Here is a 109,800-nt window from a genome sequence, read left to right as displayed (position 1 = left end):
AGTATGGATTGGACCCTGCTCACTACTTTACGAGCCCAGGTCTCTCGTGGGATGCACTGTTCAAGAAGACCGGGGTAGAGCTGGAGCTGTTGACCGACTACAACCAACATCTCTTCTGAAGGACCTATACAAGCTAATGAACAACTCGGTCTTCGGAAAAACCATGGAGAACCTCCGGAAGCGTGTAGACGTCAAGCTGGTACGCTCTGGAGAAGACGACAAGCTCCGACGCTTGATAGCCAGCCCGAGCTTCGCACGGGCATACATATTTGATGATGACCTCGCAGCCATTCAGATGCACAAGACCCGTCTAGTCCTAAACCGACCTATCTACGTGGGCATGAGCATTCTAGATCTCTCAAAGCACCAGATGTACGACTTCTACTACACCACATGAAGGTCCAGTACGGAGAGCGCTGCCAGCTCCTCTACACTGACACGGATAGTCTGCTACTCGAGATTCAGACTGATGATGGTTATAGGGATATGGCTGAGAATGCAAACCTGTACGACACCTCAAATTACCCACAAGACCACACCCTGCACAGCGTAACAAATATGAAGGTCTTGGGCAAAATGAAGGACGAGTGCGCGGGGCGGCCGATCGCCGAATACATAGGTCTGCGTCCCAAGATGTACTCCATTCTGGAGGCCGGCGGAGCCAACATAAAGAAGGCCAAGGGCGTGAAAAAGGGAGTTGTGGAAAAGCACATCCGCCATAAGCAGTACAAAGAGGCCCTCTTCGAGAAGAAGATATGTCACGGTATGGACGTGCTGCGATCAGAGCGCCACCATATCTACGGACAGCACCTCCATAAGGTCTCACTGTCCTTTTTACCGATCAATCTCATTGTCTCGTTATTCAGAGCGGCCACAACAGAGGGCAGCCGAGCCACCCATTCAGTAGACCGGTGTTCGGGAGGGAGGCGCATCTCCTGGGCGTACTGATGTCCAAAGAGCCGCTCAGCCAGAGTACGGTTGAAACGCTCCATTATGCCTTGGTCTCGGTGGACATCCACGCGGCCTCGGCGGACTGTGACATCGTGTTTGGCCAACTATTGGCTCACAGCACCCATGAACTCGCGTCCAGGGTCAACTTGGAGTAGCTTCGGCCATCGAAGGGGTCCCTGCTTGTAAATGCGAGAGAGAGCGTCAGCGACTTCTTTAGTAGCCAGAGGTTCCGCCTCCTTGTAGCGAGAAGCGACATCAACAACCGTCAGCGCGTACTTATAGAGCTTCCGGCCTCGCCGATCATGTGGTAGAAATAGAAGATCGGCTTGGTGGATGTCATTCGGCGTGGAAACATCGAACTTAGGCCTCGGTATTTTTCGGGGACGAGGCAGGTATATCTGCCAGATAGCCTGCTTTTCCAGCCAGTCACGGACCACATCTTCGGAGACTTTAGCCGCAGTGGCAAGTTTTTGGATGGCCGCGCGGCCCTTCCAGTACCCACGAGGGCTGTAGTAGATATTTGTTAGGCGAGCAGACACCTTACTAGCCATGTCATCAAGGTATTCTAGCAGCCCTCTAACAGATTTGCGACGAAAAAGATGTTAATTGTCGCGGCGTATTTGCATGCGCAGAACCACCTCACTACTAAGATTGTGCCTGCCATACGGCGAGGAGCTCGATGGTGAGTCCGGCACAGTCAGTTCGGATTACTTGGTGAGTTTTGCGATTCCGTAACTCACACACCCAACCACACACATTGCCAGGATGACGAAGGTTATCTCGCGGTGTTTTTGATCTTCACGAGGCACATATAAATCGGAGAGCTGTGGCTCTGAGCCCAGCAGCGCCTCGCGTGCATGGCGTGTAAGAGTTTTGCCCGTGACCCTAGAATGCTCGCGGATTGCAGCGTCGACATCCCGGAACGTTTGGACAGCGTGGCCCTGGCGGCGGAGTTCATTGTTGATCCAGTCCAAGCGCTCAGTGCGCTTTCGGGCCCATTTTTCCTGGGCGGCTTGGAGCTGCTCTACAGCGCGGTCATGGTGCCTCCGCTCTTCGTCGACACCGGAACTCCTCACCATCGAAAAACATATAGCTGCTCCCGCTGAAGGCCAAAGCGTTTACGAGGGCGCCGCCCATCATTATTGCGATGGAGGCCATTACTACTGGATTATATTGGGAGGAAGGAGCCCTTGTTTAATTAGCAGTTCCTTCGAAAACATGGCCAGGCCTACATCTGCAATGACCATGCCGACGTCACGGGGTGTTAAGTCCAGCTTCGGGAGGGCTCCTTTCAGGTTCGCCAGAGACGAGCTGGCCGAGACGAGCGTACCCAGTAGCCAGGAGAGAGACCACAGCGGCGTGGTAGGCCGCGTTGACTAGCACTTTTCCGTCACTGGGTGGAGTAGACATGCTGATCTATATAGAAAGGGTAGCGACGTGTATTCAAATGGAGAATCTTTTCTTGCGGCGCGATATCTTTTTACGGCGTAATATCTGCACCTCGTGCATGTGCTGTATTAGCGGCTGCGCCACACGCGTATCAACACTAGCACTGCAAGGCTGCCACGCCTAATAACGCCAGGGGCGCCCTCCAGTGGGTGATTTGGTGTACCTTCGTAGAATCCGGTTCCTTCGCAAAATCTGTGGCCTCCCCCTCCTTCGTAGAATCCGTTTCATTCGGCTGTTCTTGGTGGAATCAGCTGCGCCAAGCAAAGCAGCCTTTGCCTCGCGAAGCTCGTCCTTGAGCTTTTTCAGCCTTGGCCTTTCTCGCTGCAGCACCCGCTCGACCCGCAGCGACTTTTTTGGGACTCTTCGCAGGGCCGTCATTCGTAGAATCCGCAGTCAACCCCTCCGCTTCCTTCGGGCCTTCCGGATTCGTGTGTTACTCATGTTCCTCTGGATCATACGGCTCATTTCTGGGACAGCAGTGGTGTTCAAATGAGCAGTGCTCAGCAGTGGTCAGCGCCATGCTTAACGGTGCTAAGTACTTACCATAGCAGTAGTATAGCCAGCAGCTAGCACTGCTAAGCGCCTGTTCAACAAATGGGTCGGTGGCGAGCTTGTGCCATGAGCATTGGTCGATTCTCGGGTGGGATTGGTAGGAGCCAGCTGGACGCCCTTACATATGATCTCAAGAACATACCTCCGAGACCGTTAACCATCCGTGCATCGCCTCGTACCGGGAGTACATCCTTTAAACGTCTTCGTCGCTCATGACGTCGATCTCAGCGGCTGTTACGTCTTTTCCCAGATATCGCTTGGCCTGCCCACCCACCGCAAGTGCCCGCCAGCCTATCCCTGAGCTTCCGTGCATCATCTTGTTGGCTGGGGTCGGGCTGTTGGCTTCGGCCGGGCTGTTGGCTTCGGCCGGGCTCCTCCTCTGCGCCCAGAATCTCGTCTATTATAAGCTCGTCGGTATCCATGCTTCATTGGAAAGTGGCGCCTACGTCTAATATATAATCTTAGATGTGCCTGGCGTATTAGTCATTAGCAGGAGCTTAGAATGCGGATTGTTCTTGAGCTTCTGTCGAACCTCTGCCTTTTTGCTCTCGGCCTCGATGATGTGGTTCTCCTCCAGGCATTCGTTGAACGAGTGCCGATCTTTGCAGTGGAATAAAGCCGCCCACCTTGTCTGCTCGCGAAAGTCTTTGTGGACGGCGGTGTATTTCTGAGTGAGGACCCAGACGCTTTGCTTTGCATGACGGCCCGAGAAAGCCATGAATGACAGCATTTTTTGTTTCTTCTTCATCGCCTCCAACGCGCTACAATCATCGATGATGTATAGGGTGGGCTCCCCCTCGAACAATCTGTAGAAAGCTCTCAGACAGTCGTTGAGCCGCTCGCCGGGGTCAAAACAATAGACCTCAGGGTCAGACAGTATCCTTCGCCGCCGGTACGCCTCGTTATGCTTAAGAGTGGGGCACAGGATTACAATGTGATGGAAGAAACCGCGGAACGGGCCCTCAAGCAGGTCCAGCACGAAGACTGTTTTGCCGCAGTTCGTCTGCCCACAGATAATCGCGCAGTGGGCGTCATCAATAAAGCGCGTTAACGAATCTACCATTCTGGATGTGCAGCTTTGCGTCCATGATCACATACCGATATACGTTCAACACGCCGGGCTCTTCTCTCTCTTTTGTCACCTGTATCGTAATCCCCTCGCTGGCGTTCAGAACGCGCCTCCCACTGCCATGCAGTTCGTCATTGTCGCTTGTCCGAAGGTCAAGCCAGAAGGCGTGCTTGGACGTCAAGAACTCTTCCAGGGACACGTTTGCCAGGCCTTAGTCTTTTACGACCATGGCCACCTCAGGGCCCCGCTTCTTAAGGGGTGAGCTGGCAAAGAATTTCTTGACCTCGCCCCATTGCTGGTACGCCCGCATGCCCTGGCTGTACAGCTGATTGGGGACCCTTTCTATTGTGACTTCTACTTTGGTGATCTTCCGGTTGTAGAAGGATTCCGACCTCCTCCTCCATGGGGTTCCTTTAGCTTCGAACAGCATGAGGATGCCCTTCATTGCTCTCGCGGGCGTGTTCAGTTTATGTTCCAGAGAGTATCAGACTTGTCCTTCACACACTTTCGGTGGCGGAGGACGCGATCATACAGTATGGAGACGCCCCCGGCAAACTGGGTGCGGATCTGTCTAGTGAGCTCCTCTTCGGTGACCATATGGAACTCCAGGCTGATGTTGTCGATGGTGTAAGTCGCGTCGGCATCGTCTGTTGTCTGGATGACCCGGCCGTAATCGTTGAACGTCAGTTCGTACTCCAGTCGGTCGGCCAAAGCACTCTGTTAGAATGTTAGAATGGCATGTGGCTATCTAGAAGTTCAAAGTCTAGCGGGATGTGGAATTGGCTGCCAAAGGCGCGAGTGATGGCCTTTTCTCCAGCATCGTCGTCACTTGCGTCCTCCGCTCCGACTCGAAGTTTAAGCATGTTTTCGCTGCCGATGCCTTGGTAGGCCACATTCTGCCGTTCGTTTTTGGTCAGCCATAAGTCGCCGTAGCAAGGAAACACATCAGAGTCGTCGATGGACATTACCTCATCCCCGCTGATTCTGATCGTGGTTTTCTTGACTACTGCGCGTCCGAGATTCCCGACCACTGTGGCGTTCGGGTCGGATGAATTAATCGTGATCGAGAAGGCCAAGCGCACGGTACCGGGCACAATGACGTCATTTGTGCCGAGGTTAGGGAAGCGGACGAAGAGTTGTTGATTCTGGTCGATCGTACTCGGGTTATTGGTGACGACCACGGACTGCCGTTCACCTTGTACCCCGAGAGGCTTACGGAGTGTTCTGAAGGGGTTTAGCCTGCGTCCGTATGCATACATTGTGTATTGAAGGCATACCTTGTGTATTCAAGGTATTCCTTGAATGTTCAATACGAGGATTATGGCAGACTTTGACTTTGATAATCCGGCGTTCGACGACGCCCAAGAGGACTACAACAATGCCCAAGACGACGACGTCGAACAGACCTCTCTCTTTACAGGTGATGTTGTTCCCAAGACACCAATATTGGGTACGATCTACGAAGACCAAAAACCAAGGTGATACAGAACGCCGTGGAGTCTTATTACAAAATCATGGCGAAGGATGATTGGTATCCCAACCTTACCCCACTCCGTTTAAACGAAGAAAATAAGATTATGCTTGTCGATGGGCGTCTGCGACTCGTGAACTACCCAAAACTTGAACTCACCAACGAACAAACTGGAGAACCGCTAGCCCTCATAACAATCGCCAAGAATGGAGGGAGAAGGGTTGTTAAGGATGCGGAGGGGCTGGGCTTTGTAGACTGGAAAGGAGAAGGCAGAATGAAAAACAGAAAACAGAAATCACTGCCTCCGGCAAAATTCGTAATCCTGGAGACAGCGAGTTCAAAACTCGATGCCGCGGCCGCCGAGGCAGATACCATGGAGCTGAAGGATTTAAGCCAACCAGCGAAAAAGGCCGCTGAAGCTGTCCACATAATGGAAACAAGCTTGACGGATAGTGAGGTCGAGCGGGCTCTTGAAACGATAAACGACCCTCCTCGTCCCATGCGAGAACTTCTGGGGCTTGACAAGGCACTGCAGACCTCGGAAGGCGAACACGCGAATAACCTCGCCAAGCTGTCAAGTCTCGATAAGGACATTGCAAAACAAGAACAGAAGTTGGAGGAGGCCCTTGATGAATTCTCCCGGCGTCGGATCGCAGACCGGATAAGGAATCTCGAGGACGAGAGGGTGGCCCAGCTCGAAGCAGCCTCTTTAACGGCCGAAGCCCTGCGCACGCAAATACGCCGCATCGAGCAGACGGTCGATTGCATCCTACACAAGGATACCACTCTGGCCGAGCGCGTTCGCACCCTCTTCCGGGAGCAGGGAATAACCGTGGTCTCCATTCTCACGGCAATTGGGATGGCGATCTCGACACTGGGGTTAGCGATAAAGTTGGCGCTGACTGGCGGGTCTGGCGGGGGCATTTAGCCCACGCCACCTCCATCCGACGGGCGTGGTCTTAAAGAATGGGTGAAAAAGCATCTCCAGTCCCTGGCGCGCGCCCTAGGCAGGCTGGCTGGGAAGGCTGCTGCTCCGATTCCGGGTATTATTGGCAGTATCGTGTCCTGGCTACTGAACCTTCTCGGGAAAGCGGCTGGGTGGCTGGCCGATAATGTCTGGGCTCTAGGTGGCCTAATGCTCGTGGCTGTTCGCAAGTATTTAACGCATAATCCACAGCAACAGTAAGCCGATACCAACCCCAGCGACGACGATGGCTGTCTTCTCCGCATCGTGATTCTTTTGGTTTGGAAATAGCGGTTCTTGTTTGTCTCCGGCGGCAGCAACATGCTGAACGCGCGCGGTGGGTGGTGGGACGCTTTCTTGTGGCTCAACGATTCCGTGGTCAGGTGCGTGCTTGTGCAAAGTGGGCGGCACTTTAACGTTCACACCCTCATTGGCGCCTAGCTTCTGGTCTTCTGTGGCCACGACGATTTTTTTGTTGTAGTTCGCCACATGGCCGATCTGCAGAAGCATGTCGCTGGGGGCCATATATAGGCCTATGCCATACACAAAGTCTACTGCGCTCCCGGCATACTGTAGCACGTCCTGGTAGCGTTTGATAGCAGACGGAAGGTCGATCGGAGAGGAAATAGCGTCTTCAACGTTCGCGGCAAATTGTTTTTTCGCGTCGAGGCTGTGCCCGTGCCTAGAATACGCGCCCTTGTTAGCGCTTGGGCGCCTAAAACAGCCCACACGTATGTCCGGATGGAATCGTTTAGGCGCTCTACGCCCGGCTGCGTGAATCCTTGGGATTTGTCGGCAATGAACGACGCCCAAGCCTCCTCGGCGTCCTGCTCGATGTAGTCGACGTGGAGCGCTGTAGGCTTTCTAGAGAACGACATCCTGTTCGGATCGAAGGTCCCATCGCCAATGGGGCTGTAGCCCGTTCTCGTGACATAGTAATATGCCACCCCGAGGGCGTGATTCACCCCCCTGCACCTCCAGTCTGCGTGCGCATCTACGCGGAACTCCCTACAAATCCTCTCATAGGCCCTCTCGTCGTAGGGGTTTTTGAATGTCGCCCACGCTCTTGCGGCAGGGGGGCCTTTATCTCCTCCAAGATCCGCCTAACTTGGTAATACACATGGAACGTGTATAGGGCCCTTATTCGTTGGTCGGGGGCGAGAAGATGGTCTATTGCAGAGACGCCACAGCCCGTGGTTGCGCACCAGACCGCGAAGTTCACTTGGTTCTGCCAGAATTGCATAGGATTGGTGTTCCAGGCCCGAACAATTTCATTGTCGGTTATCTTTGGCAGCCGGTACTTGTCCAACACATCTGTGAACTGGACTGGAAAGGCCTTCTTTTCATCGATGTAGATGTCAAATCGCGTGAGCTGCTCTGCGTGGGTTTGGATACTATGAAATGCCCCGGCCTTGTAAGTGGCCTCTCTATTGAACCTGTAAGCCTCGCTGTTCATCGTGGCTAAGATGTTCATCACATTGACTGACATTCTAAATGGGGCACAGCACACGCTGCCTCATGCCCTTAACAACTTCTACGGCCGCCTTAAAACCTCCCTTCGCGAGATAACATTCTACCCGGCCTGGGCGAATATCCCCTCCGGAGTGGGCTTCTTGCTTGAGGGCAAACGTGTTGAAGTGCCGACGGGCTACTACAATGTCTGTACGCTGGGCAAGGACATATTCCGCCCGCATGGGGTTTCTCTGGGATTGAATGAAGCCACGTGCCGCTTAGTCCTTACCCTCCCTAGAAATACCTTCATAATACTCCAAGAGCTTGCCCCCATCTTAGGGTTCTCCGACGGGATGACTCCCATAGGGGGGACTGTGGAGGGTGAAAAGCTACCTAACTTGGTCTCACACAAAGAAGTCTTCGTGCATTTAGATGAACTGAGCATCTCAGAAAACGTGAGAATAACCTCAGATTTCGGTGGTGGTTCCACACTACTTAAAGCCATCGCCGTGACTGGTGAAGGGATTAACTGCGGGAAGACGGTTTCATTTCCCAACCCACAGTACAAAACCTTGCGCGCCGACTATATACCGGACTTGACCGTGGCGCTTTTAGACAAAGACGGCAAGTATATGAATGTAGGGTACCTCAGTGCTACCCTAGAAATACAATGAGGTATGGTGGACGCAGCCGGTCCCAGATCTGCGTGCCTGTCTTTAAGCGACTTGGCAGATGTGTCGGAGTTCGAACTTGAAGGCCAGGAAGGTAAAATCTACGCCTTCCAGTTTCAAAGTGACAAGTACAACCGCAAAAAGATTACGGGGGGGGGGGGGGGGGCAAGCAGAACCTACCACGTTTGCTTCCCTTGAAGATGTCTCATCCTTTGTAGAGCAAGAGCGCAGGTCGCCGTCTGAGGTGACTGAAGAACAAAAACTCTCATTAATTCGCCTTGAAGACCGCTTTGTTCTTACCAGAGCTCGCGACCCCTATTGGTTTATAGATGTGAAGGTGACCCCGATAACGGTCCAGACCACTGGGGCCTGGGTGAAAAAAGTTTTCAACTCCGGAACCTCTTTCGTGTCGTGTGTACCAACCAGCGACTGTCATATAGCTATGGGTGGAGGAGGTTACTTCACACTAACTGCGGCGCCGGGTGTAGAGACCGTGCGTCTTGGCGCGCAAACTATGTCTATGGCCACGCTACGAATAAACCCTGCATCTATACTTATCTTCAACATCATACTTGGCGCGGCCTCTCAGCGCCGTTCCTCCATGATTACCGGGGTGAAACTAAAGTGGCCTACAGCGCACGATGGAAAGGAGCTCAGACTTATGATCAAATTACAGGCCCAGGGCGACCCAGTCATCCGGAGCTCTCTCGAGGAATACGGGTCTTTGCAGGGGGCGTTTTCAATCTCGATGAAATCTATTTAGAGTCCGGTATAAGACTTCGCCGCTTTCGTGTTAGTAGTCCCGAGGACGATTTAGAGTTTACCGACGTTACTGATTCGTAGGACGGACAATATGGGACGCCTGTGCCCGGCGATCACGGATGAAAATCCCTTGCCGCCGGAGGGCGCGGCGCCGACGATTACGGATGACCATCCCTTGGCCCCGACCGCGCCGACGATTATGGTTGAAAACCCCTTGGCCCCAACCGCGCCGCCGGAGAGCGTGGAGCACGCCCTTCGTCTGTAGTATATCAGCGAAATACAGAATCAGCTTGAATCTGAGCGAGATCTCCGTCGGGCCTTGTACAAAAAGTACCGGCGCGGTGTCTTAGCCGCCAAGGCCCTTGATTCGGCCATGCTCACGGCCGGTTTGGGGCTAGGGGTTGCAGGCGTGGGACTACTCACAACAATAATTGCAGCCCCTGCTGTCTTGGCCATGGAAGCTGCGGCCCTAGCTTGCGGTGTCTTAAATATCGCCGGAAAATTCGTTAGCCGCCGACTTCACGCAAAGGCCAAGAAACATAACGATATACGGCTGTTGGCTGAGGCCAAACTTAACAGCATCCGTGCGCAGGTATCTACGGCATTATCTGATGGTGTTATTTCAGACGTAGAGTTCAAGCAAATCGTTCAGGAGCTCAAGAACTACTCTGATCTGAAGCAGGAGATACGCGCCAAGTCTCGTAAGTTATTCAAGGCCGTAGAGATCGATGAAAGCACGAAAAAACAGCTTATAGATCGCGGCCGAAAACTAGCTCGACAAGAGCTGAAAAACGCTCTTTCCGAATGATGTTCTGGCGGGGGGGGGGGGGTGCCCAGGGGGAACTTGTTTGGAACCAGGGCCACCCCCATGCTATGTCTCGAGAGCCCCGGGGGCAGGGCATTAGCCAGGATCTGACAATGGGGCGTCCAAAAGGCAGGGGGTTTGGGGGCCGCCGCTTGAGGCCCCCGTAAATAAGCAGGGGGTCTGCCGCCGGAGACATTTTATCGCCACTGTATCATTGAAAATCAAGACCTTTTAATAGCTTTAATTGCTATCATATCACTGGAAATAATGTATTACTATTGGACCCAAGAAATTGACAGTTTTTAGGGGCACCCAATATATCACACTTTTCCCACCAATGACTGACACTGAGTGCGAATCACTAAAAGGAGTACATAAATTTTATATTAAACTATGTAAGGTTACAATCTGTTATGCTTTGGACAACCAAGTGTGAAACAGGAGGTAGAAAAACAAATTGAACTGTAAAATACACAATTCCATACAGATGCAAGGAAAACAATGGCAATTTGGCACAGCAGTTCTGACAATTCAAGTGTGAATGCTGTGAATCAGGAGGTAGAAATAAATAAACTGTGAACAATAAAATATACAAAAATACATATAAAAGGAAAACAATCAAAATGCATGGTAATTTGGCACAGCAGGTGCATGTCACTCAGAAGTTACACTACTTCACATTAAAATGCAACGGAACCAAATCAGAATACAGTATACATAGCTCTTACAACTGAGACTGAGAACAGGCAAAATTATCACCACTGAATCTGTGACTGTCACTCACTAAAAAGAGTAGTGTCACCAATCACCATACGATTTGAGCAGCTAAGTCACAGTAGGTAGAAATAAACTTTGTAAAATACAAAAAACAAAACAAAACAAGAAACAATTCAAGTACATGTACTATCAGTCACATATCTATGTCGAGAAATTAACTTTTGGCACAGTGACACAGTAGTGCATGTCAAACATCATTTCTGTCATCTTAATACATATATGAATACACTTTGAAAACTTACATGTTAGAAAAATATTCACAATCTAGTATACATACATATAATGTTAATACACTTTGAAACAGTGTACTGGTCTATGGGTTGGGACTCGCCGTGCCTGTCGCTCGCTTAATGGGACTCCTGTCTCGTGGGTCGTCTACAATTTCTTCATCGCCGTCACTCTCACTGATTACGAGCGCTAATGCAGACAACAACAACAACAACACAACCTCACGTATGTTTCGATGGAACGATCTTGAATATATTTATTTTGTTTTTAACCCCCCCCCCCCCAAAATGTTGATTCAAAATTTTGCCCGTCCAAAATACCCCTTTTGGCTGGATTGCCCGTCCAGTTGGACGGTTGGACGGGTGTCTGTCTAGCCTGGTGCCCGGGGGTAAAAAAAAAATCTGCCCAGTGTAGGGCTCGAACCCATGGTCCAAAAAAGCAAAAGGCCTGGTTTATAGCTCAATCTGTTACCAAGTAATCACCACCCTAACGGCGGGCTCCGGATTTTTTGCGCTAGCGACCCACCGTGAAGGGGGGTTAATTGGCGTTGACACATCCCACCACCATTGGGCCATCTACAACACCCCTTGGTAAGGTCTCTCTGCCTCCGAAACTGTCGAAAGTTGCAGAGATTCCTTAGAAGTGCGTAGAGCCCGGCGCCATATGCAGGTAATGTATTCATATACTACATATACAGGAGACCAAATCCGGATTTGAGCTAGCAAACATCACCTTATATATGTAGTATATGAATACACCCCTTACACACAGCGCCTTTCCCACCTCTGTCAGCCGACTGAGCTATATCCCAGACCCACGAAACATGGGCTAAATTGGTGCGCCAGAACCTATACCCTGTATACTACTGGCTGTACCGACAACAGGTAATTTACCCAACATAGCAGGACCTTCTGACTCTTTCATTCAGATTTAGGGAAGATATTTTCGTAATAAATCTAACATTGGTAAGGAAAAGTAATGCAAAGTCACAATATTTTTCTTCAAGCAATGACTCTACCGAGGCGGTTTTCTTGCTAGCTCACCCTGACAAGTTACTGAAGTCTCATGCCCAACATGTACGCATCATGACATGGGCAGCCATTCTCAGTTCCCCTGCTTATGAATGTGTGGTCAAAAATGCACCAGTTTGGCCCTTAAACTAAAGGCAAAATCCAGTTTATTGCATCGATATTTGTCTGCCCTCTATACTGTTCCCAATACTGAACTTCATCTCCTCGGCATTCAAAACTGTATAGAACTTTTCATATATTTTTCTGTGATAACTGTGCCCCACATGCTTTTTTGTATGTATATATAGTGCCAGACGTTATGTTCACTTTAACCTTTCTTTCAACAGTAATCCACCCGTTTTAACTTTTGAATCGAACATGACGACCCAACGTCCGCCATGTTTTGAATTAGAACTTCTGCTAAGTCCCGGGAAGGTACCTGCTGGCTGTTCAAAAGATAAACTGTTGATATCGAAATCCAAATTCTATAATACCATTTATATGAAGGCAATAAAAACGCAAAAATACAAACAGATTCACATTGTAAGGTTACGTTGGAAGAACAGCCAGCTTTAACTTTGCAGGGGCTTGACGGAATTTCGAATTCAAAACATGACGTTGGGTAGTCTTGTTCGAATCAAATAATAAATTAATAACAGAGTGCTCTATGTTTCCCCTAAAGATGATGAGTTTCTCGTATAACAAATTATCTACACCACGTTAAGGGTTACTTGTACACAACGGCGGATCTGATTAAACTCTTGACTGTGTGTCTGCCCAAAGCTCCAGGGACGTATTCATTGCGGCATACTGCGCATGAACACTAACTGCTACATCAAATCACATTAGGCGACCAACTGTTAATCATATTGTAAAGGCGAGAGGACTGTCTCATCCATACCACATGGTAAAGCTTGTTAAATCTCGCCCCGCCCAGACTCTACACAGGCCGTCTTTCCAACAATCTGACCATTTAAATGAGAAGACAATTAAATAGAGCTGGTAAAATATAGTTAACCGTGCTATCACCGGCAGCATTGTAGAACCAAAGCATTGCCAAGACTGATTTACTGATCCATTTGATTGATGTTTAATGCCATATACTCATGTGTAAGTTTTCATTTACACGATGACGGTCTCTTTGTTGGAGGACACCGGAGCAACCGTGGAAAACCACTGAGTTTTGGCAAGATACTGACGAACTTTCTAAAGTGTGACGAATAGCTAGATAAGCACGCCTAGTCGATGGAAGACAACGGCCTGCTCCAAGAATGGAACAGACGACCTAACGTCCGTTATGTTTTGAATTGTCATGTCCCGGCAAGGTACCTGCTGGCTCAAATTTCAAAATCTTAAAATCTTTATATAACGTCGGTTGGTGGCAACAAATAAACATTAGCCAAAGGATACTTATGCCAATAGGACAAACTGTAGCTCGAAAGATAAACGGTTGAAAATAAAATACAAATTCGTGGGGCTTTTTGAAGGCAATAAAAAGGCAAAAAAATATAAATAAATAAATAAATAAAGCAAAAAATAAATAAATAAATTCATAAGTTTTCGAATGGCCATTAAATTCACATGTTTTGAGCGCATTGATGTGCCATGGCACGAAAGGTGCGCATGCAGCGCGCGCGCAAAAAAAAAATAGCTGCAGGTGTAAAATGATGACGTCATGATATTTGTGCGTAGCACAAAAAAGCGAAATATCATGGAATTGCCACTCGTATACGCCTAGGAATGGGATAAAAATTGTCCATAAGACCACGAAGCCTTCGGCGAGCGTAATTCCCCCGACTTTTGTCCATGACACGTAAGTTTTGACTCAAGCAAGTCGGCGGAAGGCTTTGTTCCCAATACCCATAAACTCGTCAGCGAACTAGACCTTAAAAGTTTACAGCCGATTCCTTGGCTAGGTTTCCTCCCACCAGAATGCTGGCCGCCGTCGTATAAGAAATACTCTTGAGTACGGAGTAAAACGCCAATCAAACAGATAAATAAATCAAAGGAAATATCGCATGTATTGCATGTACAACCAACAATTGTGGGCTTACAACACTGTGATGAACTAGGTCACGTCTCTTAAGGTAGTTTGGATACTTGAACATTAGTGGTGATCCGTCAAAAGCTGTCAGCAGGCTTGGAGAATAATGTAGATTTGATTTTTGTCATGGATAAATACTTGACGAAGACATCTGTGAGCAGAAAGCGTAAATCAACAGAGCAAAGAGATGAAGAGGAAACTGATCAAAAAGCAGTTCAGGTAAAATTGGCGAGGTAATAAAGTAAAGTTTATTTTCGAAAACGAAGTCAGAGAAAAGTATGATAGAGTGTCGGGTTTTCGTGCTAGCTATATGTTGGCATGATTTCAATTAGATTATCTTACATTCTTCGGAGTAACCAAGACATTACTTACCTGTTTAGTAAGACATACTGGTAGTCATTCCTTTGCCATACTTATTGTTTCGAATACCATCTTGAAAGGCGAACTACATGTAATTCAACCAATGAATCCAAGTTACTTGTATTCCCCCCACCAGTCGATTACACAATATCAAGTTGAAACCATAGGCACTTGTATGAGATTAATAGAGGGATTGAGTTTATAGCATGCTGTACAACTTACATAAGTCCTACATTATGAAAAGGGTGGTTATATTAAGTGGCCAGGGTATGGCAAGGAAAGTTTATTAGTAGGCCTATAGGGCATAGCATGATTAGCCCAAGATCTTGGTCTAAGAGTGGCTTCTCCATGGCATACGTGCCTCGGCCAACTACTCTAAAGAAATATGGTGGCAGTGCGGTCAGTGCGGAAAGCAGGGTCTTTAGGTTGTTTTCTTTTATTTGCGTGAGACTTACTTCATTTCAAAGAAAATCAGCCTGGACCTTCGTAGAGTACGAAATTACTTCTGTTAAGCTAAGCTGTTCTTAAATACCAATATTTTAACCTGGAAGACTCATTGGCTGCATGTACATGTACGCCTAACCCCACGTTAAATGACCCCCGCCAAGATCCTTGGCTATAGCATGATATACAATGTGGGCTCAATCCTTATACAGGGTACAAATTTCATGCAAGAGTTCGTTGTCAAAAGTGTATTATTTATTTGATTGTTGTTTTACGCTGTACTCAAGAATATTTCACTTATTCGATGGCGGCCAGCATTATGGTGGGTGGAAACCAGGCACAGTCCGCGGGAAACCCACGACCATCCGCAGGTTGCTGCAGACCTTCCCACGTACGGCCGGAGAGGAAGCCAGCATGAGCTGGACTTGAACTCATTGCGACCGCATTGGTGAGTGACTTCTGGGTCATTACGCTGCACTAGCGCGCTAACCAACTGAGCCACGGAGGCCCCCGTCAAAACTGTGTTAACATGTACAGAGTCATAGTCCATATGACCAAGGATTCTGTGTAGTGTAGCTGCTGATGCTTCTAATTTCTCTTTCTCTGACAGTCTTACCCGGGCTTAGAGTTTGTTCAGAAAAAGGGCGACCTATTCTCCTGTGCCGAGAAGGATGCTTTGGCCCACTGTGTTAGTGCGGACTTCCGAATGGGAAAGGGCATCGCTGTGCTGTTTAAGCAGAAGTTTGGGGGAGTGCAAGAATTGAAAGATCAGCGTAAGTATATGATCTGAGGGAAATTGTAGATTCCGTGCTCTCACTGTTTGTGGCCAGGCCTTAATTGGTGACAGCAGATGGTTGACAACACTTGTCTACCAGCCATATGGCGTGTGTATGTGTAAATCACGCATGGAAAAGTTCATCAGTAATTTGCCAAAGGTTGTTGGCAAGCATTTGAGTTTCCTACACTCATACAACTGTCACTTAAACAATCTTGAGTAAGGCGTTAAATAGCAATGAGATAAATAAATTAACATTAGTTAGGCTGGAGTCTCTTTTGCAGTTTACTGTGGAACCTGGCAGTACATGCATAATACTGACCTTGACCTAACATTTGGTCTATGTGTCTTTAGCCAAGCCAATGCCTACATTTCAGTGATCCTAGAAAGGTGTTTTGAGGCATGTGTGGAAGTCAAGGTGACTAAAAAAACATTATGTTTCAGCACAAAGAGTAATATTTTATCGTGTGAAAAAATGCACTTTTTGGGTGAATTTTTAGGGTAAATGCCTGTATCATTGTGATATTTTTCAGTTTCCTTCCCACTCTAATTCCAGTTTGCAGACCTGGGGGTGTAGCAGTGCTGAAGAGAGGGGACAGATTTGTGTATTACCTGGTCACCAAGGAAAAAGTGTACAACAAACCGACCTATCCCGTGCTGAAGTCCAGTCTAGAAGCCATGAGAGATCACTGTGTGAAGAACTGTGTCCAGACTGTCTCCATGCCAAGAATAGGCTGTGGCCTCGATGGTCTTCAATGGACAAAAGTTGCAGATATGATTCAGGACGTGTTCAGGAACACGGACATGACCATCAATGTTTATACCATATGACAAAAACACCAACCTGAATGTGGATGTTTATAGCATATGATGAGACCACCAACATGACCATCAATGTTTATGGCATATGACAAGAACACCAATATGACCATCGATGTTTATAGCATGTGACAAGAACACCAACATGACCATCGATGTTTATGGCATATGACAAGAACACTAACATGACCATTGATGTTTATGGCATATGACAAGAACACCAGCATGACCATTGATGTTTATAGCATATGCCAAGAACACTAACATGACCATTGATGTTTATGGCATATGACAAGAACACCAGCATGACCATTGATGTTTATAGCATATGCCAAGAACACTAACATGACCATTGATGTTTATGGCATATGACAAGAACACCAACATGACCATTGATGTTTATAGCTTATGACAAAAACACCAACATGACCATACATGTTTACACTACAGTATATGACACTTGTAACATACAAGTAACTGACTTGTAACATTTGGGGTACCCTAGGCTACTGACTAGCCTGCCCCAGGCTGCCATGATGATTGATGACTTTGATTGTATTCATTCTCACATTAGAGGAAGATCATATCTTTGGATAACTTTTGGATATTTTTGTTATTTCTGTCTGTTGTGTCCAGTTGAAGTGGGGACAGGCTTGAAAATAAAATGTACCCGGAACTACACAGAAGTATGAGTGTGTGACTGTGGTGTGGTGGTAGTAAGATACATGAGTTTAAACCCAAGCGGGGAAGACATTATTTAATTTTTGGATCGGTACTAAGTGCCATATCTGTTTTCTCCCAGGGCCCAGTAGTAAGCATTTAAATCAAATTTTACATTTTAACTTGCTCTGTGAAACCTGACCCCCCCCCCCCCCACCCACCCGACTTTTGGAAGCCACACCCAAACTATCCAGGTGTCATATGCAGGGAATGCATCAGGTGTCTTGTCTGGTGTAAGCGTATTGGTAGTGAATCAAATGTCACGTCTGGTGTAAGCATACTGGAAGTGCATCAGGTGTCATGTCTGGTGTAAGCATACTGGAAGTGCATCTGTTCGGCCGGCCGTGGGAAAGTCTGCCAGCAACCTACAGATGGTCGTGAATTTCCCCCACCTTAATGCTGGGCTCCATCCTTTAAGTGAAATATTCTTGAGTACGGAGTAAAATACAAAGCAAATGAATAAATAAATATATAAGTGGAAGTGCTTCAGGTTTCATATCTGGTGTAAGCATACTGGAAGTGCATCAAGTGTCATCTCTTGTTTCAGCTTGCAGGGAATGCAACAGGTGACATGTCTGGTACCAACACACTGGAAACACATCAGGGGTCATGTCTGCGGTCAGGAGCAGAGGGCATGTCCAGTGTCAGCATATAGGGAATGGATCCGTTGTCATGTCCAGTGTCAGCATATAGGGAATGGACCAGTTGTCATGTCCAGTGTCAGCATATAGGGAATGGATTAGGTGTCATGTCCAGTGTCAGCATATAAGAAATGGAACAGTTGTCATGTCCAGTGTCAGCATATAGGGAATTGACCAGTTGTCATGTCGAGTGTCAGCATATAGGGAATGGCTCAATTATCTTGTCCAGTGTCAGCATACAGGGAATGGACAAGTTGTCATGTCTAGTGTCAGCATCTAGGGAATGGATCAGTTGTCATGTCCAGTGTCACCATACAGGGAATGGACCAGTTGTCATGTCCAGTGTCAGCATCTAGGGAATGGACCGGTTGTCATGTCCAGTGTCGGCATACAGGCAATGGATCAGTTGCCATGTCCAGTGTCAGCATATAGGGAAAGGATCAATTGCCATGTCCAGTGTCAGCATATAGGGAATTGACCAGTTGTCATGTCCAGTGTCAGCATGTAGGAAATGGCTCAGTTGTCACGTCCAGTGTCAGCATCTAGGGAATGGACCAGTTGTCATGTCCAGTCAGCATATAGGGATTGGACTAGTTGTCATGTCCAGTGTCAGCATATAAAGAATGGACCAGTTGTCATGTCCAGTGTCAGCATATAGGGAATGGACCAGTTGTCATGTCCAGTGTCAGCATACAGGGAATGGATCAGTGGCCATGTCCAGTGTCAGCATATAGGGAAAGGATCAATTGCCATGTCCAGTGTCAGCATGTAGGGAATTGACCAGTTGTCATGTCCAGTGTCAGCATGTAGGGAATGGCTCAGTTGTCACGTCCAGTGTCAGCATGTAGGGAATGGACCAGTTGTCATGTCCAGTGTCAGCATATAGGGAATTGACCAGTTGTCATGTCCAGTGTCAGTATACAGGGAATGGACCAGTTGTCATGTCCAGTGTCAGCATATAAGGAATGGCCCAGTTGTCAGCATACAGGGAATGGGCCAGTTGTCATGTCCAGTGTCAGCATATAGGGAATGGACCAGTTGTCATGTCCAGTGTCAGCACATAGGGAATAGATCAGTTGCCATGTCCAGTGTCAGCATATAGGGAATTGACCAGTTGTCATGTCCAGTGTCAGCACATAGGGAATGGATCAGTTGTCATGTCCAGTGTCAGCATATAAGGGATGGACCAGTTGTCATGTCCAGTGTCAGCATATAGGGAATGGATCAGTTGTCATGTCCAGTGTCAGCATATAGGGAATGGATCAGTCGTCATGTCCAGTGTCAGCATATAGGGAATGGATCAGTTGTCATGTCCAGTGTCAGCATATAGGGAATGGACCAGTTGTCATGTCCAGTGTCAGCATACAGGGAATGGATCAGTTGCCATGTCCAGTGTCAGCATATAGGGAAAGGATCAATTGCCATGTCCAGTGTCAGCATGTAGGGAATTGACCAGTTGTCATGTCCAGTGTCAGCATGTAGGGAATGGCTCAGTTGTCACGTCCAGTGTCAGCATCTAGGGAATGGACCAGTTGTCATGTCCAGTGTCAGCATATAGGGAATTGACCAGTTGTCATGTCCAGTGTCAGTATACAGGGAATGGACCAGTTGTCATGTCCAGTGTCAGTATACAGGGAATGGACCAGTTGTCATGTCCAGTGTCAGCATATAAGGAATGGACCAGTTGTCATGTCCAGTGTCAGCATATAAGGAATAGACCAGTTGTCGTGTCCAGTGTCAGCATATAGGGAATAGATCAGTTGTCATGCCCAGTGTCAGCATATAAGGAATGGACCAGTTGTCATGTCCAGTGTCAGCATACAGGGAATGGACCAGTTGTCATGTCCAGTGTCAGCATCTAGGGACTGGCTCAGTTGTCATGTCCAGTGTCAGCATATAGGGAATGGATCAGTTGTCATGTCCAGTGTCAGCATATAAGGAATAGACCAGTTGTCATGTCCAGTGTCAGCATATAGGGTATGGATCAGTTGTCATGCCCAGTGTCAGCATATAAGGAATGGACCAGTTGTCATGTCCAGTGTCAGCATATAGGGAATGGCTCGGTTGTCATGTCCAGTGTCACCATATAAGGAATGGCTCAGTTATCATGTCCAGTGTCAGCATATAGGGAATGGCCCAGTTGTCATGTCCAGTGTCGGCATATAGGGAATGGACCAGTTGTCACATCCTTTGTCAGCATACCAAATGTCATGTCGAATGTAAGCCTACTGGAAATGCATCAGGTGTCGTGTCTTGTTTCAGCATGCAGGGAATGCATCAGGTGTCATGTCTTGTTTCAGCATTCAGGGAATGCATCAGGTGTCATGTCTTGTTTCAGCATGCAGGGAATGCAACAGGTGTCATGTCTTGTTTTAGCATGCAGGGAATGGAACAGGTGATATGTTTGGTACCAACATACTGGAAATGCATCAGTCATGTCTGGGAGTACCAGTTTCCACAGAATTTTAGCAACATGTGACATACTGATATGTACACCATATTGGAAGATGACGGGTGGTCTTCCATGAGCGTTAGACTACAGAAATGCCCACATGAGGTGCCGTAGATGGCTTATTGTCACCAAGGTCCAACAAGTAGTGAGGGCGGGGTATCAACAAATTTCCTGCCGTCTTTGAACCCGTATCTTGCGAGTCCTTGGGGTTGAAAGGCCTGTGTCTAACAACTAGACCACGGCATGTTCACCGCTGGCCATTGTACCAGTGAAATATTTGGAGTATGGCGTTGAACAATAATCAAATAAATCATCAGAATTATAATTTTGTGCTTTTTGAAGAGCTTGAGAAGAGAGTCTGTGATCAGGAAACAGGCCAGCGTCAGATGGAAACCCAATACAGGAAGTGAACTTCTTTTGGACAATGAAATGTCGGCTGTGTGCTTAAATAGTTGCTTTCAGCTTCCGTCATATTAGCGTTCTAAGCTGTTGACATGACTGACATAATTATTCCTGGCGTTGTTTGTTTGTCTGTCCGTAAATTTACACCAAAAAGTTCAGGATGGATTTTGTTGAATTCTTATGGCCAGGTCTTGGGTCAATGGCCAGTTTGTTATATTTTGTGGTGATTCATTTAGCAGCATGTCTGTTCATCAGTTAATATGTACTCGTATCTGTGAGTAACATGTACTCGTGTCTGTGAGTAACTTGTCTGTTTATCAGTTAACGTGTACTCGTGTCTGTGAGTAACTTGTCTGTTTATCAGTTAACGTGTACTCGTGTCTGTGAGTAACTTGTCTGTTTATCAGTTAACGTGTACTCGTGTCTGTGGGTAACTTGTCTGTTTATCAGTTAACGTGTACTCGTGTCTGTGAGTAACTTGTCTGTTTATCATTTAACATGTACTCGTGTCTGTGAGTAACTTTTCTGCTCATAAGTTAACATACAATCGTGTCCATGAGTAACTTGTCTGTTTATCATTTAACTTGTACTCGTGTCTGTGGGTAACTTGTCTGTTTATCAGTTAACGTGTACTCGTGTCTGTGAGTAACTTGTCTGTTCATCAGTTAACATGTATTCGTGTCTGTGAGTAACTTTTCTGCTCATAAGTTAACATACAATCGTGTCTGTGAGTAACTTGTCTGTTTATCATTTAACTTGTACTGGTGTCTGTGGGTAACTTGTCTGTTTATCAGTTAACGTGTACTTGTGTCTGTGAGTAACTTGTCTGTTCATCAATTAACATGTATTCGTGTCTGTGAGTAACTTTTCTGCTCATAAGTTAACATGTACTCGTGTCTGTGAGTAACTTGTCTGTTTATCAGTTAACGTGTACTCGTGTCTGTGAGTAACTTGTCTGTTCATCAGTTAACATGTATTCGTGTCTGTGAGTAACTTTTCTGCTCATAAGTTAACATACAATCGTGTCTGTGAGTAACTTGTCTGTTTATCATTTAACTTGTATTCGTGTCTGTGGGTAACTTGTCTGTTTATCAGTTAACGTGTACTCGTGTCTGTGAGTAACTTGTCTGTTCATCAGTTAACATGTATTCGTGTCTGTGAGTAACTTTTCTGCTCATAAGTTAACATACAATCGTGTCTGTGAGTAACTTGTCTGTTTATCATTTAACTTGTACTGGTGTCTGTGGGTAACTTGTCTGTTTATCAGTTAACGTGTACTTGTGTCTGTGAGTAACTTGTCTGTTCATCAGTTAACATGTATTCGTGTCTGTGAGTAACTTTTCTGCTCATAAGTTAACATGTACTCGTGTCTGTGAGTAACTTGTCTGTTTATCAGTTAACGTGTACTCGTGTCTGTGAGTAACTTGTCTGTTCATCAGTTAACATGTATTCGTGTCTGTGAGTAACTTTTCTGCTCATAAGTTAACATGTACTCGTGTCTGTGAGTAACTTGTCTGTTTATCAGTTAACGTGTACTCGTGTCTGTGAGTAACTTGTCTGTTTATCAGTTAACATGTATTCGTGTCTGTGAGTAACTTTTCTGCTCATAAGTTAACATGTACTCGTGTCTGTGAGTAACTTGTCTGTTTATCAGTTAACGTGTACTCGTGTCTGTGAGTAACTTGTCTGTTCATCAGTTAACATGTATTCGTGTCTGTGAGTAACTTTTCTGCTCATAAGTTAACATGTACTCGTGTCTGTGAGTAACTTTTCTGCTCATAAGTTAACATACAATCGTGTCTGTGAGTAACTTGTCTGTTTATCATTTAACTTGTACTCGTGTCTGTGGGTAACTTGTCTGTTTATCAGTTAACGTGTACTCGTGTCTGTGAGTAACTTGTCTGTTCATCAGTTAACATGTATTCGTGTCTGTGAGTAACTTTTCTGCTCATAAGTTAACATACAATCGTGTCTGTGAGTAACTTGTCTGTTTATCATTTAACTTGTACTCGTGTCTGTGGGTAACTTGTCTGTTTATCAGTTAACGTGTACTTGTGTCTGTGAGTAACTTGTCTGTTCATCAGTTAACATGTATTCGTGTCTGTGAGTGACTTTTCTGCTCATAAGTTAACATGCACTCGTGTCTGTGAGTAACTTGTCTGTTTATCAGTTAACGTGTACTCGTGTCTGTGAGTAACTTGTCTGTTCATCAGTTAACATGTATTCGTGTCTGTGAGTAACTTTTCTGCTCATAAGTTAACATACAATCGTGTCTGTGAGTAACTTGTCTGTTTATCATTTAACTTGTACTTGTGTCTGTGAGTAACTTGTCTGTTCATCAGTTAACATGTATTCGTGTCTGTGAGTAACTTTTCTGCTCATAAGTTAACATGTACTCGTGTCTGTGAGTAACTTGTCTGTTTATCAGTTAACGTGTACTCGTGTCTGTGAGTAACTTGTCTGTTCATCAGTTAACATGTATTCGTGTCTGTGAGTAACTTTTCTGCTCATAAGTTAACATGTACTCGTGTCTGTGAGTAACTTGTCTGTTTATCAGTTAACGTGTACTTGTGTCTGTGAGTAACTTTTCCACTCATAAGTTAACATACAATCGTGTCTGTGAGTAACTTGTCTGTTTATCATTTAACTTGTACTCGTGTCTGTGGGTAACTTGTCTGTTTATCAGTTAACGTGTACTCGTGTCTGTGAGTAACTTGTCTGTTCATCAGTTAACATGTATTCGTGTCTGTGAGTAACTTTTCTGCTCATAAGTTAACATGTACTCGTGTCTGTGAGTAACTTGTCTGTTTATCATTTAACTTGTACTCGTGTCTGTGAGTAACTTGTCTGTTTATCAGTTAACGTGTACTTGTGTCTGTGAGTAACTTGTCTGTTCATCAGTTAACATGTATTCGTGTCTGTGAGTAACTTTTCTGCTCATAAGTTAACATACAATCGTGTCTGTGAGTAACTTGTCTGTTTATCATTTAACTTGTACTGGTGTCTGTGGGTAACTTGTCTGTTCATCAGTTAACGTGTACTCGTGTCTGTGAGTAACTTGTCTGTTCATCAGTTAACATACAATCGTGTCTGTGAGCAACTTGTCTGTTTATCATTTAACGTGTACTCGTGTCTGTGGGTAACTTGTCTGTTTATCAGTTAACGTGTACTCGTGTCTGTGAGTAACTTGTCTGTTCATCAGTTAACATGTATTCGTGTCTGTGAGTAACTTTTCTGCTCATAAGTTAACATGTACTCGTGTCTGTGAGTAACTTGTCTGTTTATCAGTTAACGTGTACTTGTATCTGTGAGTAACTTGTCTGTTCATCAGTTAACATGTATTCGTGTCTGTGAGTAACTTTTCTGCTCATAAGTTAACATACAATCGTGTCTGTGAGTAACTTGTCTGTTTATCATTTAACTTGTACTCGTGTCTGTGGGTAACTTGTCTGTTCATCAGTTAACGTGTACTCGTGTCTGTGAGTAACTTGTCTGTTCATCAGTTAACATACAATCGTGTCTGTGAGTAACTTGTCTGTTTATCATTTAACGTGTACTCGTGTCTGTGGGTAACTTGTCTGTTTATCAGTTAACGTGTACTCGTGTCTGTGAGTAACTTGTCTGTTCATCAGTTAACATGTATTCGTGTCTGTGAGTAACTTGTCTGTTCATCAGTTAACATGCACTCGTGTCCATGAGTAACTTGTGTGTTTATCAGTTAACATGCACTCGTGCCTGTGAGTAACTTAACAGTAAATGCTAAGGACAGATTTTGATGACATTTTGTGGACAACTTTGCATTTAGATTTGGGTGTTGATTCGGCGTTTGTCTGTTCCGCTGTCTGTCAGCAGCTTTAAGAAGACACTAATTTCTGTGAAGTTTTTCGAAAGTCTTGTTTTTTCGGAAAGGGCTAATCTGCTAGAATTTTGGGGTAACAAAAAGTGTTTTGGGACACAATTTGCTCCTGTAAATGAGTAATGAAACTAAACAAAGTTACACGGTAAAATGAACAATCTATAACTGGTTGATCTATACATCCTACAAGTTACTACCAGCGTGTATTGAAAGCCTGTGTAAACAGAATTCGTTTTTCTTAACTGTGCAAATGGATGGGTGGAAACGCCTCTTAATCTTTATCTGCAAGTTCAACCACATCAAATCCGTCCAATTTTGAAGTGAAAATCATAAGAATGAAAACTTCTCAGTACTCACAATTGCTATTCTAATAGTAAGGCCGAATGTAAAAGTAAATGAGTTGCAGTGATGAAGACTTAGGTAAATTAATCCAGGCAATGTTCACAGTTGATCCTAAGTGATTTTAGGACATTCGCGGGCCAACCCGAACCATGCCTCGCATGCATGTTGTGAAAATCGGGAATCGTGTTAAAATCCGATCCCAGCAATCTTTAAGTTTTGCAGGTACAAGGGAGAAGGATATAATTTGGATTTAAATTTAACAAAAATGCTCGATTGCTATTCGTGCAACCCAAGCTTCCGGGCCTAAGCAGCTCCTGAATTACCCTCAACCTCAGGTGTGGTGGTCAGACCGTATTTCCACGTATAATATTTCCCTGGATCCTCTTTCGAACGACGACTGGGTGCAATGTGTTAATGACTGAGAATTAGTTGAATGATAGATTGATTGATTGATTGACAAGTCAGCGGTGGACATTATCACCTAGGTCTACCGACAAAATAAAGTCACCGGTGGACATTATTACTCGGGCCTACAGACAAACTAAAGTCACCGGTGGACAATTATCACTTCGGCCTACAGACAAACTAAAGCCACCGGTGGACAATTATCACTTCGGCCTACAGACAAACTAAAGCCACCGGTGGACAATTATTACTTTGGCCTACAGATAAACTAAAGTCACCTGTGGACATTATCACTTGGGCCTACAGATAAACTAAAGTCACCGGTGGACAATTATCACTTCGGCCTACACATAAACTAAAGTCACTGGTGGACAAATTTCACTTGGGCCTACAGATAAATTTAGTCGCCGGTGGACAATTATCACTTGGACCTACAGATAATCTAAAGTCACCGGTGGAAAATTATCACTTGGGCGTAGAGATAAACTAAAGTCACCGGTGGACAATTAACCTTGGGCCTACAGATAAACTAAAGTCATTGGTGGACAATTATCACTTGGGCCTACAGATAAACTAAAGTCATTGGTGGACAATTATCACTTGGGTCTACAGATAAACTAAAGTCACCAGTGGACAATTAACCTTGGGCCTACAGATAAACTAAAGTCACTGGTGCACAAATTTCACTTGGGCCTACAGATAAACTAAAGTCACCGGTGGACAATTATCACTTGGGCCTACAGATAAACTAAAGTCATTGGTGGACAATTATCACTTTGGCCTACAGATAAACTAAAGTCACCGGTGGACAATTAACCTTGGGCCTACAGATAAACTAAAGTCACCGGTGGACAATTAACCTTGGGCCTACAGATAAACTAAAGTCATTGGTGGACAATTATCACTTGGGCCTACGGATAAACTAAAGTCATTGGTGGACAATTATCACTTGGGCCTACAGATAAACTAAAGTCACCGGTGGACAATTATCACTTGGGCCTACAGATAAACTAAAGTCGCCGGTGGACAATTATAACTTGGGCCTACAGATAAACTAAAGTCGCCGGTGGACAATTATCACTTGGGCCTACAGATAAACTAAAGTCACCGGTGGACAATTAACCTTGGGCCTACAGATAAACTAAAGTCACCGGTGGACAATTAACCTTGGGCCTACAGATAAACTAAAGTCGCCGGTGGACAATTATCACTTGGGCCTATTTTTTTATTCTTACTATTTTATAACTTTATAAAGTTTAATCTTTCAGTAGCTGAGATTATGTGGGCTGGTGTCATATTTAGTGGTTAGCTCCAGCGAGTACTGACTAATGTTGCCTTAAGATGATACCTTCAACGGTTTCCTGACTCGACCTTCTGCAGTAGTAATGTTGATGAATTAATTTACACCATAAATCAACCGCTATATGCACAGCCCCGAAGCTCCCGGGACAGTAACCCATATAACAATGGCCGTGGTCTGCATATGTGTCGTTAATCCTAAGAGCATTTTGAAAACTTATGTTTTAGAGTCTCCATAAATGCCCATAGTTCCCCGCGGCGAAGTTAATCTTTTTGACTAGTGACATCACTTGAAGATAGTATTAATCCAAATTACTAATATAGCCCTGCCTTCTCTTCGTGGTTCGATTTTCGCCGATAGATCCTATCTCTTGACGACTGGCCCGTCCGTTATATATACATATATGTGTGAAAAAAATATATGTATGTGTGTGTGTGTGTGTGTGTGTGTGTGTGTGTGTGTGTGTATATATATATATATATATATATATATATATATATATATATATATATATATATATATATATATATATACACACACATATATTTTTTTCTAAAAAAATAATAAAACGCCTTCTTAACTTTCCAACTGCGGTTTCAAACTTCATGTTATTTTCAGTTAATATGAATATGAATGTCCACATGGGTCTTTATATAGGATATGTGTTACCAGTAACCATGGGACATGTTACGTACATGTCAAAACATAATGCATGGATAAATTGTTGCTGGGAACAAGGTCGAACATGTATAATGCTGTTAAGTAGCGAACAATAGAAAAATCAGTACCTAAGAGTTAACATTACATTGTTAACATTAACAATAATATTTGTTATATATGTATGTAATTGATTGGTTCATAAATGCGTGCTCGAGAATTTTTTTCAGAAAGTTACATTTGTGGTGCAGTGATTTTCCCCATTTTACAGTGTCAAATGGCAAAAATGATATTTCAGTGCGGCTGAAGCAGGCTACCAATTTTTCGAGTTTATGACCTATATATTGCTTCAATGCATTCTTGCGATATAACAGGAAAAGGGAAGTACAACAGAACTGAAAAAAAGAAATAACCTTACGTGTGTATCAGCAGCTGTCAAACTTTAGTCAGTTTCGCTTTTTGACTTGCACAGTTTCTTGCACTGGGGCCGACTCCCCGCCTTACCATACCAGGTCCTTTGTTATAGCCCACTGGTTACAAAGGAACGCAATAAGGAAATATATTAAAAGTTGTTTCTAATATCGTAAAAATATTTCCTTAAAATAAGCCAAACGTGATACTTTTGTACCCAACATTTGAGAGACGTGCATGTATATACTGATGATCATGCATACGGTTTAATATGAGTAAAACCAGCCAATGTAGTAACGATTGGTCGTTAATCTTAAGTACATTGAATAACATATACTACAGTCTGTATGCACACGGTTACGCAAGTATTAGGCACATATCCCCTGCTGAAACTGGGTTATTGTGACACTGCCTGGCATATATACTTGTCACCACCACACGCACTGTAGCTGCATGAAACAAAACTTACAGTACCGGCATGTAGGCCTGTCTATAAATGCGAATTTTAAATATGGAGAAAGATTATATAGTCGTACAAGACATGCATGAGAAAGGTTTGTTGTCTTGGAAGGAAATGATAAAGGGGCATATATATACAGGCACGTTATGAAAACATACGCCTTTAGCACAGTTGTATATATTTTTTTAAATTAGGAAACACTGCCGACTTTCACATCACAAGTTTTAGAACAAGAAAAAAAGTTTTCGAAACCATCCCGTAACTATTTTTGACATATAAACGTACTGCTAAAATTAACACAATTGACATGGATGGTAAAATGTGACAACCGCGAGTTGTCCAAAAAAGTGACTGTAATTAACATATAATGACGTAAAAATAATCAACATTCAATGCAAATATGCTTTCGATGTAACGTATCGTTTAAACGACGTATAGGTCCGACATTAAATATACGTTATTTGCTTGTTTTATTATCTTCATTTTTTTTTTTAAACTAGATTATAAACTGTTAGACCTGCATAGTGTCGTTGTTGTAATTGTGCTTTCCATAACATCTTATGTTGCTGTAACATAAGTTATTGTATAATCACTAGCTCCGAAAACATAGTAATATCTTGTTAGTTTAGTTTTTAGAGTGTTACTCGTTTTTAATGGACGAGACGGATCGGAGAGCGACTGGCTAATAGAGTTCACCATACACTAATTATGAACGTCATGTGTTCCATAAAACATTTGAAGAAAAATGCAAGATAACGCATATGGGTGTGAAACAGATAACAGTATATTATTCAAATGAGCAGATGTAAGCTTATTCACTGAGTAGTTTCCGGTGCACGATCTGTCCTGTTTCATGGGACGCTCTGAGCGTAAGGGCACGTCACGCGTGAGTAACTCGGCCGGAGGAGTGTTATTATCAGTGAGCCGAGAACATCGATCGGAGGCTATTTGACACTTGCCTTCGTGTGTAGAACACAGCAGTTGAATAGAACTTTCCGAGGTGAACACATGCACATACGTTCCTTATAGTCCGTGCATAGAATCCCGTCGACCTGCATTCATTTATCTTCCTGGTGAAAGCGTTAAGAGAGGTTCTAACCTATCGTGAATTTAGTTGAGCCCTGCACAGTGAGTGGCTCCGATCAGGAAGTTAGCGGAGTGGGACCCAACACTAACAGGATCGCGAGGCTTCACTCGGCCTTACAGCGTGACTGTCTGTCAGTGGAGACAACTTGCACTTCGGACCAAGCGATTGCCCTGGCAAAGGACAGAGAGTTCCACAGGGTGGTAAAAGCGTAGAGAAAGAAAGAAAAACACAAGACATCCAAGATGCCACTACAAAACGTGGATAGGCAGGGTAAGTGACCAAAAATTTATATCTACACGTTCTATAATAATAACGTGTAAGTTATTCATTTGTAACAGTTTAAATAGAGTTGCTCTTTCGACATGCCTTAAAGGTCTAGATATGTAGACCTTTTACAGCATCGCTCATCGCAATGGGCGGGTTGACGGGCGATGAGGGCCCGGGTTGGGGTGGGGCTGGGTTGAGCGGGGATAGCAGGGGGAGTGGTGGGCTGGTTGCAAGGATAGGCCGATTCGAGACCGTTGTCGCGGTGTACGGGGCATGCTATATTCAGGGGGTTTGTAGTGTCTGTGGCCCTCCTCCATCCCAGCTGGAGATCTGCCAGCCGTTCTTCGTACACACAGCACGATGTATCTGAATGGAAGTGGGGGATGTATCCTGCCTTCCCGACCAGCCACCCGAATCCAGCACTTGTCTGCATCTGAGATTCATGTTCTATGTATAAAACGCTTTATTCTGCGGCAGTCTCTATGAGTACACTGGGTGGATATCAGCGAGTTGTATTAAACAGTTGCATACAGCTCTCTATATTTGATGCGCTTATATAACTATATTTATATACACACACAATGTCGTGGGGAAAAGCGGAAGGCGAGACGCTAACAACACAGGATACATAGACAGCTTTGGGATTGGCTACATACTGTTTGTACAGTGACGTTACTGTCTGTACAGAAGCATATCCAGATTAACTGGAAACTCCAGCCCATATACATGTTTAGGTTATAGAGCCGTATATGGGACGTCGACCTTTATTTCGTTGAGTTTTGACTGTTGTTGACAATATAAAGAACATACATGTATAAACAATCTGTCACCGACTGTCCCCGAAGGTCAACCGTAAACAACAAAACGCTCAGGAATTCCCATTTCCAGAGCAAAAGTTTAACCCCCATATGATGTCGTCAAGTGAGGAGGGTGTTTAAGTAATATACATGTCTGTGTGATCTGTAGAAAATAGCCAAACCTGCAAATCCTTGAGATATGTTAGAAAGAAAACATCATTACGGAAGTAAAATCTGCAGGAAGTAGGAAATAGGACGTTACGAAACCGACCTGAATGAGCGAAATTTAACGTATATAGTTCTATGCCTACAATACTAAGATCAAATCTACCCACTAGGAAATAAATATTGCAGCGAACTTCAATAACACAACCATTTAAGTGTCCTTGTTGGCTCAGATGGTTGAAATGCCGAAGCGTCGCCCTGGACGAATGAGATCGCGTTTTCAAATCCAGCTCTAGCTGTTTTGGCTGCGGACTTAGGTCAAGAGGTTTGTAGGTGTCTGATGCACGAGGTTAGACAGCATTTAATCACTCCATAACATGAGGGAATTCTTTACTCTTTAGTGGAATTTGAAATCAGGAGCCTCTCACAGGCTTATCGTTATTGTCCATCCTTCAGCACGAGAAGTATATCTACTGATATCATTACGGAAGTAAAATCTGTTCCCATACAAATAATACGTTAAACTTGCTTGTACATGTATAGGCAATATAAATGATTGTGGGTAATGGTAGTATTGTGGTGACTATTCTATAACGTGCTGGAGACTGTTTTAACGTGGAGACCGCCAGTTACTCCATACATGCCATCGTGTTTGGACATGATACAGGTACGGACACGAGAATAGAGGGGCCCTATATACACCCAAAATGTGGAATTGGTTAAACCTGTGCGCTATTCCCAGAGAAGACACCATATGGCCACGTGGCTATATACCTCTGCTCAGTTAGATGTAGTACACGTGTATCTTTACTGCGCCGTGCACCACCGTCGATCGTAAAACTTACTCCGCACACATGTTTATACAAACATCCGGGTACCAAAATTGTGCCATGCCATCGCTGCGCAGGTACCTTAATTGTATATACCTTAAACATAGCTAGTTACAACACGTTGTCGATTCACCGCCATGCAAACCAAACAGCTGTGTATAAAAACCATCAGTAACTGTGAGCAGCTTATAGCCATATGATGATATAGCTCCATACCGCGTACATGCCTGTTATACCAAGAGGTAGATTGGTCGGAAAACGACATAATTGGTCACAAACAGAATATACGTCACACGATCCTCGGAACGACCCATTGCTCGCGCTTGGTTACAGAATATTACAGTGAAGATTCGATCCCTATCAGTTTCGTAATGGTAATTTAAATTATGTTAATATGTGTGCCAAAAACAGGTAAGAAGGTTATATGCATGTAAGAATAGTATATATATATATATATATATATATATATATATATATATATATATATATATATATATATATATATATATATATATATATATATATATATATATACTGCGGCCTGTATAATGGGAGCTGTGTATATTGTTCCAAAATATTAGTTTTTGCGGAGGTGAATGTGTGACAGGTACTGTGTTTGTGAGTCATCACCGAATTTTAACAGGATCTTATTCGTTGTTCCATCATCCATATAAGGTAAATATTTGTTAATAAGGTCATTCTGTGGTAAATATTTGTTAATAAGGTCACTAGGTCGTACATTCTGTTGTCATATATCCTGTAATGGCATATTTGGGGTTATCTTCACGTGTACAGTAGGTTTTGTCTATTTAATTCCACTTACTGGGTGTATAGGGTACAGTTATCATCCTACATATCCTAGCTTCGTCTCAATGATGATAAATCCAGCATGTGCATGATTCAACGGATATATTTTAGGTACGAAATAGGACGTTAAGAAACTGATCTGACTGAGAAAAATTTAATGTTTTTAGCCCTTTGCCTATAATACCAAGGTCAAATCTATCCACTAGGAAATAAATATTTTAATAACTTTAATAATACAACCACTTAAGTGTCCTTGTTGGCTCAGGTGGTTGAAATGCCGAAGCGCCGCCCGGGACGAATGAGATCGCGTGTTCAATTCCAGCTCTAGCTGTTTTGGCTGCGGCCTTAGGTCAAGAGGTTTGTCATGTGCCTGAAGCACGAGGTTAGACAGCAATGTATCACTTCATAACATCAATGAGTTCTTTAACCCGGTGAAATTTCAATGCAGGAGCTTCTCACTGGCTTATCTTTATCGTCCATCCTTCAGCACGAGAAGTATATCTATTGATACAGAAGCTCTATGTGTACAGCTGTATGTCCAAAGTAGGTCAAGCATGTCGTGTATACCGTACCGTGGCCATGAGGGCTTGGATACTGTGAGATGCCACTAGTGAAGCAGGATTTCCAGAGCACACTGCTCGCGTAGAGGAAGAAATCGTTGCCAAGTGTTTATCATTCAATCGCTGGTCTCAGCGATGTGCCTTCGATATTACTGAAGTTGCGTTAAGCCATACTCATTCATTCATTAAAACAAACAAGTAAGGGGTCCAATCTCGGCCTTGGTTAGGTCGGGGGCTTTTAAGAACAATTGCAATCAAAGCGTGACAGAGATACCTATATTTGTACCTATATTTTGCTTGAAAATTATTCACGGACTACGATTTTGAAATTTGATTCTACAGCAGTCTCAAAGTCTTAACGTACACGTAGGCTTCAGACATAAGCCTTTTTTCTCAATACCTAAACATATATGTAGACTACACACTTATCTCTGGACATAAGCCTTTGCTCTCATGTCCAGAGATAAGTCTAAGGTACACATAGGCTATAGACTTATCTCTGGACATAAGCTTTTGTTCTCAATGTCTTAACGGACTTGTAGGCTACACACGTATCTCTGGACTTTGAGAGCGTTTGCTGTCAATAGCTTAACATAGGGTAGCTTAACATACATGTAGACTACAGACTTATGTCTGGACGTAAACCTTTGCTCTCAATACCTTCACATATTTGCAGGCTACAGATTTATCTCTGGACATAAGCCTTTGTTCTCACTGTCTTAACGTACACATAGGCTACAGACTTATCTCTCCACATAAAGCCTTGGCTCTCAATGTCTTAACGGACGCGTAGGCTACACACTTATCTCTGGACTTCGAGGGCGTTTGCCCTCAGTACCTAAACATATATGCAGGCCACAGATATAAGTCTTTGTTTTCAACGCCCACAAACTACAGTTTTTGGACATAAGCCTTTCCCACCTATTTCTTAACGTACATGTAGGCTACAGACTTATCTCTAGACATAAACCTTCGCTGTCAATGTCTTAACGTACATGTAGGCTACAGACTTATCTCTAGACATAAACCTTCGCTGTCAATGTCTTAACGTACATGTAGGCTACAGACTTATCTCTAGACATAAACCTTCGCTGCCAATGTCTTAACGTGAACTACAGATTCTGTACATAAGCCTTTGCTCTCAAGTGCGCCTGGTTTCATGAAGTGCACTTAGCTACATAAGCCCTTAACTAGCATGACAAGGTATGTTGTAGAGATATGAAGCGCACTAAGCTAATGGCTACTTTACACTAAGTAGGCTTCATGACACAGGTGCCTGGATTACTGAAATGTAAAGAGTAGGTAACACACTTAAACAAGAGCTGAGTAGACTTACGGTCAGAAAACTTTGTAGTACTTCGTTTTGTTTATACATGTATATGTTGATGGAAAAGCGTTTAACGTTGTAATTCAAAAATGTGCTTACGGCAGTGTATGACTTGTTTCGTTGGCTCAAGCCCTAAGTTAAAATTGCCTGAATGCAGTAGAACGTGTTTACCTGTGTATTACATCACGCAATTGTTCATGTTCACATATTGCTCAACATCTGTTTTTTTTATATATAAGAAATTTTCTAAATGCTCGGCTTGTCTGATAAATGTAAGTTTCCGTGTTCATGACGGTCATCTATAAGCTAATACTCTGTGTCAAGAAAACACTTTTCTCCTTCTTGGTGTGGATAATACCCTTACATTGAATATTGCTTTTCTTGCATAATTATACATGCTGTAATACAAAAATATTCAGATTCACGCAATCTCCTGACATGGCCCTTCTGTTTCATTATCAAAACCTGCACTGTATATTGTGTCGCTGATGTAAATGATCGTCCGCCTACATCATATATGGTTAGACCTACTACTTTGGAAAATGCAGGAGGATTGAGAAGCATATGAGTGAGAAAATAAGAGACGTTTTTGTCAATAGATCTATTATATAGGAGGTATTAGGCGTGATTAATGAGAAAGTACTGAATAGAACCGTTTGTTCGCCATATTGTATAGGCGTATATAGGGCGAAGTGATAATCGGGAAGATGATTTGCTCGCTGATTAAATTCGTTTCTCTCTCTTTAAGGTGGTAAACAGTATGGCAAACTTAAACATCAGCAATCTATAACCTTGGATGACATAAACAAGGTGAGTCATTTTTTTTTTTGGAAGAATAAAGAGAAAGAAACTAGATACACATGTATATGACTTCGGATACTTCGTCCAAACATATTAAGGGTAGACAATCGTGTTGACCAGCCCTCTGCATAATGCACTCATAACCAAGCTTGTGTATCTTACCTGACGTGTCCATGGTTTGCTAATACACCTAATACACAACTATGCTCTAACCACAAACTTTTGTTTTTTTTTTCTGAAGGAATTTTTGGAAGATGAAGACTATAAGGACTTCGAGGATTTGGAAGAGCGGCTTAATGCTTACAAAGGTGCGTATAAGCGTTAGTGTTGATAATGCCTTTAGTATGATACGTATATACAAAATATGAAACGTGCAAAAGTTACTTGATTGTACAGGAACAAAAACTTTCGCACCTGAAGCAATGCAGTTGGGAATTGGGTGACAAAAATGAGCACGGCATCCAGTCTTCAACAAGGGCGTATGTTTGTAAATGAGTACATGTAACTGTATACATGGTAATGCATCATATCCATATTGCCAATCCAGTTATATCCAGACGTCAGTACGGGTGTAAAATTCTTTTGATTAGTTCCTATATACTATGGGCACGTGCCACCTAGGAAACATGAAGATGGATACGATGTTTGCGAGACTTGAGCCCTGGACTGATAGTATCGACAATTACTCATATCCTATTATTCATCGAGATCTGCCGTCACTGTATTTCACTGGTAAATACATGTGCATAACAATAAGAGCGAATGCATGGCGAATTACTCGGAGCTGTGTGGTGGCCTTGTCGAGCTCGTCATGCATGGCTCGGAAGAATTCAGCGAGTCCGGCAGAGTGTTTCGTAGAAACGACGTGGCAAGGGGTACACGGTCTGCGCTGCTTTGCTGAAGTCCCAATACAATTATTCCATCAACACATTCAGTTGTCAGTATATAAAATTCTCCACGTATATAATGAGACTACCGTTTATATAATCGCGTTTGACACTTTATATAGCCTCTGATATGCGTTTGTTTTAAAAATGTACCATATCGATTTAATTCTTTACTTTCAGATCAGTTTATGGAATTTGACGATGACAACTCTGGGGACATAGGTGTGTATTTGTTTTACATCTTAAACCTGTATAGGGATCATGTGATTTACGGCTTTTACATATACTTTCCCTCAATATATACTTGCACGGTGATATTCCGTTGATTGTTGTTAAATTGGTTGATTTATTTCCATGACAGTGTTTTCTTCATGCGTTTCTTTCCTGTATTTTGTTGAATGGTTCTTCCATGTTTTTTCCTTCCATTGTGTTGACCGCCTTAGCTTATTTATTTATTTGATTGGTGTTTTACGCCGTACTCAAGAATATTTCACTTATACGACGGCGGTCAGCATTATGGTGTGAGGAAACCGGGCAGAGCCCGGGGGAAACCCACGACCATCCGCAGGTTGCTGAAAGACTTCCTCACTTACGGCCGGACCGCCTTAGTGCTTGGGTAAGTGATTCTTTAGGGTGGTTTCCTTGCATTAGGTGTCTATGGTGCGTGAAGTGCTGGAATGCCCGACTACATATAGAGTGTTATTGTCTTCAGCATTTACATTATAGTGGTATATGATTATCTAACGGTGGTTTTCATCACACGATGATGTCTTCAGCATTTACATTATAGTGGTATATGATTATCTAACAGTGGTTTTCATCACACGATGATGTCTTCAGCATTTACATTATAGTGGAATATGATTATCTAACAGTGGTTTTCATCACACGATGATGTCTTCAGCATTTACATTATAGTGGTATATGATTATCTAACAGAGGTTTTCATCACACGATGATGTCTTCAGCATTTACATTATAGTGGTATATGATTATCTAACAGTGTTTTTCATCACACTATGATGTCTTCAGCATTTACATTATAGTGGTATATGATTATCTAACAGTGGTTTTCATCACACGATGATGTCTTCAGCCTTTACATTATAGTGGTATATGATTATCTAACAGAGGTTTTCATCACACGATGATGTCTTCAGCATTTACATTATAGTGGTATATGATTATCTAACAGTGGTTTTCATCACACGATGATGTCTTCAGCATTTACATTATAGTGGTATATGATTATCTAACAGTGGTTTTCATCACACGATGATGTCTTCAGCCTTTACATTATAGTGGTATATGATTATCTAACAGAGGTTTTCATCACACGATGATGTCTTCAGCATTTACATTATAGTGGTATATGATTATCTAACAGTGTTTTTCATCACACGATGATGTCTTCAGCATTTACATTATAGTGGTATATGATTGCCTAATGGTGCTTTTCCTCCCGCACTATCCTCAGATATTATGGAGCTGAAAAGGATGATGGAGAAGCTAGGCCAGGCCAAGACTCACCTGGAGTTAAAGAAAATGATCAGCGAAGTGGACACAACAAACTCTGGTACCATCTCATACCACGAATTTCTCAACATGATGCTAGGCAACAAACACTCGGTATTAAAACTGTAAGTACAGATGATCTGACAGTTATAAATACAAACAGACTGTCAAAATTTATCTGTTAAATGTAGAATAATATTGTGTTTTCTCAGTGATGCTAGTTTATATTGGTACTATGTTATAGACAACAAATTGCTCCATTACACCAATAAAAATATTCTGTTGGAATAACAGGGTAAATATGCCATATGTAACAATTTGTGGCATTAGCTTATGTACTGTGTCATCACTCAACAAACATATTATTCTGTCAGTTCAACAAGTTAACGCCTATAGGCTGTATTGTACGAGTCGAGTGAGGTGTAACATGTATTATGGAGTCATAAAGGAAGTATCATGGAGCATAAAGGAATTATCATGGAGACAAAAAGATAGCATAAAGGAAGTATCATGGAGATATAAAGAAAGTATCATGGAGATATAAAGAAAGTATCATGGGGGCACAAAGGAAGTATCATGAAGGAAGTATCATGGAGACAAAGGAAGTATCATGGAGGCATAAAGGAAGTATCATGAAGGCATAAAGAAAGTATCATAAAGGAAGTATCATGGAGACATAAAGGAAGTATCATGAAGGCATAAAGGAAGTATCATGGAGACATAAAGGCAGTATCATGCAGTCAAATGTAAAATATCTGTTCTCACCTCTATGACCTAATAAAAATCCATTTTTAGCAAACATTTCCAATGTCAGGGTTACATTGTCATATAGTCACGTGACGGCAAAGTTTCCCCATCACAGTTTCTGTCGTGTAAAGGGTTTTTGTCTATTGATCCCTTTTTTTTTATTATTTATTACAGAATTCTGATGTTTGAGGAGAAGAAGAAGCAGAAGGAATCTCCTCGCGGACCTCCCCCCAAGAGGGACTTGTCCAGCTTACCTTAACTCTCCATCCCACCAAATTGTAGACCACAGCCGGACTAGAGTCTTGGGCTTCCCTATACACCTGCAACATTGGGCAGAAGAGGCGGACCTTGACCTTGACGGGTTTTATGTCTGTAGGCGGTATAGCTCGAACGTACACATTGTGCTTCGCTAGGTTTTGTTTGATCTGTTTGGTAAATCATGTCATATTTGCATGTTCAGTTTTATCCTGAACGTTCAGTGTTATCTCATTAATGTACATATGTTAAGGAAGTAAAAGAGGTGTAAGATCGATATGAACCTGCAACTCCGATCTGGTTTTTACGTCTATCGTTATCATTTGTAATTTGTCCTCGGTTTTATCTTTTACTGTTAATGATTTACTGGACTACCAGGAAGCGGTAAACTATCCCCAGTGTACTCCTATGGGGCACAAAGCCACTATTACAGATAGCTGCTTGTATCGCCTACTGTTTATTCTGGCTTTGCATCGCCTCCTGTCTATTCTGGCTTTTTATCGCCTTCTGTCTGTTCTGGCTTTGTATCGCCTTCTGTCTGTTCTGGCTTTGTATGTGGCTTGGTGTGTCTAGAGAGAGGGCGTAGAGACAGACAGTTATCAAGTCGTATATTTTAATAACTATTTACCTATGTTCAGAATTAAATCAATTTCCCAAACTGTTTATTTTAAATCTTTGCTGGATAATGTTTTAAAGCGTTCGAGGAGATGTTGTAAAATTTGTTCCCGACGTAACACAGTTTGACTAACCTTGGTAGACGGCGCAATAAATGTGATTCCATTAAACTGGCACTTTATATAAAGCAATAAATAGGTCATTATGACTTTTTATATACATATATATGTACATATTCGAGCAAGACTACTGCAATACAAAAAAATAGTTTTGTTTTGTCAAATGGTGAACTGATTTCAGTTTTGTATGATTTTTTTTTAAGTTGATGAAATGTTTTCAAGATGGTGTATTCACAAACTAGAGAGGATGGAGATATATCTTTGATGGAATGAAAATCATGCTGTTAAAATTAATGCAGGTAATTATCAGTTAAGCACAAAACACGGTCTCCCATCAATCTTATTTGAGCAGATTTTGTTTTTAGTCACTTTGGTGAAACACATAAATCTGAATCTTCAGTTTATCTTATCAATGTATATATATATATATATATAGATGTGTATATATATATATATATATATATATATATATATATATATATATATATATATATATATATATATATATCTTAAAGAAATCATACAAATCTAATTTGAAGCTCAAACTGAAGCGTTATATCACATATCGTTACAATCGACTTGGATCTTAAATTGTCTTATGTCACATAGACTTATATCAATGAAAAACGAGGTATTAATAAATTAATAGCGATTCGATGTTTAATAAATCGGACCAACTTTTGAATAAAATATTAACATTTTGTGAAAGCTGGCTGTAAGCAAGTGTTATTAGTACTGGTGTTTAGCAGTTTGGTGATGACATGACAGTTATGTTATGTTTATACACGGTAATACATGGGATACGTTCAAGTGCTCCTGATACTATTTCCATGGGGACAGCCTCTCACCAATGCGGTCGCTGTGAGTTCAAGTCCAGCTCATGCTGGCTTCCTCTCCGGCCGTACGTGGGAAGGCCTGCCGGTAACATGCGGATGGTCGTGGGTTTCCGCCGGGCTCTTTCCCGGTTTTCTTCCACCATAATGCTGGCCGCGGTCGTATAAGTGAAATATTCTTGAGGACGGCGTAAAACACCAATCAAATAAATAAATAAAATAAATAAATTTCCCTGGGGACAGTTGGGAGATTCTTTTTATTAATGGGAAATCTAAAGTGTACTGAGTGCTGCCCGACATATCTGATATTTTTGTATGTCTAACACTGTAGCTGGACGAAGTTGTTTTAATTTTTTCTAAAATGCAAAATGGAGAGAAACCTGGGCGAGAAGCCATTTTCGGCAGACATCCCTGGGTTACCTCCCTTTCCATATCAGCGGGCGTCAGACACTTGTTAATTTTCCATAAGCGACAATGATAACGTTTAGTGCTTTAACTCAGCCACAAACATTCCCTGGCCAATAAGCATTTACTGTGTCCTCTCGCCCAGAATTTCACACTTTCGTCATTTTGATACCAAGCATGCACCTGTACACCAAAAATGACTTTACTCCCTGAAAGGCATAGAATTACATTCTATGCGGTACTGACTTCAGCATAAGCTGCTTTCTACGCTCGCTCTACATCACTGCCACCGCTAGATAAGTTTGACCCCCGGAACCTGCGTCTCACGTGAACTCAAGCGGGAATAATTCTGTAAAACTTATAATGCTGAGGTCACGAAGGTCTCAGAAATGATTTTGTTCGATCCAATTGTGCAAATTTTTTCAGTTGACCTACTTTTTCGATATTTTCATTGGACAGACCAAGCCTAATTTACATTCGGAAATGATTCATATTAAGAAGACAAATGCCACCCAAATACAGTCACATGTGCCAGATTTGAAGAAAATACTCTTCAGACCATGGACAAGCGTCGTGTAAAGTTTCAGCAGATTTAGTCCGGTGGTTTTCTGTGTAGCCTGGCGCATAAAATGATGCTTAATGATGATCCTCTAATAAAGTAAATAAAAACCTTGTTACCACATCGAGAAGACAGTCTTTTCAGAAGATAGAAGTGTTCCCCAGTCTCGTGATTTTATGTCTACAATCAAACCGTTTAAATATCCTACGTTTTCAAAATAGCTCTGATAGAAGCATAATTCTGAATGACCTGTTTATCTCCCAACTAGAAAGCGTGTGTGGGATACTAAACGATGTATAGTATAAGTATTGCTTGACACTTAATTTTATCACACCAGCCTCTAACACAAAATGTTCATCAAAGTATCAGCATATCTCCGAAAATGTCAGCTCTATTTGCGACTGTGTCACATTCTTCCTAAAAAAAAGCTTACAACGTGAGCTTTTAAAAGAATACAAAGAATTCTTTTGCCGAACTGACATCATGGGCTAATCATTTTTGAAGCGTATAATATAATGCACTATAATGATTGCAGAAAAAGTTCTGTGAGGACAATTGATACATTAAGACACGAATTATTTAAGCTATTCGAATACAAAGATCAATGACATAATCGATCTTGCAGAAGTGCAGTGATATAATAAGAACCTCATTTAATTAAGTTCGTGTACACGACGGTACCATTAAATTATGACACTGTCGATACAATAGGTTCCACATCAATTCGTTAATCATGTTCCGCGCTGGACACATCTCAGTCTATGATATACACATAGTTTTTCTAACTATTCTAATCCGTTAGATTTAAACAATCGCACTTTCGAAAAATTGTATATACCCTCATGCAGCCTATTTTAAGTTTCTAGTGGAAGATGTTTCACTTTTGTAAACATCGAAGACAAACTCCAATTGAACACAAAACTTTCAGTTCACTGGTCCAGATTGGACAATACTAAATGTTATGAGCTCAAAGAGGGGCTGTGCATAGAAGATTTAACTCTCCTAACTCTGAATCATGCCACAAAAACCAGCAAGGAATTAACTTTCTTCAACATTTTTTTCTTTGCTTTTATTTGTTTATTTGCGGCTGTAATCTCGTTTAGCCGAAGTAAACTTTACTCAACATGTTCTTTTTTGTTAATTGTTTGCTGTCTGAAATGTACCCTGTATTTAAACACCGAAATAAGTCCGATCCGAGCTATTATAGGCCCATTCCCCCCGGGGACTGCCAACAGAATGCTTACCGCCGTAGTGCAAAGTGAAATATTCGGAATAAAAAAACACTGAAGTAAATAAAATACATACCCATTCTTCCAGCCATGTCTAAGATTCTAAAAATAATTAATATTTTTTTTATTTGATTGGTGTTTTACGTCGTACTCAAGAATATTTCACTTACACGACGGCGGCTAGTATTCTGGTGGGGGGGAAACCGGGCAGAGCTCGGAGGAAACCCACGACCATCCACAGGTTGCTGGAAGACCTTCCCACTTACGGCCGGAGAGGAAGCCAGCATAAGCTCGACTTGAACTCACAGCGACTGCATTGGTGAGAGACCCACGACAAAACACTGTACTCTAAGTAAATGTTTAATTTTAATTAGTTTAATTGTTTTTGGATGTCTCTGCCTTGCATCCATGGCTTGCGTTAAAAAGTCAAAACAAAAAGAACGTGAACATCACTGAATTTTCTAAATTCGACAATATTTTAGTTACGAAAATTTACACCAATATACACAAAAATTATATTTTTTAGTGCAGCACGTATTTTGCGTGCAAAATTAGAATTGCATTTCAAAAAAACACCTTATATATACCAAAACACAGAGATATTAACTCCAGGCACAAAATATTACCTAAAACAAAATTTCGTCTGAAACATACATTTCCTGTCATGCCACGAAATCTCATCCAAGGTAGTTTTCATTCCTGAAATTACATACTTGTATATGGATTCGTCAGTCCGGAACTTTCTAATATAGAAGTATACCTAGTAATATGCTCGGTTTCGCCCGGGATGCCTTGATGACTTTGGAAAAGAAAGTCCCACTAAAATGCACACTGCTGGCATGTGGTGAAGTTGATCTGGGCAAGTAATTAGCCAAGAACTTAATGTCAAGAGTTAAGAAGAAAGTAAAACGTTAAACAGATTAAACCAGTGAGGGATACTGAAACACACATGTCCCCAAAAGGGCAGTCGCAGGATAATGAATGAATGATTATGGCTTAACGCCCCATCGACAATATTTCAGCCATATCGTGAAAATCACAGGACATTAATGACAACATATATAGTACGTTATTATACCTTGTGAATATTCATAAAGGTATCTTGATACATCATTGGTCAATCCGTGTTCTGTGATGGGACATATATTTAAATGACCCACCTTTTATAGCTATACATTGATCACGTGTGGACTTTTCCGCTCTTAAGGCTAACCATCAACAAATCGCCAAAAAACCCATTAACTATGGGATGTCACTATAAAGATGTTGATCACAGTCTTGGCTCCTTAAGAGCAAAACAGTGGAAGTGTTAATTCTCAGCCACGGACAACCACTTTCAAAAATGTAAGTTTAAATTTTACGTTGTACTTCATAAATTTTCAGTCATATGACGACGATGTGTGGTTTATATACTTTGTCTACTTGTGGCAAGTCGAGTCCACACCGCCAAAGAGCTGCCACCACTAAAGTATCATGCCGAGGACACCAGACACTATCACACTACACTGACATCGCCACAACTAGCCCTGCTTCCGCGCTCTAACCATCAGTGCAGAGGGCCAAGCGAAGCAACAACCAGTACCATTTTTAAAGTATTTGGTTTGACCCGACACGGGTTTGAACACAGATCTCCCGACTTCAAGGCGTCATAATACTGAAGATTCTCCATCCAATCTAAACAAAGCGTCATCAGTTCAAAAGGACAAGGGCGTCTTATATAGTCACGTGCCTCTTGAAAAAACACATTTTAAAGGATCTAAAATCTGTGTCTTCCGGGGCGAGATTTTACGCTTTGAGCTATAAGTTTTCACTTGAAAATTTGAAATAGCCTCGCTTTGCTGGTGAATGCAGATGCGTTTGATTATTGCCTTTTTAAATGTGGAAATTTAGCTAACATTTCTTTTTTTCCGGTGTGGCATTCCATCGTATTAAAACCGCCGACTTCATGCACACTTCATTTTGACTTCAATCTGACTACATTCCGTTGCTCCGTTGCCACACTCCCTTATCGCTCTTTCTCTTCAATATTTCCTGGATTTGATTTATTTATTTATTTATTTGATTGGTGTTTTACGCCGTACTCAAGAATATTTCACTTATACAACGGCGGCCAGCATTATGGTGGTTGGAAACCGGGCACAGCCCGGTGGAAACCCACGGCCATGTGCAGGTTGCTGGCAGACCTACCCACTTACGGCCGGAGAGGAAGCCAGCATGAGCTGGACTTGAACTCACAGCGACCGCATTGGTGAGAGGCTCCCGGGTCATTACGCTGCTCTACCGCGCTAACCGACTGAGCCACGGAGACCCCTTCCTGCATTTGAAATGGTGACCCTTCTCGCATACCATAGAAACAGCCTATAGACTACAAATCACTTATGTAGGTCGATTGCCACAAAGAACCTATTCAGATTCACCTTGAGCCCAGGCAGAGTCCTGATATAGGTCAGTGCTGTTCATAATGTATTCCAGGAACTAAGCTTTAACCACCTTTCAGTTTGGGACAGAAGCTGTAATTGATCCCCGGGCCTGCATTCACGTGCATAGGGAGAGCGTGCAACATTCGAATGTTAGGCTACCCATATACATGGATCTTCGTATCACTGTATTACAAAAATGAGCTCACTGAGCATTGCGATACCTCCGTAGCTATACACCAGTGTATCTATCAAACATTCCAGCGAAATAGTAGTGGTCAGCGTCACAGTTACGTACTTCATTGGGCTATAGACACAATGATGGAGAAGGGTTGCGGGTGTAGGGGTTAGTTTGCCCAGCACCGATACTAGCATGCTGGCAGCGATTGCACCGTTGACACTTATTTCCCAGGCACTCCAGCCCTGTCACTATCTCCCTCCATCCCACCCGCATCAATGACACTATCATCTCACAATCACACCCACTCTGTCACTATCTCCCCCATCTCACCCGCACCAGCGACATTCTCATCTCTCAAACACGCACACCCTGTTACTGCCTCCCCTTATCTCACCCACACTAACGACACTCTTGGAATCGGATGTTGCGAGAGTATGGTTGCGATGTTGCGAAACGATGTTGCGATATAGCGCCATTCTCACCACATCACACACTCGCTACCATGATCCCGGTACCACGTAACTATGTTGCGAAGATGACCTTATCCGGCTTCCATATAGTTACAAGGATCAGATAAAGTATCGGCCTATGCGTACAGGAGTGTGCAAGTTCATACATGCCTTTATATAACGTGTTGTTAAGCAACTAAATCAACAGTCAAACAAGACGAGTAAGATGATATTACGTCATCTTTAGACCAACTAAAAACCGGTGTAAACCCGGATGTTGCACCATATCTCTTAAACGAGCCTGCAGGTAGGACTGGAAAACCGGTGACAACAACCCTTACCCCATGGCTAATCCCGAATTAAGGCTTCTTTTCCTGGAGCTGGATAAATGTTTCACTGATCAGCAAAGAAATGCTGCAGTGCTTTTAGTAAAGGACTATGTACCAGATGTAGCGGACAGGATTACAAGTATGGATCAACTGCTTGGGGAACTGTTTGATAGAGAGGTCATTTGTAAAACTGACCTCAGTTTGATACGTACCGTACTAGAGAAGGTCGAGGTCTCCGATGGATGGCAGGCGCTTGACAAATTTTTCTCGCAGCTGAGTCCGGGCACCAAGGAATACATACAGCACCCTGCCCACCAAGACACGTTTATTGGGCGAAAAGAAGAACTTAAGCACATGAAGATTTTCTTCAGGGGCCAGGAGCACGACACTCCCGCTTGTTTGTTCCTAAGCGGATTCCCGGGAGTCGGCAAAACCCGCCTTGCCTGCCGGATCTGCGACATGCTCAGCAAAACAGCGGAAATAGTCTTCTTAGATCTGCGTAAGATAACGGACGTCTCCACAATGCGCAGAAGTATGATCCAGAAGATAGACGGCCCTAAACAGACGTACGACCAGGAAACTCTTGACATGCTTGTAAAGGATTTTGAAAGACGTAAGAAAGGTAAGAAAAATAATTCAGTATCCTTCCACGATAAAGCTGGCCGGGGGCCTCCGTGGCTCAGTCGGTTAAAGCGCTAGCGCAGCGTAATGACCCAGGAGTCTCTCACCAATGCGGTCGCTGTGAGTTCAAGTCCAGCTCACGCTGGCTTCCTCTCCGGCCGCACGTGAGAAGGTCTGCCAGCAACCTGCGGATGGTCGTGGGTTTCGCCCGGGCTCTGCCCGGTTTCCACCCACCATAATGCTGGCCGCCGTCGTATAAGTGAAATATTCTTGAGTACGGCGTAAAACAACAATCAAAAAAAAAAAAAAAAAAAAACAAAAAAAAAAAATAAAGCTGGCCCCCTTGTATTAGTTAAACATTCTTGAGTATGGCGTAAAAATTAAATAAAGAAATAACAATAATCTAAAAAAATGTACATATTGCTAGGTTGCTGCCTAAAAAGTTTTTTTTTACTTTGGGCATTCTTTCCTGGCAGATGTCTAACTTTGCTATCCATGCTATCGCTGGCTCAGTGGTATGAAGATTTGATCTCACCGCAGTTGATCGGCCCCTAACCATTCCGATTGCAGGATCAAATTTACCTGGTTTGGTTATACGGAGTTTGTCATATCCTGACAAAAATTGGAGGTTCTGTGGACTGGTATGTGCATGTTCTCCAAAGTTATCTAATATTTAATAACATATAGTGAGTAATGTTTGCCTTCAGCGCGCTCCCGTCATCTGCCAGCCCACGATAAGAAGTGCCGCTTAAAATTCTCAATCAGAATACATTCTGACTTCCTGTCAATGTTTTCCGATTGCTCACGTACCGCCGCTGCTTTCTGACCTCCTGTCAGTGTATTCCGATTGCTCACGTACTGCCGCTGCATTCTGACCTCCTGTCAATGTATTCCGATTGCTCACGTACTGCCGATGCATTCTGACCTCCTGTCAATGTATTCCGACTTTTCACATAATGCCGGTGCATCCTGACATCCTGCCAATGTATTCCGACTGTTCACGTATTGGCGGTGCATTCTGACCTCTTGTCAATTTATTCCAATTTTTCATGTATTGCGGTTGCATTCTGACCTCCTGTCAGTGTATTCCGACTGTTCACGCATTGTCGGTGCATTCTAACCTCCTGCCAATGTATTCCGACTATTCACGTATTGCCGGTGCATTCTGACCTCCTGTCAATGCATTCCAACTGTTCATGTATTGCCAATGCATTCTGACCTCCTGTCAATGTATTCCGACTGTTCTCCTATTACACGTGCATTCTGGTCTTTTGTCAGTGTATTCCGACTGTTCACGGATTGCCGGTGCATTCTGACCTCCTGTCAATGTATTCCTACAGTTCACGTATTGTGGTTGTATTCTGAACTCTTGTCAATATATTCCGACTGTTCACGTTTGGCCTGTGCATTCTAACCTCTTGTCAGTGAATTCCGACTGTTCACGAAATGTGGTTGCATTCTGACCTCCTGTCAGTGAATTCCGACTGTTCACGAAATGTGGTTGCATTCTGACCTCCTGTCAATGTATTCCGAATGTTCAGGTATTGCTGGTGTATTCTGACCTCCTGTCAATATATTCTGACTGTTCACGTTTTGCCGGTGTATCCTGACCTCCTGCCAATGTATTCCGACTGGCCACCATTTGCAAGTTCATTCTGACCTCATGTCAAAATATTCCGACTGTTCAGGTATTGCCGGTGCATTCCGAACGCATGTCAATGTATTCCGACTGTTCACGTTTTGCCGGTATATCCTGACCTCCTGCCAATGTATTCCGACTGGCCACCATTTGCAAGTTCATTCTGACCTCATGTCAAAATATTCCGACTGTTCACGTATTACCGGTTCATTCCGAACGCATGTCAATGTATTCCGACTGTTCACGTATTGCCGGTGTATTCTGACCTCCTGTCAATGTATTCCGACTGTTCACGTTTTGCCTGTGCATTCTGACCTCTTGGCAATATATTCCGACTATTCACGTATTGTAGTTGCATTCTGACCTCCTCTCAGTCTATTCCTACTGTTCACGTTTTGCCGGTGCAATCTGACCTCCTGTTAGTGTATTCCGACTGTTCACTTATCGCCGGTGAATTCTGACCTCCTGTCAATGTATTCCGACTGTTCACATTTTGTCAGTGCATTCTGACCTCCTGTCAATGTATTCCGACTGTTCAGGTATTGCCGGTGCATTCTGACCTCCTTTGGCGCCCTTGCACCAGAGCTTAGCACATGGTCACATGTACTGTGGGCAAACTCCGGCCTCTTTTCCTATCTTTACCTAGCGATTTACCTATCGATAGCTTCGCCTCCTGAAATCACTAGCCACTCAGGAAGAACGCTAAAAATACCTCAGTTAGTCCATCTTGTCGGACAGTCAGCTCACAGTGCAGGTTACAGGATAGGTTCTCAATCATCGCTAATATGTGCCAAAATCCAGCAAAAATAGAAAAATAACTATAGTCTGTATTTGGGTTGTCGAGATCTTCTTGCACATTTGATAATAAATGTAAAGGTGATGACTGGATTTAATTATATTCCTTATCCGAATGACATCTGTGTTATCACAGAAGTGTGTTTAGTCTTTGTACGGCGTACACCGTTAGCTCACTTATGTCCAGGAGGAGTCCGTAGCGTAGCATTTGTTCTGAAACTGGACACGAGTGTTCAAAGCCCCATAACCTGAATCTTGTCAGCAAATGACACAAAATCGTGTACATATATGAATGTGTCATGATCGTTTTTTTTTGTATTTAATATTTGATTATTAAAGTTTAAAGTATATCATTACAATTATTACATCTATTCATAGTTTAACGCTATAGAATTCAAAGTTATACCATGGCGGTAGAGTAAAATTGATTCTACCTGGATGATGACAACACACTATGCTTTGAGGACTGGCACTTTTTAAAAACAATTTTGTGCATGAGCGTATTATAAAGAATAATAATTATACGTTTTACATAAAATATACTGAAAATTTAAGTATAAAACCTTACAGTTGGGTAAACTGAATTAAAACTACAGCTTCACAGGAAAGAATATAACTGAAAAGTGCGCTCAGGAATAATGAATAGTTCAAAACTGAGATGAAATGACTACATTTAGTCTATTTTATTCCGTGAACGATATATATTTATTATCATTAACGTTCAGATTTCCTTTTTTTCTTCTATACACTTTAGATGAAACATGAATGATATTTTCACTTCCCCTATACATCATATAGACCTCTGGAATAACCTCGTCCCAATGTTGGAATATACATGTATGTAAAAATGACAGAGAAATGTCGTCCGGTATTTTTTTCAAGATAGCTATACAGTCTGTGTCAGATCTAATAAAAGTTATCTACCCTTTTTATGTGATTGTGGCTAACTAAGGGAGGAGATAAGTGGAATGATATCCCAACATTATTCTCCTGGAAACGCCACACAGTGGAATGATATCCCAACAATATTCCCCTAGAAATGCCACACAGTGGAATGATATCCTAACATTATTCTCCTAGAAACTCCACAAAGTGGAATGATATCCCAACATTATTCTCCTAGAAACGTCACACAGTGGAATGATATCCCAACAATATTCCCCTAGAAATGCCACACAGTGGAATGCTATCCCAACATTATTCCCCTAAAAACGCCACACACTGGAATGTTATTCCCACATTATTCTCCTAGAAACGCCACACAATGGAATGCTATCCCAACATTATTCCTTTAGAAACGCCACACAGTGTAATGATATCCCAACATTATTCTCCTAGAAACGAAACACAGTGGAATGATATCCCAACTTTATTCTCCTAGAAACGCCACACAGTGGAATGCTATCCCAACATTATTCCCCTAGAAACGAAACACAGTGGAATGCTATCCCAACATTAGTCCCCTAGAAACGCCACACAGTGGAATGCTATCCCAACATTATTCCTTTAGAAACAAAACACAGTGGAATGCTATCCCAACAATATTCTCGTAGAAATGCCACCCAGTGGAATGTTATCCCAACATTATTCTCCTAGAAACGCCACACAATGGAATGATATCCCAACATTATTCCTTTAGAAACGCCACACAGTGGAATGATATCCCAACATTATTCCCCTAGAAACGCCACACAGTGGAATGCTATCCCAGCATTATTCCCCCTAGAAACGCCACACAGTGGAATGCTATCCCAACAATATTCCCCTAGAAATGCCACCCAGTGGAATGATATCCCAACATTATTCTCCTAGAAACGCCACACAGTGGAATGATATCCCAACATTATTCTACTAGAAACGCCACACAGTGGAATGTCATCCCAACATTATTCCTTTAGAAACGCCACACAGTGGAATGATATCCCAACATTATTCTACCAGAAATGCCACCCAGTGGAATCCTATCCCAACATTATTCCCCTAGAAACGCCACACAGTGGAATGCTATCCCAACATTATTCTCCTAGAAACGCCACACAGTGGAATGCTATCCCAACAATATTCCCCTAGAAACGAAACACAGTGGAATGCTATCCCAACATTATTCTCCTAGAAACGCCACACAGTGGAATGCTATCCCAACATTATTCTCCTAGAAACGCCACACAGTGGAATGCTATCCCAACAATATTCCCCTAGAAACGCAACACAGTGGAATGATATCACAACATTATTCTCCTAGAAACGCCGCACAGTGGAATGATATCCCAACAATATTCTCCTAGAAACGCCACACAGTGGAATGATATCCTAACATTATTCCCCTAGAAACGCCACACAGTTGAATGATATCCTAACATTATTGTCCTAGAAACTCCACACAGAGGAATGATATCCCAACATTATTCTCTTAGAAACGCCACACAGTGGAATGCTATCCCAACATTATTCTCCTAGAAACGCCACACAGTGGAATGATATCCCAACATTATTCTCCTAGAAATGTCACACAGTGGAATGCTATCCCAACATTATTCTACCAGAAACGCCACACAGTGGAATGCTATCCCAACAATATTCCCCTAGAAATGCCACCCAGTGGAATGATATCCCAAGATTATTCCTTTAGAAACGCCACACAGTGGAATGCTATCCCAACATTATTCCCCTAGAAACGAAACACAGTGGAATGATATCCCGACGCTGGATGTAGTAAAAATAATTGTCACCGGAATCATATCCTTATGCTGTCATTTAGATAACCAGAGATTGCAACTGGATCATTAATACTTGTTACCCAGTTTTACCTCTCTGTCAGTTTTGTGAAGAGTATGGAATAGAAACTTTCTAGCATTTGGCTTCAGATCATTAAGAACAACAGTGGCAGCAGCGACTCTGACCTGATTTCTAGAAAGCCACATACGCTGTTACAAAAGTTTATTTAGTTTGGCTTATGCTCGAACCGGTTTTTTTTTTAATATTCCTTCCTTGTATTTTCAGAGTATGTAGTGGTGTTGGACAATGCCGAGGATATTCTTAATCCAAAGTCTGGCGACACGACAGTGCTGGATTTCATGAGTCTCGTGGAGAGGTTGTGTACAGTCGGTCATTCAGATCATCTGAAGATCATTATTACATCCAGGTAACTCAAATGCATGGTTTTATGACTGGAATCGAAGTCAAGAATATCTTGGTCGAGCCTAGAACTGTGAATTGCTTGAATGTTTGGGAATTAACGTTTGTTCAGATCTCCCCCAAGTGAGACATTTAATTGCTTGGTGGTTGACGAGGTCAGCTAAGACGTTTGAAATAGGTATGTGGTTAACAGGATGTCATGTGAGACGTTTGATATAGGTAGGTGGTTGACAAGAGGTCACATGATACGTTTGATATAGATTGGTTGTTGACAAGAGGTTAGCTGCTATATTTCATATAGGTTGATGGTTGACAAGAGTTCAAGTGAGACTTTAGACATAGGTATTTGGTTGACAAAAGGTCAGATGAGACGTTTGATATAGGTAGGTGGTTGACGAGTGACGTGATACGTTTGATACAGATAGGTGGTTGACAAGAGGTCAGGTGATAGGTTTGATATAAATAGGTTGTTGGCGAAAGGTCAGGTCAGACGTTTGATATAGGTGATATAGGTTATAATTAGGTAGTTGATAAGAATTCAGGCGAGACGTTTGATATAAGACGGTTGTTGACAAGAGGTCTGGTGAGACTTTTTATATAATTACATGGTTGACAGGTGGTCTGGTTAGAGGTTTGATATATGTAGGTACTTGACAATAGGTCAGGCGAGACGTCTGATATAGGTGGGTAGTTCAAAAGAGTTCAGGTGAGACGGTTGATACAAGTATGTGGTATGTAGGAGGTTAGGTGAGATGATTGTTACATTTGGATGTGTACGGGGCATAAGCGAGCATGAGGTTACTTTCGATGAATAAATGTGAGGTGACATTTGTAGCGTGAGAGGATAGACATGACATCCTCCCCCATTTGAGGGGGCGTGAGATGTTTGGCATATGTGCTGTATCACTTTGTGGGGATTGAGAAGATATGCATGAGTGGGGTGACATTTAGAGGGACGTGAGAGGATGGCATTGGTGAGCGGACATTTGGAGGACATGAGAGGATGGGCATGAGTGAGGTAAAATAAATAGGAAATAGGATTCATTACTTCGTTCTACAGATTTCAGAATCCACTGACAGCAGAAACAGGAAAACTGGGAAGAAAGCACAGCCTTAAAATACACGTTGAAGAAATGAAACTAGATAAGATGTCCTTGTCTGATTCCGTAGAATTCATTAAATACAAAAGTGGCAAAGCTGAGTTGAGGGAGAGAGACCCTGAGAAACTAGCAAAACTCTGCGGTTACTGTCCTCTTGCTATGAAACTCGTGGCTGGTAGGTTGAAAAATAAAGTGGTAAAGCCAAGAGATATGATCAAGATGCTGGAGAGGTCTGGGGCGAGTCTAAGAAAGAAGAAACGCCCAGGAATGCAGAGGCTGGAGATTATCCATGACCCAGAGACAGCGCACTACGAAGACATGAAATCCTGTATTCAGAGCGCCTTCCACTATGTGACTCCGGACGACCAGAACTTTCTCCTTAGACTCTCTGTGATCCCCGCCAGTTTCAACAAGGACACTGCCGCTGCCGTCAGCGCTCTGCGAGATCCCAGGGAGATAGGTTTTAGGCTACAACTCCTCATGTATTACAACTTGGTGGACGTGGAAAACCCATCACAACAAAGGACGACCGCATCAGGTCAATTTGGAGGACCTACTCGATGGCGTTTGCATACACTCCTAAAAATGTTTCTTGATGAAAATGAAAAGAACCGGGCCGAAACTGAAGCTTTGGAGGAGGCAAAAGGCAATTTTGTCCGACACTATGCCAGAATTGTTAAGAAAATAGCTACAAATTTAGATTCTGACTACTCCACGGCAATGAGAGGTATGGAGAATGAAGAGGCCAATATCTTTCACTTCTTTTTCCTGCAAAACAAAGTGGAAAGCAGAAAGGTTCAGACGCTGGATGATCCGATAACCAGAACCGATGTGGTGTATCTTCTGGAACTAATGGCCAACACTCCGGAAAGGCTGGAGTATTTCAAACACAGGGTGGCTAAGGCCAAGGAAGATGGACACTGGAGACAGTACGCCGAGTTCCGCTGTTGGGAAGCACTTCAGTACAATAACCTTGGAGAAAATACTGAAGTGGCAACTAGCATACTAGAAGATGCTTACGAACATCTTAGTAATTTACCGTCCAAAGAACAAACATCTGTTGACGGCCAACTAGCATTTGCTCATTTCTATCACATTTGGGGCAACGTTTGTGTGGACAAAAGGGACTATGCCACCGGTATTGCGATGTTGGAGAAGAGTGTGGTCATCCGGAAACACATCTGTGATGATATCCTTGAGCGGCCCGGGTCGATTTTGATTAAAACCCTGAATGATCTGGGCCACGCCTATTACAAGTGTTCTGAGTACTCTTACCCACGAAAGTGGTCGGCCTTACAACGAGCTTTGACATACCACAGAGAGGCTTTGGAATTGCGCCAATCATTGTCCCTGAACCACTGTGATACAGTCACCTTTTACATGAATTTGGGAGCTTGTTACCACAGCATGAAAGATTTCCAGAAGGCCGTCGACACTTACCAGGCTGCGCTTGACTTGGATGAGCGCCTACATCTGTTCACAATGAGCATTAAAGCCACTATCCTTAAAAACATGGCGCTCAGTCTGCGTGCGCAGGGCAGTTTTGAGGACGGTTTTCAGCTTGCTGAGGAAGCCTACGACATCATGAAGAAAAACGAGGATCTCAGAGAGCCAGCCCGATGTCTGTACATCTGTGGATTACTACAGATAGAAATGAGTAAGAAAAAAAAACCATACGTTATTTTCTACGTGCTCAAGCTTTATCTGTATAATAGCGGTCCATGTTGCATTACTGTTCGGATTATCCTCCTCAGAATGGTCAAGAATAAAATGATATCCTTACATCGAATTGTTTTAATTAGTTTAATGATCTACTGTGTTAGAAGTCCTCTGTTCTTTGATACGCATAAATAAATTATTTCTGTTGTCTATTAAAAGATGTAGAAGCCCAAAGAAAACTATCTTACCTTTTCTCAACTTACCATTTTGTATACAAAAATATTTTGAATCGAGAAAAATCGAAAATACTGTCAAAACTTGTTCACATACAGAAAATTACGACAAGGCGATAGGGTATTTCGAGAAGCAGTTGGAGTTGGAGGAAAAGCTACTAAGAGACGGCAGGCCTCATAGCGACGACTGGCAAGGCCTGAAGAAAAAGTTCAGTGACCTGTGTAAACTGACGGACTCGGACTGGAAACACTACAGCGACAGATTCCAGGTGATTCACGCAGCATTCAACAAGCTATGAAGCGTTGTGGAGCACTGCCATATTAGACACATTTCAGCCTTAATTATGGCCGTGGTTACTCTTATGTTTAGATGCGTGTTTTGGTACCCTACTATTTGCGGCCTTTCGTTATTGTTCATGGAAATAAAATACGCCTTCGTTCCTGAATAGCGCATCTAGTCATTGTGTAGCCTACAGCGACATCCTCTTTTTTTATCTGGAAGTCTGGAAGCAGCTGACAAGTTTCTATAAACGTTTTACAACTGTTAGCGGAAGTTATTTGCTGTTTTCCGAAATCGCTTTTATATTAAAAATCACTGTTTACATTTCATATTTTTGTCCTGATACTCGTTTTATTTATTTATTTGATTGGTGCTTTACTCCGTGCTCAAGAATATTTGACTTATACTACGGTGGTCAGCATAATGGTGGGAGGAAACCGGGCACAGCCTGGGATAAACCCACGACCATCCGCAGGTTGCTTAAGGACTTTCCCACGTATGGCAGATATTTCGTGCAAAATATACATTCAACCAAAACCCTTTAAAACCCAATGTGTTCTGGTATATTATCACCCACTTTCACGAGATGCTTTATCATCATAACTCAGTTGGCATCATATGTGCTGCCATTTTTTTTTATCAAATCCAGCTTTACGTTGTAGTGTTAGTATTACCCTCCGCATAACTTATAACCCATCTTATTTAGGTGTTTGTACGGCGTATAACACCAATCAAATGAATAAATAAAATAAATATAAAGGTGTTACTTTTTATCATTACTCATTGTAACTTCGTGCTTTTGCCTGACACAGAATGCAGAAAAGGCGTATGAAAACGCCACGAGAAGCGGACAACACTTCCGGAAAATGGCTCGTAGCAAGCGTCGGCGGCACTCGGACTCTTCTCAAAGCAGCACAGGTATGTGTGTATGTATGCACGTGTGTGTTCGTGTGCGTATGCGTGTATGCGTGTATGCGTGTATGCGTGTACGTATGTAAGTATATGTATGCTTTTTCAGTCCTGTGAAGCCGAGGACTCATTATAGGTGTGTGTTCGCACGTTGTGTTTTCTTGTTGCAGGGCTATTTCATGCCGCCAAAGTGCTGCAGAAGACAGCAGGCATGACACCCAACCTGACACATTATACTGACACCACGGGCCAACCAGTCCTGTTCCCTCGCTCTTTTAAATATCTCATTGCTGAGCGCCAAGTATAATCAACCCAAGCAAATGTCAGTTGAAACACATTGTACGTATTACACTGTCTTGTGATGTCTGATAGATTAGTTCGTCCGACTTGAAAGCAGAATTGAGACTAGGGGTCGTAATTGAGACTAGGGGTCGTAATTGAGACTAGGGGTCATAAGGAGATTTTCAAAATATTGGTTGGGCACGATTCAGTATGTACATAATGTGCGGCATAATGCCTGGGGTCTTTGTTATGTCGTTCTAATGAATATGATTAAATATGATGTCACTACAAGGAGATCACGACTTCCCTGCATCTCAGATGGGAATGCTCGAATTCATCAATTGAGTTGTTAAGTACTAGTACGTTGTAAAATACAGAGTGTGTTCCCTTAGAGGAATCGAGGGAGTGAGTGAGTGATTGGGGCTTAGCGTCGTGCTCAACAATTTTTCAGTCATATGACGACGAAGGAATCCTTAGGGTGTATGTAATGTACCTCCTTGCTGCAAGACGGATTTCCACCGCTCTTTTATCTAGTGCTGCCTCGCTGAAACGACTTACCGAAGGCATGTAAATCCCCCCACCCGAGCCATTATACTGATACCAGTCGTTGCACTATCCCCTCCATGCTGAACGCCAAGCGAGGAAGCCCCAACTTTCTCTTTTAAAGTCTTAGGTGTGACTCGACCCATGTACCAGATATAGTCAACACTTTTCATAATTAAAGGTACATAATCAGGAGTTTCAGAAGCTTTGATGGAAGCCCTATTGTATTCGTTATGTTTATTATTGTTTCTCTTTTCAAAGAATATATGCCACTATATCTAGTATATAGTAGATAGATAAAATTATTCCACCAGACCCTACAAGAGAAAGATGAAGGTCAAATGGTTTGTTGGATCACAAATCAGACCAAGATTTGTTCAAATTCAAGATACAAAGCATATCGTTACGATTCTTTTGCGCTGTAAAAGCAAACTGACTAAACCGACATTTGTCTGGGCCTGAATGCTTGGCGGCCATATTGGATCTTCCTCAAAATCACTGATCAGAATGTGTTTAAATCTAAAAAATCATAAGTTTAAGACAAGGCACAGAAAGTATGCTGAAAATAAAATAGTCATTTTGCAAATTAGGCAATTAAAGGCCAATGAAAATGTGACAAAATAGGTCGAATTAAAGATTAAGATTTTTCAACGGATAAAATTGTTTCAGATACAATTCTGTGCAGTTATTTAAAAATATACAATTCTTTAGAAGGCATAAACATAGTAGCCGAAATATAGATTGACTTACTATGACTTCAATAGTCGGAGCTACTTTCCTTCTATCTTATGCAAAACTGACCTGTAAAACCACTGAAATTTGTTGTCAGTTGTCGCTAAAACCATGACATCTTTATAATTTAGTAAAGTATCACAAGTGAACTGCATTTGTTTTATCAATTTCTACCTGTAGATTCTGACTCCTCACAGAAAAGAACTAAGAAAGATATTGACGAATGCATCAACCCCAATATCTACGAGAATGAATACTTCAAGATACTTTCCAAAGAAAAGGTGTTCTCTCGTCAACGAGACTTGTCCTTGTCCGATAAAGACAAACTCCCTGGAATAGGTGAGTGTATAAAAGACAAACTCCCTGGGATAGGTGAGTGTATAAAAGACAAAGTCCCTGGGATAGGTGAGTGTATAAAAGACAAAGTCCCTGGGATAGGTGAATGTATAAAAGAAAAAGTCCCTGTGATAGGTGTGCGTGTGTGTTTGTGAAAGTTGGCCTGCCTGACATGAGTGTGTGAAGGTTGAAGTCCCTGGGATAGGTGAGTATATCAGAGGCGAGGTGCCTGGGATGGTTGAGTGTATGATAGACGGGTGCCTGGAACAGGTGAGTATATGATGGACGAGGTGCCTGAATTAAATGAGTGTATGATAAACGAGGTGCCTGGGATAGGTGAGTGTAAGATAGACGAGGTGCCTGAAATAGGTGAGTGTGTTATAGACGAGGTCCCCGGATTAGATGAGTATAAAATAGACGCGGTATCTGGGAAAGGTGAGTATATAACAGACGAGGTCCGTGGGATAGGTAAATATATAGTAGATGAGGTGTCTGGGACAGGTGAGTGTATGATAGACAAAGTGCCTGGGACAGGTGAGTGTATGATAGACGAAGTGTCTCCGATAGGTGAGTGTATGATAGATGAGGTGCCTGGATTAGGTGAGTGTGTGATAGACGAGGTGCCTGGGATAGGTGATTATATAATAGACAAGGTGCCTGGGATAGGTGCGTGTATAATAGATGAGGGGTCTGGATTAGGTGAGTGTATAAAATCCCTAGGATAGGTGAGTGTTTGATAGACGAGGCGCCTGGAATAGGTGAGTGTATGATAGACAAGGTGCCTGGGATGTATAATACAGGAGATGCCTGGGATAGGTGAGTATATAATAGACGAAGTGCCTGGGATAGGTGATTGTGTTGAAGATGAGCTGCCTGGGAGAGGCGAGTGTGTTGAAAATGAGCTGCCTGGGAGAGGCAAGGGTGTGGAAGACGTGGTGTCTGGGGCAGGTGAGTGCATGACAGACGAGGTCAATGGGAAAGGTGAGTGTATTATAGACGAGGTGCTTGCGGTAGGTGAGTGTATGATAGGCAAGGTGCCTGCGATAGCTGAGCGTGTGATAGACGAGATCCTGGGATAGGTGAGTGTATGATAGACGAGGTCTCTGGGATAAGTGCCTGTATGATAGACAAGGTGCTTGGGGTAGGTGAGTGTATGATAGACGAGGTCCTGGGATAGGTGAGTGTATGATAGACGAGGTCCTGGGATAGGTGAGTGTGTGATAGACGAGGTGCTTGGAATAGGTGAGCGTATGATATACAAGGTGCCTGGGGTAGGTGAATGTATGACAGACGAGGTGCCCGGGGTAGGTGAGTGTATGATAGACGAGGTGCTGGGATAGGTGAGTGTATGATAGAGAAGGTGCCTGGGGTAGGTGATTTTTTGATAGACGAGGTGCCTGGGAAAGGTGAGTATATAATAGACGAGTTGCATGTATTAGGTAAGTGTATGATAGACAAGGTACCTGGGGTAGGTGCGTGTGTGATAGACGAGAACCTAGTATGGAGTCAGACCAGTTACACGAGCAACTCCTGGCTGTTCATACAGTCTCGTTGGTGAAAGAGATTGTGGGGACAGCATTCACCTGCCTCAGTTAGACTTACATTATTGGTCGACCTGAGAAACACTTTGTACCAGGAATCAGTGGTGAAAGCATTATATTTTGACAAGCGTATAAAATTTATCGACTTTGCAAGCATCTGACAAATGAGACATACCGATTTTTTTATCGTCATTTGTCTATAACAAATATTTTTATTTATTTATTTGATTGGTGTTTTACGCCGTACTCAAGAATATTTCACGTATACGACGGCGGCCAGCAATATGGTGGGTGGAAACCGGGCACAGTCCTGGGGAAACCCACGACCATCCGCAGGTTGCTGACAGACCTCAAATAATTTTATAAACTTATGTTAGCTCGTCTAAGCCACGGTACGTTCTTTCCACAGGCAACAATCCACCGCTACCTATTCGTCGTTCAGATTCTAGAACTGGCTCTAGTATGCTCCCCGTCATCGGAGACCGAAGGCGGTTATCGGACCAGGCAGGAGAGTTCCAACGAGAACGGAACAAAATGACAGACTGGCTGCGGTACTACACCAGTAAGCATAGCAAATAATGAAATGTTCTTTAGACCACAACTCACACATGCGCTTTTTTAAGGTATAGGGCTCTTTCAGATCAGACACTAAAAAAAAAAAAAAAAAAAAAATACTTAGAAAGCACCCCGAGAGCGTAAATCTTTGCCACAATTTAATTAATGTACAAATTCTCCCATTACAGACAAACACACGATTTCCCCATTACAGACAAAAACACAATTTCCCCATTACAGACAAAGACACAATTTCCCCATTACAGACAATGGGACAATTTCCCCCATTGTACACAATGGAACAATACGCTGCCAATGGTTAAGAACAGCTATAAAACATTAAATTTTCCCACGGCCAACCTGTGCATAAAATGTCGTCGAAATCGTTACCATGACTTTCTCCACTATGACCAGACAGAAAGACAAATGCCTATTTTGAAGGAGCATATAATGAAAATAAAATAATTGGTTAAAAAATCTGCCACAGCAGAGCAAACGTTTTTTAATCTGTTTATAGATGGCGTTCCCTCAATCGATTTCCCAACTCACAAATACACAAAATATATTATTTAATATTAAATATTAATTATTTAATCACATTTAAACACTAAATAAACACGTATATCCTGTAATGTCATATCATAGCCTATAATTAATGCACAAAAGCTCGTCCCGAAAAAGTAACAGGATACTCCTAACAGCGCATGTGCCGCTCCCTACACTCGGTTTACATCTCGGCCACCATCAGACAAGCTTGACCTTTAAGCATAAAGGGGTGGAAGTTGTGTGTTTATGTCGGTTTCGCCTTCGAACAATTAAGAGCCCATTCAAATAGTGGTAATTGTGAATTTGTATTTTGAAGATGTCGCAGATGTGTAAACACGTTTTTTCAATCCCTAGCTTTACAATCTAGCCAATGTTTACTTCTCTGAAGAATTGACAACAGAGGTTCATGGCACAAATGATCCACTGTATGCATGTATATGAACCAGTGTTACTTTAAATACAGCCTTCACCAGGTCATTCGCTAGGACGGGGAATTTGCAGATTCTCACGTTCTCACTGATAAGGAGCCTTGGAGACAATAAGTGATCCATAACCACCTGGTGTGAACATGTGGGAAAGTTCGTCAGTATCTTGCCAAAGGTCGCTGGTTTACCCCAGGCATTTCGTCAGACTTTCCTTTATATAATTATTATTTTCTTATTTATTTTTCCAATACCTGGAACAACTCAAACATTGGATATTGACTAATAACTTGTAAGTTGTGATATTTTCTGTGGTTCTTTATAGGCCTGTATATTTATTGAGAAACCTTTCTTGTATTCGTCGGGTTACCATAAATCCTACCTTTACATCTCATTTCAGAGCATTGTAATATTCTCTAACGGCATCGTGCATGTGATGTGACCGTTACAACATGTCTCTAAAACACAGAGCCTGATAACATGCGTAATTAAATACCGGTTGCCGTGTTCTCCTGGATGCTGGGTGTATCTTGTGCATGTTTCTCAGCATTTTCTCGTGGTTTATTAGATGTACTTCTTCTCGTACCTTAGCGGACATTCTCCCTCACCGCATGTCAGGTGTGTTGATGACAGTATATACATCACCACATATTCTCGTGAACGGCTACATGTCTGCATGTCTGGATTACAAGGTATACATCACGACATTTTCTCATGAACTGCTGCATGTCCGGATTATAGGGTATACATTACATGTTTTCATGAATTGCTGCACGTCTGGGACTACACCACGACATGTTCTTATTAACTACCGCGTGCATGTGTTGATTACAGCATACATCACATCGTGTTCTTGCTGCATGTGTGGATTATGAGGTATACATCACGACATGTTCTCATATGTTCTCGTTAACTGCTGCATGTCTGGATTGTAGGGTCTACATCACGACATGTTCTCATGAACTGCCGAATGCAGGTGCTGATTATAGCATACATCACTGCGTGTTCTGGTGAATTGCTGCATGTGTGGATTATGGAGTCTGCATCACGACATGTTCTCGTGAACTGCTGTGTTGATTATAGCGTATATCACAAACTTCTGGATGTATTAACGTTTAACACCATACTTCTCACTTTTTAACTGTAAACGCAACTGCTGCCGAGGTTGTCATTTTAAGTTAAACTTAATTCCTTTTGTATTTTATTCATCTCAACAGACTACAGGTATAATGGTGTCGCCTTTCCGAAGCGCAATGTTTATCGGGATTCCTACTGGGGTTAAAAACTGGTTATAATCAGAGAAACTGCAGCTGTCATTTCAAATTTGTTAATTCCCTCTATAAAAGCAATACGGTGACCATTACCCAAACATTACTTATTGATTTTTCCACATTAAGTGTTTCACGCCGTGTTCAAGAATATTTCATTTTTTCGCCGGCGTCCAGCATTATGGTGACAGGAAACCGGGCCGAGTAGGAGAAACGCACCACCGTCCGCAGGTTGCTGACATTTATAAATATACGAACGGAAAGGAAGCCAGGATGAGTAAAAGTGAAAGGCTCTGGAGTAAGTGTTCTGCGCTAGCACGCTAACCACTCGGCTTCGGAGTCCCCAAGTCTAAGGAATGACATGTATCGACACATACAATCATTATGCTGCAGTTCCATTGTGTTGTGTGGTAATTTGTGTGCAAAAGTCGTATCTTCCCTCGGAACGGATTGAAGGGAAGATTTTTTGAAGGTATTATTTTTTTAGTTTGCCAATTAAGCAGTATTTCGCATTGCCCCTTTATATCCTTCATTACCCGGCTGATCATTTGACAAATGCTTATAATGTTTTATTGAAGTGTATTTTGATTTTAAGGCTACAGTCTGCATCTACCAGTAGACTTGGTGTTTCGGGCGCAATTCAATGAAGTAACTTCTATGCATATCATGGATGGTCTGTTTTTATATTACGTGAAATAAAAACAAAATATAGTACATTTTCATCTTGTTTTACTGATTTATTTATTTAACTGGTGAAATTATCCGGGCATAACCCGGGAGGAAATCGGGGAGAGCCCAACAAGAAATTCACGACCGCACTGCATGGGGAAAGGTTTCTGGGCTATTGTGCTACTCCACCCAAAGCCCACTTGTTCTGCTGTTTATTTATTTACTTATTTAACTGGCCCCAGGATTGCGAAGCGATCCGCGTCACATCATCAAACATTTCCATGTTTGTGTAACATTATCTCTAGACTAGCTCATCCAAATTATTAATTACATCTGAATATTGTGACAAAGAATAACCGCCAAGATGTCTGTCGCTGTAATATGAGAAATGAACCGGAGGATTTCTGTATATGTTCATTTAAATTACTACACTGGAATGTTGGGGCCTCGAAACTTGCTTGAGGTATCAGTTTGTTTTCTCCAATGAAAATTCGCTTAACAACACTTGTTTAAGAGCTATCGCTTTACACTCATCGCCACCAAACTCGCTCAATAAGTAAAATATAAGTATAAGTAAAATATTCGTGACTGAACCTCAATCTAATTAACGAGTTAACATAGAAAGCACATTACGCAATCAAGCCTGTACACACTGGAAGTCGAGTAATTAGGCTGGGGTATACATTTCATTTCCCTTGTTGCTCATTAATGACACTTGAGATAAGATAAGACAGAAAAAGACGTAAGACACAAATGTAGAACATAATTTATTTATTTATTTATTTGATTGCTGTTTTACGCCGTGCTCAAGAATATTTCACTTATACGATGGCGGCCAACATTATGATGGGTGGAAACCTGGCAGGGCCCGGGGGAAACCCACGACCATCCGCAGGTTGCTGGAAGACCTTCCCACATACGGCCGGAGAGGGATCCAGCATGAGCTGGGCTTGAACTCACAGCGACCGCACTGGTGAAAGACTCCTGGGTCATTACGCTGCGCTAGCGCGCTAACCAGCTGAGCCACGGAGGCCCCTAGTACATAATAAGTTAGTCTATAATCTTGGACACAGCTTAAATAACACATTACTTAATTTTTCCAAGAAGAAATAATTCGGTATAATATCGAATATGTTGAATATGTTGAATCTTTTGTTCATAACATACTTACAGGTTGTAAGTATTCATCTAATAACCTACTAATTATACCCCCAAACTCTCATGCTGGCTTCCTCTCCGGCCGTAAGTGGGAAGGTCTACCAGCAACCTGTGGATGGTCTTGGGTTTCCCCCAGGCTCTGCCCGGTTTCCTCCCACCATAATGCTGGCCGCCGTCGTATAAGTGAAATATTCTTGAGTACGGCGTAAAACACCAATCAAATAAATAAATAAATTATACCCCAAACTACAATCAGTTCAACTAGGGCGCGAAATTTAGTCTCCGAAAAAAGAAACGTTGACAAAAATTTTAAGACAGACCTACTAAAACTCGTAGTAATACTTTTATTAATAGCGCAAGAATTTGTCAAAAGGCTCCTTGTCATTGAATGACTTCACGGTAAAGTCAAATTGCCCTATGCCGACATGCACAATAAACTACATGCGACACGATCGCCACAACGAGGATAGGCAGATGCGGAATGGTCCACTGGTCAACATGTATAATATGTACAACGGTCACATTCCCAAGGAATGCTCAAGAAGTAATACCCCACGCTCCTGAGGCAAGAGGCAATAATCTCAGTTATCTCCCTTTATGAACACTGCCGTCTGCATGTTTGTAAAGTGAACAACTGGATGGTGGTTATCGCTCCGCTACAGATGTACAAATCCGGCCATTTAAAGTAGGACCCGAAAAGGTAAACAGTTTTTTCGCCGTTGTTGAATATCACTTCTCTCCAGCTCTGTAATTCCTGATATCCCACCCTACTGCAATTCCTGATATTCCACCCTACTGCATGCACTGATATCCAACCAATTCCTGATATCCTATCCCACCGCATGAACTCTCTGTACAATACATCACAGTACAACATAGTGATGGTTATCGTATATAAAATCAGTCAAACAAGTATAAAGTTTTGCGCCACCATTTCATTCGTGACGTGAATAACACGAGAATAAAAAGAGAACTGCCTTGGGTCTCATAATGGCGATAAGTGTACATGTATCTTGCCAAAGCGCCTGTGTGAACAACGTGGAACCACTGAGTGAGTGACTTCTTCACAAACAGTGAAGTGAACTCTGTCCATGCGATGTAGTGATCCCAATCTATGTGATGTATTAATCTCTGCACTAGCTAGTGACCCCTGCACTTGCTATGTAGTGACCCCGGCACTTGCTATGTAGTCACCCCGGCACTAGCTATGCAGTGACCCCGGCACTTGCTATGTAGTGACCCCTGCACAAGCTATGTAGTGACCCCTGCACAAGCTATTTTATTTATTTTATTTATTTCATTGGTGTTTTACGCCGTATTCAAGAATATTTAACTTCTATGACGGCGGCCAGCATTATGGTGGCCTACGACCATTCGCAGGTTGCTGACAGACCTTCCCATGTACAGCCGGAGGGGAAACCAACATGAGTTGAACTTGAACTCACAGCCACTACATTGGTGAGAGGCTCCTAGGTCATTACGCTGCGCTAGCGCGCTACCCAACTGAACCACGGCGGCCCCCTCAAGCTATGTAGTGACCCGTTCACAAGCTATGTAGTGATCCCTGCACAACCGATGTAGTGACCCCTGCACAAGCTATGCAGTGACCCCTGCACAAGCTATGTAGTGACCCCTGCACAAGCTATGAAGTGACCCCTACACAAGCGATGTAATGACCCCTGCATAAGCGATGTAATGAGCTTGATCTAGTTGTCTTTTGATATCCGCATTTCCATGTATACTCCATCTTGTTATCACATATGCCATGTGCCCTTTGTTTTTCACTAACATCAACACATGAAGGCAAAATAGACATATTGTTCAGTGTCACGTGAGCAGCGGCTAGTGCTAGGGCGTTTAAGATTGCATGTTCACCACAAACATAACTGCAAAAGCAACACTTCTTAAATAACACATAATTTAACCGACTGTTACTTGAAAGGACGGACATAAAAAGAATCTCTTACGAAATCTAGCTGACCTCGGAACCGTCCGTGGAACGTGAGCAACCTGACCAATGGATCACCGATACAGAATAACTCTGGTAAAAACTCGCCACGTACTGCAGCTGTAGTTTTTCAAACTGCCACAAATAACAGAAGTTTACTTTGAACGACCGCAATCAAACGGGTCCATCGGGCACCCACTGTTAACTGCTATCGTGTCACAGTAAGGCTGCTTCTTCAAAACAGTTGTATTCGCTAGAGTAGACATCCTACCACCCACAGACTCCATGTATTTTCTGGACTCATCCTGGATAGCCAGGGAACTAGAACGGAAGACGTGTCTGCCTCTGCCCGACTGAGTGTCAACTGGAGTTGTATCTGTATTGATGACATCACCCGCTATACATGTACAAATGACATCTTCTCTTGTGTCTGCATGAAGGACTCCTCCCATTGCACATGCGCACCGAATGACACCTCGACTTGTGCCTGTGCGAGAGATACCTGTTGTATGGGTAGAAATGACACCTTCCATAATTCCATCCGTGTGAAATACATTAGTTTCCGTTCTACATGCGTAAATGGCAACTCCCGTCCTGTCTGTGTGAAGAACGCCTCGTCTTGGTAATTTGTTTGAATTTATATATGCAACACTTCTCTTTGTTTCTTCACGAAAGACACTTTGTGTATGTACAGGAACCACCTCACTAGTTTCACCATCTGTATGTACAGGAACCACCTCACTAGTTTCACCACCTGTATGTACAGGAACCACCTCACTAGTTTCATCATCCGTATGTACAAGAACCATCTCACTAGTTTCACCACCTGTATGTACAGGAACCACTTCACCAATTTCATCATCTGTATGTACAGGAACCACCTCACTAGTTTCACCATCTGTATGCACAGGAACCACCTCACTAGTTTCACCATCTGTATGTACAGGAACCACCTCACTAGTTTCACCATCTGTATGTACAGGAACCACTTCACTAGTTCCACCATCTGTATATACAGGAACCATCTCACTAGTTTCACCATCTGTATATACAGGAACCATCTCACTAGTTTCACCATCTGTATGTACAGGAACCATCTCATTAGTTTCACCATCTGTATGTACAGGAACCACCTCACTAGTTTCACCATCTGTATATACAGGAATCACCTCACTAGTTTCACCATCTGTATGTACAGGAACCATCTCACTAGTTTCACCATCTGTAAGTACAGGAACCACCTCACCAATTTCATCATCTGTATCTCCAGCTGGAACAGTATGGCTGTGGTGAGCACCACCCATGGCTGTTTCCCTACAGTCGATGTGCTTCTTGGTATTCCTGCGAATGTCACTTGCGGCTGTCTTTGTCTTTGACACTTGGTTATCAGAGGTTATGCAAGCCATTTCACCATTGGCTGGATAACCATTCTCAGCATCAACACAGGCTCCCACAACCCTCTTGCATTCTAACGACAGTTGCGCGTTACATGTCCGACTTTTCCCATGCTGGCGTCCATGATAAAACCCCGGCACAACGTCATTGTCAGGATCCATGGCCAGCCACTTGATACGGCCTTGTAAAGGAAAACCACCATTAAAATCAAAATTCCACTTTCGCTTACTTTCCTCCCGTGTCTGGTTATTCTCTGCTTTGAGCTCATTTTGCAGCTCACTGTGATCGACTACCTCAAACAGTGCTCGTTGTACTCGAGAATGAGACATTTTGATGAACGTTGATCGAACTTACGGTTAAACTCCAGTTGTCAAACCTTTTCATGGAATAATGGTCTAGTACATCAGAGCGTGTCCGGTAAAAACAGACGGGCACGCGAGTGCGTCTGGATGATATAGGGTGAAAACACCCCTTTCTGAAATAGGTGGCTGTGATTGGAGGAGAGTGTTGTCCCTAGCAACCTGGCGTGACATGTTTACCCGTGTAATGTAGAAACAGGCATACTGCTTAAGGTTCTGCCCATCACTACAATTCAAGTGAAAATGATTGACAGTTCAAAGCTGAATTTTAATTCAACGCACACAGTCTTCCCCACATGAACGCAGATATATCTAAAAATAAATAATACTTAAAAATGAAAGGTCATAAGGCCCAATCTGCATGCAGTCGGAATATAAACATGAAGGAAGTTGAGAATTAAGGCGTTCATCCCTATCTATATTTATCTGTATAAGGCTTAAAATAAGTTTACGCAAATGTGATGTATATGACATTTCACTCATGCAGCAATTTTAATGCAATCCAGCTTTTTTTTTTTTATCACACTTACTGAGCTGAACAGCTTTTACTGCACTGGCGTAGTTGTGGAGTGTAATTAATTAAATTACTAAATTAAATTACATGTACAGTTAAATGACTTTTACTTTTAACAACAAATAAGACGTTTTAAGGAAATAGTCAAGTATTATTTAATATGAGGAAAATGCAAATTGACGCCAGGAGGACTGGCTTCCTCTCCGGCAATAGGTGGGAAGGTCTTACAGCAAGCTGTGGATGGTCGTGGGTTTCCCCCTGGGCTCTGCCCGATTTTCTCCTTCCATAATGCTGGCTGCCGACATATAAGTGAAATATTCTTGAGTACGGAGTAAAACACCAATCATATAAATAAATCAAATAAATCCCACACGAGACCCACAAAATGTACCGGTACGTAAAATTAATTTCATGTTTTTTACCATAAGGTGACTTATCCAGAGTCTGAGCCAAGAATGCGATAAAAAACAGCAATGCCACGCGACTTGTCGGCAGTGTAACAAATTTGTAACGTATTTCAGCTCGCTAATCCATCGATCCCCTCTCAAGGTAACGCAGGTTGTTAAATTGAGAGTCCACTGTTTAGCTGAACCGCTGGGTACACAACCCTTCCTCTGTGCTCGAGCCCTCAGACTCTGTACAAACACAAGGCCCTTCTCGTCTTTGACTCGTATTTGTGTGGCATTTACCGTCAACGTGACAAACGAGCTGATAGTAACACTTCTCTTCATTCAAAATCACAAGAGTTTAGTCCATTACTTAGAAACACTGGTGACATGCTTTCAAGTGGCCTTGAAACATACATCCAAGGGAAAACAATGGGAAAAACTCTGCGGTAATATAAATACTTGTAGTTTTAAAATAAAAGGTGGAATTTATATACGATGCCGTGTACCGTGCACTCAGCGGTTCAGTTACTAAAGTTTCACTGTTTGATCCGTACAGGCGTAGAAACATTAAGTAGAAAAATATTATTAAATATTACATATTAACATACCCGTATAGAATATTTCATATCTATATTTATTCTCATTCTAAAACATATATATTTCCAAATAACTGTTAACTGGGGAGAAAACTCTCATTCGTCCTCGGGTGTTATAGTGACTACACGGTGATTTTTGACATGTTTACTATATTATAGCCTAAATGCTTCAGACAGTTACCTAACATCGACATTTTACTAAATTTGTGAGCAAACGTGAAACCTACCAGCTGGAAATAAATGTCCAGATTTCATTTTTGTCCATTTCTTGTAAGAAAATGCATTCGATTAAGATGTTATTTTTTTTAATTTGGTAAGTTTAATGTTATCTCTATATTTTGTAAATGGATAAAAAATAACTTTACGTATATCAAGGCATATCTCAAGATCCAGGTATTTATGGGCTTATTCTTTAGACTGGCTTCCCTAATCACGTAATATGTGAATTTCCATCAACGTAAGTAAATGATAAGTGTGGTTCGACATTCAGCTTCCTTTATCGGCATTTTGAGTAATTCTATACCAGTGACGCCTAATAAATTGCAATTAACCTCACCGCATTTTCTGAAAATAAATTCTACTTATAGGCGATGACGCTAGTTATTGGGGCTTGTAAGTGGCTACTTTTAAAACATTCACGTAAACAGAATAAAATCCTAACTGAGCGAAATTTACTAGAGGCCACATTTCACCTGTTACCTATTTTTTCCTGGAAACATGCTCATACATAAAGCCGGACGAATTCTTATGTTTAATTCATTAATAAGAACAACATCACGTTCGAAGCTGCAGTCGGAGTACAAGGTGTAGGAGAAATGCTCACATGTTTTTTTTTTATTCTATATCATTTCTCCACATCATAAATATATCGTACAGAAGACGTCTAACTTCCAGGTTGTGATGTTACATAGCGTGGCCTGACTCGGGTCAAAGCGCCATATCTCTCCCACATCACATCTGGGGCAAATATGCGCGTTAACTTTGTTGAATGTTTCTCTCTCGACGTTTGTCTTTTCATTTGACGTGTGTGAGGCTTTAATGGTCTAGTCATAGCGCGGAAATCTCGGGCGCAGCGGGATTTAGCGTGAATAGTCTGGGCTTAGACAGCTCGGTGAGATTTAGAAAACATCCCGATGCTATTGGCACAAGGACTACCCGCTTCTTTAAATCTCTTTGTTCCTAGGATTACAACCAGCCTCTCATGTCCAAGCCACGGATTTGAAAAACGTCTCTTTCCCGCGTTTGTTTCCTGGCTTTGCTTTAAAATGTCATTTATCCTTTAATTCGCCAGCTTCATTTGAAGGTCTGAGAAAAGAGAAGTTGTTGTGTTGTTCTCATAAAGCTATCCGTCTTTTGGGGAATAGTTTGTATCCAGATATAGTGTCCGGGTAATCTTTTAGATGTCGTCTTCATTCAAGGTGACATGGGAGAAAATTCCGCGGGGTTGGGTATATATATAGGGCCTATGTATATGCTGCAAATTTGTATGCGTCAGGGACAAGCACCCGATTTCCATGATGAACATGCATGTATATTACCCTCACCCCCATTACTGGGGAATTTGTGCATGTATCAAAATGTACGTAAACGTCTACTGATTGGAGTATACATAAGGTGCCATCATTTAAAAAAAAACTATTGCATATATTTAAATATACAAGTATTTTCAAAGTTTTGAAAATCAATTTCAAATGTTTTCAAAGTCTTTGTTAAACTGAACAAATCCTTTCCAACCTTCATTTTAAATTATTTTAAACTTTACAAGTCACTTTTAAACTTTTGAAATCATTTTTGAACTTTTCATGCATAAAATCATTTTTTTTAAGATTTAAAAACATGTTTTTGATATTTAAAAATTTAAAATGGCTTACAGGTTTATCTGGTGTTTGCGAATGAAATATAGAAGTGGAAATGGGAAGGTTTGATCGGTGCATTCTTTCATTTGGTGCATGGGGGAAGGGGGGTGGGGGTGTACCTGTTTTTCTCTTCTGGTTAACTGTCACTTCATATGGTGTGCATGTAATCGTATGAACATTTTAACAATCACTGGTGAAAATAATACAGTGTTTGGCACTAAGTATATATAATTGAAGTCATTGTACACTGTTTGATTCCGTAATGCATAACCTTGCCAATATGTTAATCTGTTTGTTGTTCATACTGCATTATATAGGCGGATAAAGTCGTCGTTTTTTTATACGGCTGAACTTAACGTAGTCTTCCATGACAAGCACTGTGTATTTCCATTCAATGCGTATAAACACCCACATACGTGCCTACGTAAAGTTCAGGCCCAATTCAAAAGGAGAATGAAGTCATGCCAAGAACGTCCCATGGTTTTAAGCTACATATACCGTGCTATTGGTGCAATAGCATGACGTCCACATACGGTACGATTTAACAAGAAGCTAGAGCAGGTTAGCCTATGGTATTAGTGGTGAAGTAAACCAAGACCAGTCAATGGGTAAATGCTTTGATTATAAGCTGTTGTATGTTTGAGGTGCCTCAAAAACATGTCTGGGCGGGTAGGTAACGACAGAGTGACCGTCCATTCCTAAACATCAGGAGTTACATACAACAGGCCTGAGTGCGGAAAATACTGTCACTGCGTAGTGCGTATTTAGGCCTAGGTATATATATATATGTACACACTAATCCGTGTACACCAGTCGCCGCGTTTAGACAGCACAGCAACCTGAGGGTCTGATCGTCCAACAGGTGTGTCTTTTATTATATATCTGGTAACAGCTGGTTTTACGGCTTCGACCTCATAACTTAAAACATAATGAAACACTGACCGAAGTTCAAAGGGATTGCTTATCGCCCAGGTTAGAATTAACAACACCACGGTCTTCATCGCTCTCGAATGCATGGACATACATTACGGTTTGGGTCATGTTCGTGACTGTTGGTATGTGAGACAGGCCCATACGACCAACCTGGCGGGATGTGGAAGGTAGAGTTGACGGATGTTGGTCCGGATTTCTCTGACACTGACGTTGTAAGGGCTATCGAGTCGCGGAACTGTCGGCGTCTGCTATACCTCATTAGAGCCGGTGCCGTCGAAGTGAACAAACGGGACGGGCTAACCGGCGGAAGCTACCTCCATCGGATAGTCGAGACTTGTCGAACAGTTCCATCCTGTGAGGAGATGAAAGTTGTGCCTCTGGTATACGCTCTGTCAAACGCCGGCATTGACATGGACGCTGTGGACAGCCAAGGCAATACAGCATTGCGCATGTCCATTAGGTACCGTCTTCTAGACGTCATGGTGGCCTGTCTCAAGGCTGGCGCCAATGCTGACCAAACTGAGGAGGAGCTCATAGCCAAACACACCGCATTGTTCTCTTACGAGTTTTTCAACTGGTTCAGAAAACTTGTGCCGGGATATTGGCAAGCAGTGGAGGAGAACAACGCCTTTCGTGTGAACAAACTGGTAAAATCTTGGTGCAGAATTAATGTTGAACGCGGGAACGAGTCTCTGTTGGAGTTTGCGAAAAGAATCAATGCAAAACGGAAAATTGTTGATCTTCTAGAACAGAATGAGGCTTCCATTGATTTCGCCCACGCGACAATAGCCGGTGATGAGGAACGCATGAAGTTCTTGTTGTGCAATCGTTCTGTTAGTCTAAACACAGTGGATTATTCTCACAGGAAGGACATCTTTTCACAGTTAACTCCCTTGTCATTACGAGAAACAGCTTTGGCATATGGCCACCATCATGTGTTGCATTTGCTAGAAGACCGCACCTTTGAGAGGCGAAACAGACAGGCAAAGCCTTCCAGTATTTGTGCAATAACATGACGTCCACAGATTAACGCATGTAACATTGAAGGAATATTAATTTACATTGTTCCCTTGATATAGGCTTATACATAGGCCTGTGTGTGCAGCAAATTATACTGGGCCTTCAATGCCTGGAGACTTATATTTATTTTTTTTATTTATTTGTTGTTTAACATCTTACTTGAGAATACTTCACTCAAACGAAGGCAGAAGTAGTAACAGAAGTTCCTAGCCAAGTTACATTACCACTTGTGACAGTATACTCTAGCACTTGCTTTAAGTCACTGTAGGTAGCAAATTTTGTTCAGAAATCTTCAACAGTCATGTCACTTGGATCGCTATTATGAGGCAGGAAATAATGTCAATAAAAAAATCTCTGTCTCAACTTTTGTTCCAATTAGCAATTGACATCTGCGCATTCTCTTCATCTTAAGCACGCTCAACATAATTCCAACGGAAAACAGAAACAAGTTTGTTGATAAAAGCGGATATTTGGTCTGCGCAGAGACATCAGTACTGAGGTTAAGACTAAACAGTCAAACTTGTCTACCGTGGTGTAAATGCATATGTGTATGCTTGGGGTTTAACGTCGTACATTGTTTTCAGGCATATGACGACGAGGAGTCTTTAGGCGCATGTACCTATATTGTGTCTTCTCGTAGCAGGGCTAGTTCATGCCTCCAAAGTGCTGCCGCTACTAAAGTATCATGCCGAAGACATCAGATATGACACCTCACCCAGTCACGTTATACTGACACCGGGTCAACCAGTTCTGTTTCCTTACCCCTCAGTGGTGAACCCCAAATGCGGTAGCAACCAATACCCTTTTTAAAGTCTTTGGTAAGACCCGACCAGGATTTGATCAATGGCCACTCAACTTCGAGAGAGACGTTCTAACCATTAGGCCACCGAAGCAGTTTCTAGTGGTGGTAAGTGATGTGTAAGGAGAGCGAAGAATGGGCACATGCGCTGCAAGTGTGAAATATGTCATACTGATGCAATGTTAGCGGTCTCCAAAGTCACATACACGAGAGAGCGACTCCAGTACAAGGCCACATACACGAGAGAGCGACTCCAGTACAAGGTCACATACACGAGAGAGCGACTCCAGTACAAGGTCACATACACGAGAGAGCGGCTACAGTACAAGGTCACACACACGAGAGAGCGGCTCCAGTACAAGGCCACATACAAGAGAGAGCGGCTCCAGTACAAGGTCACACACACGAGAGAGCGGCTACAGTACAAGGCCACATACAAGAGAGAGCGGCTCCAGTACAAGGTCACATACACGAGAGAGCGACTCCAGTACAAGGTCACATACACGAGAGAGCGGCTCCAGTACAAGGTCACATACAAGAGAGAGCGGCTCCAGTACAAGGCCACATACAAGAGAGAGCGGCTCCAGTACAAGGTCACATACACGAGAGAGCGACGTGGATAACTTATTGCCGAGGCCTCAAGAATCATAACAGGGATGGCGTTATATACGCGAATTATAAATGTCGTTAGTCCTATTTACCCTACTTTGTTAGGCTAAACAATTAACTTGTTATCAACGTCAAATGAACATTTCAACTAGCCACTCGTTAAAGCTTTTGCACTCAAATTCATTGACAACAGGCAGTGCACATGATAGATGATGGGTGGATATTAGACATTCAGGTACCTTGGTTATGGCACTTGAGGTAATATTCTGACTGATGATATACTTAACAGCAAAAGCAGCACTTTTCGTCCGACTTTTGGTTCAGTCAAAGCATATGTCCTCAAACCGTAGCCGCTATTGAGGTTGTATTACAAGAGTTCCCAATTTCGTCTCAGACAATAGAAGCATATATCCGGTGGAAGATAGTGTTGATGCAAGAACACATACGCTGTTCTGAACCAGGTTTTTTCAAGTTACCAATCCTCATGGGTATAGCTTTGATGACACAGCTATATGGAGATGATCATGAGATAGAGCCCGCTGTGAGTTAAAGTCCAGCTCATGCTTGCTTCCTCTCCAGCCGTAGGTCAACCTGTGGATGGTCGTGGGTTTCCCCCGGGCTCTGCCCGGTTTCTTCCCACCATAATGCTGGCAGCCGTCGTATAAGTGAAATATTCTTGAGTACGGCGTAAAACACCAATCAAATAAATAAATGAGATGGAGCCTAAAAAAATTAGCACCGTTCTTTAATTAGGACTATAAACTGAAGCCTGAGATTTTAACATACATGTAGTAGACTATACATTCTTTCGTATATGGAAAGCCATTACCGAATCGAATTTTTCCATACATGACCTATACATATCACATCTTTTTGTTACGGACTTCGAGGCTGTAAATGTAAATATGAATTTCGGGCATGACTCTTACATATGTACAGAAGATTGACAGCCGCTTGGATGTTCTCGTGGCAAAGAACGTCGGAAAATATTGACGCAAACCTCATAAAGTTTTCTCATCAAGTACTGTATTCTGTGATAGACATATAACCAGAGTAGATGCCAGGATCCCGCACATTATCCCGCATCGGAAAAAATATTCCGCTTTTCATTGGACAATAACGGTCACGTGTGTACCTTCTCGACTCCTATAGACGACGGCAAATGTGTCTCCCTTTGTTGGGTTTTGAATGAAATGGTCAGATCGCTGAAGCGATTCACCTAAACATCGGTCCTCTGCACTGGATCGATAGGTCTTTGCAGGACAAATTCGATAACCTTCATATTGGGCTCAGCGGACACTTCGTCCAATATGAGAACTACTAACACCATATATTTCCGTATCCTATCTCTGAGTAACCACGTAGCTAATGAAGTGGGACTGGTCCCATCTCACTCCGAGTTTCCCGCGCGGCTAAGCCTTCACTGAGCAGGTAGGTACCCGGTACTACCCTGGAAACCATATTTCTGTATTTAAGCACTTAGATAAAAGATTATAACTTTCCTCTTGCTTACAATACAGGAATATTAAGACCGTAATGCCATAGGCGCCCTGGTGAATATTGATAAAGGTTATCACCAGGTAGCATCATAACCTTATAACTGAACAAACGGGACAAGCTTGGTGTAGGCTGTACAGATCATCTTTAGTACATACTCTTGTTGCTGTATAACGGCTGTTTTCTCTGATGTAGGATGTGCGTGATGTTGGAAACCCGCGGAAAGCGTTCTTTGGTACTGGTTTGTGTCATCATGATGTTTCGGTAGCCAAGAGCAAGAATTTCTTCGTCTTCCCAATATTTTGGTGGGGGCATACAGAAACCTGTGGTAAAGGTGTGTTGGAAGAGTGAAACAGCCTTGGTTGCATAGACTCTCAGACTTCACAGCGGTGCCCGATCTGGGATAGGCCAGTTTCTAGTTGAAGAACTGCAGGTAAATGTCCACTCATTCAAGGCCATTCACAAAATCCAGCTCGAAGATAAATCCCACACCAAAAGACACCGCAGCTTCCGCTAGAGAAATGGACCTCTGGGCAAAGATTATCGACTCCAAAAGGGCGGTATAGGGCTATTACTTAGGGATGGAGTTGACAGCCCGGTAGACACTTTATGGGGTTCAACACCGTACCACTTTGACGCACTATTACAAACTGCTCACAGTTGCAGATTCTCATGAAGTTAGTTCATTGGAAAATACGTGGATACATCATAAAGTTTTCTAATCCAGTACTGCTTTATGGCATGCAACTATCAGCTAATGTACATGCAAGATTTCATTCTCTTACTATTTTAGAATGCATGAAATAATGATTGTGGCGTAACCCTAATAACGCCATTTGGTGGCGACTGTACCGTAAATGTGATTATGCAAAAGTTCTTTATTTATAGGTACCTTAGAGTGGTTATCTCATGTCATATATCGGTTTGCTGAATTAGCACCACTGAGTAATTGAAATCAATGGTGTTCATGTATAACAGGAATGATGAATTTCCTTTTTCGCAAATCATTAAACAGAAAGTGGGTGTGGCGTTGTTAATACGATATATTATAATTAACATACAGAATCCACCTTTTAACTTATCAGAAGTAAACAGAAGTTGCCCTTGCTATGAAGACCTTTCCAGGCATAGCTAAAGCACTCAGTAATAATGACGTAAGCAGGTGCGCTGTCACGTATAGCAATGCATATTTAATTCGGATGTCTCAACCACGAATAAGAGAAAGTATTCACGAGTCATACACAAAATATGAGACCAATCCAGCCATTCTGAACGTCTGCGGATGGTCGTGGGTTTCCCCGGGCTCTGCCCGGTTTCCACCCACCATAATGCTGTCGCATAAGTGAAATATTCTTGAGTACGGCGTAAAACACCAATCAAATAAATAAATAAATCAATCATTAAAATTGAATGCAAAGAACAGTCTCGTGTTTGTCTTCTTACTCCACAGTATTCAGAAAAGAATGCCCCCCAATCTGCGATACTTTGCCCTGGTACAGTGTACTAATATATTAAGAATACACGTGACAGATCGAAGTACGTGATCGAGCATTCCCACGCATTGTTACCTTATAGCTGTTACTTGTTTTACCTCTATTTAGAATGTAACATCTGTTCAAAACGGGCATTTGATGGGGTAACAGGTAGACCAAACAAGCCTTCTGGCCTAATTTCGTACTTCAGATACCTTCTTAGTCCTGTGGTGGTTAAATTTGTGAAGGATCTGCGTGGTTTTAGTAACTGGGCTCACTTGCAGGAAGCCCTCTTAATGTTAAGAGCACGTAACTACTATGGCGACGTCATGCCTACATTGCTAGTTGTCGTTGTAGTTACGTGCTCTTAATTAACGTTAGAGGGCTTCGTGGCAAGTGTAACACTGGCCTTGTGATTATTGACCTGGAACGTCTGTGATGTTGATTGTTGGTACAGGAATGTCTGTTTTATAGCGAATCCTCCTGTCTGTGCTTATGGGAGGGTGACAGGTGTCGGTGTGCCGATTGTTAAGGGAATCGGCTACCAGCGGATTTGTGACAAGTCCCACCACACTGTCTGCATCTCTCAACAAGTACTGACGTCAGCCAGCAAAACGAAGAAGCGCTATTCTCAGCCGCAATATGCACGCATAAGAATATAGCCATGTTACATGGTCCCTTTCTTTCCCACCAGGCGTGTTGAATAAAAGTTCGAGGAGTTGTCCGTAAATGTCATAAAGGGATTATCTGGATCATATTTGAACGTCCTGTTAGGGTTTCGATTATATGCAGAAACTATTACGGAGTAATCCTCGCCAGGCCCTTTCTTTCTCGTTCACTAAACGGTACATTGATGCTAGCTTTCCATATGTAGCAAAGGCTGTGAAAGTTACATATGTCCACCTTCGCTGGATTAAAAGAAAACCACAGACTCCCCAGATGGCACAAGGATTATACGACAAGAGAGATAGTTTCAATTTTGACACTGTAAATTATCCTTACGTGGACAGTATACCGACAGTCCTGCATATGGCGTGTACATATCTCGCCTTGTAGCATTTGTTAGATCCTGTGTGTTGTGTGACGATTTCAGTCAACGTCACAAGTTATTATTGCAAAAACTTATCATATCAAGGTTATTCCATCAAACGCCTTCACTCCAAGTTTCTTAGGTTTAACAATGAGTATAATTCTCTTGTAAGTAAATATGGAAAGAACGTCCAGAATCTCGAGCACTCCATGACTGTGTCTAATTCCTCTTAACTCGGCGGCTAGGAGATGTATATTCATCGAGTTAAATTAGACCGCCACATTGGATATTTATACCGAGATATATATTTTATCATCCACAACATACACAATTTGAATACCGATACTTATTTCACTCAGTCTACATACGTTGCGTCTTTTGCAACGTCAGTGAAAACTGTTGACTGCTTCTCTTTGCATAATTCCGTCCTATTTTCATATTTTATATACTTTCTTAGTTATTTGGTGGTTTCTGTTCAACGTCGTTTTAGGAACTGGCCTTGCGATCATTGATCTGGGACGTCTATTTTAGTTGACGGCTGGTTTACGAATGTCTGTTTTGACGCATACATTCACATGTAGTTATATTTGATAATGACCGTTTCATTTGTCTTGAAACACCGGCTGAGAAAATGTGGCTCGTGTTCAACGGCCCAAGAGAGTGACTCAGGGGCCCAGTTGAAAGACAGGGGCCCAGTTAGTGACCTTCCGCTGGTAGCCTTGTTAACCGGGGAATCATGGCTTCTGTGTATCGAGGAATCATCGCTGTGGCGGACAGACTCGTGCCTAAGCGGTTTGCTCCGATATGGAACCATCCTGCTGGTATGAATTGTACTAGCTAGTGCACTAACTTCATAAATTACTTCTAGTCATGTTAAAAAAGGAAGAAAATAGATTCGATTTTGCAAAATGCTGCAGCTATACTATAACTTGAAGATGAACTTGGTACTACAGGCGCTCGAAGTTATCTCCCTTTATTAGTCAGTCAAACACTAATATATAATTGGAAAATGCAAAATCAAATATGACACACAGTTCGTGAATCTCCATCAGTTTCTGAAGGCGAGCTGAAAAGGCTATAATTGACGGAGCGCCGGGGTAAACGATGGAGTTGATACATTTTGGACATTTGCCTCAAAGGTGATATTCACATGGAATTCAAGCATTTGATGGACTGGCACATATCCCATGGCATGATAAGAAGTCCTGATTAAAAGTTGATTTGTATAGTTACTAAGCACTTCAGAAAAAATATCTTTGGCCGTTTAGATGTGTTTTCACCCCTCTTCCTAAATAACTCGTATATTATTGTTGTTTCTTTTAACAATGTACATGTGCTACTATACTGAGCTTGGCGTGTCAGTTCATCGTTAGGCGAGCTGACGAGCCACATTAGCAGTTAGGTGTACGTCATGAGAGATGCCAAGACCACTTAGTTTTGTGACCGGTGATCATTATTAGCATCAGAAAAAACACGTCTATAAAAAGACTCTCAATGGAATGTCACCTTGCGAGAGATATCAGCTTTGAAGGATGAAAAGTCACTCAAAATGTAATTGCTTAAACGCGACCTTGTTACATATAATTTGGAAATTGAAAAGATTTTTCTTGATGTACCTTGATGATTCAATGGAAGATTGCTATTCCAACAAGCTTTCTTTCCAAAGTCATATGCCCTCCCGATCAGTCTGTATCACTTCGCAAATCTCAGCGAGATCTTCTACCATTGCAGCTCTGCCTGCTATTTTTGACATACATGTAGTATTCCCAGCAGTGCGAGTCTTGGTGTGATTGGAAATCATCACTGGATTAATGCCTGGTGCTTTAGCATGATATACATACTTATAATTATTAGACTTAAGCAATCAACCCATTGCCAACATTTCTTGTGTAAAAGACCTTTTAGACTCTGATGATGGCCCCTGTAACAAAACAAGTCATCTTAGCATTTGTATTTTGGACTACCTGGTGACTTAAGCAAATGTACACCAGATGTTTTACGCTATGTTGATTGGCCGAGTGGATTTCAATCATTTGTACTATAAATCCATGAAAATGTCAAGTAATGATACATGTACATCATAAAGCAAGCTTTGATAATTGTATTTGACTGTTGATATGCGTATCTGACTGTCATGCATTGATACGTGTATTTGACTGTCAGACTATGTGATCTGACAGTGAAAAAAGCACAGAAAAACTAAAAAATCACCATGGATACATAAATATCATATAGTAATCATTGGTAAATTTGTGAATATGTCAAGAATAACATTATTTGCCAAGCAACAGCATATGCCGTAAGTAATCTACATCTAGGCCACTACCAATTGTGAAACGTTTGTCAAAATCCTGAAGACGACGATTCTCGAAAATTAACGGGGATCTGTCAAACACCCGTCAGTAGGACCGTAACAACATTTTATTGAGGTCAGACATCATTATGATGCCACAATAAAGACAGAACGACATTACAGTAGAAACTAATACATCGTTACATTGTAGAAGTTGCGCTACAATCCTCACTGGATTAAGAATATACCACGTCCCCACTGATACAGGTTACACCAGGAGAAACATGTTTACGAAGGAGAAATGTCTTGAAAGCTGCTGATTCGTCTTTTTCTACTTAAGTGTGAGTTTCATGTACAAAATGGAGAAAAAAAATGCTCTTGTCACTCTGATCAATGGTTATAACATGCACCTGTTAATTTCCTCGTTCTTGTGATGGTAATGGTACCTCATTAATGATTTGGCTTGCAGGACCAAAAACAATATTCTTCTGGGCACCGACTTTCAAATGGGTGAGTACTGAAAGACACCAGATTTGAGCCATGTCCACAGTATTGTACAGAAGTAAAATGTTTTAAACTAAGACCGTTGAATGCAGTTACCTAAGTTGATGTACGTAATGTACCTCTCAGCATGTGTTGTCGCTATAAATTCATACCCCTAAAACCTTTGAAGACAAAACATTTTGTATGATTCATTGGAAGTCTTATATAGAAATGTGACCCTTTTTTCCAATTTTTGACCATTTATAATTTTATTCTTATATCAGCAACTGTGTATAGATGTTGTTGCTTTCTGAGGCCTGCCCCCAATTTACTTTATTCATGTTAGTTATGCTCCTTTCCAAACATACCCTATTTCTTCTACGTTTTGGGACACCTTGTCTGCTTATTTGAGCCCAATATGTATGTTATTGTAGCAGGAATTCTTTCTCACATGGTTAGTCCACCTAATAAACAACACACTCATATCTTTACTTTTCCGAAAGGCTGGTAAAGAAATGTTATATTCTGGTTTCAACACCACTAATATCTGTCCCAAAAATAAGAAGGATTAGGGTCGAGTGTGTTCCGACAGGAACGTTTTTCTCAATACATGTAGGCATTCCATGTGTTGATTTCAAAATTTGAATGTTCTTTTACACTTAATAATAAATCTGAACATTCTAAAGCTGTCAAACTTGTGACATCTGAAAAATTTTATCAATATGGTGGATCTGCCAATACATGCACATCCTGTTTGAATGTTCTTTTTATTTATTTATTTATTTATTTATTTATTTATTTATATATTTATTTATTTGATTGGCGTTTTATGCCGTACTCAAGAATATTTCACATATACGACGGCGGCAGCATTATGGTGGGTGGAAACCGGGCAGAGCCCTGGGGAAACCCATGACCATCAGCAGGTTGTAGCAGACCTTCTCACTTACGGTCAGGGGAATGTTCTTTTTACACTTAAATCTAAACATGCAGAAAATTATTGTGCTGTCCTATAAAGCTAGTTAAGAGGAATTATTCATGAGTTAGTTTAAATTAGTGTTTGTGTCTCTCATTACCTTGTGTAGGTATGTTGATGTTGATGTTGAAGTTGTTTGAAAATGGATAGATCCAATACTTCTGATGTCCCAACACCCGTTCTCATGGAACGTCTGTTTGACCTAGATATACTTGCAACAGTGCTGATTGTGATGGGTCAAATACAAGTTCTTGAATGGTTAGCTCGCGAAGATACATTATTCATGTTACAGTGTGCTGCTGTCTATTTGCAGGGCCTTGTGGTGGCAGGGCTAGGCGATCTAACCCGCCCAGCAGAGAAGCTTAGTGTAACACAGTCCACTGCGCTGGCTGCAACAGGTAACCACACTGTGATCAGCAGTAATGATATATACTTGTGGTGACAGGGCTAGGTGATCTAACCCGGCCATAATACTGGTCGCCGTCGTTTAAGTGAAATATTCTTGAGTACGGCATAAAACATCAGTCAAATAAACAAATTTTAGTGACCTTGAGAGCTGCCTGTCTGCAGCCTCTATAAATCTCTGACCAATGAGGTAGAAGATTAAAATCCAGCTCTTGCTAGTTTTGCTGCCGATTTAAGTCAGAATATTCGTAAGGTTTGCTTCACTGGTAAGGTACCATGTGAAGGGAGGTGGTTTACTTCACTGGTAAGGTACCATGTGAAGGGAGGTGGTTTCCTTCACTGGTAAGGTACCATGTGAAGGGAGGTGGTTTACTTCACTTTTAAGGTACCATGTGAAGGTGGATTACTTCACTGGTAAGGTACCATGTGAAGGGAGGTGGTTTACTTCACTGGTAAGGGACCGTGTGAAGGGAGGTGGTTTACTTCACTGGTAAGGTACCATGTGAAGGGAGGTGGTTTCCTTCACTGGTAAGGTACCATGTGAAGGGAGGTGGTTTACTTCACTGGTAAGGGACCGTGTGAAGGGAGGGGGTTTCCTTCACACATAAGGTACCATGTGAAGGGAGGTGGTTTCCTTCACTGGTAAGGTACCGTGTGAAGGGAGGTGGTTTACTTTACTGGTAAGGTACCATGTGAAGGGAGGTGGTTTACTTCACTGGTAAGGTACCATGTGAAGGGAGGTGGTTTACTTCACTGGTAAGGGACCGTGTGAAGGGAGGTGGTTTACTTCACTCATAAGGGACCATGTGAAGGAAGGTGGTTTCCTTCACTGGTAAGGTACCATGTGAAGGGAGGTGGTTTACTTCACTGGTAAGGTACCATGTGAAGGGAGGTGGTTTACTTCACTGGTAAGGTACCATGTGAAGGGAGGTGGTTTCCTTCACTCATAAGGTACCATGTGGAGGGAGGTGATTTACTTCACTCATAAGGTACCATGTGGAGGGAGGTGGTTTCCTTCACTGGTAAGGTACCATGTGAAGGGAGGTGGTTTCCATCACTGGTAAGGTACCATGTGAAGGGAGGTGGTTTCCTTCACTGGTAAGGTACCATGTGAAGGGAGGTGGTTTACTTCACTCACAAGGTACCATGTGAAGGGAGGTGGTTTACTTCACGCATAAGGTACCATGTGAAGGGAAGTGGTTTACTTCACTGGTAAGGTACCATGTGAAGGGAGGTGGTTTACTTCACTGGTAAGGTACCATGTGAAGGGAGGTGGTTTACTTCACTCATAAGGTACCATGTGAAGGGAGGTGGTTTACTTCACTCATAAGGTACCATGTGAAGGGAAGTGGTTTACTTCACTGGTAAGGTACCATGTGAAGGGAGGTGGTTTACTTCACGCATAAGGTACCATGTGGAGGGAGGTGGTTTACTTCACTGGTAAGGTACCATGTGAAGTGAGGCGGTTTCCTTCACTGGTAAGGTACCATGTGAAGGGAGGTGGTTTACTTCACTGGTAAGGTACCACATGGAGGGAGGTGGTTTCCTTCACTGGTAAGGTACCATGAGGTGGTTTACTTCACTGGTAAGGTACCATGTGAAGGGAGGTGGTTTACTTCACTGGTAAGGTACCGTGTGAAGGGAGGCAGTTTCCTTCACTGGTAAGGTACCATGTGGAGGGAGGTGGTTTCCTTCACTGGTAAGGTACCGTGTGGAGGGAGGCGGTTTACTTCACTGGTAAGGTACCGTGTGGAGGGAGGCGGTTTCCTTCACTGGTAAGGTACCGTGTGGAGGGAGGTGGTTTCCTTCACTGGTAAGGTACCGTGTGGAGGGAGGTGGTTACCTTCACTGATAAGGTACCGTGTGGAGGGAGGTGGTTTCCTTCACTGATAAGGTACCGTGTGGAGGTAGGTGGTTTCCTTCACTGGTAAGGTACAGTGTGAAGGGAGGTGGTTTCCTTCACTGGTAAGGTACCATGTGAAGGGAGGTGGTTTGGGAGGTGGTTTCCTTCACTGGTAAGGTAAAATGTGAAGGGAGGTGGTTTACTTCACTTTTAAGGTACCATGTGAAGGGAGGTGGTTTACTTCCCTTTGTGGAGGACTGGTGAGCAAAAATTGGAGATCAAACGTTCTACCAGAAATAGTTCTGTAAGAAAGTGTTTTGCATGACGTACCAGTATAAGCTGGTTGATAGTTTAAACACGAGATACTACTTGTACCACGCACAAAGTCTAAAAATATTGATGTCTGACAGCTTGCCACTGACCGTCTATCCTTTGTCTCTGAGGTTGTCAGCATTCGCTTGGTAAACAGGGATATTTCGGAGCACGGGTGATGGTGCAGTAAACCACTGGTGTGTGTTAAGCTTTGGTAGCTGGTCTGTATCCAGACCAGGAGGTACATGTAATTTAAGTGTAGTAATTTTGTTCTGCAGGTGGTCTCCAAGTGACCTGTAGTATGGTTGTGGGTTTAGTTTATGTCATACCCTGAGCATCGGCACAGAATAAAGCCCAAACAATGTTAAAGGCAAGGGAAACTCAAATGCGAAGTATGTCAGATCAAAGACCATTGAACACTGGTTTCAGTTATATTTTTTCAACTGTAAGACTATTCAAAATTTTGGCGTCTACAGTGGCCTTTTTCTACTGTATTGGGACCGACGACTTCATGTTTTTGCCACATGGGGCAGACTGCCAGATTCACCTTTCAGAATACATATACATGAAAGCACGAGCCAAATGCACCTTGAAACAAACAATTTCAAGCAAAAATATGCATCTGACGTTACCGATACCCTCTGGGTCGCTACAACCCACCGTAGAAACCATATTAGGTGGTTGGAAAAAATTAGAAACAAATAAAAATGAACCGTTTTCCTAGAGAGTGGTCTTTCATTTGATATATACTTTACTGTTTTCCTTGCTTTTTAGAGAATTATCTTAAACATGATGTATAGAGATCAGGTTGTGCATATATGTAAAGCTCTGGTGTATTAGAAATCAAGGTGAAGGTACAGGATGGTGTCTCAAGCAGTACTCAATATATTGAGCACAGTAACATAACAGGGGTTTTCCATTGCAGATACCCTAAATGTGTGTTAATTACTAGAAATGCAAAAAATTGCTGACGTCTCTTTTTTTTTTTGGATTAGAATCCTTTTCCAAGTAAATGTTTAAGTATTTCATGTATGGAGCTGAAGTTTTTTTTGTGTTCATGTGTCTCTTAAAGGCAATTACTTTGGTAGCCTTGATAACAGATTCAATCCTGTGGATTTACACCAGTGCTACATCGATGTTGTTTTCTTGTAGGAACAATTTGGTCTCGGTATTCAATGGTCATCATCCCCAAAAACTACAACCTGTTTGCTGTGAACATTTTCGTCGGTTTGACGGGCATTTTCCAGCTCTACAGGATCTTTCAGTAAGTTCGCTTACAACTGGTATGTGTGTATACTTGGCCTTTTTACATGAAACTTAACAAGTTTTCAGTCATGTGATGACCTGTAGTCAAGTGTGTGTACATATACATTGTTGCCTTGTGGGAGGGAGAGTCCCTGCATCCTACATACCCAGTCATATAACATGTATACTGGCACCCTGCCCTGTCGCATGATACAGACCTTGGGCCAGCCAGTCATGTTCCTTGCCTCAACCTCTCATTGGTGAGGGTGGCAGGAACAAGCACCATTTTTTTTCAAGAATATTTCACTTACACGATGGCGGTCAGCATTATGACGGGAAGAAATGGGGCAGAGCCCAGAGGAAACCCACGACCATCTGCAGGTTGCTGACAGACCTTCACGCCACCAAAGTGGTCCTTTTGACTGGTAACACATACAACTAAACAAGTACTTTATAATCTGGAGTACATCACTGGTATTTCCAAGAAAGCATAGATGTAGAAACAATTGCAGTGAATGTAAATTGTTGTTATTCTATTGGGTATTTCCAACAACCATACATTTCCTAGCGGTTTAGTGTTTATTTGTTACTTTCAGGTACCGTCAGAGTTTGAAAGGCAAAGATGGTTCCCCGACTGCCCCAGCTTAGTGGACATTACAGAATTTGAAATTTGTACAAACCAATAGTGACTGTGTGTATTTACCAAGGTGTGGGAAGCATCCAATCTATGCCTGGAAGAGCAGAAGCTTTTGTTTTAGGCAAACTTTATAGAGATTATTTCGCATACCTTTGCTCAAGGAGTAACATAGACTGGTACAGTTATCAAGGTATTCATTTACTCCCAGCATTTACCAGGAAGTTTCATTGAAAATATGTTGTTGTGATATAGTACATGCATGTGCTACACGATTTCATACCAGATATGGTGTGCATGTTGTAGACACTAGGATGCTCTGCATTTGGTCCACATAATTTTTGAGTACATGATTACTGTTACCCAACAGGATATTTTCCAAATTCTGTTGGTAGTTGCAAAGCGAGCGAGTTATCTTCTGACAAAATTCTCCTGTGTGTTGTAACCAGTTGAGATTAGATGACAGAATAGTTTATATAAGCATATGGCGTTTAAGACCCTTAATCCAGGCAACAAATCACACAGAATATGGGAAAAAAAAAAGCTGATTAAAGGTTGAAGAATTACATACTGTATGTAATGATTCCACTTCCCATGTTAATACCTCTTGCAAATGTTTTAGTTTTGCAAGATTTCTCGTGTCTGGTGATGTAGAGGAACATGGAGGTGTTGATTGGATTTCGTGAACAGTTGAGAAAATCGCTCACACTTTTTATTAAACAGCCAACTGTCAGTTCATGCCAAAGCAATGGTGATTTTCTTTTTTTAAAGAATTATAATAATTTCATAACTTCTTTTTGGCACTGTGTACTAAACAATGTCCAATGATACAGTATCACTGAACATAAAAGCTTCTACTTTCTTGCAGACACCTACTTTTGTCCAGCATAAAAAATCAAGCCTGTTTCATATTGTTATGTAAATTTAATTTAGTATGAAACAGAATCAGTTCTACAAGTGTTTCAATTGTGAAAGCATTTGTTTATTCATTTCAATTTGAAGCAATGTGATGAAAGCATACACACAGATATGTAAAGATGAGTGGTAAAACTGTGCTCATACGGTAAGATTTGTCCAACCAACAAAATTAAAATGTGTGAAGTGTTTGTTTTAGTTGAAAGATAGAATCACAAGATAGAGCTTGTTCTCATTCAGCAAGCCAATACAACAAATCCCAACAGTTTACGAGGTTTGTATTGGAAAGAAAAAATGGATTTGTCCTAACAGCGGAATTTCCCACAAAATTATATGCAATATTAGCATGTTTTCATTAGTGGATTGGTCATCCTATGTCAAGTGAGTGTGTGTATATATATACATGTATGTCTGTACAGAAGTTGTCTTTATGAAGAATTTGAGATGATTAACAGTTGTTGACGAGATGAGTGATGTTTTTCATTGCACGTATCAATATCTCTCGTACAAAGAAAATGTCATGTCCAGTATGGCAGTCAGACAGTGCAGATGCGGTTGAGCGTTTATTTTCATGTTCTTCTCGTCTGGCTCTCGCAGTAACATGAACACCATGGCCATCAGGGAAACAAAGGGGTGTAAGGGCTCTGTTCAACCTGCTCTAGGCTCTGTCTCATTTCACCATACATCTTGTGGATCCCATCCTGTAAATAGAGATTGGGTTTTTTTACGCAGTACTAGAGAAGTTATATGACAGCAAAAACAAATAAAAAATTTTTTAAAAAATGTAAATACACAAGTAGTGTATTTCACGTAAAGTTTACCATTTTTCAAGTGACATATTTTGCTTGAGTTTCGCCCTGGGACTGGTAAAGTATATCCCAGGATTCATTGCATTGGTTGTGGTTGTTGCTGACTGAGAGCCGCAGGAGGGCATCAGTGGATTATACTGACAGTTCAAGAAAGTAATAAACAACTTGTGCTTTATTGAGCAGTCAGTCTATGCTCCTACCACCAACAGTTCATGTTTTCCTCGTTTTAATCATAATAACTTTAGTACATGCACTTGTTTTATTATCATTATTTTGTGATAAATGGGAATTTGGGAGAAAACTCTGTGGAGATTAAGCGTGACTACCCAGCACCTTAACGCATGTTGAGTGTCCTGTCAAATACCGGTTTTTAGACTGCAGGGCTTTCTGTACACAAAGCTGTAGCAGAATCTAGTACACCTGGAATCCATACTTGCGAACTAGGCCTACCAGCAGACGAGATAAAGATGACAAATTACAATCAAAGCGACACATACACGTGCGTTTGCATCACTGCAGCTGAACATTTCTTGTTCATTCTGGCGTAATTTGAAAGACTGTCAACTTCTGCCCATGTTTCGTGACATGAATACTTAATTTATTTAATATTTAATCATGGTTTTATCGAAATTTCTGGCAAAATTGCTGGCAAAACAATAATCTTATCTGTCGCTGGGGACACGTAAATCACATCTGGGCAAAACTGTGTACAGGGAATCAAAAACATTTTGTTTATGAAGCCAGTGACCGTGATGCGCGAACTTCTAATGTGATAACAACTCAAACAAATCCTCTCTACTGATATGCAGGACTCGCACACTGTGCTACTGAAAAAGGGTAAAAGTAAATCCTGGTAGTTTTCGGAAACCTCACGCGGAGTATGTTTTCTGTGTTTAATGGAGGTTCCCGATATAAAACTGCGGGAAAGGTAACTCTTCTGCGATAGTCGGACAGTTCCGACTGTTGAGAGACAAAATGTGTGTGTAGACTCGCATACCAAAGTGGAATTACTTAGACGCTGGAAACTGATGACAGATATTTTTGTTTTCAGCTAAATATGTGTGTATACATATTTGTTGCATAATGAGGTCTCTCAGCAGACAACCCTTCACCATATAACGGTTTTAGGTGACTTCCACGCAACCCAAATAATCAGTTCGTCTGCAGTGTACATTACGCATGTACATTCCGTGTTTGGCGTGGTCATGCTTTCAGACAGTGTTTGGAATTTAAAGGTTTGTAACAGACATCGCCCTTCTTAATACTGTCTTCATTTTCATTCATGGGTATATTTAGAGATGTACATGTAGGCCTACTAGTCGGGAGACCTGCACACCTCACTGTCAGTGACTTGACCCCATGTGGTGAGGATTAGCAGCCAGAGCAGCAGAGTGCCATGCAGGGTAATGAAACGGGCGGGGGGCTAATCGCTTTCTTCTGTCATCTTCCCGCCAACTCAGGCTGTGCGAAAGTAACTCACGTGAACTTAAGGTTATTTACAGTAAAACCAGTTAATTTGAATGGTGGAGTTACCTGCCCATCTTTGACACAATACTGATTGTGTCCAAGCAGACGTGGGGCTTTTCGTCCAAAAGACTGTTTGGTTTAAAATGTCAAAAATGAGCTCGCATGTAGAATGCACATGAATGCAAAACTTCAGCTCAACACATAAAGTACTAAAACCGTGAATTTGGTAATTTACAATAATTAATACGCACACACAGCATGAACAATGGAATATCCCCTTTGTGTCAAAGTGCTTTATATGCATGTAAACCTACAGGTCAATACATGCTGTACTTTTCGAAAAACCAGCCCTAACATTTTGTTTAACTTTGATTCTAATACAAAATACACTAAGTCAGGAATCTGACAATTTATGGTAGTTAGTATGCACACACCGTATAAACGATGGAATATCCCCCTCTTGTTATTGTGCGTGATATATGCACAACACCTGTAGTACTTCTTAAGATACTATCCCTAACATTTTGTATAACATTACTTTCCATGTTATTCAACACCGACACTCAGGGGCCGGTTTCATGAAGCATACTTATCTGTTAAGTTGCCCTTAACTAAGTGCACTTTATATCTCTACAACATGTGTTGTCATGGTAGTTAGGGCAAACTTAGCTAAGTGAGCTTCATGAGACCGGCCCCTGGGTATAGCATAAGCTTCAGTACAGGCGAGCTAACAAATAGCTATGGATTTCGTTAGAAGAGGTGATGGCTAATGAAATTTGAAAGTAGACTCTTTTCTGACCACCAATCCCATGCATAAGTAGGTGTTTCAGTCTGCGGGTAATCACCACAGTATTTTACCTTTTGGCTTGACAAGACTTGGGAAACTACCAGCTGTTGGTTAGTACACTTATGGTTACAGTAATAGTCAAAACCCTGTGATGTTACCGTAATGGTTTGCTTGTGCTCCAGCACTGTCTGTGTGTACTCCACCAAGAACCTTGCATATTCATCTTCATCCTTCTCCATCTGGGTTCTTTTCTGCTCAAGCCTGTGAACACAGGAAAACGGCGAGCACGTGTCATTTCAGCACAGGTGAAACAACTTGACAGGCAAAAAGTGATTGTTGTTTGATGCCATACTTACGCAGGGGAGGAAACCGGAGTACCCAGAGTAAACCACTGACCTGTTACTGGCCAGTTACAAACTTTCACACGTGTAATGTACAGACTTGCCATATTACTTGAAGATCATGAAAAATTAAGTGGTCTTCAAGCGAAGTGCAAATGGCCCTACCTGCACCATCAACTGTGTGAAGACTATGTAAATGGCCCTACCTGTACCATCAACTGTGTGAAGACTGTGTAAATGGCTCTACCCGTACCATCAACTGTGTGAAGACTGTGTAAATGGCCCTACCTGCACCATCGACTGCGTGAGGACTTTGTAAATGGCCCTACCTGCACCATCGACTGCTTATTGTCAAGAAGGTCTTGGTGCACCGTACCAGCGAGATAAGCAACTAATTCCCTGCTCGACTGGGAACCTGCACGTTGTGTGCCTCCATATTTAAGAATATTTTCACTTGTACACTGGTGGCCAGCGTTATTCTGGGGTAAAACCAGGCACCCGTGACCATCAGTGTAGCCTTGGAAAATTTTAAAGTAACAACCGGTTTTGCATTATGAGGGTGGATCTCAAAACCAAAAAGGTACATGTTAAAGCAAAAGAATGGACCCCTTTTGCAAAATTTCATTATTCCCTTTTTCAAATGATTTGTTGGGTCAGTGTAAAGGCCATGTCACAAGGAGATTTATGTGACTTGTAAGAAAAAGCTATTAACTCATTCGCTGATAGCCGATCGGTCAGTTACGTAATCAGTTATGCAATGTCTTGCGTAAGTAAGTTTACTTTTGCCGTTCAGGCTATGTCGATGTATAGAACATGAGTTTTGTACACTGGAGAAGAGTTCACAAGTTTTTCATTAACTAATAATTGTTAGAAATACGTTTTGGACAAATGGAGCTGTATTTATTGGGGATAGACAGAAGTCATTAAGATGAACATATCATGATACACATTTTGCCATATAATTTCAGCCCTAGTCCAGAAGAGAAGCACAAGCAGTGAGATACAAGTTTTTCATTTCTTTGATATCTGCATACAGCATAGGTTATCTCAGGTGAGCAGATAATTGTACACAGACATTAAGGGGGTGAGGATGGGGTATGGAGAGGGTGGGGGTTGGATGATGTTTGGCAGGGGATGTAGGGGTGGTGAAATGGTTTAGTTTTACCAGAATGAAAGCAGACAGACAGGCATTCCTTTTTCTTTTTGCAGCTATTTTATCTAACATTTAAGGCCTTTTCACTTATTCTGAGCAACGGGCAACTGCCTGAAAAACCATTTTGTAAAGTGTATTATTCTGAGAGCTGGTGAACTTTGTGGGAGGAGGAAAACCACTTTGTAAAGAAGTACGATTCTGACAGCTGGTGAACTTTGTGGGAGGAGGAAAACCACTTTGTAAAGAAGTACGATTCTGAGAGTTGGTGAACTTTGTGGGAGGAGGAAAGTACGATTCTGAGAGCTGGTGAACTTTGTGGGAGGAGGAAAACCACTTTGTAAAGAAGTACGATTCTGAGAGTTGGTGAACTTTGTGGGAGGAGGAAAGTACGATTCTGAGAGCTGGTGAACTTTGTTGGAGGAGGAAAACCACTTTGTAAAGAAGTACGATTCTGAGAGTTGGTGAACTTTGTTGGAGGAGGAAAACCACTTTGTAAAAAAGTAAGATTCTGAGAGCTGGTGAACTTTGTTGGAGGAGGAAAACCACTTTGTAAAGAAGTAAGATTCTGAGAGCTGGTGAACTTTGTTGGAGGAGGAAAACCACTTTGTAAAAAAGTAAGATTCTGAGAGCTGGTGAACTTTGTTGGAGGAGGAAAACCACTTTGTAAAGAAGTAAGATTCTGAGAGCTGGTGAACTTTGTTGGAGGAGGAAAACCACTTTGTAAAAAAGTAAGATTCTGAGAGTTGGTGAACTTTGTGGGAGGAGGAAAACCACTTTGTAAAAAAGTAAGATTCTGAGAGTTGGTGAACTTTGTGGGAGGAGGAAAACCACTTTGTAAAAAAGTAAGATTCTGAGAGTTGGTGAACTTTGTGGGAGGAGGAAAACCACTTTGTAAAAAAGTAAGATTCTGAGAGTTGGTGAACTTTGTGGGAGGAGGAAAACCACTTTGTAAAGAAGTATGATTCTGAGAGTTGGTGAACTTTGTTGGAGGAGGAGGAGTCACTTGTGAACAAGCGTATGACAAACTTCCTCAAGCACAGCCACAACAGTTTACAGTTGTCAATGTTTGGTTATGCTGAAGTGCTGACCAGCTCTATCTAGATTGTGAGACAGACCTTTTCTGAGCCTGGGTCAGCTGTTTGCTTGCCTCCTCCACACTGGTCTGATCGCGGCGACGTCTGTGCTGTACCACCTCTTCCTGGGTCTCCTCTGTGTCCTTCAGGATACACGACAGCTCACGCTGGAACATCTGCACATGAACAACAGCATGTTCAGAGAAACTAATCAAACGCTCTCTTTTCTACTTTATAAAGTCTTATACATATGTTTGAGCTGCTTAGCCTACTCGACACTGAGGAATCTGGACAGTTGGCCTTTGTTTATGTATTATCTGCGACTAAGCAGCTATAGAAGATGGTCACTGTCTGATGGTCAGTGAAATGTTAACATCCTATCCTTTTACTGTGAGATAATAATGAAGGGCTTGAGAAAAGTGACAGCCATGGAATCTACAAACTCAGGACTGAACAACTATCTCCTGGCGATTCCTTGTCATGTAAAAGCAGATAAAATGATATGTGGATAGATTACAACAGTCCTTAAAATATCGTCCTACATGTTAGCAAAGTATGGAAGTGTATGAGTTTTCCATTTGAACAAAATATATTCATCATGACATGAATTCCAAGCATTACAGTTCTAGTGCACCTACCTCTCTCTTACAGTTCAGATCCTCTTCAATTCTCTTCAGCTTGCTCTCCTTCATAGCCACATCTTCTTGTTTCTGACACTTGAGTTCTGTCCCCTGTTTACACAACCCATGGTAACAATTGAGAGTTGGTCTTGCGTGAGGGTGACATTCATTTTCCAGCATCACAAGGACAAGACATGATATTTGAATTTATGGACTTCTTTCTTCATTAATAAAGACTGAAGACAATACATGTATTATCTCAGTTGATCAGATGACCAAGTTGCAAGTCACCAGAATGACATATCTGGATACCTAACTAAAAGTGTATCCGGTAAATCAACAGCAAAACCGGTTACCTGTTTAAACGCGCACCTGGTACATCAACAGTAAAGCCTGCTACCTGTTCAAAATGTGTACCCGCTGCAACAACAGTAAAGCCGGTTTGCCTTTACAGCTGAAACTGTACTTGGTACATCAACAGTAAAGCAGGTTACCTGTTTAAAAGTGTACCTGATACATAGACAGTAAAACCGGTTACCTGTTCAAAAGAGCACCTGGTACATCAACATTAAAGCCGGTTATATAGCCAAAACTGTACCTGGTACATCAACAGTAAAACAGGTTACCTGTTCAAAATGTACCTGGTACATCAACAGTAAAGCAGGTTACCTGTTCAAAAGTGTACCTGGTACATCAACAGTAAAGCCGGTTACCTGTTCAAAAGTGTACCTGGTACATCAACAGTAAAGCCAGTTACCTGTTCAAAAGTGTACCTGGTACAGTAACAGTAAAGCAGGTTACCTCTTCAAAAGTGTACCTGGTACATCAACAGTAAAGCCGGTTACCTCTTCAAATTTTATTTATTTATTTATTTGATTGGTGTTTTACGCCGTACTCAAGAATATTTCACTTATACGACGGCGGCCAGCATTATGGTGGGAAGAAACCGGGTAGAGCCCGGGGAAACCCACGACCATCCGCAGGTTGCTGGCAGACCTTCCCACTTACGGCCGGAGAGGAAGCCAGCATAAGCTGGACTTGAACTCACAGCGACCCGGTAACAGTAAAACCAGTTGCCCATTCAAAAGTGCACCCGGTACATCAGCAGTAAAACAGGTTACCTGTTCAAAATGTACCTGGTACATCAACAGTAAAGCAGGTTACCTGTTCAAAAGTGTACCTGCTACATCAACAGTAAAGCCAGTTACCTCTTCAAAAGTGTACCTGTTACAGTAACAGTAAAGCAGGTTACCTCTTCAAAAGTGTACCTGGTACATCAACAGTAAAGCCGGTTACCTCTTCAAATTTTATTTATTTATTTATTTGATTGGTGTTTTACGCCGTACTCAAGAATATTTCACTTATACGACAGCGGCCAGCATTATGGTGGGAGGAAACCGGGCAGAGCCCGGGGGAAACCCACGACCATCCGCAGGTTGCTGGCAGACCTTCCCACTTACGGCCGGAGAGGAAGCCAGCATGAGCTGGACTTGAACTCACAGCGACCTGGTAACAGTAAAACCAGTTGCCCATTCAAAAGTGCACCCGGTACATCAACAGTAAAACCAGTTGCCCATTCAAAAGTACACCTGGTGCATCAACAGTAAAGCAGGTTACCTGTTCAAAAGTGTACCCAGTACATCAACAGTAAAACCAGTTGCCCATTCAAAGTTTTCCTGTTACATCAACAATAAAGCCGGTTACCTGTTCAAAAGTGTACCCGGTACATCAACAGTAAAACCTGTTGCCCATTCAAAAGTGTACCTGGTACATCAACAATAAAACTGGTTACCTGTTCAAAAGCCGTCAATGGCTGTGATCCTCATCTGGGCTTTCGCATTTGCTCGCTCCTTGAACTCCATTTTCAGCTCCTGTATAACAGGCTACAATCAGAACAAACCATGTTTTATCAATATAATGTTCACATAGCACGGCTGCTGATGCACATTGGTGCCACAGCTACGTATTTTTCTATAATGCTCATTTAGAACTTTCTGACAACCCACCCCTATCACTACCCTTGACAATGATCCCAATACACAAGAGACTAAGTTGTGAATTTTAAGTAATTAATAAGCATGCAGGGCATCAACAACGGAACCATAACATTTCATTGTGCTTTACATGCATGGAAAAAAAAGATCAGTGTTTTATGCAATACCATCCTTAACCATTGCTTTAACTGTTTTAAGTTACTTGGTACCGACGCTTGGGGTATGACATAAGCTATGCCTGCACTGAGTTAAAAACTCTTGTTGAATTTATTCTTTTCCCATCTTGGTACTTCTCACCCCTATAGAAGAGAATTTGAGGAAAAAAACCTGTGTGACATCTGACTATACAGTGCATGTATACACCACGTAATCACACGTTAATTAGGAATTCCAAATACAGCATTGTGCTGGAAGCAGCTTAAAGCATTAATTCACACGTGACATCCATACTTCATGCTGTACCCAGTTATATTATATTATTATATTATATTATATCACATGGTTCTGCTGCAATATACAAACAAAGGTTAATCGAATCCCTTTCTAACAAAAAAAAATAATACATCTTTTGTTTCAATAAATGTATCAATCAAGTATCAAATAACTGGTGTGTATCCTGACAAGAGAGACGTGTTAGGGTCTGCTTACACAAAGAGATAGTAGCTACAATCAATCGTAGACCTTACAACTGAGTTTGCAACTGACTGTAAAATTACAACACCATGTTGCACAAAGGCATTGAAAGGCAATTGAAATCTTTTGAATTTACAATCGCGATCGTAGGTACACGGTACATGATGGAGATCACAAAATATCCGTCTGGCCAATCACATTTTATTTCCAGCTACAGAACTGTCAGTTGTTCAAAGGTGTATTACAAAGTTAGGCCAGGATTAAGTCTTAATACCAGTCTCATTCTCTTACACAGTAAATGGCATTTCAGTCTAGACTGAAGTTAACATAAAGGTTATGATGAAGTCCCATGCATGAACTTCTGAGCAAGTAGACCCCACATGTTAGTCTACCTTAATGGATGTGTCGAAGTTACTACTGGAGGACTCCCCTCTAAATGATGCCCTCATTTCCAAATCCTTGCCCCTGGCATACTCCGCATTAGAGGGGATGAGTTTGAGGCGCTGTGCCAGCTTGTTATATTCGTGACACTTCTGGTCAGTCTGAAAAAAAACCAAAAAACAAACAGTACAGTACAATATATTACCTTACATTTATCTTAAATCATCTATCTTAAATGCAATTGAAATTTTGAAGACTAAAATGAACGGTTCAAGAAGCACATATGAACGTCACAGAAATTATAATTAACCCATCCAAATCAGCTATAAACATTCCTCTAATATGCCAAAGTATGAAATGTGTATGTCGTCAAATGTGTTGAGGATTTAGGATGCACCATGGTCAAGATGAGGATTTAGGGTACAGCACGGTCGAGATGAGGATTTAGGGTACAGCATGGTCGAGATGAGGATTTAGGGGTACAGCATGGTCGAGATGAGGATTTACGGTACAGCATGGTCGAGATGAGGATTTAGGGTACAGCATGGTCAAGATGAGGATTTAGGGTACGCCATAGTCGAGATGAGGATTTAGGGTACAGCATGGTCGAGATGAGGATTTAGGGTACAGCATGGTCAAGATGAGGATTTAGGGTACAGCATGGTCGAGATGAGGATTTAGGGTACGCCATAGTCGAGATGAGGATTTAGGGTACAGCATGGTCGAGATGAGGATTTAGGGTACAGCATGGTCAAGATGAGGATTTAGGGTACAGCATGGTCAAGATGAGGATTTAGGGTACACCATGGTTGAGATGAGGATTTAGGGTACAGCATGGTCAAGATGAGGATTTAGGGTACACCATAGTCGAAATGAGGATTTAGGGTACAGCATGGTCGAGATGAGGATTTAGGGTACAGCATGGTCGAGATGAGGATTTAGGGTACAGCACGGTCGAGATGAGGATTTAGGGTACAGCATAGTCGAGATGAGGATTTAGGGTACAGCATGGTCGAGATGAGGATTTAGGGTACAGCATGGTCGAGATGAGGATTTAGGCTACAGCATGGTCGAGATGAGGATTTAGGCTACAGCATGGTCGAGATGAGGATTTACGCTACAGCATGGTCGAGATGAGGATTTAGGGTACAGCATAGTCAAGATGAGGATTTAGGGCACAGCATGGTCGAGATGAGGATTTAGGAGTACGCCATAGTCAATATGAGGATTTAGGGTACAGCATGGTCAAGATGAGGATTTAGGGTACAGCATGGTTGAAATGAGGATTTAGGGTACAGCATGTCGAGATGAGGATTTAGGGTACAGCATGGTCGAAATGAGGATTTTGGGTATGCCATAGTCAAGATGAGGATTTAGGGTACAGCATGGTCAAGATGAGGATTAGGGTACAGCATGCTCAAGATGAGGATTTAGGGTACAGCATGGTCAAGATGAGGATTTAGGGTACAGCATGGTTGAAATGAGGATTTAGGGTACAGCATGGTCGAGATGAGGATTTAGGGTACAGCATGGTCGAGATGAGGATTTTGGGTATGCCATAGTCAAGATGAGGATTTAGGGTACAGCATGGTCAAGATGAGGATTTAGGGTACAGCATGCTCAAGATGAGGATTTAGGGTACAGCATAGTCAAGATGAGGATTTAGGGCACAGCATGGTCGAGATGAGGATTTAGGGTACAGCATGGTCAAGTTGACGATTTAGCGTACAGCATAGTCAAGATGAGGATCTAGGGTACAGCATGCTCAAGATGAGGATTTAGCATACACCATGGTCAAGATGAGGATTTAGGGTACACCATGGTTGAGATGAGGACTTAGGGTACGCCATAGTCAAGATGAGGATTTAGGGTACAGCATGGTCGAGATGAGGATTTAGGGCCCACCATGATCGAGATGAGGATTTAGGGTACAGCATGGTCGAGATAAGGATTTAGGGTACACCATGGTCAAGATGAGGATTTAGCGTACACAATGGTCAAGATGAGGATTTAGGGTACACCATGGTCAAGATGAAGATTTAGGGCCCACCATGGTCGAGATGAGGATTTAGGGTACACCATGGTCGAGATAAGGATTTAGGGTACACCATGGTCAAAATGAGGATTTAGCGTACACAATGGTCAAGATGAGGATTTACGGTACACCATGGTCGAGATGAGGATTTAGGGTATACCATGGTCAATATGAGAATTTACAGTACACCATGGTCAAGATGAGGATTTAGGGTACACCATGGTCGAGATGAGGATTTAGGGTACACCATGATCAAGATGAGGATTTAGTGTAAACCATGCTCAAGATAAGTCTTTCAGAAGAAGCAGTGAAGTGCTAACTGTGTGTTAACAAAAATCTGAACGGTGGAAATGAAGATGAATCCAGTCATTGCTGACCTCAGGGTGAGGAGAGAGAGAGGGGGTATTTTCTGGTGAATGCCAAGCTATTCCCTGTCCACAAACCTAAAGGATATTAATTGTATGAGTGAAACAGATACCAACTGATGCAAGAAAGGTCATGACCAAGTTAATCAGGACATTAAAAACACAGGTCTTAACCAAGCATTAGGCTTTAGTCACATGGTCTGGGAATGGTATTGTTTAACTCAGACTGTCTCTACTGTACTTAGACTTGGATTCATAATAACTTGTGAGGTTTTTGTTATGACAATCAATCAATCAACCATTATATTCTGAGATATTCTACATAGGTAGTGCTTGCTGCTAGAGGGTTAGTTAAGATTTCGATTGGAGAGTTGACCATTTTAGGAACCTTTGAGTCCTGGTCTGGACAACACAACAACTGACCATACTAGTCAGAAGTACATATGTGGGCGTAGCTTCAGTAATACAATCTTGACTGGGGTTTTGAAGTTCTTGCAGGCTAAAGCCAGTGTTTCATTACTTTACTGGTGGACCTACCCGTTCCCCGAGATTTACTGATGCCCATTTCTAATGCCCAAACATCAGAGTCTAGCTTTTCCATCATTCTTTCTTCAGAACTGATTTGTCTTTGTATTTCTTGGTACTCTTGTTTTATTCGGTCAACATCTGCTGGTGAGAATTCTTGGGTATCAAAAATCTTCTGCATCTGACTCCTATTGTCTTGTAATGCCTTCAGCTCAGCCACTGGACATGGATACAATCACATAAAAGCTGTTAGAACCAGATACTTTCTATAGTAACCCCATTGTCATTCTTGCCAAATTTAGAATTAGGTATCCAATGGCAACCTTACAAAACATAGTCCCCAAGTCAATGAAAACAATTTACGAAAAACTGTACCAATGCTCCTGATTTTGAAAGAACAATGAATAATTACTTCTACCTTCTCGAGGACATCTTGAAAATAGCAAAACATTATTATCAATAAAATATACCAGAATTACTGATTTTGAAACAACCAATGAAAACATTTTAGTACAACATCAAAAAGTAAAACATTATTTTTTAATACACTTCAAGGAGTGAAAAAGTTACCAAAGTTACAAAATGTCCACTTTTCTCAAAATTTTGCCAAGAATTCCAAGAGTTCAATTCCCATGCATTAATTGCAGCCAAAAAATTGTGGGAATGTCCATTCAGTTTTGAAACAGGCAGACAATTTCCAAAAATCAAAATGGTATAGAAAATTAAAAACAAAACAAGGCCATCCAAGAACACCAGTAGCTCGTCTGATTGAGCAGCTCTTTTAAACACTTGTGAATAACACCGTTCTACACTGTTTATCACGGCTCTGTTCAGAGAAACTCACCAAAACACCAAGTGAAACACTGGCTGGCAACTATATCACTAATATGTCAATAAGGGTCAGCTTAGACTAATCATGCATGTGGCCTGGATCTGCCTGCCTCTCACACCATCCAGTCAGTGATGGTTCTGCACCTTTTAAGCGTATTAGCTGTCCTCTGAGAACAGAGTTACAGTCTTACTGAGAGTGAGCTGTTCCTCCTCTGCTTCAGTCAGCAGTTTGTCCTGGTCCTCCTTGTGGGCCTCTAACTCCTGCAGGTACTTGCCATAAGTCTGCTCATCAGTCAACAACCCTTCACTGATCCCTTGTAACTCTGCCGCTTTATCCTGGAATTAAAATGTCAGCACGATCAATATTTAACTCAGGTATTAAATTGGCTCCAGCCATGTAAACGAATGGTGATCTGTTAAATATATCTGCATAAGACTTACTTCACATCCGTCTACGAGGAACAAGGGTGGCTTTTCCTGAGTAGCCAGAAATATGTGTGAGACCATTTAGAAGGTTGCCATTAGATACCTAAATCTATGGGTAACTAAAAAAAATATTCACCCCAAATCCTGTGGACATTAAGATTACCTTACAGTACAAAAACACAATCTGCCTGAGTCAGGAACTTTCAAAGTTAGTCAACAGGAGGAAAATGGGTTTTATAATGTGGAAAAACCTGTAACCAGATAAAATATAAAATACAGATGTATCGATGCATAACAAGCATTATTATGCATTGTGCAATAATACCAACCCCTATAATTTTTAACCCACTAGCGCAGCGTGATGACCCAGGAGCCTCTCATCAATGAGGTCGCTGTGAGTTCAAGTCCAGCTCATGCTGGCTTCCTCTCCGGCCATACATGGGAAGGTCTGACAGCAACCTGCGGATGGTCGTGGGTTTCCCCTGGGCTCTGCCCGGTTTCCTCCTGCCATAACGCTGGCCGCCGTCATATAAGTGAAATATTCTTGAGTACGGCGTAAAACACCAATCAAATAAATAAATAAATAAATTTAACACATGATGCAGCAACTGGGCTAGCTGAAATTAATTTGACCATTTTTAAGCCATTCAAATATACGTGAAGCTAATATACATGAACAAAAGCATCACCATGTTAACCATGGTTTTCTCTACCCATCTTTACCCATTATTTGCTCAGGAACAGATAGGATGTTCCACATGTACTCACAGGGGTTTGCAGTAACAGCTCCAGCTCCTGTGAGTATCTCCTGTTGTCAGCTTCCAATGTCTCCAGGTCTCCTCCAGAGCACAGCAGATTCTGACCTGTAACACGATTTCAGTCCTCTTCACTTCTACACACATGTACATGCATTACAATGTCAACAAGACACAAATGATTTCCCATAAAACAGTGTCTATATGACTCACGATACACTGTTTGGTTGATCAAATATCCTGAGTATGCGATATTTTATTTATAATATTGGTGTTTCTCGAATTTTTCCGTTATGTGATAACACTGGGATTTATGGGTGGGGACAGCAAAGTCAACCACTGACTTTTACCTGGTACATGTACCTGTCAAACCTCCTCACTTACAGCGAGAGCTGTATCAGTGAGGGCTGGATTCAAATATGCTTTCTCAGCTTGAGCCAGCACCCCCAATCCCCACCCACCCCATCCGCCAGCTTACACTAAATGTTATCTCTGTTACCACTATCTTGTGGCACATGGTGAGTATGATGTGGCCTATAGAGGGTTAAGTTGATTTATTTGACTGGTGTTTTACACTGTACTCAAGAATATTTCACTTATACCAAGGCGGCCAGCATTTTGGTGGGTGGAAACCGGGCAGAGCCCGGGGGAAACCCACGATCAACCACAGGTTGCTGCCAGACCTCCCACGTATGGCTGGAGAGGAATAGAGGGTTAAGAGCTGAGATAAGCTGGTGTACTGACGTAGGATGGAGACAAGTTCCTCGTCCTCGTCTTCATATGTGTCCTTGCCACAGAGGAATGATTCGTATGTTCTCTCGCAGTAGTTCAGCTGGATCTGTAGACACACGCAGTACCGCACATGAAATTTAACAAAAGGCAGATATACAACAATAACCTTTGCACCATTGCATTTTCTGCACAATTTTTATCAGACTGTTTCAAGGGGTTTTCCAAAAGGTTTACAAGCCAAGTGACTTTTCTACACCAATGTACAAAATACTCTCACCAAGTCAATATCAGAATTGAGTTCTTAAACTTGTAATTGATGCACCTGCTTACTTGGGAATGTTTTGGCAGAATACAGGTTAATTTAACTTATGGCTTCAGAGAATGATCTCTTTCAACAGGCAAGTTATAAAACATTCTGTTCAGTGGGTATCCACCCAAGGTGTACATGGTGTATGATTTGCCACCTGGACTGGTAGTTTAAAGTACACTGTACTCAAGCATCTTGAGCATCAACCACTATGGTTGTGGACAAGTGCATTGGTGGAGAAAACAGGGCAGAACCCAGTGGAAACCACTGGACATACCAAGGTACAAAACCTACTAGCTTAAAGTCGCAGGCATAACGGCCAGATCAAAACTTAACCTCAATGGATGAGGCCTAGAAGAAATCATACATAACTAAGCGCGCTGGCCAGCATGGGCCTGAGCATAACATGACCACATACAGCTTTATATTTGGGCACGGATACAGTCATCTAATTTTGGCTAAAATATTTTTGGGAGATATTAAGATTTAATGTCTTACATAGCAAATTATACTGTCAATATTACCGGCAAATTTTTGTACATTCTGATTATATGAATATTTGTAATTTTGAAGAAGATTTAAACTTAGCATATCATGTATAATTCCCATAATCTGGGGGGCTTTTTAGGGTACCTTTCAGGGTATGCTGTAATTTGGGTGCCTCTAAAAATGGTAACAAAATATTCTCGTATTTGTATAAGGCCATGGTAAGATTGTGAATCTTGAGCAATGATCTCTGGACAAAAGCTGATATGTTCTCTTATAGTACATTATGTTCTCTTATTATACATTTTTATGTAATATTCCAATATGAGATTATTTTATCCATCATTTACAAGGAAATATAGAAGTTTCAAATTAACTCTTCCTTCCTTGGCTCTCAATTATTGGAGGTAGTAAAGGTACAAAAATATCACTTTGATAGTCACGCATGTAACACTGTCTAATAGAGATATCTGCATTGAATCATTTGACAGAGCCCACATTTTCAGGGTAGTTACAAGTAACTGTTACGGCAGTAACTCCACTACTCCACCAAATCCCCTTAGCCTGAAAAGCAAAAAGAAGGTTACACTTGGTGATAATGGTGAACCTACTCTGGCTAGGGGCAGGCTATCAAAGTGATCCTCATCTGGGGGAAACATCAGAGCTTCGATGTCTTCAGCAGCCCTCAAACAGATCTGCAACACCCATGGTTATAACACAGCTTCATTCGGATCAGAAAGAAACATTACTAAACCTTTTCTATTAAATTTCGAAATTCCTCTGATTTCGAGGACAGCATTAACGTTACCCAAGATTCCCTTGCATGAAAGAAAATGTTTTCTCAAGGACTTCCTAGGACCTCATACACAATATTTTCTGGCAAAATTACAAAACATCCAGTTTTTAGTACAAAACTTACTGAAATTTAATGTATATTGTTTTGGTCCTTTGTTTACTGACCCATTGCAAACATAATGCTTTATGACATTTAATACTGAAAAATCAAGCCTTTTGAAGGATTTATTGTGACATGAAATCTTTTTCAAAGATTCAACTTAATGAATACCAATATCGGATTCACTGAAAGAATATGACATCCTACCTTCTGGGTGACTATAAGCCAGGTGAGAGCTGCCAGTAGATGTGGCCAGGTGTGAGCAGTGCCAATAGTGAACAGTGAGCTCTTGGAGATATTAAACTTGTACAAGATCAGCTTCATTAATGATGGGATTTCCTCCTCTGGTTTTTTGCCCAGCTTATACTTAGGGTCATACAACATACTGAATAAATACTGCAGCAAGAAAAAACACAAGTTTATGACAGGCCTTCATGGATCTCACCAGGACATGAAATTTCAAACTTATTTTGTTCCAAATTATTCATCTCACTAAGTCACTTATAATTCACTTAAAAAGTTCCAATCCACATAAAATTCAGTTTTCCCTCTGTTCAGATCTGAAACCACATTTACACTCCACAAGACAAATATAAGTGTAATTATTTACCTCTTATAAATGTTAAGTACACGTAATAATAAAAAATAAGAAGGGCAGGTTTAGTACATGATCAGTCTGACAAAGTCACAACGTAACAGATATACATCTATTATGCCTACTACTGTACACTGTTAGCACATGCAATGATATAAGTAAATGTAATGTAAGACAAACTACCAAGTGGTTTGGAGAGATACATGTGAAATACATGTAGCTTACCTCAAAAATACGAAAGAAGTCTCTACTTTGTGGGGACTGCAAAACCTTTGTGGAAATTGGGTGTGGGTAGCCATTGTCCAATAAAAACTGTGAAAACAATAGAGATTTGGTTTACATACTGCATACAGAAGAGGAAACCTGTCAGATTATACAATCTGTAATCCGGCCTAACACTGAGGCATTCCAAAAAAGTGGAGAATGTTTTCCTCACAGCAGCTGGGCATCCCTCTTCACTAAATCTTGTTTCCCCACAAAAAAACATCTGTATAACACTTTTTGTTTCTTAATGTCACTTACAGTTTAGATGGTTTGTAATGGCAGCCATCTTTGAGGTAAGCTTGAGTATATTGTCCATTGTATGCCCTTACCAGCCGAGGGCCTCTGTCGAGCTTATGACACCTCTAACAATAGACAACCAGTAGGCCACACTCAATCTTACTTCAAAGATGACTGTCACTGCAAACCACCTATAGTAGGAAGATACACCTGTAAATCTGACGGCCAACATGGTAGCCAAACATGTGAACACTGCTGACGTTCCAGGTGGAAAGTTTTACAGAGAGTACATGATTCTTTATGATTTTTCATGTAAATGGTATGCACTAACAATGGCCGAGTCTTTTACTGTTCCGTTGGGCAGATGACACAGTCATAAACATGTACACATAACATAGCATAACATTAAGAATCAAGAATTATCGCCAATGAGAAGAATGATGTCAAACAAATTTATACGGATTAAAAGACAAACCCTGACCATTTGGCAATCGGACACAAAGATAGATCACTTTGGATTAGAATACAGCATAACATGACATTACCTCAACAACTGCTTTAATACACCGGTGCATATAAGACTTGTCAGAGATGGGCCGTGGATCCTTCAGAACGTCTGAGCGAGGATAACCTCTCCCATAGCCACTGGACGGCCTGAAAAATGTACACCATAATCCAGAAGGTTCATTTATGATTCTCTATGAAAAGGTGATCAAGTAAAGAGGATGCCAGACCACGATACCTGTAGGTTTGTTGGACACAAGACACGTGCGCCTGCAGTTTAGGGCCAAAGATTTACATGTACACCCAAAACTTTAAAAATTGTAAAATAGATGTTAAAAGTTTTTCAGCATTTTTTGTGGTGAGAAAATTGCCTGGAAAATGACCCGATAATGCCCAATATTAAAGGTCAGATTTCACCAGGGCTGTTCTTCCAAATTTTTATTTAATGCATAAAATGTCTGCTTTGGTAAAATGTCAAAATACAAAACTTTCAGTTTTCGGAAGTGAGGCATACATATATTTCAAGAGAATGGTAAATTTTTATCAACATTAAATCTCTGTGAGCCAAGCTGGGTCAGAAATGAAAACACAAAAGTGTTAATAGGACTAAAGGATGCTCTACATGTACGTGAAAGACAGTATTCATGAGTAAAAATGACAGGGCAATGTGATAACTACATTCTGCTACATAGGTACACTGTGCGATTTTCCAATTGCTACTGGGAGTCACATTCTAACATTGTGATGGTGTTCATCAGACATTTGTGTGATTAACCTCCATTTCAAATTCGAGAAAAAAAAAGAGTCGACCACAAGGTCCACGATTAAAGGTTAGGGTGATTTCACGACTGCTTTACACTGCAGACCCAAGTCCCAAATATAAAGTTTTAAACACGAAATACTAGTACTGCTTGCAATATGGGCAAGAGCAAATATATTTCATTTTATAGCATCTTCATTGTTGACTGTATGACTAATAAAGCTCGGATTAATTTATTTATTTGATTGGTGTTTTACGCCGTACTCAAGAATATTTCACTTATACGATGGCTGCCAGCATTATGATGGGTGGAAACCGGGCATAGCCCGGGAGAAACCCACGACCATCCGCAGGTTGCTGGCATACCTTCTCACAAACGGCCGGAGAGGAAGCCAGCATGAGCTGGACTTGAACTCACAGCGACCGCATTGGTGAGAGACTCCTGGGTCATTATGCTGCGCTAGTGCACTAACCAACTGAGCCACGGAGACCCCTAACAAAGCTAGGAAGGCACCGCTGAAATCATCAATGTGTGATACTGACCGTGACTTCTGCATGGTACCGATTGTAGCACCTGTTGATGTGGACTTGGGAAGAAATGACTTCCTTTGTCCGGACGTTCCAGCAGACAGTCTTCCAACTGAAAAACGATTTGCTGTTGACAGTCTTGGATTATTTTCATCATGGTGGCGTATTCTTAGGGGCTCAGCTGACAAAGAGTTCCGTCCCTTCGAATGCCTTTGCAAGGCATTAACCTTGGACATTTTCTACAAACAAAAGAAAACATACACTTAACCCGTACTGGGAGGTTGACACTGTATTGAACTTCAATAGCTGATAAATTTCAGAGTTTAGCAGTTTATGTTTACAAATGAATCTGGAGTGATGTCCAGGAATGAACCTGTTACCACCAACTTTTGACAAGTTTCTGGCAAACCTTCCCATAAGTGAAATACATGTACATGTATCTAACACTTGCTGGAAGCCGTCTCCAGCCAATTGCATGAAAGATCAAACAAGACAACACCATCTTACAAACTTTTGTCAATGTCATCAATGCCCCAAGAACACTGATGTCACATGTGTTGTTACTATGCTATGAGTAGTGGAAGACTGCAATGAATGTCAAACACAAACATACTCATTTCACCACCAAAACTTAGTTTTATAAAATAATGACAAGATGAACTCCAGTCAACACCTTCTAAGTGAGTAAAATTGTGCCTTTGAATTTTGGATGTGTCCAAATTAAATTCTAATGTTAAAATAAAGGGTGTGCCCAAATTAACAGAGCTGTCAACCCAGAAAGGTCCAAAGATGTGAAAAACCCAAAGAGCTGCAGGACCCGGGTCGAGCCCAGGGCAAATACCTGATGAGGTCTACCATCCAAGAAACAAACGGTTTTGTGTATTTTAAACTGCATGTTGCAGGATTTTGCTGGCAAGTCTGCAGGTATTTCGCTGCTATACAAGATGAAAACATGATACAACAATATAGCGCAATATTTTTGCCCATAAAATCTGAAAGTTAATAAACAATGTGATTTTTAACTATGAAACATGAGATTCACATCACAGGTATGGATTAATGTGTTGTAAATCCCTGGATGCATGTAGTAAGTGCTAACTAAGAAACTTTATGATAGACCTCATCTGAATTACCTCCCTTGTCACATGACAGCAGCTATGACATAAATCAAATGGCCAAGTAGAATTTGTGCTTGAGGAATGAAACTATGAGAAGTGAGACATTGCCTGCTGAAGTAGACCTATGCAATATGTAGGTTATATATACTAACAGTGGCAATAAACTATAAAAACATTTGACATCAGTCACTTAGAGTTGCAGAACCAAGTCTATGTAGTTTTTTTTTTTTTTTTTAGCTCAGACAGGATATATTTACATGCATATGTACCATACAGTACATGTAAGTTCATAACTGGACTGTTAAATTTCCTCCTAGTGGTTTAATAAATTGTATAATGTTTAACATCTAGGCTTTTCATATCAATATACACAATACATATACCTTATGCAGCTGTAACATCAAAAGTTGCCATTGTCCTGTTTCAAACGTTCCACCTAACCATAGCTTACTGCTTATACCGTGCCATTTAACTGGGAGAATGGCACCAAGGGAAGTAATTCAATGGGAACCACATTTTATGACGCTGTCAGGAGATTCTGCTCATGGGCAAAGGTGCCTTATCCATTTATATTCACTACTGGCAGTGGAAATTTCCTGAACACATTTATTGTTTATTTTTAACAGGATAGAGATATTCTGAGAATTATCACATGATTTACAGAGAAATTTGGAAATGATTCCTTGTCTAGTCTCAGTGTTTAATTTTAGCATTTTGACAGTCGTCGTATACATGTTTAACACTTTAAGTTCAAAAGTGCCTGTCAAACAAATTGGTACTTCCTTTATGAATTCCCTCATTCCCGAAGTCGATTTTCAGGCCAGTTCCTGGTTGAATATTAAAGACTATAACGCCTATCATTAAAATAGTTGCAAATATGTATCTCTGAATGTTTATACAGGGGTTTAATGCAAAATGCATGTTAATATGTTGTAGTCACCAAAGAAGCATATGTTTTGCATGATGTCTTCAAATAAAAGCCATGCCTGCAGACAAAACTGTCACTGATAGTTGTTCATTGTATTAGAAAAACTACCGCAAATAGAAATACCACTGATAAGCTCACATTTTCTCTCCTTTTCCTGGAATTTTTACACTCCTTTTTCATCCCATAATCTTTTGCACAGCTATCACTAAAGACTGCGTTTATTTTACACAACGTACCAGATTAAAATACAACTGTTCCACACGGAGACATAGCAAAATATCCTAGTACACATTTGATCATGTTCTGCATTGTAACTCTTACAGCTGTGCTATTTTATACCAGAATTATATGTTTGCAACTATCGTTATGAATGATTAAACCCCCATATAAACTTCAACATGTCAGTGACATGAAAACAACTCTGCTGTTGAAAGATACCAAAGTTGTCGTACAGCGCAGCGGCATGTGTATGGCTCTACTGATTTAGTGAGGACAAACACCGTGATATTTAAGCACTGTCTACCTACAAGCTGAAGGGAATTTCCCTTTAGTCTAGTGACTCCAAACCCAGAGATCGTTGGCTCAAATCCCCAGCTGGTAAGCCCCATCACACTTTTGGTGGACGTTGTGTGCTTTCTCTCCTTCCTACGTACTCAGGAGGACGTAGCCAGGAAAACTGGAAGACACGCAGACTCCAAACCCAGAGACTGCTAGCTCAAATCCCTAGCTGGTAAGCCCCGGCACAATGCCAAGCAGTAGAGCCACACTCAAACCTGGCAGAAATCAGACAGCACTAAGTAGCCCGTTCTTGCGGTTATGTGGCTTGGGCATCCCTGTGAAATATGTCATCAGCTGTCAGGCTAGGTGGCTTACGT

At 42.0% G+C, this 109,800-nt stretch overlaps 6 protein-coding genes across 6 annotated transcripts; 5 read left to right on the top strand and 1 right to left on the bottom strand.

The window, feature by feature from the left end:
- Positions 1–14,287: 14,287 nt before the first annotated feature.
- Positions 14,288–17,475, top strand: LOC135482238 (ADP-ribose glycohydrolase OARD1-like). Its single transcript, XM_064762117.1, has 3 exons — positions 14,288–14,424; positions 15,620–15,782; positions 16,341–17,475. The coding sequence occupies exons 1-3, from the start codon at positions 14,332–14,334 to the stop codon at positions 16,613–16,615; spliced, it is 531 nt and encodes a 176-aa protein (XP_064618187.1). The 5' UTR covers positions 14,288–14,331; the 3' UTR covers positions 16,616–17,475.
- Positions 17,476–29,177: 11,702 nt separating this feature from the next.
- On the top strand, positions 29,178–39,438 carry LOC135472995 (allograft inflammatory factor 1-like). The gene is made up of 6 exons (XM_064752762.1): positions 29,178–29,606; positions 34,838–34,899; positions 35,132–35,198; positions 35,958–35,999; positions 37,255–37,417; positions 38,214–39,438. The coding sequence occupies exons 1-6, from the start codon at positions 29,579–29,581 to the stop codon at positions 38,296–38,298; spliced, it is 447 nt and encodes a 148-aa protein (XP_064608832.1). The 5' UTR covers positions 29,178–29,578; the 3' UTR covers positions 38,299–39,438.
- A 5,975-nt stretch (positions 39,439–45,413) lies between these two features.
- Positions 45,414–62,732, top strand: LOC135482007 (uncharacterized). The gene is made up of 8 exons (XM_064761816.1): positions 45,414–46,052; positions 51,486–51,627; positions 52,681–54,377; positions 54,712–54,881; positions 55,705–55,810; positions 57,539–57,697; positions 59,645–59,797; positions 61,159–62,732. The coding sequence occupies exons 1-8, from the start codon at positions 45,446–45,448 to the stop codon at positions 61,176–61,178; spliced, it is 3,054 nt and encodes a 1,017-aa protein (XP_064617886.1). The 5' UTR covers positions 45,414–45,445; the 3' UTR covers positions 61,179–62,732.
- A 9,269-nt stretch (positions 62,733–72,001) lies between these two features.
- Positions 72,002–72,859, top strand: LOC135462030 (uncharacterized). The gene has a single exon (XM_064739368.1). It carries the CDS (start codon positions 72,002–72,004, stop codon positions 72,857–72,859), a length of 858 nt encoding a protein of 285 aa, XP_064595438.1.
- Positions 72,860–79,003: 6,144 nt separating this feature from the next.
- Positions 79,004–86,750, top strand: LOC135469056 (mitochondrial pyruvate carrier 2-like). Its single transcript, XM_064747578.1, has 5 exons — positions 79,004–79,091; positions 81,033–81,073; positions 82,336–82,420; positions 85,735–85,846; positions 86,424–86,750. The coding sequence occupies exons 1-5, from the start codon at positions 79,007–79,009 to the stop codon at positions 86,473–86,475; spliced, it is 375 nt and encodes a 124-aa protein (XP_064603648.1). The 5' UTR covers positions 79,004–79,006; the 3' UTR covers positions 86,476–86,750.
- A 466-nt stretch (positions 86,751–87,216) lies between these two features.
- On the bottom strand, positions 87,217–109,533 carry LOC135462022 (kinetochore protein NDC80 homolog). The gene is made up of 16 exons (XM_064739357.1): positions 109,453–109,533; positions 106,829–107,118; positions 105,633–105,741; positions 104,812–104,898; positions 104,199–104,387; positions 103,708–103,791; positions 102,316–102,409; positions 101,585–101,679; positions 100,582–100,726; positions 99,555–99,778; positions 96,646–96,795; positions 95,426–95,509; positions 93,645–93,737; positions 93,049–93,182; positions 90,598–90,700; positions 87,217–88,077 (listed from the first exon to the last, which is right to left on the bottom strand). Exons 1-16 carry the CDS (start codon positions 109,531–109,533, stop codon positions 87,994–87,996), a joined length of 2,046 nt encoding a protein of 681 aa, XP_064595427.1. The 3' UTR covers positions 87,217–87,993.
- Positions 109,534–109,800: the final 267 nt, after the last annotated feature.

This window comes from Liolophura sinensis, chromosome 1 (assembly GCF_032854445.1).
Source record: "Liolophura sinensis isolate JHLJ2023 chromosome 1, CUHK_Ljap_v2, whole genome shotgun sequence".
Taxonomy (NCBI): domain Eukaryota; kingdom Metazoa; phylum Mollusca; class Polyplacophora; order Chitonida; family Chitonidae; genus Liolophura; species Liolophura sinensis.
This window is presented reverse-complemented; position numbering and strand designations above follow the sequence as displayed.

Coding starts and splice junctions, on each gene's coding strand:
- LOC135482238 (XM_064762117.1), top strand. CDS start 14,332: ATGGATAAATACTTGACGAAGACATCTGTGAGCAGAAAGCGTAAATCA. Junction 14,425..15,619: donor CTGATCAAAAAGCAGTTCAG/GTAAAATTGGCG, acceptor TTTCTCTGACAG/TCTTACCCGGGCTTAGAGTT. Junction 15,783..16,340: donor GCAAGAATTGAAAGATCAGC/GTAAGTATATGA, acceptor CTCTAATTCCAG/TTTGCAGACCTGGGGGTGTA.
- LOC135472995 (XM_064752762.1), top strand. CDS start 29,579: ATGCCACTACAAAACGTGGATAGGCAGG. Junction 29,607..34,837: donor ACAAAACGTGGATAGGCAGG/GTAAGTGACCAA, acceptor TCTCTCTTTAAG/GTGGTAAACAGTATGGCAAA. Junction 35,199..35,957: donor GCGGCTTAATGCTTACAAAG/GTGCGTATAAGC, acceptor CTTTACTTTCAG/ATCAGTTTATGGAATTTGAC.
- LOC135482007 (XM_064761816.1), top strand. CDS start 45,446: ATGGCTAATCCCGAATTAAGGCTTCTTTTCCTGGAGCTGGATAAATGT. Junction 51,628..52,680: donor AAGATCATTATTACATCCAG/GTAACTCAAATG, acceptor TTCGTTCTACAG/ATTTCAGAATCCACTGACAG. Junction 54,882..55,704: donor ACTACAGCGACAGATTCCAG/GTGATTCACGCA, acceptor TGCCTGACACAG/AATGCAGAAAAGGCGTATGA.
- LOC135462030 (XM_064739368.1), top strand. CDS start 72,002: ATGTGGAAGGTAGAGTTGACGGATGTTGGTCCGGATTTCTCTGACACT.
- LOC135469056 (XM_064747578.1), top strand. CDS start 79,007: ATGGCTTCTGTGTATCGAGGAATCATCGCTGTGGCGGACAGACTCGTG. Junction 79,092..81,032: donor GATATGGAACCATCCTGCTG/GTATGAATTGTA, acceptor TTTGGCTTGCAG/GACCAAAAACAATATTCTTC. Junction 85,847..86,423: donor CAGCTCTACAGGATCTTTCA/GTAAGTTCGCTT, acceptor TGTTACTTTCAG/GTACCGTCAGAGTTTGAAAG.
- LOC135462022 (XM_064739357.1), bottom strand. CDS start 109,533: ATGGGGCTTACCAGCTGGGGATTTGAGCCAACGATCTCTGGGTTTGGA. Junction 107,119..109,452: donor AGGGAAATTCCCTTCAGCTT/GTAGGTAGACAG, acceptor TTTTGTTTGTAG/AAAATGTCCAAGGTTAATGC. Junction 104,899..105,632: donor GTATTAAAGCAGTTGTTGAG/GTAATGTCATGT, acceptor TTGTTTTCACAG/TTTTTATTGGACAATGGCTA.